Here is a 131,280-nt window from a genome sequence, read left to right on the forward strand (position 1 = left end):
TATGCATGAGCATTTTGAGAGGGGGAATGTTACGGAGGAATTCGTGATGAACATGGTGGACCAAGAAAATCAAGTGGAGCTGCTGCTACAGCAAGAACAAGAATTTTGGAGACAGAAGTCAAGAACAAAATGGGAAAAAGACAATGATCGAAACACAAAATTCTTTCACGCAATGGCCAACAGAAATAAGAGTAAGTCCCTAATCACATAAATGAGGAATGAGGAGGGTGTCACCCTTCACACTCAGGAGGAGATCGGCAGACACATTGTCAACCATTACTCTGCAAAATTCAGAAGAGTGGAGCATAATATGGACTGGGAACTTATCCATGCTATGCCTCAGGACGTGCATGTTGAGGATAATGATTTCCTCACCTCCATTCCATCACCAGAGGAAGTGAAAGAGGCCGTCTTTCATTTGAACCTAGACAGCTCCCCAGGTCCAGATGGGTTCTCCGGATGTTTTTTCCATCATTGTTGGGATATAGTAGGGTATGATCTTATAAGGGCCATCAGCTACTTCTTCCTAAAATCTAGACTGCCATTTGGTATTAATACCAACTTCATTGTTCTTATCCCAAAGGAGAAAAATGCCAATCAGTTAGGCATATTTCGGCCTATATGTCTCTCAAACTTCATTTTCAAGGTCATCACAAAGATTCTTGCCACAAGGCTGCATCCAGTAGCAAAACGAATCATCAGCAAGGAACAATATGGCTTCATCCCTAACAGAAATTCACAACAAGCCATTGGCCTAGCATCGGAACTAGTGAATGATTTGCAGACTCTTAGACATGGTGGAAGCATTGGGATAAACCTGGACATCTCTCAAGCCTTTGACACGATGGACTGGGATTTTCTGTGGGCAGTTAGCAGACAAGTGGGGTTCAATGAAAGATGGATCAGGTGGATTCAAGCACTATTCCAAAGCAACACAATGTCTATCATGATAAATATAGGTCCACAAGGGAATTTTTATGCGGGTAGAGGTCTAAAACAAGGAGACCCTCTATCTCCTTTGCTCTTTGCTTTTGCGGAAGATTGCCTAGCGAAGAAGCATCGATGACCGATTCGGAGAGAAAAGATACAAAGATATGGTGATAAACTCCAAGTACTGTAGTCCCTCACACTTGATGTTTGCGGATGATATCTTTCTTTTTTGCAATGCAAACATGAGATGTATTAAGCAAGTTGTGAAGGTTCTTAACATGTATCCCCCTCAGGATAGCTCATAAATAAGGAGAAATGCAAGATTTTTCTAAGTCCAATGCAAAGCAGAAAGAAGATTTTGATTCAGGAAACAATGGGAATCAAAGAAGGGAGATTACCGGAGAAATATCTTGGAGTACCATTGATCATGGGTAGAGTAACAAAGGCGGCACTGGCACCGCTAGTGGACAAGATTAGGAAAAGAGCGACAGGATGGGCGGGGAAAATGCTATCTTTTCAAGGAAGGGTTGTTTTAGCGAGACATGTTCTAAATAGTATTCCAGTCCATAATATGGCGATCTACAAATGGCCACAATCAGTGATCAAAGAAGGTGAGAGAATCATCAGGAATTTCATATGGAGTGGTAACCCGGTAGAGAGGAAATTTTTTACAGTGTCTTGGGAAAAAACATGCAAACCGTTAGAGGAAGGTGGACTAGGCATTCGGAGACTAAAAGATATCAACCTCTCCATGCTCATGAAACAAGCGTGGGGACTTCTTACAGAGGAGAATGACTGGTCGAAGTTTATGAGAGGAAAATACACAAATCGATCTGGCACCTGGACCAATTACAAGACATCGACAGTTTGGGGGGTCATCAGATGGGCTCTTAAGGAAATGACCGAACTCCATGGATGGATAGTGGGTAATGGGGCATCAATTAATATCTGGCGAGAAAACTGGTTACAGTAGAAACCCATTTGCGACTTCTTCCCAGCAGAAAGTGAAGCTATCAAGAAATTCCAAGGAAGATTGCAGGAGTTCATTCAGGGTCGGTATTGGGATTTCTCAGGTAACTTCTCACAAGTGTTTCAGGCAATCGGTATTACTCCCCTCTCTCTCCAACAACCTGATGATTCTAAGGAAGATGAGAGAGTATGGCTTTCTGATGGCAAGGGTTTATTTTCAGTAACAGCAGCACACGAGGACATCAGGAAAAAAGCGGTGAAGCATAAGGGTTGCAGGTTCATCTGGAGTGCCAAGATACTCCCTAAAACGCAAGGCATTGCATGGAAGTTAGTAAGAGGGGCATCGAGAACAGATGATCAGTTACAAAAGAGGAAGACGCAGCTTGCTTCGCGATGCTGTATATGTAAGCAGGATGAAGAAACTCTTGATCACATTTTGTACCACTGTCCTCTGGCAAAAAGAGTTTGGAATCATGCGCGACAAATTTTCAGTATTCGACCATGTATCGAAACCTTCAACGATATTATGCAACAAAGCAAGCATCATAGCGCATTGATCTTGGATATGTGGAAAGCTTGCTCGCTGACTTGCATGGTCAGTTTGTGGAAAAATCGAAACAAGGTGATATATGAACAGAAGAAATCCAGTTTTTCGCATATCTACTTCCTCGCTAGGAGAGCCATCATCAGAGCCTACCACTGTTCATCAGGTACTATGAATAATTGCATGACGGACATGAAAGCTTTGCACACCTTCAATCTTCCACATAGAGCCAGAAGAGCTCCTCAAATTATCGAATGCTACTGGCTTCCCCCAACCCCTAGGATGACGGAAGCTCAAGGAGAAATCCAAGTATGGCAGGCTGGGGAATAGTACTAAGAGACTACAAAGGAGAATTCTTGGGGGCAGCAGTAGGGGGTTTAGGTATTGCTACTAACTAACTATATGGCGTATTCTTTGTTATTGAAGGAATTGAGAGCTTTGGACTTAGGACTCGAAATATATATGGGTTGAATCAGATTCTTCCTCAGTGGTTAAAGCCTTTCAAGAGGACACAGTACATTGGAAAGTTAGAACTAAATGGAGGCAGCTGAAAGAGAAAGCCACATGGATAAATGTAACTGCAATATGGCGAGAAACTAACTTAGGAGCGGACAGTTGTTCGAGACATGGAGCGGCACTACAAAAGGGGGAAAGTAAATGGTGGGACACAAGGCCTCCTTTCATGAGAAACCTGGAGAACCATTTCACTACCTATTTTCGCTTCTCTTATTGATTTTGGGTTGTAATAGGTGGGTACACATATGATGTTACTCACACTAGACAACTTTTCTCTTCTTTTTCTTTTCTTTGTATCTTTTCAATTTATTCTTTTAATCAATTACCTTTTAAAAAAAAAAAAAAAAAAAAAAAAAAAAAAGGTTTCTAAATAAAAGGCATTCCTTTCTAGTTTAAAAGTTTATCTCTTGTGTCTTCTTCTTTCTTGAAATTCAACATACATACATCATATCTTCCAATAATCCAAGGATCATGACCTAAAACCCTCCAAAGGTGGAGGGTTAATGATGCTCATGTGAGGATTCATATATGTTTCTTAGAAATAGGATTAATTGCTTAGAACTAAGGACCCATGTAGCACCCTACCCCAAAATGGTAGTGTCCAGCCAAACTTGAGGCCTGGAGGTTGAGAATGACTCGCGTGCGCCACCCTTTTCATGCCTGGGCTAGCCGCGCGAACGAGTCCTATTTGACCTCATGTTCCTCTAATTGACAGGAGTATGTTGTATGAGTTCAGGAGTTGAGATGGTATTTCAGAGATGAAATATCAATTCAACTCCTCTTGCTAGTAAGATGGACTTAGAGATTAGTTCATCTCACTAGGGATCGATTTTTAATCCGTTTGGGGTTTGCTAATGAACCCAAAACGGATGGGAAATTGTAGTAATCTGATTTTAGAAGAAATATAGTGAGACCTTGCATGAGTAGCATAAGCCTCCACCTTTTCTCTCTCTTGATTTATCTTGTTCAATATAAACTTCGATCTATTTTTGTGTCTTGCATGATAAGTATCCATTAGGAATTAAACAAATCAAGACTTAGCATAAAAAAAACTTATTCACTAGTTTCCTAAATAGTACAATAAAGTTGTAATGTTGTCCTAGACTTTAGGTTGGAACAAATCTCTACTTGAACTAAACAAGCGAAGAACCGTGAATAAGGACATTGAGTTAACACCGAACGGAGAAGAAACATCCAATTCTTTAAACCGCAAAGTGTTAGCATCAATTACAAACATGCAAATCACACTTCCACAAATTTACTAATATTCCAACAAACATGCAAATTGAATTGAAAACAAATTGAGTAAAATGAATTAAAACGAATGGAAAACAAACATGTAGTATTTAGTATTTGATGAGAGCACAAGAGACTAACAATGACGGTTACACAAGAGAGCAAACCAGTGTTGTGATTTAATGGTGAGAAACTCGAATGTGGTGATTTAATTGTTCAAACTCGAATTAAAACGGTGAGAAAAGGTTTGGTTTTGAGTTTTTTTCATTAGAAACACTCAAAGGGTTTTTTGGTAAGTGCGCGAGAGAGATGATACCGGTTAGAAAGATTTTCCCGGTAACGCGGGCGATTTAGGTAGGGAGTGTATTGGGCTTGGTTTGGGCTTCGGCTGGAGGCTGCCCAATACAGAGGACTCTTTTAATTTCCAAATGGCTGCTTCGTATAGGCCGATGTTACACACTATGACACGAAAAGTCTCGCACTATATATAATTCTCCACACGAAAATATATTAAACAAGAAAGAAAAACCATTCTCTTAAAAAAAAAAAAAAAAAAAACAGAAAAACAAAAGGATGTGTGGGATATTTGCGTATTTGAATTACAACGTAAACAAAGAAAGACGTTACATAATTGAAGTTCTATTCAATGGGTTAAGGCGTTTGGAATATAGAGGCTATGACTCAGCTGGAATCTCAATTGATGATTCTTCTTCCTCTCAACAAGATCACATCAATCTTTCTCCTCTTGTTTTTCGTCAAGAGGGGAATATTGATTCTCTTGTTAAATCTGTTTACGAAGGTAATGATCCAATACAACTGGTTCTATTTTAATTATTAAAAATTATATTTTAATTTGTTATGTTAATTGTTTTTCAGAGGTGGCGGAAACGGAGTTGAATCTGGAGGCGTCATTTGTTGTTCATGCAGGAATTGCACATACTCGATGGGCAACTCATGGGGAGCCTTCTCCTAGAAACAGTCATCCACAATCATCTGGTGTGGACAATGAGTTTTTGGTTGTTCACAATGGTGTTGTCACAAATTTTGAGGTTTTGAAGGAAACATTGGTTCGACATGGCTTCACTTTTGAATCTGAAACGGATACAGAAGTTATTCCTAAGCTTGCAAAATATGTTTTTGATAAGACAAAAGAGGGAGAAGGCTATCAGGATGTCCCGTTTAGTCAAATTGTAATTGAGGTCATGAGGCATTTAGAAGGAGCGTATGCGCTTGTTTTCAAAAGCCGTCATTATCCAAATGAGTTGATTGCTTGCAAACGTGGCAGCCCATTGCTACTAGGTGTCAAAGTAAGTTTGTACTATATATATTACTTAAGCCATTAATCATTGTGATCTAGTTTTGAACATGCATGGAATTACTGCAGGATCTGACAACAAACGTTAATAATAAAGCATCCTCCCACAATACTGAATTCCCTACGAAGAACATACAATCAAAGGAATTTTTCTTTTCTAGCGATGCACATGCTATTGTGGAGCACACCAAAAAATATTTGGTCATTGAAGATGGTGAAGTGGTACATCTTAAGGTACTTCTTCTTCTATATTGCTAGCCACTTGTCCTGATGACCTGCATTGTAACTGTGCATGTCAACTTAGTGTGAGGGAAGTTATCTTTTGTTGTTTTCAAAAGTGGTTTTTGGCTCATTCCTTCCACATAGTTTATTTTGTGATTTAAAATGCACTAACTCTTACTGGTGATGCTACCAGGAAGGAGCTGTATCCATCCTGAAGTTCGATTATGATAAGGCAAAAAACAACGTTGGACTCACAAGACCTGCGTCTGTGCAACGCGCATTATCTGTTCTTGAGATGGAGGTCGAGCAAATAAACAAAGGAAGTTACGAACATTACATGCAGAAAGAAATTCATGAGCAACCAGAGTCTCTTAGAACTACTATGAGGGGAAGACTCATACGAGGAGGTTTTTGTAAGGCCAAGAGTGTTCTTTTGGGTGGTCTGAAGGATCACCTAAAAACAATAAGGCGAAGTAGGCGAATTGTTTGCATTGGATGTGGGACAAGCTACAATGCTGCTTTAGCAGCTAGACCCCTCTTGGAAGAGCTTTCTGGTAGGTACTTTAACAGTTCAACCACCATGAGTGGAAGTGGTTGCGCTTTACACAATTTTGTTTTATAATTCCATTTTAATATTCAAACAAAAGATTTTGATTAAATCCTGCATTTACTTCTTTTTTGGTTGGCAAAAAACAAAGGCATCCCTGTTACATTGGAAATTGCTAGCGACCTATTGGACAGGCAGGGTCCAATATACCGTGAAGATACAGCTGTTTTTGTCAGTCAATCTGGTGAAACTGCAGATACTCTCCATGCACTACAGTACGCCTTAGATAATGGAGCGCTGTGTGTTGGCATAACTAATACAGTGGGTAGTGCAATAGCCAGGAATACACACTGTGGTATCCATATAAATGCTGGGTGTGAGATTGGTGTAGCTAGTACCAAGGTAAGAAGAATTCTGTTCATATGGTAATCTTACTGTTCAAGTGTAGCATTTGCTGATCATCACTATGGTGAACAGGCATATACAAGCCAGATTGTAGTCATGGCCATGCTGGCTTTAGCAGTAGGAGACGACACAATATCTAGTCAATTAAGAAGGGAGGCAATCATAGATGGTCTATTTGACTTGCCGAGTATGTTGATCTTCCTTGTAAAATACATGCCATTTTGCCTCCTTGATTTGCTATTTGTATGGAATTTTAGTTTGGCGGCGTGTTTAAGCCAGCTTTATCTGCAAATATGTTTAAAACTAGCTTTGTTTCTTTCTGCAGACAAAGTGAAAGAGGTGCTTAAACTTGACCAAGAGATGAAGGATCTGGCAGAGCAATTGATGGCTGAGCAGTCACTTCTTGTGTTTGGAAGAGGTTACAACTTTGCAACAGCACTAGAGGGTGCTTTGAAGGTGAAAGAAGTCGCACTCACACACAGTGAAGGAATTCTTGCGGGTGAAATGAAACATGGTCCTCTGGCACTAGTTGATGAAAATCTCTCTATTTTTGTTATTGCTACCCACGATGCTTGCTTTAGGTTGGTTCTCTTTAGGTTGGTTCTCTTTTGTTAGAAGTTTAACATAGGTCACTTGAGTGTAGTTTTACTTCCTAAATCCTAATATTGGCATTTTATACTTCTTATCAGTAAGCAACAATCGGTTATACAACAGCTTCATGCTCGCAAAGGTCGTTTGATAGTGATGTGTTCGAAAGGAGAATCATCATTGGTTTGTCCTGGTGTGTCCGTTCGGGTTATTGAAGTTCCTCAAGTTGAAGATTGTCTTCAACCTGTAATCAACATAATCCCATTGCAGGTGTGTTCTACACTTCTACGTATACATTCATAATTACCAATTTTACCTACGTCGTCCGTTGTAGAAAAGCCCCCAGCAGAGAAGAAACTCTTAGAGGAAGCTGGCGCCGCTTCACCTAGGCATCGTTGTGGCTAAGGGCATCATGTCCCGCGGCATGCCGTGGACATCGGCCTTAGCATCAAATTCTTAAAAATTCTTTGTACCAAAGTGGAGGGTTAAGTCAGTCTAGGAGTATAATAGAAGTATATAACACCGAATTTAATCTTGGATGATAAATGAGTACTGTGCAGGATTTCCATACATCAAAAACTGTTTGCTTATTCAGCTAGTTTTCCATCAGAGATTTTGACTGACCTCTGTTACCTTGTGTTCTTTTGCAGTTACTAGCATATCATCTCACCGTCTTACGTGGACTTAATGTTGATCAGCCCCGGAATCTTGCAAAAAGCGTAACAACCCAGTGATTATGGCCTGACCATGCCTTTTTTGTGTTCTGCTCGTGACAAATGTGGCTTTCGGCTCTTGTAAGTGGTGAGATGAGCTTGCCTTTGTAATATTTGCCTCATTGCGTGTTTTATTTTCCACAATATAAGTTTACCTCCTTTTTTGAGGAATTCTGTTCTCTACAATTATATTGCCCCTAAATGATAAATATGTGTAACTTGCTCTGCATGCTCTCCTTGAATGCTACTCGCAATAGTCCAACTTCTGGAATGCATAGTCCCGTTGGGTATGCCTCAAATGTTTGAAACAAACCAAATTACAGAGAAACCTTATGTCTCTGTAGACTACAATGAATTGATAAATTATGTTTATTTGGTAATAGATCCACTGAAAGTTAATTAAACCGTTCATGAACATCTGTAGCTGCAACTATTGTATCTCTTATCCCACTACTTATTCTAGACTAAATTACTGCAAAGCCTAGAGTTACAACCTCTGTATCCCCCCCTTTCGACTTTAAACTAAGCAAGGCCACTTAATCGAATTGCGTAGTTACAATTTTAGCACTAGTTAGTAAGTCTGTAAAGCTTCCTGTAATTGATTTGGTCAACCAGTAGGCTATTACAGCAGCTATCCTACTTTCCCATCAGCCCCAGAACATTGGCATTTGCATGCATATAAATGGTGTTCGTGTTGTTGCAAAAAGCTTTTGAATGCACATGACAAAATGGCCTAACCTCACTTTCAATGTCTTGACTACTGGGTGATGAAGGTTTTCATCTACTATTACATAGCTTCCTTCAAATGCATCTGGTGACAAATGTTTTCGTCTAAGACTAAAAACATTGTCTCAAATGCATTTTAAGACATGCTTATGGTTGATTAGAAAGGCATGCTGGGCATAATTAGAATATTTTCAATCAATTTATTCGCCTACTAGACTACCTGCATGAAGTTGTTTTTACTTTTTACTACATTTCCCCATGTAAAATGAGATACGTTCACATTGAATGAACAGTTACTTAAAATTGAGATTTTCCTAATGCATTGAATTCAGCTTAACATGTTTCTTTGATTGTCTGAGTTTCTCCATCTTAGGACAGTAAATTTGTCAACCTTCATTAAGCATCACTCAACAAGAAAGTATTCTCTCTAATTTTAACCCTAGCTGTCCACTCCCCTGAAAACATAACATCCCACACTTAAAGTGGAAGAGTTTTCCACAACTACAAAGAAGACGTTACTTCAGTGTTATATCTTGCAAATACAATCAAGCCTGAACCTCCTGAGCATCCATTGCAGCCTGTTCTCCTTCTTCTTCGATTTTCGCCTCCTCTTTTGCTTGGACCTCTTCTGAAAATCGAAAACACCAACTGTTAACGTTACAAGGAAAAAGGCTAAAGGGTTTTGCTAGTCAGTGACACAATAAAATTCATCTAGTCCAAGCTGCGAATCCGAATTCAGTACCAACATAGAGAACAGTCATAGACAATTACACAAACTGAGGTTTCTAATTAGAAATTTAAGATTTGTAAGTAAACTCTAACCTTTCTCGTCTTTTGATTCATCCATATCATAATCATCCTCACCCATGTCTAACTTCTGCAATATTCGTCAGTGTCAGGAAGTACAGCCTTTAATTACTTAATTGAAGTAATACCAAGCCCTCTCTCATGACACATTTTGTTGGTCTCATGGACATGTTTACAACATGAGCACATTAGAAACTTTTAATTTCACTCAGACAGTTTATAAGAATCTCAGTTAGCAGTCTGACATGTATCAGGAACTAGGACAGTGGCACCAAGTTGTATAATTTAAAATGCAGGCATAGCAGTGTTTAAAAATCACCTTATTCCTGTCAAGTCTCACACTCTCTACTGAAAGTGAAGCTTTCTACAAGACTTTGTCAAAGAAACAACCAGATACATGGGTCGTAAGCAGAACGAATACTAAGAAAACATGGTTGTATTTACTAAACATGCTTATCCAAGAGGCATTCCTTTGAGACGAAATTGAAGATATCTCAGTCCTCAGTCAACTGTTGACATTAAAGAGTTGCTATTCCTTTGGTGTAAGCGATGGAGGGAATTCAAGGAGTTGCCTTTTAGGGTTTTGTCTTCTCTTAGGATTCTATAATCTGAGATAGTTTACGTTTAAGTTGTAACTGTTTTTCTCGTTTTATGTTCACATATTTGACTTTGTTTTGGCATCTTGTTTGATATCTCCTACATTACTGAAGACTTGTCATTAGTCACAGTTTCACAATTTATCAATTGTGATACTAACATGGGTCAGAAACATGAACTACTCAAATTTTAAAAACTAATACAAAATGCTTAGAAACTTTCTGAAGTTTTTCTACTACACCTCAAGTTTAGAACTACATTCTAAAGTTTAGGGCGTTGGTTAAACTGAGACAAAGATACAATAAATCTGTTAGGAGCAAATGCTTGAAGAGCAATTATATGCAAAGGGAAAGAAAATAATGCAATTACTAGAAACACTCTAATTAGACACTTACTGAGAAGTCCATGCCATCAAAGTCCACTCCAGCATGCTCTGTTGAAATTTAATACAGGGAAAAATTAATTAATTGGAAACAATTGTATGCTATATTGCTATTGAACTTTAGTTTTTAGTTTCTCTGTCCATTTTTAAATTACTGCCGACGACACGCTTGGAAACAGAAAAACCATGCAGCTAATCAACAAGCACACTTAGAAATTTACCATTTTCCTCATCCTCATCAACCCATTTATCCCAGTCCACTTTAAGAAACACAGGTGGTTTCCCATCCTGTTTAAGTAGTCTACTCCACCATTTCTCGTTAGCCTTCTTTGTCACATAGACTGTTTCGTACACATATACTGACCTTGCTCTCCTGAAAATTACAACAGCAAGTGTCATTCCTTTCCCATTAGCCATTAACCATTTCGTCTGGGAGCTTGAGAATGAAAATACCATACCTCAACATTAATCTCATCATACAGTTCGAAGTTGACTTCATAGAGTACAATCTTTGGTGGCAGAAAATGTGAATTTTCCATCCGGTTCAAGTTTAACTTTCACATCCTTGGTGGCTGTTCAACTATCCTCTGATTAAAAAATTGGGCCACTATGGACGATTTTAAGGCGATTCTTAATATCCTTGAAGTAACTTAGTTACGTAGCCACCTTGATCAAGTAGTCCTAAAGATTACCTTTCGTAGAAACTTTTACTGGGTGAAAATTCTTATCTTCTTTTTTGCGCCCTTTATTTCTATTTTAGGGTTGTTCTTGACCTCCTCGTTGAAGAAGCATCAGAATTCTATGAGTTATTAGTCCATATTGAAGATTCATCTACTCAGCCTACTCCAAGGCAGCCTATGTCTTGGAGTGATTTGTTTAAAAACCCGAGCTCCCCAAGAAAAACTACAGCTTTGAAGAACTTTGTTCCAGTTCTTGTCGATGGAGTTGCACAAATAAGGGGGTAGCAGAATGGAAAGACACTTTGGTAGGGTATTTTCTAGAAAAAAATTGGTTTTTCCTTATGTTAAGTCAGTACTAGAGAAAGCTTGGAAATTGAAAGGAACTATGGAGATCACTGCTGATAAAGATCTCTTCTATTTTAAATTCTCTGTGGATGAAGACAAGAAAATGGCTCTAGAAGATGGTCCTATCTTCATAGCAGGAAGGATTTTCATCATTAGACCATGGACTATGGAGGCAGAGCAGATGCGTAATCGAATAGCCACAGTTCCAATCTGGGTAAAATTGTTGAATGTTCCAAAAGCGATGTGGACTTTAAACGGTATATCTTACCTTGCTAGCTTAGTGGCAGAGCCTATGTGTACCGATGATGCCACTTTCAACAAGCAAAGGTTGTCATTTGCAAAGGTGTGTGTAGTAATCCTGTTACTGTTTGATTTTCACAGTTTTGTACCAATTAAAATTGGTGATAGAGTGATTAATATTGGAGTTGAATACCCTTGGAAGCCGTCATCATGTTCTAAGTGTATGAAGTTTGGGCATGATACTAGTAAATGTCCTTTGTCTAGACCTAGACATTGGGCAGGAGGAGTGGTGTGGTGATTAATGGCAATGCAAATGGGGCTGGTACATCAGCACAAGGAGCAAATACGTACAAGGATGGAAAGGCACACTATTACTAGTGGTGCTATTGTAAATATTTCTACTGGTCAGTCTAGTGGCGCTGCACAAGGAGTTGCTACCCCGACCATTCAAGTAGAAAATCAGAATTATGTGAGGGGAGTTGAACAAGCCCAGGTAACGGCTCAACAACTCAATGAAGGGACTACTCATAAGAAAACAGAGATGTAACAATGCAGCAAGGAGGTGACCGCGTATCTAAAGGAGCAGTTGATCGAACCTCTTGCCATAGTGGTTGCTACGAGCTCACTTACAGAACAAGTATTGGCCATCAGAGAAGCAGATATTGAGGGAAACTTAAATCAGAGGGGAGAATGTGTGAACACGTGTAGAACCCTCGTCATTGCTATAGAAAGAGGTGGTGCCGTAAATCCTCAAACTGCAAGCCCTAGACAAGGAAGTAACAGAGGAGTGGCAAGTGTAGATGAGAGTCGTCAACATAGAGTTTTACCGGTTAACCAACTGCCGAGTAGTAGAGAACAAAATATGTATGAAGGGTTAGTTGCTGGATATGAGGACGAAGATGATATCTCCGAGAATGAAACTGAGTTCTTTAGCGATAAAGTAGCACTTGTTTTGCCTAAGAGTTCATCAAGGTATGAAGTGCCTTATGAGGATCAAAATCAATAGACTAGTGTGAAGCCAAAAAGAAGCAAAAGGATTCAAGAGCGTTCTTTGGGTGAAATAGAGCCTACGCTTGCAATGATGAGAAGGTAAAATTGCTAACAAAAAACAAAAAGATGAGACGACTTGAAGACTACACTAAAGAGTATTGGGATGATATTTTGGGACTCACTTATGTGTGTTGTGCTTGCCAAGGATTCTTTTGTAACTATGAGAAAGCGCGGACTCATCTTAGGAAAGATCATCCAAAGATTGTTAAGGACATCATGACTAGGAAGTAGGATTACTATATCTACTTTCTTAGGTTCGAATGTAGCATGGTCAATATGTTATCTTAAGTATGTTAGGCTTAAAGCCTATTGTTATTGTTGTGTTTTTGTGTTTCTCCTTTTAATGATCTACTCTTAGGGAGGCTTTGTAAGGTTTAACAATTTGCAATATAACAGGTGGTGGTCTTCCTTAACCCCAGCTTAATTTTTTTTTTTTTTAAAACTTTCACATCCTTCGCATCAGGCAGGTCAACTGTGAGGTAGGTCCTATCAGATCTCTTCACGCTAGGGTGTCGGCTATAAAAAGAGTGAAAAACTTAGCTGACTCCTTTATTCTTGGTCTGTATCTTGAACATTTTACGCAGTGTCATCACAAGTTTGCGAGTGATTCAAGTAGATGTCATTGTTTAAGGTGTTAAGTTATGAATAGTTAATATTTTTTAGGTGTTAAGTTATGAATAGTTAATATTTTTATCGGATCTCATAAATCGTTCTGCATACCTAATCTCGACGCCTATTCACTATCGAATTCTTAGTCAAATTTAACTAATCTCTGAGTACAATTCTTAGGCAAATTTAATTTTTCAACACTCCAAGGCGTTTTCATCATAGAGGTTATATGTCAAAACTAGTAGTCCATTTCCATCAACTACACACAGAGCATCAGTTTGCTTTCAAGCCATAGTCATTTTCCTATCGATCATTTTCATAAAAAATCCATGTTTAGAAATATTCTCTTTATGATAAGAAAGCCATAACCACATAACAAACCAAAACAGAAATTTAAATAAGTAATTTTTAAATCTCTATGAAACAACATATTAAGCAGAACTTTTGTAAGTGGCTTTCGGCTCTTGTAAGTGGCGAGATGAGCTTGCTTTTGTAATATTACCTCATTGCGTGTTTTATTTTCCACACTATAAGTTTACCTCCTTTTTTGGTGAATTCTGTTCTCTACAATTATATTGCCCCTAAATGATATATATATGTGTAACTTACTCTGCATGCTCTCCTTGAATGCTACTCGCAATAGTCCAACTTCTGGAATGCATAGTCCTGTTGGATTATGTTTATTTGGGAATAGACCCACTAAAAGTTAATAAAACCTTTCATGAACATCTGTAGCTGCAACTATTGTATCTCTTACCCCACTACTTGTTCTAGACTAAATTATAAATTACTGCAAAACCTAGAGTTAAAACCCCCTCAACACACACACACACTCTTTAAACTAAGCAAGGTCGCTTAATCGAATTGCGTAGTTACAATTTTAGCACTAGTTAGTAAGTCTGTAAAGCTTCCTGTAATTGATTTGGTCGACCAGTAGGCTATTACAGCAGCTTACCACTTTCCCATCCGCCCCAGGACATTGGCATTGCATATAAATGGTGTTCGTGTTGTTGCAAAAAGCTTTTGAATGCACATGACAAAAGGGCCTAACCTCACTTTCAAATTTTCAATGTCTTGGCTACTGGGTGACGAAGGTTTTCATCTACTATTAAATAGCTTCCTTCAAATGCATCTGGTGACAAATGTTTTCGTCTAAGACTAAAAACATTGCTTCAAATGCATTTTAAGACATGCTGGGCATGATTAGAATATATTTTCAATTAATTTATTCGCCTACTAGACTACCGGCATGAAGTTGTTTTTACTTTTTACTACATTTCCCCATGTAAAATGAGATACGTTCACATTGAATGAACAGTTACTTAAAATTGAGATTTTCATAATGCATTGAATTCAGCTTAACATGTTTCTTTGATTGTCTGAGTATCTCCATCTTTGGACAGTAAATTTGTCAACCTTCATTAAGTATCACCCAACAAGAAAGTTTTCTCTCTAATTTTAACCCTAGCTGTTCACACCCCTGAAAACATAACATCCCACACTTAAAGTGGAAGAGTTTTCCACAACTACAAAGAAGACATCACTTCAGTGTTATATTTTGCAAATACAATCAAGCCTGAACCTCCTGAGCATTCGTTGCAGCCTGTTCTCCATCCTCTTTGATTTTCGCCTCCACTTTTGCTTGGACCCATTCTGAAAAGCAAACACACCAACTGTTACCGTTACAAGGAAAAAGGCTATAGGGTTTTGCTAGTCAGTGACACAATAAAATTCATCTAGTACAAGCTGCGAATCCGAATCCAGGAGTACCAACATAGAGAACAGTCATAGACAATTACACGAACTGAGGTTTCTAATTAGAAATTTAAGATTTGTAAGTAAACTCTAACCTTTTTCATCTTTTGATTCATCCATATCATAATCATCCTCACCCATGTCTAACTTCTGCAATATTCGTCATGTCAGGAAGTACTGCCTTTACTTAATTGAAGTAATACCAAGCCCTCTCTCATGACACATTTTGTTGGTCTCATGGACATGTTTACAACACGAGCACATTAGAAACTTTTAATTTCACACAGACAGTTTATAAGAATCTCAGTTAGCAGTCTGACATGTATCAGGAACTAGGACAGTGGCACCAAGTTGTATAATTGAAAATGCAGGCATATCAGTGTTTAAAAATCACCTAATTCCTGTCAAGTCTCACACTCTCCACTGAAAGTGAAGCTTTCTACAAGACTTTGTCAAAGAAACAACCAGATACATGGGTCGTAAGCAGAACGAATACTAGGAAAACATGGTTGTATTTACTAAACATGCTTATCCAAGAGGCATTCCGTTGAGACGAAATTGAAGAGATTTCAGTCCTCAGTCAACTGTTGACATTAAAGAGTTGCTATTCCTTTGGTGTAAGGGATGGAGGTAATTGAAGGAGTTACCTTTTAGGGTTTTGTCTTCTCTTAGGGTTCTATAATCTGAGATAGTTTACTTTTAAGTTGTAACTGTTTTTCTTGTGTTCACATATTTGACTTTATTTTGGCATCTTATTTGATATCTCCTACATTACTGAAGATATGTAATTAGTCCCAGTTTCGCAATTTATCAATTGTGATACTAACATGGGTCAGAAACATGAGCTGCTCAAAATTTTAAAACTAATACAAAATGTTTAGAAACTTTCTGAAGTTTTTCTACTGGACACCTCAAGTTTAGAACTACATTCTAAAGTTTAGGGCGTTGGTTAAACTGAGACAAAGATACAATAAATCTGTTAGGAGCAAATGCTTGAAGAGCAATTATACAATAAATCTGTTAGGAGCAAATGCTTGAAGAGCAATTATATGCAAAGGGAAAGAAAATAATGCAATTACTAGAAACACTCTAATTAGACACTTACTGAGAAGTCCATGCTATCAAAGTCCACTCCAGCATGCTTGAAAATTTTAGTATGTGGGGATTTTAGTATGTGGGTATGTGGGTATGTGGGTCCAATAATGTATTGCTATGTGTCCAAACATATTAACCATAGTTAGCTAGAGATTTAGCTAGAATGATAAAGTAAATAAGGTGAGTTTTAATTCCAAGATTTTAGGGATATCCAAAAAAAGAAACAAAAAAATAGTACGTTGCAATTTAGTATTGGCGCTCTTATTTTCCCTCCTTCTCCTTCCTTTTTTTTTTTCATAAATAAACTTTTCAATGCAAGTTCACTTTTAATGGAAGTTTTTTTTTTGTTATGAATGTGATTTTTTTTTTCTCTATTTGAAGTGTTCAGTATATACAATTTTTTTTTTTTTATAAGTGACTAGATTTTGTTGAGGCGGAAAACAAAGAATAAAAAGAGAAGGGAAAATAAGGGCTGGAAAGATGGAGAGTAAAAAAGAGGGAAACAAATCTCACGTAATGAATAATGATATGTTTTGGTTATTTGTCTTTATTTCATTTTTCATTTTAATATCCAAAAAATCTTGGAATTAAAACTCACCTTATTTACTTTTCCATTATAGCTAAATCTCTCATGGATAATTGTGGTTAATGTGTGGACATATGCAATACACTATTGGACCCACATGCCTACATACTAAAATCTCTACATACTAAATTTTTCGAAAGTGTTGCGATGAGAGGAATTAACTGAAGTAGGTGGAATGACAGTTATACCCTTGCAAGAGATACAAAGAAGGATATTTGTGAAAATTTCGTACTTCTAATACAGGCATTTCTGGATATATAAATGCTATCATAGAAAAATCGCAGTAGGTGGACTAATTTTCTTAAAGAAGTAAGATGAACACTTACTGAATAAAACACTTATAGGGGTCACCGGGTAAGGTTGTACCTAGTGTACGACTACAAAACAGAGTGTATACTGAAAATTCTGTGCATTTCAAAGAAAAGTATCACTAGCACCAAAGACTTAAATAGAAATTACAAAAATAAAAAATAAAAAAATAAAAAATAAGTTTACCCTCGTCGCCCACGTAAGGCTCCATATTAAGAGATATAGGGAAAACATAATGCGAATTAATTTTCCTAAGATCATCAGTCCACCTCCCAAGTTGGATAGCGAAAAAACTCGGTATTTACTTTAAATGTTGCTTCTCCGTCTATACCACATGCTTTACGCTTAAAACTAACTGTTCAAGTGGAGAAGTACATCTATCTAAGAGAATCATGCAATTCTTTGTTCTCACCCAACTGAAGCTAAATTGTGGTGTGCGCCTCATTTATAGGATTTGTGTCATGGCAATTATTTGCATGTCCTCTGCAAAAAAAAATTATAATGCCCTTTTAACTGTTAGAAGGGTAAATAATTGTGGGAATATTTAAAATGAGAAATACTTTACGTGTACAAGTAATCTGGAAAGGAAATGGGTTTAGTGCATTAATAGCAAGCATTCCAAAAACGAAAAATATAGTATGTGGGCATGTGGGTCCAGTAGTGTATTGCCAAGTATCCACACATATTAACCACATTTATCTTAATTAGTGAGAGATTTAGCTATAATGGGAAAGTAAATAAAGTGAGTTTTAATTCCAAGATTTTAGGAATATTGAAATGAAAAATGAAATAAAAACAAATGGAAACCAAACCAAAACATATCATTACATGAGATTTTTTTCCCTCTTTTTTACTCTCCATCTTGGGCCCTTATTTTCCCTCCTTTTATTCTTTGTTTTCCGCCTCAACAAAATCTAGTCACTTATAATTAAAAAATTGTATATAGTGAACACTTCATACAGAAAAAAAAAAATCACATTCATAACAAAAAGAAGATAACTTCCATTCAAAGCGAACTCGCATTGAAAGGTTTATTTATGAAAAAGAGAAGGAAGGAGTAGGAGGGAAAATAAAGGAGCCAATACTAAATCGGCATGTACTCTTTTTTTTTTGTTTCTCATTTATTTTTGTTTCTTTTTTCGGTTTGGATATATATCTCTAAAATCTTGGAATTAAAACTCACCTTATTTATTTTCCCATTATAGCTAAATCTCTCACTATCTATGACTAATTAACTATGGTTAATATGTTTGGACACATGACAATACACTATTGGACCCATATGCCCACATACTAAATTACCCTTCTTTTTTATTAGACGTACCGAAAATATCTACTATCTATCTACTAAAGCAGAGACCTTTAAAAGAAGATTTTCTCTCTCCTATGTGGCATTTTAATATGAGAGTTAGCTTTTTCTCTATCCTATGTAGCACTTTAGTATGAAAGATAATATTTTCTAATAGCCTATAATTACATGTACATTGAACCTCTTTAGACAGTTTAAGTATATTTCTAATTCTTGTATTTAGAAAATTTGAGTGTATTTCCAATTCTTATATATTTGATCAAAAAAAAAAAAATTGCTAAAAAAATAGGTGATGTGTAGAAAGTAATTTCCTATTACAAATCAAACCCTTTTAGTGTTCCAATTTTTATATATTTGATCAAATAAAAAAAATTGCAAAAAAATAGGTGATTTATAGAAACTAATTCCCTATTACAAATCATACAATTTTAGTGTATATGATAAAACACCGACTTATTTCAAATATATCCTTAACATGGCTTCAAAACATAGTTAAAAACAATTATACAAAAAATAACATCACAAAATATATAATAGAAAATTAAAAAAAAAATAACGGCAAAACAATAATGACAAATATTTTATAATATATATAATATTGATTGAAACTAATGTAAAAAAAACAATTAATGGGGAACTGAAAACTGCAAATACATCGAACTAACCTCAAATAATATTTAACGGGAAATCGGAAACTGGATGCAAATGCAAGCATTAAACTAATCTTAAAAAGTAATTAATAGAAAATCGGAATATGCATGGATAGAACTGCATTAAACTAACCTCAAAGAATAATTAACGAAAAATTAAAACTTGGATGCAAATATATCAAACTAACATCAAAAAATAATTGTCGGAAAATCGGAAACTAGATGCAAATGCATTGAGCTAACCCTCAAAGATTAAATTAACGGAAAATCAGAAACTGGATGCAGCTGCATTGAACTAACTTCAAAGAAAAATTAATTATAAATTGGAAACATAATGCAAATGCGTGGAACTAATCTTAAAAAATAATTAACGGGAAATTGGAAACCGGATGCAACTGCACTGAACTAATCTAAAAAAATAAACTGAGTGCAAAACCTCCAGAAATAATTAACGAAAAATCGGAAACTGAATGCAAACTCATTGAACTAACATCAAACAATAATTAACGGAAAATCAGAAACTAGATGAAAATGCAACTTTATTAAATAATAAACGAGAAATCGAAAACTGGATGCAAATGCATTAAACTAATCTCACGGAATAATTAACGGGAAATCAAAAACTGGATGCAAATGCATTGAACTGACCTAAAATAATATAACAATTAACAACATAAAATTGGAAATTGGATGCAAATGTATTGAACTAACCGAAAAGAATAATTAACGAGAAATCAGAAACTAGATGCAACTGCATTGAAGTGATCTCAAAAAATAAATAACGAGAATTGGAAATTGGATTCAACTGTATTGAACTAACCTCAAAATATAAAAAAGAAAATCAGAAACTGAATGCAAATGCATTGAACTAACCTCAAAACATAGTTGGGTTATATGTTGTGGGAATGTCTCAATAAGTATAGTTTTGCATTTAAAATGGTATTTATCTTATTTCTTTCTGTATGATTGGGAACTCCTTGCTATTCACGTAACTTCAATATATATGAATTTCGTCTTATTAGGCAATCTCACAAAACTTCAATCAAATTCTATTATTAAACAACAAAATGAAGTTGAAGGATTTTATCAAAGGTGAGTTTTTTTTTTAATGGAGAGTGAGGTTTTCACGTTATAAGAAATTTGGTTGAGTGATCAATATAATATTAATATATAATAGTTCTGCATATTTACAAATATTTTTCAGAATAATTAATATAACAACACCCGTTCGTAGATAATCTTTGAAGATTCCACATAGTGAGTCATGCATAATTTAAATAATAATTAACGAGAAATCAGGAACTGGATAATCTTCGATGATCCCATGCACATAGTAAATTAAGCATAATTTGCTTTTTATGTCATATTTGCAAGGACACTACAGATGGATCAGTAGAAGTTGGTATTATACACCACATTGGATAATTATAAGGAAATCGGAAACTGGATTTAAATACATAACTGAGCTCAAAGAGTAATTAACGGGAAATTAGAAACTTAATGCAAATTGCATTAAACTAATGACAGAGATTAACTAATGGGAAATTAGAAATTGGATGCAAATCCTTGAAAAATATCTAATGGAAAATCGGAAACGATGTGCAAATAATACATCAAAGAAACCTCAAATAATAATTAATGGGAAACCGGATGCAAATGCATTGAACTTAACTCAAAAAATAATTAACAGAAAATAAAAAACCGAATGCAACTGCATTGAACTAACCTCATAGAATAATTGGTGGGAAATCGGAAACTAAATGCAAATGCATTGAAATAACCTCAAAGAATAGTTAACGGGAAATCAGAAACCGGATATAATTGTATCGAACTAACCTAAAAGCATAAATAATCAAAAATTAGATGCAGATGTATTGAACTAACATTAAAGAGTTATTAATGGAAAATCGGAAACTGGATCCAAATGCAATAAACTAATCTCATAGACTAAATAACGAAACATTAAAAAATGGATGAAACTGTACTGAACTAATCTAAATGAATAATTAACGGGAAATTATAAATTTGATGTAACTGCATTGAACTAACCTCAAAAAATAATTAACGGGAAATCGAAAACTTGATGCAAATGCATTGAACTAACCTTAAAGAACAATTAACATAAAATCGAAAATTAGATGCAACTGCATTGAACTAACCTCAAAGAATAATTAACGGAAAACTAAAAATTGGATGCAACTGCATTAAACTAAATTCAGAGATTAACTAATGGGAAATCCAAAATTGGATGCAAATGTATTGAAATAATCTCAAAAAATAGTTAACTAGAAATCGAAAGTCAGATGTAACTGCATCGCACTGACCTCAAAGCATAAATGTTTACTTTTTTAGCCTCCTTACATGAGTAATTACGAGTAATTAGGAATCCAAAACAAGAGTGAGTTTATAAAAACAGACTCTTACATGTATGCAAACTGTATAGAAATTGTAAACTATTGAACTAGCCTAGAAAAACAATTAACGGTAAATCAGAAACTGGATGCAGATGTATTGAACTAACCTCAAAGAGTAATTAACGGGAGATTGGAACCTGGATGCAAATGCAATGAACTAATCTCAAACACTAATTAACGAAACATCGAAAACTAGATGCAACTATACTGAATTAACCTTTTAATGAATAACTAACGGGAAATCATAAAGTGGATGCAATTGCACTGAACTAATCTCAAATGATAATTAACAGAAAATCGGAAACTTGATGAAACTGTATTAAACTAATCTCGATGAATAATTAATGAGAAATTGAAAATTGGATGCAACGTAATACATTAAATTAACCTCAAAGAATAATTAATGAAAAATCAGAAACTTGATGCAAATGTATTGAACTAATAACCCTAAAACATATTTGTATTATATATATAGAGGGAATAAATGTGACAAATATAGTTTTGCATTTCAAATAGTGTTTATTATAATTCTTTTATTGTGATTGGAAATGTCTTGCTATTCAAATAGCTTCAATATTATCTTCTCCACATTGGGCATTCTCAGAAAACTTCAATCAAACTTCCATTATTAAATCTAACAATAAAAAAAAGTCGATGAGTTTTATCAAGGTTTGATGCTTCTTTTTTACAGAGAGTGGTGCAAAAAATTTAAATGAGTAATTAATATAATTTTCATATCTCATAGCTATGCATAGTTGCTAATATTTTTTAGAATAATTTAATATAACAACACCTATTCGTAGGACAAGTTCATATGATAAAAAATTTCAAGTGGGAGTAGTGTATTCTTTGAGGATATGTAAACAATCAATCTGTTTTAGTGATTTGTACACATTAGTACGTAAGCCGAACGGTGATGATTTAGCGCTAAATCACCATAAATCTAATAAAACTATTATACAAGCTAGATTGAGTTTAAGATAATTTCATTTGAAAATTATGGATTAATATTCTAAACCACAAAGTGAAGAGACTATCTCAATTTGATCTCTTAGTTTCCAAGTACTCATACACCATAATCGCTGCTCATTAACGTATTTCGGTTTATTTTTAATAAAAATATATTCTGATTCGAAAATTTGCCGCTAAATCACCATAAATCTAATAAAACTATTGTACAAGCTAGATCGAGTTTAAGATAATTTTATTTGAAAATTATGGCAGCAAATTTTTGAATCATAATATATTTTTATTAAAAATAAACCGAAATACGTTAGTGAAGCGATTATGGTGCATAAATACTTAGAAAGTGAATAGATTATCTCAATTTGATCCCTTAGTTTCCAAGTACTTATGCACCATAATCGCTGGTCATTAACGTATTTCGGTTTATTTTTAATAAAAATATATTCTTATTCGAAAATTTGTGTGAGACATTTTGTAAAGCCTTTTCAGCACACAAAATATTTAATAGATCCCGGGTATACATGGGTCCAAAATCTAATTTATTGACTAAAACAAGTCATTTACTCACTTGATTTAGTCGTAGAAGAAAAAGACGGCGTTTTTTTTTTTTTTTTCTTCTTCTCCAAATTCTTTTAGCTCAGGTTGGGCTTGCTGAGTAGAAAAAAAAGATTTCTGTGAATGCCCAGTTTGAAAATTATTGAAAAAGATTAGATCTTTTAGCTCAATTTGGGTTTAAACTAGGATTTAATCAATACCCATTGTGAGAAGTAGGAGGAAAAATCTTATTACCTACATTTATAATTGGATTGTGATTAATGGGTGGGCATATGAGTAAGAAGACAGGCGAAGAGTCGTCGGTACTAGACCTTCATGGAAGGTTAGAATATACGGCGGGTTTAAGTTCATATGAAGATGAATGTAGGCTTGATCCAGAGTTACAATCATTTGATACTACATTACAAGACAGAACACACCATGTTATTAATTCGCTCGCTGTTGGCGTTGAAGTTAGAGCACTTTCTACTGATTCCTTGAAAGAGGTGACTGGGTGTTTACTTGATATGAATCAGGAAGTGGTTAAGATAATCTTAGATTGCAAACAAGATATTTGGAAAAACCAAGAGTTGTTTGAGCTAGTTGAGGACTATTTTAAGAATAGTTTGCAAACTTTAGATTTCTATACTGCTCTTGAGAAATGTACTGCTCTTGAGAAATGTTTGAAGAAAGCGAGGGATGGTCAGTTAACTATGTTGTACGGACATTGACGCGGACGTAGATGCGGCAGACTCGGTTATATTTCAAAAAGGTAGGATGCGGACGGAGCAAAAGATGCAGAAATTAATTAATATTTATAATTTTATTTTATATAAAATAAATATTAAAAACTATATTAAATGTATCAATATTTATAAATTCAAAACTATTAAAGATAAATAGCCACAAAATTAAGTTTAATATTTTTTAATCAAACTCTAAAAATATGTCATAAGTCTTAACACAACAAAAAATAAAAAAATTGAGTTTTTTAATATTATTTTGATTAATTTTTTATTTTTTTGTTCAAAATCCGCATCCTAACCATGTTGACCCGCGTCCAGTTTAGTTGACTGCATTTTGACTGTGTTGACCGCATCCGAGGCGCGTCCATGCTGCGTTCATGTCCGCGTCCGACACAGCCCATAGGTTGGTGCGTTCGTGCTTTAGAGTCAGTTAATTATCAATGTCGCGCTTCAGCAGTTTGAGGAAGAAGATGGGGGCAAATGAGAAGAAGTATTTGAGAACACTGGAGGAGTTGAAGAATTTTAAGTCCGCTAAGGACCCAGGACCCATTTACGGAGGAATTTTTTTAGATTTTCAAATCGGTTTATAGGCATCAGTTGTTGATGCTTGAGAAATTGGAGTATCAAAAGAGCAAACTTGACAAGAAGTTGAAATTTGTTGTTTTTATTTTTTTTTTAATTTTTTTTCTGAGAAATATCTCAAAAATATATTGGAGATATTATTGGATTTAGGCTGTTATTGGGATATGGCAAAAATTTATGTTAGTTATGGACAAAAATTTATGTTTATGTTAGTTATGGGGTATGAGAGTATTTTTATGTGTGTCCAAGATCACCCATGTTATGTTGCTATTGAACTTTAGTTTTTAGTTTCTGTCCATTTTTAAATTTGACGACACGCTTGGAAACAGAAAAACCATGCAGCTAATCAACAAGCACACTTAGAAATTTACCATTTTCCTCATCCTCATCAACCCATTTTTCCCTTCCTGTTTAAGTAGTCTACTCCACCATTTCTCGTTAGCCTTCTTTATCACATGCATAGACAGTGTTTCGCACACCAATACTGACCTTTCCCATTAGCCATTAACCATTTCGTCTGGGAGCTTGAGAATGAAAATACTATACCTCAACATTAATCTCATCATGCAGTTCGAAGTTGACTTCATAGAGTACAGTCTTTGGTGGCAGAAAATGTGAATTTCCCATCCGGTTCGAGTTTAACTTTCACATCCTTCGCAGCAGGCAGGTCAACTGTGAGGTAGGTCCTATCAGATCTCTGCGCCCACTTCACGCTAGGGTGTCGGCTATAAAAACAGTGAAAAACTTAGCTGACTCCTTTATTCTTGGTCTGTATCTTACGTTTTACGCAGTGTCGTCACAAGTTTGCGAGTGATTAAGTTTTTTTCACACTCTAGGTTATGTCATTGTTTTAGGTGTTAAGTTACAAAGTGAATAGTTAATATTTTTATCGGATCTCATAAATCGTTCTGCACACCTAATCTCAACGCCTATTCACTATCGAATTCTTAGTCAAATTTAACTAATCTCTGAGTACAATTCTTAGGCAAATTTAACTTTTCAACACTCTAAGGCGTTTTCATCATAGAGGTTTATGTCAAAACTAGTAGTCCATTTCCATCAACCACACACAGAGCATCAGTTTGCTTTCAAACCATAGTCATTTTCCTATCGATCATTTTCATAAAAAATCCATGTTTAGAGATATTCTCACGTTTATGATAAGAAAGGCATAACCGCATAACAAACCAGAACAGAAATTTAAATAAGTAAGTTTTTAAATCTCTATGAAACAACATATTAAACAGAACTTTGCATGCTAATTCTCACAAAGTTAGTAAACACTAGCTTAAATCTGTATAAAATTGCAGTGTAAGCAATACCCATGTTCTAAAATCAAAGGAATAAACATAAACAATAAACATAGTGACACTTTAAACAAAATCCAAGATCAAGATATTAAAACTTACTGCATGTTTGAACTAAAAAGAAATGAAAACGTAGAGAGAAACAGAGAAGATGAAGTTGTGATATATGCTTAACACACTGGTTTGCAGATAAAACAATGATCAGAAAGCGTTTATATTGAGTTTAACGAGAGAAAAACAAAGTTGATGGGAAATGGAGAACACACTGGAATGTTCTCCAGCATTATTTACTCTGTCAACAGGTCTACTGCTACTTTCTTTTTGGGCCTGGGCTTTATCAATTTGCAGGAGTCACTTCTAGACTTGCAGTACTAATCCGACTTTCAGTTGAGATATATATTGTGCAACTGAATCACAAATCTGTTCTTTTCAACAATTACACATCAATACAATTTGGCATCAACTAGATGTCTAGATACAAACTGCGACTATATTTAAAAAAAAAAAAAAAAAAAAAAGGAAAAAGAGAAAAGATAGTAGTAAGTATATATAAATACAAAGCAGCACACTCGCTAGCTGATATTATCACAACAGTTCATAAAAGAGGCCTTGAAATTTCTCCATCTCCAGCTGTGGAAGAGATACAAGAACATGCAGTCCTTTGAACTCTTTACCTTCAACTTCTGGGATCAATGTGATAGCATTATTTCCATGGTTTGGCACCACTGGACAACTCCACTTAGGCCTACCCCAAGGGTAGTCAATCTCATTTAACCCCATATTCCACCATGAAGATATAATGGCATCTCCGTAAGGAAAGCCCTTGTGTAATTCTGACCAGTCAAGAATAGACTTTACGTACTCATCTGTTATTCTAGTATCACCTTCAGAAACCATTTGCACTAAGTGTGAGAAAGGACGCTTTTTCATTTCACTGCAAGTAGTTGTCGCATAAGCGCTAACGATAGCATTTCCCGCATAGGATGATGGAAGTCTTGGTCGTACTCTGGACCTAATATTGACAGCATATAGGATTGTCGATGATTTCTCTAGATCATTTTCTGGATTTTTTGCTTGAGCCACACATTGCCAGATATGTGCTGTTACAGCACTAAAGCCTGATGTATGAGCAATATTGTCTCCACCAACCTCACTTGCTTTACGTTTTAGATTGTTAATGTCATCAAGACTTAGTCGAAAATACTGAGAATTAAGCTTTTGGAATGTGGCTTTCAGTAGCATTTTGCTGGACTTATTTCCTTGTAGGCTTTCAAAATTAAACATTTCCGTATGGGGGAATGCTATTCTTGGTGGAGATCTAGCAGCTAAGAGGCGACGGTCATTGTAAGGAGGTAAGACTAGATCATTGCCTGAAAGGAGAGAGGCTAGATTTTCCAGGAAAATTTTGCTACAGATGCCATCCATTGTTACATGATTGAGAGCAAAGCCTAATGCAAATCCACCACACCGGAACGATGTCACCTGAAATGAAAAAATTGAAAAAGAGTTAATAATTAATGTGACTAGGAAGAACATTAATTGCCTTAGGGTAACATCAATTTAGCACAATTAACTGATGAAATATAGGAGTATTGATATCCGAAAAGTTAATTAATTCTATTGTAGCAACACTAAAACATAACATTTTTTTCCCAAGGATAGAATGACCACCACTGAAAGTACTACCATTTGTGTGTCATGCTGGAGAAACTCAAACAAGAGATGTTCATCATTATAAGAAGAGAATAAGTTCTACCTCAGATAATGTGCCCAAGTCTTGAGCAGTTTCTAGAGCAGGGCTAAGGTAAGTTTCATATTTTGAGATATTAACTTCACCAGACAAAATGAAAGCTAATTAAAGAGTCGCATCATATCAAGCGTTGTATGATGTCAAATTATATCAGTTGCAAGGTGCGACTGTATTTAAGGGGATACTTAGCACTTTGTAGTTTGTAGGTACATGCATGCTTGGTTCCTCTGCTTCATACCTGCATGACAAAGAGTGGCTGGTCCTCAGGCGAGGCATTCCATTTTCTTAGTGCAAATTGTTGAGTTTCTATATTTAAAGAGCCAATTCCTCCCAGCTCTTCAAATGACAAGCCACAAGACGCGACTACAAAGCCTGCCCCAGCTGCATTACAATCAATTTCTATTCGACCTTGCTCGCTGTTCCACCTCAACCTTCCTGCCAAGAAATCATATTGCACCAGAACCTTTCTATATGCGTTTTCAAGTTTTGCAACTATATTTTCTATGGAAAAGTTTGGGTTGCTGGAGAAGAAATAAATTGTACTAGCCTTAAAATTAAGGCTTTTATCTATATTAGAAAGGAACACGGATTTTCTTTCAGTTTCCTCTATTGGGAGTACTAAGGAAGTACTATGGATTGTTACAGTTTGGTCCATAGTTTCAAGAATTGCCGATGGGCGCATTGAACGTTGAATGGATTGACAACGAGGGCGTGAAGGAGGAACCATTTTTGAAGATTTTAACTGACGGAAAATGCGGGGGTTTGAAAATGTTGTAAAATATGCGCAAGGGCGCAACTTAGGATGCGACACATTGTGGTGGTGGTAAGGAAAGAGTAGTCCTTGGGAGAGAGTTGTCATTGAAGTTGGTTAAGAGTCTCAAACTGAACTATGAGTTGAAGAGGTATATAATTTGCGTATTTATAGAAGGCCAGTGGTATGCAATCCCAAGTAGAAGTCCCAATAATTTGATCATTCTTCATTTAGATTGACCCTCTACTGGCAGCAACATTAATGTTTAGCCCAACGCGGAGAGATATTTGGGATACACACTCGGAATTATGGGTGTCAGATGTTACGAGTTGATGACATGGCGGATGAAGAAGAACTCAACAAGATCACCCATGTGGTATGGCCGTATGGCCTCTACAGACATTTATTATTGAGGAACGAATAAAGCGACATATATATATATAGACAATCTACTGCCAGATATGAGCAAAAAAACTATGCCTATAAATAAAAATGGGTTAAGTAGTATTACCCCCACTAGATGAGCCAATTAGGATTTCCCCCCACTAAATGAAAAATTAGGCTTTCCCCTAAACACATGGTCAACTTGGTTTGACTATTAACTTTAAGTCAAATGACTGAAAATGACACAATTGCCCCCACCTAATTAAAATTGAACATTTGTTTTTTGAAAATAATGAGGATATTTGTGTATTTTTCAATTGCTTAACTTAAAATTTAACGGTCAATCCAAGTTGACCGTGTGTTTAGGAGGGAGACCCTAATTGACCATCTAGTAGGGGAAAAATCCTAATTGACTCATCTAGTAGAGAATAATACTAGTTAACCCATAAAAAAAAAATCAGAAAACACTATATAAAATGTAAAGTCTTCTGCAAATTTGCAGATGGCAGTTATAAGCCTCAAGCTTGAATTTCGTAAGGAAGAAATAATAGATGTTATTCTTCTTTATCCTAAGTCTCACACTCTCACGTGTATGTTTGACCAAACACATCACAAAATAAATGGACTTGTACGCATTCAATATTGATGGAGTTGCATCAACGAACCACCACTGCCCAATTCCCAATGGCCATGCCACTAATAATTTCACTCAAGTTCATCTTTAGCTCTCATCAAGAACTTCGACCCAATCTATGTTAGGCTGCTGGAGCTGATAAGGAAAGATACATGCACCATTCCATTTCAGAACTTGGCATACCTGCAGCCCCACTCTAATTATTATTTGCCCCACGACATGGATCATAGCCCGCACGGCAAGAAGGTAGTTTGAGTGTTTTGCAACGTAAGTTTGGATTTCAATGGGATAAACTTAGTCGTAGCGTAGAATGAGACCATAGTGCATCAGTTCATTCATAAACTTAAACGCCTCCAGCTAGTATAGATGTTCGTAAACTCATTGTGATATATATTATTCCATTTAAGCTTTGTACCATAGAGATCGTCACCACTGTGCATTTATGGACCAATTTACCAACCATATGTACTTGGATATAAGGTAAAAAATACTGTAAACAGTTATACGATCTGGTTGGGTAGTGATGAACTAACCACAAACCAAGCGTTGGGAGTACTTTCGGCACTCAGTTGTCATTGAGTCTAGCTAGCTACTGAAATCAGAGCTTGCGCGCTTGCTCCACTATTTCCTAGAGGACAATCACTTACAATGGCCTGTTTTGCATCTCCAGCTACCTATACGTCAGCTCATCCCCAATGCAACGGTCAATAGTCCTAAAACAGTTGTGTAATCTCCCTCGAGCCATTATTTTTGAACGATGACATTTTTTCTTGGTAATTTCTGAATGCTCTTGGCCATAGTATCCTGATATATTGGAGAAATGTTGATATAATATCGGAATTGAGAGAGAAATATTACCTTGTTTCTTTCCATTTTTTGCCCTCGACCTTAATATATCTTTCCGAGTTTTTGTGATATACCAGCACGGCAGCACCATATATCTGAAAATCACTGGTTATTATTTCGTTGTATAAAATTTTCTGGCTAGGTGAATACTGCCTAAAGGTTCATATGTAATTAAGTAACGAAATTCATAGTAATGTGTGTGTCGTAGTCCAGATAACAGCCCTTGGGTCTAGTTCATGGCTCCACGATTAGTTAGTCGGGCGCAAGGGTGACTATTCTGACGAGCTAGAGGATGCAGGAGTAGGCTGCATTTGCTCCAGAAGCTCTGAAGGTTCCAAATAAAGAGGAACGAGGAACGAGTATCTGTAGGAAGCAAGGTGAAATTGACACGGGTGGGTGCAATCCTAAGATCGTTTAGTTCCACATGACAACAAATGGCCATCAACTGTCAAGACGCAAGACAACGATGTTTTTCCTATTCTGGAAAACATTTATAAATTTGTCCAGTATTCTATCAAATACCACTAGCAAATAAAATTTACAGCTATGATTTGCCGATGGTAGTTTTCACATCAGCAGATGGGCAAACTTTTGCGTGTCCATTATGCTATCAAGCACAATGCAAAATCGCCTGCTTCTTTAGCAAAACAGATCGCTTGCTTAATTTTTACAGAGCATCGATCTGTTTTCTCTGAAGATGCTCGTTTTTCAATGGCAGAGTTTGTTTTCCAATGTCTGCTTTTGATCATATTTTTCATTCGTGTATAGTTGTCAAATGGAAGCTTCCAAATATTCACAGCACAGTTCATTTAGCAATTAGCACTGAGATCACTAACAATGTTCAGCTAGCATCCAAAACTTCCAACATTCCCCTAAATGTTCTTAGAACATTCTCAGCAATTTAGATACAAACTGGCACATAAACGAAAAAGTAAAAAAACAATTGTACACACATACATCTGGAGAAAACATCACAACCCACTAAATCATTATAGTAATTCTTGAAAAAGGAATTGGAATTTCTCCATCTCCATCTCTGGAAGAGATACAAGAACATGCAGTCCCTTAAATTTATTGCCTTCAACTTCTGGGATTAACGTGATAGCATTGTTCCCATGGTTAGGCACCACTGGACAACTCCACGTTGGCCTTCCCCAAGGGTACTCAATCTCATTTAATCCTAAATTCCACCATGAAGATATAACAGCGTCACCATAGGGAAATCCCTTGTTCACTTCTAACCAATCAATAATAGACTTAGCATACTCATCTGTCATTCTAGCGTCAGCTTGAGCAACCATTTGCACCAAGTGTGAGAAAGGTCGCTTTTCAATTTTACCACAAGTAGTTGTCGCGTAAGCACTAAGGATAGCATTTCCTGCATAGGATGATGGAAGGCGTGGTCGCATTCTTGATCAAATACTGGCAGCATATAGGATTGTTGATGATTTCTCTGGATCATTTTCTAGATTTTTAGCTTTAGCCACACATTGCCATATATGTGCTGTTACAACATTAAAGCCTGTCGCATGAGCAATATTGTCACCACCGCCTCTCCTTGCTTTCTGTTTTAGGTTGATAATATCATCCAGCCTTAGTTGGAAATACTGAGAGTTGAGCTTTTGGAATGTGGCTTTCAGTAGCGTGGACTTATTTCCTTGTAGGCTTTCGAAATTGAGCATCTCTGGGTGGGAAAACGTGACTCTTGGTGGGGATCTAGCTGCTAAAAGGCGACGGTTATTGTAAGGAGGTGAGACTAGATCATTGCCTGCAAGGAGAGAGGCCGATTTTCTAACCAAATTTTTCTACTAATGCCATCAAGTGTTACATGACTGAGAGCAAAGCCTAATGCAAATCCACCACACCGGAGTGATGTGACCTGAATTAAAGAATGGAAAAGAATATAATTATGTCAAGGCGGCGAGTTGAATTTTTTTAGAGCGCAGCTAACTAAAACATATCATAATTGATGAAATATACAAGCACTAAATTCCGAAAAGTTGACTCTACTTCTTTGGTTCTTCCACGGAAAGTACTAATAGGCGTTTACATATTGTAGAAACTCGATTTTTTTTTTTTTTTTTTTTTTTTTTTTTTTTTTTAAAATAATTTATATTAAGAAGAAGCTAAGAGTAGTAACTATGGTGCTCTACCTGTTAGAATGTAAAATATTAGATTTTGTTTAGTTCTGTTAAGTTGTTTTAAGGATCTAGTGTACGGCAATGATTGTGTTACAAATCACATTTTAACATAGGCGAATTTCAGTGATAAATTGTAGATAACAAATGGATCATGTGCAGATATAGAAAACTCTTTGTAGAAAACATTTTGAAGAGCCTTGAGCAGTTTCAAAAGCAGGTTTAAACTTTAGATTATATTTATATGTAGACCATACTCCATGGAACAGAGGTTTTCTGTTTTGAGAGATCAAAAGTGAACTTGAGAGTCAAGTCACCAGACCGAGAAGAAATCTAAGAAGCCAGCCCGCTTGATGAGTTGCATCATTGGTGTTTGATGCCACGTTTTAGTCATCTTTTACAAGCGCTGGTTAAAACATACTCTTAAGGTTTTTTTTTTCATTTTTTTTTTGTCTTAGCAGTTCTCTTCTCAGATACATGCATGCTTAGTTTCTCTGCTTCATACCTGCATGACAAGGAGAGGCTGGTCCCCGGGCAAGGCATTCCATTTTCTAAGTGCAAATTGTTGATTTGCTAAATTTGGAGAGCCAATACCTCCCAGCTCTTCAAATGACAAGTCACAAGAAGCAACCACAAATCCCGCCCCAACTGCGTTGCAATCAATTTCTAGTCGACCTTTTTTATTGCTCCACCTCAACCTCCCGGCCAAGAAATCATACTGCACCAGAATCTTTCTATATGTGTTTTCAAGTTTTGCAATTATGTTTTCCATAGAAAAATTCGGGTTCCTAGAGAAGAACAGAATTGTACTAGCCTTGAAGTTAAGAGTTTTGTCTATATTGGAAAGGAATATCGATCTTCTTTCAGTTTCCTCTATTGGGAGTACTAAGGAAGTACTATGGATTTTTACAGTTTGGTCTACAGTTTCAAGAATTGCGGATGGGCGCATTGAACGTTGAATGGATTGACAACGAGGACGTGAAAGAGGAACCATTTTTGAAGATTTTAGCTGATGGAAAATGCACATTGTGGTGGTGGTAAGGAAAGAGTAATCCTTGGGAGAGAGTTGTCGTCATTGAAGTTGGTTAGGAGTCTCAAACTGAACTATGAGTTGAAGAGGTATATAATTTGCGTATTTATAGAAGGCCAGTGGTATGCAATCCCAAGTAGAAATCCCAATAATTTGATCATTCTTCATTTAGATTGACCCTCTACTGGCAGCAACATTAATGTTTAGCCCAACGCGGAGAGATATTTGGGATGCACACTCGGAATTATGGGTGTCAGATGTTACGAGTTGATGACATGGCGGATGAAGAAGAACTCAACAAGATCACCCATGTGGTATGGCCGTATGGCCTCTACAGACATTTATTATTGAGGAACTAATAAAGCAACATATATATCATGTCCTTGTTACAAAATTTTGACACAAATTGGCTGTTGGCGAAAATAAACAGGGAAATCATGTCCTTGTTACAAAATTTTGAGGAATTCAGAAATCTTTGGTGCTACAGGGAGGGAAATTCAAGTGCTGACTATTTTACTTCTCATGCTGCTAGTTTGGCATCGTCAGATACGTGGAGGGCACACCCAGTTGCAGAAAACACTTCTTGGTCTTTAGATGACTTAAGTTTTTTACCTCCTTTCTCTTCAGTTTGGTTACATCGCTCACCTGTTCTTGCTGCTTCAGTCCTAGCTTTTGATGCTTGGGGATTTTGTAAATATAGAATTATAAATAAATAAGATTTTAGCTTTCGAACAAAAAAAATATATATATACAATCTACTGCCAGATATCAGCAAAAAACTAGAGGTGTCACAAGTCGGTTCGGGTCGGGTTTGACCAGAAATCGACCACCGAACCAACCTACTACGGTTCCATGACAAAAAAAGCAAACCGAATCCGTACTGAGAAGAATTGAAACCGATCCGAAACCAATCAAAATTTCGGTTCGGATCGGTCGGTTTCTCAAATCCATGTCAATTTCAAATAGAAACATCAAAACAAAAAAAGAAATTAAACCAAAAAAAAAAATGATGTTTACTGCCCATCTTCTTTCTTCTTAGATTTTAACATTTCAAAGTTTATGGTTCCAATTTAGAAAGAGAGAGAGATTTGGATGGAGAAATTAGGTGATAACAAATGAGTAGAAACCAATTGGGGGAAGTAGTTTTGTTTTTTTTTTTTTCTTTTGATTTTGGAAGAGTAGTTGGGAGGGAGGGAGGGAGGGAGTCAGGACAGCTGAGAATGAGATTTGAAAAAGTAACGATTCCAATTATATTTTATTCCAAGATCTAACGGTTAAGGAGTACTCTTAACATCTAATTTCGTAGTAGAACAAAGGTGAGTGCTTTAATACAGCAATCAAAAGACAAGTTTTTTTACTTTGAATTATTGTTTGTGTTATTGGGTTATGACTTTAGAAATTTTCTAATAATTTCATTTTTGTTAGGGAAACCATTTAAAGATTGAATATTTATTGATCTTTTGTGGTTTATCAAACCCTATATGGTTGTAGACCTTTCTCCTACGTTTCTGGGAGTCAAATATGAGATTTATATTAAGAAAAACGTCAAAGTTCGTCTTTTTGACAACTGCATCACTCGTTACGGAAACTGCTATAACTTTCAGCTCAAAGCTCGGTTTTGCAATCCGCTTCTTGTGTTGGATAGCTAATTCAAAGAGATTTCCAGTGGTATAAGGCTTGATACCCAATTCGTCCTGAGCTGGTTCAGAATTATAGTTCTTTTGAACTATTTTTATAGAATGAGGAAAATATGGTAATCCGGTTTTTCAATCGGTTAGGTATCGTATTCTTTCACTCTTTGCAATTCTTTTGGTTTTATTATATGGTGATATTCTTGCCTTGAGTTGCAAGCTAGTTTTTCTTTGGAGGGAAATCCCTAAGCTTAAATTTCTTTAATAAACTAGTCAACAAATTATACGTGTTTATCACTGAGGAATTAATTGGTTTGACTAGAAGTAGTTTGATATTAATTTTCTTTGTACATATGTAGATGTATGTAGATGGTCTAAGAGAGACCTTAAGATAGTTAATATCAATCACACTCAAATCTTGGATAGTAATTATAATGTATTTAATGCATAATTGCTTACCTCTATTGAGTGTATGTGTTGTTAGACGATGATTATTATTGTAATGTTATGAAAATACATGTTAGATGAAGTAACTTATAGCTTATATCCAATATATCATATGTTAAATTTGTGCAGCATGCTTAGTTTTGGATATTAATCATCGTGGATTTACTTTGAACTTGATGATAGTTTTGGTAAAAAAAATTTCTAGTTGAACACAATAATGGGTTGAGCCATTAGATGTTATGGTAGTATTTGAGGTCTTGTTGATATGGTATTCTATCTTACTTGAGCTCATGTAAAAAGAGGAGGTGGAGTCCTAAGTTATTTTGCATATTCAGTGGCTAGATTTATTTAATTAATATCGTATACATTTTGTTGTGAGGGATACAGTTAAAGTTTATTTTTTCTAAACCTATGATATGATATTAACCATGTTTGGCATGAATGCATTATTTAACATTGACATGAAGCTTAACTATGTCATATATTATTAAGTAATGAGCATCGTTGTCTACGAGAGGAAACAATATAGGAAACAATCAATATCCTTCTAAACCTAATTTAATCAAGGAGATGTAAGGTTATGGATTGTCTTCTTAAGACAATATCCTCCAGTGACTATTTTAGACAAGGAGATGTAACGCTGGTAGATTGTCTTATTAGGCATTATCTTCTTGTGACTATGAATAAATAGCCAAGGTGATGTACAAGTACGTGGATTATCTCATTATGTAAGTTGGAATGTTGAATGATGAAAAGAAGAATGATAATGATATTATTTTGGGTAAAACCCTTTTCATCTAATTCTTCTATTCTTTAAAATTCATTTGAATCACTTGTAGATTTCCTTTCATATAGATAGCATGAACAGAATATAACTATGTTTAATATGATCCATAATCAAAGACTTGAGTATAGTATATTCTTGTCATAAGAATACATATTATTGTTGTTGTTTCTTTTAGTGTTTGTAGTGGTATATATAATGTGTTTTGCATGTAAGTTTGATTAGATTGAGTAACCATTGAATTGTGGGGGTTGTGACCCATATGCATGACACTGTTTTACCATTGTTTACCTCACAAGATAACTGGAAAGACACTGAACTACAAAGTATGGAAAGGTCTTGGGCCTATCTAAAAATGCTTCAAAATGTGGGGGGTGTCTTACTAAGGCTATTGTGAATGAATCTAAAAGAAATATTTTTTTTAAGACCTAGAACTATCTAGTAGATGTTCATTGGTGAAACTCATAATAGTGATGTTTGTTTTTAGTTGTCATGTGTGATAACAATCTTGTAGATACCACACTATTATTGAATGTCTTATATGCTAATTTTATTTGAGGTTGTGCTTTATGTGAAATTGGCATAGAGTGGTTGAATGTTCATAATGAACTACATACGAGAATCCCATAATTTCTTAACAAGAAATTTGGAAAACTATCAGTGAGTATATCTACCATTCATGGTGATGATGTTTATATATTTCTTGAGAAAGATTTATTAATCTATAAGGAAGTTGTCTGTCTATGAGAAGTGTCCTTTTTTTAAGGATACAACTCCTCTAAAATGGACTCTTGATTTATTGGGGGATCTATAGGTTGAATTGGATCTTCAAGAGAAAACTAAAACGTGATAGTTGTATTGCAAAATACAAGGCGCGCTAATAATAAAAACCAAAGGGTTTCACTCAGAGACAAAGATTTATACTACTTTGGAACCTTGCTCATGTAACTAGAATTTCTTCTTCAGAAATCTAATGGTCGAAAACCTTAAGTATTTATAAATCCTAACAAAAGCGGTTTGGATCGGATATTGCGGGTTTAAATTATTGAAAACCGAAATATGAACCAACCCAATCAGTTACTAAACTTTTCAAACCGAATCAAACTAGTTTTAAGAAAAACTGAACCAAAACCGCTCGATTAGGGTCGGGTCAATCGGTTCAGTTGGTTTTGGCGGTTTTATGCACAATCCTACAAAAAACTATGCCTATCAATAAAAAAAAATCAGAAAAACCTATACAATTGTAAAGTCTTCTACAAATTTGCAGATGGCAGATATATGGCTCAAGCTTGGATTTCTTAAGGAAGAAATAGATGTTATTCTTCTTTATCCTAAGTCTCACGTGTATGTTTGACCAAACACATCACAAAATAAATGGACTTGTACGTATTCAATATTGATGGAGTTGCATCAACGAACCACCACTGCCGAATTCCCAATGACCATGCCACTAATAATTGTTGGGATATTTGCACCTTTAATGAACATTTATTATTTGCACATGATGATTATATACAAAAATATTATTATTATGCATATAGGTGAACTAATATCATATGATAAAACCATAAGTTCCATAGGTAATAGAATTAGAACAATCAAGCATATGAAGATGTCATGTGTGGGAGATTTGATTGTATCTATTTACCTAGAATGCTCACAGTTAGGGGTAAAGTCGGGCGCTTCACTTATAAGACTGTAATATACATAACTGCTATATGATAGGATGATGATATCTCAATCATTTGAGTATGACTCTGAGTTTGTATATTGGTGTAGTCACATGACTGACACTGAGGGGATCAAAGTGAGAACACACTAAAAATTCACTATTAAAGTTAGTGTGCAAATCTCACTCTACCAATTAATCCCTAGACTTGAGGAACTGTGAAAATTCATTGTGTCTAAAATTTATTACTTTGAGACGTTAAAAAGTTATGTCTATTCATATACTAGACTTGACGCGTTTTGGGTAATGAATGTAGGGCGTCTTGAATCCGAATTCTAATAAAAGATCCACCACTCTCATGGAGTTATGTATTAAGAAATTGTGACATAACTAATTGAGCTCAAACCCCATTGGTATAAGAAATAGTTTCTTAATGCTCAATTGATGTTAAATGTCACATTGGGTCAATTATACATGGGTGAGACAGTGATGAACAAATTCTCAATGGTCTAATTGTGAATACAAGTAAGGTGGAGGGACTTAGATATAATTAATGGTAGTAAAGGACTTTCTTGAAAGTTCTAGGGGCTTTATTATAAATATAGATTTGTTAATGGGCACTTTCCATATTAAAGAGATATATATTAAAAGTGTTTTAGTATATCAAGTACAAGTACTTGTATGACAAGGACTTGTCCTATTAAGATAAGACTTGGAATCCTAAATGGATCCTACTACACACACTTAGGTATTCTCAAAGTTTCTCTATACAAGAGAATGACTTTTTGGTTAAAGGGACCAATAGTCTTTCCAGAAAAAAGTACAACTAAAAGTAGGAGAAAAGCAAAAGTGTTTTGTGGTGTGTTGTGTGGTAAATACTAATAGAAGGCTGAAGACTAAGTGATTTGGATTCACCTTTAAGAAAGTTTCTCTTTACTGTCAATCTCCAATTCCGGGTTTGAAGGTATTTTTCTTTTAATTCCTTTTTTGATCAATAATAGATTAACATGTTAAAGATGAGGATTAAAGTAATCCCAACAATTGGTATCGGAGCGGGTCATACTATTATCTATTTTTTATTTGCTTTTACATAGAATAATCAGATCTAAAAATCTTATATGATATATATATATATGGTAATTTCAGATCTGCATGTTCTAAGTAATAAATGTGCAATTTTTTTAGTATTGGTACGTACTATTTAAAATTGTATAAAGGAAAAAATATATTAACGTTGTTAACATAAGATGTTAGTTTAATTAATATGTTTTTTTTTATGGTGAGTGTTAAAAAGAAAATAGAAAATATACATGTTAATTTTGTATGGTACAAATTTTTTTATTGAAGAGCATAAGGCGTTGGTCGAGATGTACTGTGGGTTATTACTAACAATATAAAGAAGGACGTATCTTTAAGGCTTTGTACTTCACTTAAGTTTTCTTTGCATGACATGTGCTCCTCTTTGATTGTTTATGGACCACATGCTAAGTAAAAGACGAGGTTTTTTTTTAGAAGTATATAGCTGTTGGAACTCTGTCTACCGGCACATGAGATGCTTACAAAGTTTTTGAAGCTTGTACACAATGGTGGAGCCAGAAATTTATTCCAGAGTGAGCCGATTAGCACTATAAATTTACTCAATTAGACGCATCTAATTGAGTAATTTTTTCTCTTAGTTTAATATTTTCAGTCCATCTTTTTATTTGATTTATTTGCTTTTTATTACCATTGTTATACAAACAAACAATTTTTAGTTTATAATTTCAATTTTTAAAAATCAAAATCTATTATAGTTTAGGAAATTGAATTTTTAAATTTGAATTACAAAGCTTAGTTAATTATATTGTTTGTTTTGTTAATTGATTTAATTTTCAATGATAAGGTGCATCTAATTGTCTAATCTCTCTTTTCTCTACCAATTTTTTTTCTCCCTACATAAAAGGTAAATGAAATCCCACGTGGCTTCTGATGGTTGGAGGAGCATGCTTACATATAATATGAGAAGCTTACAATAGCAATACCAAATGACAATCTTTCTCTTCAGTTGAAGTATGTGTAGAACCCATGTGGGCTGGTTCAGAGAGAATAACTAATATAAAGTGGGAAACTACTCTTAGACCCTTAGCAGAATAGCAGATTTAACATATGCCTTTACTCTATTTTCCTCTAAATAAGGATATGCTCAAGGTTTAATGAAATGGAGAATTTTAGGTGTGAAAAGTACTTACTTTTTCTTCCAAAATTCAGGGTGAGCCAGGGCGTACCTTGGACCCCCCTGTCTCCGCCACTACTTGTACAGTAGACATGGTCGTTATAAGTGGTACTTGAAAGTAACATGTGCACTTGTAAATTTGGAAGTTTGCTACTAAAGCTTACTGGATAAGTAGAGTACTTATTCAATGCATGGGATGCGCAAAAAGATAGAACATGGAGTCATGCACTATATAAATGCATAGAGTGTTTCTACAGCAACTCACACTTTTGAACCGAATTTGTGAACACACTGACGTGGCAAGCAGAGAGACCTTGATTTTCAGTACTTCTTTGACCAATACACACGCACCCCCTGCCTGATGAGTGCCACGTCAGTGTGTTCACAAATTCGGTTCAAAAGATTCGATTGCTATAGAATTTTGGAAATACATATATATTGATGCACACACACAGGACGTACGTGCATGAGTACATGATTTTTTTTTTTTAAATTTATGTAAGCTTCACGTGTTACACTTTAATATTTGCATGATATGTATGACCTAATGCTAAATTATTAAATGATATATTAGATACACATTGCATGCTAAATTAGATCTTTTTCTTATTTGTGTGCATGTTTTTTATGAGATAACAATTTGCATATGATATGCAAGCTATTCTTTTTTTCCCGTAGTACACTAATATATCAATGATAGATCTTTAATTTTGGCATGAGATGCATAATCTGTTAAAAAGAAAAGGAGAAAGATGTCATTGTCTTAGCGTTGATTTTTTTTATTAAATACCCTCGGTCTATATAAAGCAAGTGGTAAAGGCATTTAATTTACGAATTGAATCCCTTGCTACACCATTATCAATTCGATAGGAATTATATTGTTAGATGTGATTAATATTATTCCTACGGATAAATTAATTGCATACTAAAATATTTTGGCCTATTGTCTGTTCTTGAGAAGAAAAATTCATGTATGGCTAGTGGGAGTGTTTTTTCTTATGGATTCATTATCTCATGGTTACATTAATGAATTATGATAATGATACACTTGACTGAAATATAGTTGACAGCCCCACGGTTTGTGCAATTATGTTTTAATAGCAAAAGAAATGATAATGGAAATCATATTACATGTATGTAAAATTGATGGGTCTAGTAGAACTCGCCTGATTAAGTTGAATAATTTTGATGCCCTACGGATAAAAGATTATTCATAAGTATTAGGTTTCTATTGCTTATATTTGTCTTATTGATACAATATGGAGGCTAGGGTGTTGTATTTTTATTATATATAAGCGGGTTATTGGTTTATTAAATTCCTAAAACCAATATTAAATGCATTATAATAATTTTTGTGTATATGTAAGTATTCCAGATATGTCTCAATCAAATTTCAGTCCCTTAGCATCTATCTTGAAAGAGAATAAGTTAACTGGTCCTAATTATGTGGACTGAAAGCGTAACATTAACATTATCTTGACTACTGAAAGTTACAAATTCAATTCATTCTCACTACCCCTTGCCCCCCTGAACTAGCAAACAATGCTAGTGCAAGGTTGAAAGATGAGTACAAAAAATGGCAAAAGGCCAATGAGATGTCCAAGTGTTATCTCTTGGCATCCATGTCAAACGTACTCCAGCACCAACACCAAAATTTTGGTACAACTACTGAGATCATGACCAATTTGCAAGAGATGTTTGGCGAACAAAATCGTACTAAATGTCAGATTGTGATGGCAAACCTGATGAATACAAAAATGGATGATGGGACTCAAGTTAGGGAGCATATCCTTAAGATGATTGGCTATGTCAATGAGTTGGAGATCCTATGCGCTGAAATAGATGCCAATTCTCAGGTTGATGCTATTCTTCAGTTTTTGCCAGTTTCATTTAATCAATTCAAGTTGAACTACAACATGAACAATATGGATCTGACACTACCAGATCGAGTTAATGAACTCTTTGCAGCAGGCTGAAGACTTAGTTAAGGTTAAACCAAGTGTAATGGCCTCAGAAAATGTTGGCGTTTCCAAGCCTAAGCCAAAAGGCAAAGACAAATGGAAAAAGGTAAAAAGTTTGCCCTTGGTGCAAAAGGGGGAGTGGAGAAGAATTCAGGGGCTAAAGCAAAAGGTAATTGTTACCATCGTGAAAAGCCTGGTCATTAGAAGTGGAACTGTAGAGAGTATCTGGCTATGAAACAAAAACAAAAAGAATGTATGCAATCCTTTATTCTTGAAACCAAAGAGTTGGTTTTTCCTTTTGACACCTATTAAGTGGAATAAGAGGCCACTAACTACTTTTGTAAAATGTTACAGGAGTTTCAGAGGAAAAGAAGGATGAATGAAGAAAAGTTGTACCATGCACTAGGAACAGAGGCAAATGTTGCTACAGTATCAATGAGAGTTTATTGTTTAACATTAGAAAAGAAAATGTTGGTTTTAGAAGACTATTTTTATGTTCCAAGGATAATGAGAAATTTGGTTTCTGTTTCTGCACTTTATAAGTAAGAATATAATATTCTATTTCATTTGATTCAAAAGTTGTAATCAGATTAAATAAAAATATTATTGCCTCTAGTTTTTTGGAAAATGTCCTCTATTTACTTTCTTCTATGCTAGAAATAAATGTTTTTGATATTAGTAATTCATTATATGTTATTACCTCAAAAGAGGGTATTTTCTTCAGTTAATCTAACAAACTTGTGGCACTTAAAACTTGGTCATATCAATCTGAATAAGATTGATAGCTTGGGTGAAAAATGGGATTTTAAGTTCACTCCCTTTATAATCTTCCTCAACCTGTAATCTTACTTAGAAGGAGAGATGACTAAAAGATCTTTTAAAGTAAAAGGTCAAGAGCCACATAGTTAATGGAGTTAGTACATACAGATGTACATGGGCCTATAAATGTGAAAACAAAAGGTAACTTAATGCAAAATATGATTTTGTTTCAATTAAGTGCACCAAGAACTCCACAACAAAAAGAGATTGCAGATAGAAGGAACATAACCTTATGGGGTATGGTTTGGACTATGGTAAGTTATTCAAACTCTCCCTATATCTTTTTTGAGATAAGCTTTAGGAATGACCGTAGATATTCCTATTTATGTTCAATCTAGATTAATTTATAATTTAGATAAAACTTCCATGTAAAGTTCAGAGTTTATCTAAACCTACTCCGGTACTTCGTCGTAGTGGGAGGACAATTAGTCTTCAAGAAAAGTTAACCATATTATTAAGGGAAACTTTATATGTTATATCATATGGCAAGGATGTAGATCCTAGAACCTATGAAGAAGCAATTTCTGACATTGATTTTAGTAAATGGCTTGAATCAATGAGATGAGAAATGGAATCCTTATATTCCAACAATGTCTGGGAACTTGTTGATCCATTGCCAAATATTAAGCCTATTAAGAATAAGTAGTTATTCAAAAGTTAAAGAGGAGTTGTTCAAAAGGTAGAGACTTTTAATGTGAGACTAGTGGAGAAAATATTTACTCAAAAAGCGAGTATCGATTATGAGAAAACTTTTTTGCCAGTAACCATGAAAAGTTCATTAGAGTCCTTCTAGTGATTAATGCTCATTATGACTATATGATTTGGCAAATGGATGTAAAGACCGCATTTTAGAACCTGGAGGCTTTACAGTTCCTATAAGCTTTAAGGAGTTGGAATGTAATCTTTGATCAAACAATCAAATCGTTTGATTTTGATCAATGTGAGAAAGAACCTTGTGTTTTACAAGAAGGTTGAAGGTAAAATGGCAAAGTTTTTGGTCTCATGCATATGTATATGATCCACTATTCATCATAAATGATATAGTCTACAAGGACCAAACACTAAATATTGTTATATGATTATGAAGACCTTTTTATAGATAATATGGGTCTTATAATAGTTGCTAAATGGATTTGAAGGCCAGTGGGAGATTGTTGGGATATTTGGCCTTTACAAAGCCAATGAACATTTATTATTTGTACATGATGATTATATACACAAATCTTATTATTATGCATATGGGTGAACTAATATCATATGATGAAACCATAAGTTACATAGGTAATAGAATTAGAACAATCAAGCATATGAAGAGTCATGTGTGGGAGATTTGATTGTATTTATTTACCTAGAATGCTCACAGTTAGGGGTGAAGTCGGACGCTTCACTTATAAGATTGTAATATACATAACTGCTATATGATAGGATGATGATATCTCAATCATTTGAGTATGACTCTAAGTTTGTATATTGGTGTAGTCACATGACTGACACTAAAGGGATCAAAGTGAGAACACACTATAAATTCGCTGTTAAAGTTAGTTTGCAAATCTCACATGCTCTACCAATTAAGCCCTAGACTTGAGGAATTGTGAAAATTCATTGTGTCTAAAATTTATTACTTTGAGACGTTAAAAAGTAATGTCTATTCATTGACTAGACTTGACGTTTTGGGTAGTGAATGTAGGACGTTTTGAATCACGAATTCTAATAAAGGATCCACCACTCTACGGAGTTATGTATTAAGAAATTGTGACACAACTAATTGAGCTCAAACCCGGCCGGTATAAGAAATAGTTTCTTAATGCTCAATTGATGTTAAATGTCACATTGGGTCAATAAGACAGTGAAGAACAAATTCTCAATGGTCTAATTCTGAATACAAGTAAGGTGGAAGGACTTAGATCGATATAATTAATGGTATGAAAGGACTTTCTTAAAAGTTCTAGGGGCTTTATTGTAAATATGGATTTGTTAATGGGCACTTTCCATGTTAAAGAGATATATATTAAAAGTGTTTTAGTATATCAAGTACAAGTACTTGTATGACATGGACTTGTCCTATTAAGATAAGACTTGGAATCTTAAGTGGATCCCACTACACACACTTACATATTCTCAAAGTTTCTCTATATAAAAGAACGACTTTTTGGTGAAAGGGACCAATAGTCTTTTCAGAAAAAGTACAACTAAAAGTAGGAGAAAAGCAAAAATATTTTGTGGTGTGTTGTGTAGTAAATACTACTAAAAGGCTGAAGACTAAGTGATTTGGATTCAGCTTTAAGAAAGTTTCTCTTTACTATCAATCTCCAATTCCGGCTTTGAAGGTATTTTTCTTTTAATTCCTTTTTTTATCAATAATAGATTAACATGTTAAAGATAAAGATTAAAGTAATCCCAACAATTGGTATCGGAGCGGGTCATGCTATTATCTATTTTTTATTTATTTTTACATAGAATAATCAGATCTAAAAATTTTATATGAGATATATGGTAATTTCAGATCTGCATGTTTGTTTCGATCAAATATGATCAAAACATTAAGTAGTGACGAAAGAGATGAAGAACATAGAAAAGTAGTAAAAAGGCGATGATGATTGAGTGAATGATGAGACTGTACCTTCGGTTGCCTACGTACCCAAATTATCGATGGGATCAAGTCTCCAGAACGTAGTTCTGTATGAAAAATAGTTTGGTATTTATATAGGTAGAGAAGAGACTCCTTGTAGCTCAAGTATTCTTGTAGCTTAAGTCATTGTGATTGAATATAACTCTCAACTGATAATTATCTCTTTGATAGGAAACGAATCTGGACATAAATTAATGTACATTAGTGGCAAGCCATGTGGCTAAGGTTCAGCCTTAGACACATGTGTTAATGGGCATGTACATTGATCCATGGTATTGCAAATTGGGCTTTAGCCCTATCGATTAAACGAATAAAATAGAGACCCTTACTAATGGTCATTTGCCACGTAGGTGGGGGTCGAAACACCGCCCCCTCTTTGGCATGCGAACAAAGTTCATATGGCAAAGAAGAGAAGAAAAACCAAGGAAAAAATGGAATAAGAAAAGAGTGAACGGAATGTATAACAAAATGTTGTGTGAACGTAAACGATATGAAAATGGGCAGTCGGGAAAAATTCGTGAATTATCGGGAACGAAAAAATATCAAACTAACGTATACGGGACGCAATGTAATTAAATAAAGATGGCTGAAAATGCATAGAAAAACTAAAAGATGCACAGAAAAAAATTGCAAAAGAAATTGATTGCCGAAAACTGTACCGAACGCATCATGTAACAATACGAAAGTTGATTTTGACGATGCGTGCCAGTGGAATAGACTAGGATTAGACCGTTGAAATTAAACGTAGGGGGGATTCTAGTAATAATAGTAATAAAAGAAAGTTAAATACTAATTGGACTCAAAGTGTTCGGATGAGATAAGAATGTAGAGTAGATAAGAATTGAGATTAGAGATGAAGTTGGATTAGAAAAAAATCCCACTAGCAATGGAAAACCCGCTCGCAAAACCCTATATAAGTGCTGGTGCAGCTCCCACATATCCCAATCCAGGAAAAACAGTGACTCTCATCAAACAAACGTGGCCAAGGCTCCCTTGAGGCAAGCATTCGTAAACAAGTATCGTCACTCCGTTGTCAAAACACAAACCCAACAACCTGACAAGAGTTATGCGTGGAAGTTCAGCAACCAACACGAACTTACTTCAGCAGATACGACAACCAGGGGTTATCAGTGTTAAGCATTGCACATCCTTACCCTGCAGTCGTAGAAAGCTATAGCACAACAACGTGTTCGTGGTGCAAAACAAAAGCAAGAGAGTCGGCGCTGTCAGCTTTGTCGTCAGTAGTATCGCCAACACTGCTGCTTTATAACTCTGTGATCCTTCTTCGCATTCGACCCACAGGTACATCTCTCTCCATTAATCTTTGTTTAGAAACAAACTTGCGTTGGTGTGGATAAAGCTAGAAAATTGCATGTGGAGGACACGAAACTCTATGGACAAAACGTTGTAGAAGATGGCGCCCATATTCGAAACTGAAATCAACAAACACGATGTCTATTTGCTGTAGTGCTGTCGCCATGAAGCTTTGTGGAGATAAAGTCTTGGGGCGGTGTGTATAGAAAGAGAAAAGTTCATGTGGAGGAAGCTGCGGATGTGAAAAGAAAAAAACGAAAACTTTAGGGTAGCGAGAGATGATGGTGGCGCCAGTATTCAAAAACGGAAATTAACAAACATGATACGGTGCAGCACCAGCAAAAGGAAGGGCACCATACTTGCTTTTCTTTAATTTGGCCCGGTGCATTCGAACTGAAAGTAACAAACATGATACGGTGCAGCACTAGCAAAAGAAGGGCACCGTACCTGCGTTGCATTAATTTGGCCCGGTGCACCCCATTTGGATAAAGTGAACCCGGTTTTTGAGCTATATGACCTAATTTTTATTTATTTTTTATTTTTTTTTTGCAGGTAGAAACGACCATATTATACGGGTGAAAGATAATCGAGACAAAAAAGACTTGATTCGATGACGATCGTAGACATGGTGAGGTGGAAAGAAGGTGACAGATACAGCGAATACACGAAGTCGCGGTGATGGTCACTTAAAGAACTACATAAAATATTAGTAATGCAAATTTTCGCCACACGGAGAAACGCACGGTATTACGAGCAAAATATATTCACAAAGAGTCGACGGAGAAAGGTTTCGTGCATATGTCAATTAATGTCGTAGAAGAATTAAAAAAGCTGACAGAAGTTTCGTTGAGAAAGATCGGCTCAATGCCTTAGAATAAATAATGAAGTTGTTGGAAAGTTTCAACTCGCTCGGAAAAATCAGCTCAATGCCTTAGAAAAAATAACGAAACTGTCAAAAATATTCTTGTAGAAAGATCGGCACAATGCCTTCGAAAAAAATAATGAAACTATCAAAAAAATTCTCAAAAATTTTTGTTGAAAAAATAATGGAAAATTTCTCGTAGAAAGATCGGTAGAATGCCTTAGAAAAAATAATCAAGCTATCAAAAATTTCGCTCGAAAAATTTTTCGTAGAAAGATCGGGACAATGCCTTAGAAAAAAAAGGCTTGCGTGCGAGCAAGAAAAATAAAAGAACCGGATTGTAAAGGAAAGAATGATAAAGAATGTCGGGATGACTATTCGAAAAGCAATGGCTAAAGAAAAAGTGTCGTTCACCGTGGATGGCTCGAAAAATACTTTAAGCGGAATCAATGATTCTCGACAGCATTAAACAGGTGTGTTAGTATTTTTTATCAGTTATCTTAAAACTTTGGTTAAGTCTGAAAGACTGATGAAAATATTTGTATTTTTGTCGCAGGTTGAAACGGAAGAATTACTAGCAAAAAGATATTGACGAAAAATTTCGAGTGGAAATATCTCAATGCCTTAGAAAAAATAAAGAAGCTGAAGAAAGGTTTTGCTCAGGGTGATCGCGCCGCAATGCCGTAGAAGAAATAAAGAAGTCGGAGAAAATTTTCGCTCAAAAAAATCGACGAAAAGTGTCTCTCAGAAATATCTGCCCAATGCCTTGGAAAAAATAATGAAGCTGACGGAAAGTTTCGTTGAGAAAAAGCGGCACAATGCCTTAGAAAAAATAATAAATGCAGAAGATAGTTAACCGAAAGTGCTAAGCGAAGCGAATGTAGATTTCGAAGAAGAAAATGAAGATTTAATCGAGCGACCGTAAGACAATTAACAGAGACAATTGATTAGGTAATTGTGTGAATGTAATAGCATAGAGTTAAAACTTCTTTTGATGAAAAATAAAAATAAAGTATAGGTTTGCTATTGAATATTGTTGTTGTGACAGATAACATACCTGTGAAAAAACTGACAATGTTATTGATTTATGTAGTTGAAATGAAATAGAACGAAACACCCCTATGTAGAGAAAAACACCCCCAATGCTAACTTAACTCGACAAAATTAGACTAAGCGAGTGTAAAAACGTTCAAACTTCGACTGACAAAACGAAACGCGGTGACTTAGTCGAATATTGTCGTGAAGTGATAGTAACGGACTAAGCGAAAGCATAAAAGCCGTTCAAACTTAGACGACAAAGCAAAACGAGGTAACCGCCGATTTTGTCGAGCGATAGTAACGGACGAAGCGTAAAAAAGCATTCAAACTTAGACTAATGAAGCTACGTGGTAACTTTAGATTTTGTTAAATAGCGATAAGTAACTAACTAAGCGGTAAAAGCGTTCAAACTTAGCCGATGAAGCTAAACGTAGTAATTTCGGCCAGATTTTGTAAATAGCGATAATAACGAACTAAAGCGGCGTAAAAGCGTTCAAACTTAGGGATCGACGGCTAAACGACGGTAACCGTCGATTTTGCCGTAGAGATAATAACTAATTAAGCGGCGTAAAAAGCGTTCAAACTTAGACTAACGGTTAAACGTGGTAACCTTCAAGTTTTTTCGTAGGCGATAGTAACGAACTAAAGCGAAAAGCGTTCAAAAGGCGTTCAAAATTGTAACCGTCCGGTTTTTGCTAAACGCGGTAACTTCCGTCGATTTTTATCGTGAAGCTAAAGTAACGGTAACCGTCGGATTTTTGTGAAGCGATAGTATCAAAAAACCATTCAAACTTCAAACTTAGCCCGGCAAAGCTAAAGCGGTAACCGTCCGTAATTTTGGCCGATTTTGTCATAGCGATAGTAATAGCAAACTAAGCGTATTTAAAAGCGTTCAAACTTAGATTGGCAAAACTAAACAAAACTAAACTGTAATTTCGCCGATTTTGTCATAGCGATAGTAACGAACGAACTAAGTGTAAAAGCGTTCAAACTTAGATCGGGCGGCTTAAACGCAGCGTAACTTCGCCGATTTTGTCGAGCGATAGTAAATAACTAAGCGAAGCATAAAAACGCGTTCAAACTTAGATCGGTGGGTTTAAATGCGAACTTCGTGCGATTTTTAGCGATATAGTAACTAACTAAGCGGCGTAAAAGGTTCAAACTTAGGACCGACGGCTAAACGTGGTAACTTCATCAAATTTTGTCGAAGCGATAATAATGTTACGATAGAAACAAAATGATACCATTAAAACTGAAGTGAAAGAAAGATTTTATTGAGCACCAAATCTTGAAAAGTGGAAAGATAATAACGGAAAAGAAACTATTGAACCGGAAACAGACGAACAAATTTTTGTCCATTTTTTCGTTCAACTTGTCTATTTTGTCCGCCCTTCCTTAGTAAAATAATTTGTTACAACGAAAGCAAGAAACTAAAACGCCGGGCTATCAAAAATAAACTAACAATGTTAAGGCCCTATTTTCCAAATGACCAAGGTTTATAGATTGGATAACGCTTCATCGCGAAAAAATTTGACCCATATCACATATCTTTTTTGACAAGGCATACACTTCTCGGACAAGCTTTAACATCTTTTAGCATGTACGCCATCAATACCATTGGGTCATTGCTATGTGGCTAGACTTAGCCAGGGAGAGTGTTGTTCACATAGTCATAAATAAATTTCTTCGAGCCCTAGTAAATCGTTCGTTCTGCCCAAACAACAAAGGGTTGGATTGAGACTTGTGTCGCTGCGATAGAGTGTTAATTCATCAAGAATTCCGGAGCATCATTAGCTACATGATCGTCGTCGGTAGATACCGAGACATTATCAGTGCCAAGCTCGCTGGAATCATCTGACAGCATAAGTGGTTAATCTAGTGTTGTCGTGACAGCGACGACTTGATTTTCCACGGATAAGTATGCGATAGAATCAGGATGCCTTACATCATAACATGGATACTATACAATACTGATAGATGTAAAATTTCATGCAATTCGTTGAACTAAGTCTAAATAAACGTTCATTCTATCATCGCAAGCCGCATATTATCATTCAAAGTGACTAGTAACTAGCTTAGAATAATTAATCGTAACTTAGTAAGCCTTTTTAGTCAAGAGTTGTGCGTATACCACAAATGACAGTTTCGTACTCGGCCATATTATGTGAAGCGTCAAAACCCAAATGTAGAAACCTCCCAATTATGTCTTCATTCAGCTTCAAGATGTCAAAACCAAGACCGGAGCCAGACTTATTATGCAAACTATTGGTGTAAATCTAACAATCAGCTGATATATCCGATAAGTATTTCAAGTCAACGCCCCCGGGAGATAATGACAATTTGGGATCGATGTGTTCCTCATCTAGTAATACGTTCGACATAGGAATATCATCGATAAGAAAATCAGGAATTAGCGAAACCAAAGTTTGTCTCGTTTTAACTGTATGAGTGTCAGAGACAATGTTGTAAGCGTTAAGATAACTTTTCCATTCTACGACTCGATCCGTAGACATTGCGAAAAAACTTGCGCAGTGGATATTCGATAAACTTATCGCATAAGCTTAAGACGTCTGACAGCATGAAACAAGGCCAATGCAATTTTCTCAAAGCAAGAATGCTTCTATTCAGCTGAAATAAGAGCCGTACTAACAAATAATCTTAGACGACCATCGTCACTATCAAACGACAATGGACAAGTATGAATTAGATACACTTTGCTGAGAATCGTGAAAAGTAACCATTGCGAAGTCCCTATTTATTGTCTTCAACTCGTGGATAACCATTGCGAATAACGAGAATCTAATCATCACCACTTAAATGAACCCACACGCAACTATGTTGTTGGCGTGTGTGACGTTGTGGTGTGACAGATACAACATCATCTTCGAGAGGAATGGTTCGTTTTAGGCGACGGTTGTAGTAGTTGTTATGTTTGTCGTACACTTGTGCACTTTTGAAGAAGTGCTTCTCGAGACATATGACTGACATTATCCGCAACAGATGACGAAGAATCATTAGAGGCAATAACTTCGTGCCGAATAATTTGGTGCATCGGTGGAACGGTAGCCGAGTCGCATGCAATCGGGTGTTGAAAAGGAATATGAGGGAGTAGTCCGATACCGCCAAGGTAACCTTGAACCTCACATTCGCGATGATCACCAGTAAGTGCATTAAAAACTTAGGCTCGTCGAGTATTCGTCATAACTTTTGTAGAACGTGATCGTTGGTTTTGAATAAAAACCACAGACGACGTCAATTATGTTTCGACCAAATATGATCAAAATATTAAGTAGTGATGAAAGAGATGAATAACATAGAAAAGTAGTGAAAAGGCGATGGTGATTGAGTGAATGATGAGATTGTACCTTTCAGTTGTCTACGTACCCAAATTATTGATGGGATCAAGTCTCAAGAATGTAGTTCTGTATGAAAAATAGTTTGATATTTATATAGGTAGAGTAGAGACTCCTTATAGCTCAAGTATTCTTGTATCTTAAGTAATTGTGATTGAATATAACTACCAACTGATAATTATCTCTTTGATAAGAAACAAATATGGACATAAATTAACGTACATTAGTGGCAAGCCATGTGGCTAAGGTTCAGCCTTAGACACATGAGTTAATGGGCATGTACATTAATCCATGGTATTGCAAATTGGGCTTTAGCCCTATCGATTAAACGAATAAAATAGAGATTCCCCTACTAATGGACGTTTGCCACGTAGGGAAACAATGTTCTAAATAATAAAGGTGCAATTTTTTTAGTATTGGTACGCACTATTTAAAATTGTATAAAGGAAAAAATATATTAACGTTATTAACATAAGATGTTAGTTTAATTAATATGTTTTTTTTTTATGGTGAGTGTTAAAAAGAAAATAGAAAGTATATGTGTTAATTTTGTATGGTACAAATTTTTTTATTGAAGAGCATAAGGCGTTGGTCGAGATGTACTGTTGGTTATTACTGACAATATAAAGAAGGACGTATCGTAAAGGCTTTGTACTTTAGTTAAGTTTTCTTTGCATGACATGTGCTCCTCTTTGATTGTTTATGGACCACATGCTAAGTAAAGGATGAGTTTTTGTTTGAGAAGTATATAGCTGGTGGAACTTTGTCTACCGACACATGAGATGCTTACAAAGCTTTTAAAGCTTGTACACAATGGCGGAGCTAGAAATTTATTCCAGGGTGAGCCGATTAGCACTATAAATTTACTCAATTAGATGCATCTAATTGAGTAATTTTTTCTCTTAGTTTAATATTTTCAGTCCATCTTTTTATTTTATTTATTTGCTTTTTATTACCATTGTTATACAAACAAACAATTTTTAGTTTATAATTTCAATTTTTAAAAATCAAAATCTATTATAGTTTAGTAAATTGAATTTTTAAATTTGAATTACAAAGCTTAGTTAATTATATTGTTTGTTTTTCTAATTGATTTAATTTTCATTGATAAGGTGCATCTAATTGTCTAATCTCTCTTTTCTCGATCTGCCAATTTGTTTTCTCCCTATATAAAAGGTAAATGAAATGCCACGTGGCTTCTGATGGTTGGAGGAGCATGCTTAGTTATAATATGAGAAGCTTACAATAGCAATACCAAATGACTATCTTTCTCTTTAGTTGAAGTATGTGTACAACCCATGTGGGCTGGTTCAGAGAGAATAACTAATATAAAGTGAGAAACTACTCTTAGACCCTTAGCATAATAGCAGATTTAACATATGCCTTTACTCTATTTTCCTTTAAATAAGGATATGCTCAAGGTTTAATGAAATGGAGAATTTCAGGCGTGAAAAGTAGGTACTTTTTCTTCCAAAATTCAGGGTGAGCCAGGGCGTACCATGGACCCCCCCTGGATCCGCCACTGCTTGTACAATAGACATGGTTATAAGTGGTACCTGAAAGAAACATGTGCACTTGTAAATTTGGAAGTTTGCTACTAAAGCTTACTGGATAAGTACAGTACTTATTCAATGCATGGGATGCGCAAAAAGATAGAACATGGAATCATGAACTATATAAATGCATATATATTGATGCACACACAAGACGTACGTGCACGAGTACATGATTTTTTTTTAAATTTATGTACGCTTTACGTGTTACACTTTAATATTTGCATGATATGTATGTCTTGATGCTAAATTATTAAATAATATATTAGATACACATTGCATGCTAAATTAGATCATTTTCTTATTTGCATGCATGTTTTTTATGAGATAACAATTTGCATATGATATGCAAGCTATTCTTTTTTTTTTTCCGTAGTACACTAATATATCAATGATAGATCTTTAATTTTGGCATGAGATACATAGTCTGTTAAAAAGAAAAGGAGAAAGATGTCATTGTCTTAGTGTTGATTTTTTTTAGTAAATACCCTCGATCTATATAAAGCAAGTGGTAAAGGCATTTAATTTACGAATTGAATCCCTTGCTACACCATTATCAATTTGATAGGAATTATATTGTTAGATGTGATTAATATAATCCCTACGGATAAATTAATTGCATACTAAAATATTTTGGCCTATTATCCATTCTTGAGAAGAAAAATTCATGTATGGCTAGTGGGAGTGTTTTTCCACGGATTCATTATCTCACGGTTACATTAATGAATTATGATGATGATACACTTGATCGAAATATAGTTGACAGCCCCTAACGGTTTGTGCAATTATGTTTTTAGTAGCAAAAGGAATGATAATGGAAATCATATTACATGTATGTAAAATTGATGGATCTAGTAGAACTCGCCTGATTAAGTTGAATAATTTTGATGCCCTACAGATAAGAGATTATTCATAAGTATTAGGTTTCTATTGCTTATATTTGTCTTATTGATACAATATGGAGGGTGTTGTATTTTTATTATATATAAGCGGGTTATTGGTTTATTAAATTTCTAAAACCAATATTAAATGCATTATAATAATTTTTGTGTATATGTAAATGTTCCAGATATGTCTCAATCAAATTTCAGTCCCTTAGCATCTACCTTGAAAGAGAATAAGTTAACTGGTCCTAATTATGTGGACTGGAAGCATAACATTAACATTATCTTGATTGCTGAAAGTTACAAATTCGTTCTCACTACCCCTTGTCCCCCTGAACCAGCAGACAATGCTGGTGCAAGGTGGAAAGATGAGTACAAAAAATGGCAAAAGGCTAATGAGATGTCCAAGTGTTATCTCCTGGCATCCATGTTAAACGTACTCCAACACCAACACCAAAATTTTGGTACAACCATCTGAGATCATGACCAATTTCAAGAGATGTTTGGCAATTTAACAAAATCGTACTAAACGCCGATTGTGATGGAAAACCTAATGAATACAAAAATGGATGATGGGACTCAAGTTAGGGAGCATATCCTTAAGATGATTGGCTATGTCAATGAGTTGGAGATCCTATCTTATTTGAAATAGATGCCAATTCTCGAGGTTGATGCTATTCTTGGTCTTTGCGGTTTCATTTAATCGGTTCTCAAGTTGAACTACAACATGAACAATATATATGGATCTGACACTACCAGAGTTAATGAACTCTTTGCAGCAGGCTGAAGAGTTAGTTAAGATTAAAACAAGTGTAATGGTCTCAAAAAATGTTTGTGTCGAAAGGCAAAGACAAGTGGAAAAAGGGTACAAAGTTTGCCCTTGGGGCAAAAGGGGGAGTGGAGAAGAATTTAGGGGTTAAAGCAAAAGGTAATTGTTACCATTGTGAAAAGCCTGGTCATTGGAAGCGGAACTATAGAGAGTATCTGGCTATGAAACAAAAACAAAAAGAATGTATGCAATCCTTTATTCTTGAAACCAAAGAGTTGGTTTTTCCTTCTGACACCTGTTAAGTGGAATAAGAGGCCACTAACTACTTTTGTAAAATGTTACAGGGAGTTTGAGGAGGAAAAGAAGGATGAATGAAGAAAAGGTGTACCGTGCACTAGGAACAGAGGCAAATGTTGCTACAGTATCAATGAGAGTTTATTGTTTAGCATTAGAAAAGAAAATGTTGGTTTTAGAAGACTATTTTTATGTTCCAAGGATAATGAGAAATTTGGTTTCTATTTCTACACTTTATAAGTAAGAATATAATATTCTATTTCATTTGATTCAAAAGTTGTAATCATATTAAATAAAAAAATATTATTGCCTCTAGTTTTTGGAAAATGGCCTCTATTTACTTTTTTCTATGCTAGAAATAAATGTTTTTGATATTAGTAATTCATCATATGTTATTACCTCAAAAGAGGGTATTTCCTTCAGTTAATCTAACAAACTTGTGGCACTTAAAACTTGCTCATATCAATCTGAATAAGATTGATAGCTTGGGTGAAATATGGGATTTTAAGCTCACTCCCTTTATAATCTTTCTCGACCTATAATCTTACTTAGAAGGAGAGATGACTAAAAGATTTTTTAAAGTAAAAGGTCAAGAGCCACATAGTTAATGGAGTTAGTACATACAGATGTACATGGGCCTATAAATGTGAAAACAAAAGGTAACTTAATGCAAAATATGATTTTGTTTCAATTAAGTGCACCAAGAACTCCACAACAAAAAGAGATTGCAGATATAAGGAACATAACCTTATGGGGTATGGTTTGGACTATGGTAAGTTATTCAAACTCTCCCTATATCTTTTTTGAGATAAGCTTTAGGAATGACCGTAGATATTCCTATTTATGTTCAATCTAGATTAATTTATAATTTAGATAAAACTTCCATGTAAAGTTCAGAGTTTATCTAAACCTAAGTGGGAGGACAATTAGTCTTCAAGAAAAGTTAACCCTATTATTAAGGTTAGAGCATTTGTAGGAAGCAAGGTGAAATTGACACGGGTGGGTGCAATCCTAAGATCGTTTAGTTCCACATGACAACAAATGCCCATTGTAGATGTTAGTTATTTTGGGACTACAACCTGATGATTTGTTGGATAGGAAATGGCTGCAATCTTCTTAGGATAAGAGTTGCCTACGTATCAAGTTTCTCTCTCTATTTATAGATGTGTGTTTGAACCGTTATGGATTGTAGATCCACTTTGTGTGCTATCTTGGTGATCCGCCATTAATGTACTGTTACAAAGTTAATGTTTTCTTGATTGTGGCGTTGATTGAGCTCAAAGATTGTGTAGTTGATATATTTCCATGAATTGCTGCAACTGGTGATGGTGACGACCTGGATGCTGGGTCATTGGTACGATCTTATGTTGTGGGACGAGTTAGAGTAAGACGTCCTGCCATGTGGACACGTGCTCTGTAGTGTAGAACAGATGGTACTTATTAATAACCCCTTTATTTTTACTTTTTCGCTCATCGACTGACTATTGCGTGGAAGGAGAACGGTTAAAAAGTAAAGTTTGAAAGCATGTGTCTGACAGCTGTTTTCTTTTGAATTTAGGTTTTGGGGAATGTGCGGGAACTGTTGGACTGGATTCGTGGGCCCAGAGTTATGGTGATTTGTGGGCGAGTAATGATTTAGGTTTTGGGAACACGAAACACTTTGATTGTCTCGAGCTGTCTGTGCAGTTGAGGGGTTTTTTAACTTGTAAAAGCTTTTTGTTTGTTCACTTTTCAACCAAAGGAAAAAAAAAAGAAAAAAATCCAGAGCGAAAGAAAAGGAAAGAAAGCAAAGAAAAAAACTTCTCATCCCTTGCCATCAAGTTCGTGTTTTCAACTTTAGAAATTTGAGCTTTCCTTCTTTCTTTGATTGTGCAATGTCTGTGACTAGTGATAGTTTTAGTGGTGAGGTTGAAGTTGGTAAATGGAGAGAGAGAACGGTAAGTGACAAAGAAGTTGAGGATAGGGTTCAGTAGTGGTGATGAGGCTTCGCCTTCTTCATTGGAGACGGTGGATGAGAGGAAGCCTAAGTCGGTGGATTGTTATGCTGCTTTGAGGAAGGAGTTTGGTTGGGTGAAATCCGATCTGGCTGGGGAGAAGAATTTGTATACTAATGACTACGTTCCTTGAGGTGGAGGAGTAGTTATTTGTTATAGGCAGTTGAAGGCTGGGATGAGGCTGCCCTTTTCCCGTCTTACTGTGGAGGTCTTGAACTTTTTGGGGAAAGCCCCCTGTCAACTCGTGGGGAATAGTTGGAGGATTCTCCATGTGTTGGATTTGTTGAATGACAGGGGCTACAACATCTATTTAAACGATGTGACGGAGCACTTTGTTGTGAGGAGGTCGGGTGTTGTGAACTTTAGTTTTCATATTTATAAGGGGAAGTCTCTTGTTATTATGGGGGTGAGTAAGGAGGAATGGGGGCGTAAGCCGTTGTTAGTTGTAGGTAAATATTGCCCGCCTGGTTTGGAGATTGATAAATGTGTTGTACAATCTCATGGTAGGTCATTGGTTGTAGGTCGTATTGTGTGTGTTTTAAATTATAATTTGGACGTTCTGATTTATTTGGTTTGTTTTTGTAGAGGTTACAATCCGTTTTCGTACGAAGAACGGTGTTATTGAAAGGTTTGCTTGTTTGAGTTTGGAGGATAAGCAGGCTTTGTTGGGGGAGGTCGCGCATTACTTTAAGAGGCGTGGAGGAAAGAAAATCAACTGTAAGAGGCTCGAGCAAAAGGCTAGGGCTCGCAAGGTAATGGTTGAACTTTATGATTCTAGCTCGAAATCTACCATGGAGAGTGAGAGTCAAAAGAAAACACCTGTTTCTGGAGTGAAAAGGAGTGGAGCTTATGGTGATGACCGCTCGGTAGAATTTAGGGACGCCTTGTGGGGTCGCCGAACACGATGCAGTGCGGTGAGGGCGGGCCGGAGGGTGACGCCTTCCAGGCGCCCCGAGTTGGGTGACACAAATTGTTTGTTATCCCAACGTTCTGAGTTGGGCGATGCAAATCGTTTGGCACCCCAACGTTCCAAGTTGGGGGGTGGAGGGCGCTCTGCGTCCAACCGCTTCTCCTCTAGTGATGCAGATCGTTCTGCATCCAACTGCTTCTCCTCTGGAGATGCGGGTGCTGGTGGTCCTGCAGGTGGCAGTGCTAGTGGGGAGGGTGATGCTCCCACATCGTTCCGGAAGCCTAATCTGAAAAGGCATTCCGAAGTGGTTGAGTCGGAGGGGGCTAAGAAGGCCCGAACTGAGTCTGAAGACCGACTTGGTTTTGTTGAAGGTCGTTCGTCTTCAAGTCGGGTTCCTCTGAAGAGGATGAACCTGATTGATTTGGCTGATGATGCTGGGTTAGCTGAGGCCCGTGGAAAGAAGAAAGTTGGTGAGGTGAGGCCGAGCCGCCGAAGCGTAAAGGGGTCGATAGTACGGACCCAAGTAAGGCAGTGACAATGTTGTCCTTGATAGAATGGTTCATTATGAGGACCCCTACAGTTTATTCTTTGAAGTTTGTTGTGAATGGTGATCAGTAGCTTCAAGTCCCCTTTGGTTGGTGGCGGGCGTTGTTGGAGAGTATCAGGCTTGCCGGGATAGGCATAAATTTGGATAATAAGGGCCTGGAAGTGAACTTGGTGGAGATGGAACGGTCGTTATGCTATGTGAGTATTCTTCCATTATGAGCTTGCTCCTTTTGGGTCTTGTTGATTTTGATCCACTCTAATGTCTATATTTGTTATCTTGTTTGCTAGGTTCTGGCAATGTATAGGAAGCTGAAGTATATGGCGTCTATCTCCGACCGTTACAAGAAGGAGCTGGATGTCAGCAAGCAAACTTGTAGCAGACTGGTGGCTGAACATCAAGTGGAGAGAATGGAGGTTGCAGGGCTGAGGGATCAAGTGCAACAGCTGGGTGGTAAAGTGGTTCTGTTGCAACCCGCTCTGGATTATGCAAAGCTGGAGGTTCAGCAATGGGTTGATGAGTGCAAGAGGCTGCGCTCCATTGCTGAACGAGCTGAAACTGCATATAACAACTTGGTGGACACGGTGGAGAGTGGTGATGTTTACGTGCTGTTGGATGATTATATTGAGGCATTGGATAAGTATGATCACCTTAAGATGTCTGTTGAAAGTGGGGCTGCAACAGTGTCTGCTGCAGATGCTGGTGTATATGCTAGTAGACCATCTGATTTGCCATCTGACCAAATCGTTGTGCCACCGGTTGCTCCAGCTGTTCTTTTGTTGTTTCTGGTTTGGATGTTTCTGAAGTTGTTGTTGATCAGATTATCGATTCTGGTGTTGTAAAGGGTGGTGATCTGGACCCTTTGAATGTGGATAATTTTTCTTGTGTGAATTGATTATGAACGTCTTGTATTTGTTCTTAGGTTGGGAGGTCTTTGAACAATATTTACACAACTCTTTGTTCTTGATACTAATACAATATTATTTTTTATGGGGATACTGAGGTCGTTTTCGGGATAACCTGGGGCCTCGGTATCTAACCGATTTTGTAATTAGAAATATTTAAATTACTTACTTGCTGAAGTCGGCTTGAAGTATGCATGTGATTGCTTTTGTTTTTACTGGTTTGTTGTTTGACGACCTATGCTGCATAGTACTAGTCCTGATGGACTGCTTGCCTTTGCTAGGTTGTCTTTTGTCACAGGTCGTAGAGCGTTTGAGTACGACCTGATGCATTTGCATAGTTGGCACCTAGGCTTTGTCTTATCCCTAGGTGTACGCCCTGATTCGTTCTTTTTGGGGGAACTTCTGATTGATATAATTAACCTTTGAGTGGCCATTATATTTGAATCTGTCTTAAACCCTTTGTGAGGTTGTAAGTTGACTTAGGGTCCTTTTGAGGGTCCCCTAGATTGAATTTGTCTGATAATTGGCATTTGAGTGGCAATTACAGTTGAACTATACCTAACCCTGGCGTTGGTGTTAAGTTGGTTTAGGGTCCTTTTGGGGGACCTTGATTTGAATTGATTGAAATTTACCATTGCGTGGCTATTGTTGTTGAGTCGTTCTGAACTCCGGCTTTGATATCCGACCTGACATTGTGATGTCTTAGGTAGGGCTGCATAGTGTGAAATGCAAGGTGCTCATGTAATGCAAAAATGATAGCTGCATTCAAAATGTTGATGAGATTTCATTCACATTGACTTATGTACTTAGAGAAAAAACTTATTGATAAAAGCGCTTGAGGATAGCTGTATTTCAAGGTCGGGGAAGCCTATCACCGAGCTGGGTTTTGATCCAGTATGTGTCATTTCCAACGACTTTGTCAACAATGTAGGGGCCCTCCCATGTTGGGTCGAGCTTGGCTGGTGCTAAAGTTTTTTTGAGGACTAGGTCGCCAACTTGGAAAGATCTTGGGACGACCCTTTTGTTGTAAGAACGTTGGATTGTTTGGTGGTACCGTGCTAGGGATATTGTGGCAGTTTCTCTACGTTCTTCTAGGAGATCAACTTCTTTTGCCAAGATGTTGTCATTGACTCCTGATTCAACAATGTCAGATGGTGTAGTTGTGACATTGTTGAATCACTGCTTTCGTTCCGAAGCAAAGTGTGAAAGGAGACTCATTTGTACTTGATCTAGCTGTTGTTCTGTATGCCCATAAAATATTTTCAAGTTGCTCTGGCCATTGGTTTTTCTTGCTCTCCAGCTTCTTTTGGAGGTTTTATTTGATGGCCTGCTCTCCCATTGTCTGGTTTTCTTGTTGCAAAGTGATGAAGGCTTCTTGGAGTGTCTTCATCTGGTCTACCAATGCTTGTAGGTTGGGCTCCATTGTGGTTTTTCTGACCAGCTTCGTGGGCTTGAGAAAAGAGTGGTTGTTCTTTTTCTTAAAGAAACAAACCAGCAGACGGCGCCAATGTAGATGTTGGTTATTTTGGGACTACGACCTGATGATTTGTTGGATAGGAAATGGTTGCACTCTTCTTAGGATAAGAGTTGCCTACGTATCAAGTTTCTCGGGGTAAACTTGTATCAAGCCTTATGTAGTTCATCTCTTTCTATTTATAGATGTGTGCTTGAACCGTTATGGATTGCAGATCCACCTTGTGTGCTATCTTGGTGATTCGCCATTAATGTGTTGTTACAAAGTTAATGTTTTCTTGATTGTGGCGTTAATTGAGCTCCACGATTGTGCTAGTTGATATCTTTCCATGAATGGTCAGAATCGCATTGGTGACGACCTAGATCCGGGTCGTTAGATACGATCCGATGTTGGGGACGAGCTGAAATAAGGCGCCCTACCATGTGGACACGATGCTTTGTGAGTGTAGAACAGAGGGTACTTACAGCCATCAATTGTCAAGACGCTTAAAGACAACGATGTTTTTCCTATTCTGGAAAACATTTATAAATTTGTCCAAGTATTCTATCAAATACCACTAGCAAATAAAATTTACCAGCTATGATTTGCCGATGGTAGTTTTCACATCGGCAGATGAGCAAACTTTGCGTGTCCATTATGCTATCAAGCACAATGCAAAATCGCTTGCTTCTTTAGCAAAACAAATCGCTTGCTTAATTTTCACAGAGCATCGATCTGTTTTCTCTGAAGGTGCTCGTTTTTCAATGGCAGAGTTTGTTTTTCAATGTCTGCTTTTGATCATATTTTTCATTCGTGTATAGTTGTCAAATGGAAGCTTCCAATATTCACTGCACTGTTCATTTAGCAATTAGCACTGAGATCACTAACAATGTTCAGCTAGCATCCAAAACTTCCAACATTCCACTAAATGTTCTTTGAACATTCTCAGCAATTTAGATACAAACTGGCACATAAACGAAAAAGTAAAAAAACAATTGTACACACATACATCTGGAGAAAGCAGCACAACCCACTAAATCATTATAGTAATTCTTGAAAAAGGAATTGGAATTTCTCCATCTCCATCTCTGGAAGAGATACAAGAACATGCAGTCCCTTAAATTTCTTACCTTCAACTTCTGGGATTAATGTGATAGCATTGTTCCCATGGTTAGGCACCACTGGACAACTCCACGTTGGCCTTCCCCAAGGGTACTCAATCTCATTTAATCCTAAATTCCACCATGAAGATATAACAGCGTCACCATAGGGAAATCCCTTGTTCACTTCTAGCCAATCAATAATAGACTTAGCATACTCATCTGTTATTCTAGCGTCAGCTTGAGCAACCATTTGCACCAAGTGTGAGAAAGGTCGCTTTTCAATTTTACCACAAGTAGTTGTCGCGTAAGCACTAAGGATAGCATTTCCTGCATAGGATGATGGAAGGTGTGGTCGCATTCTTGATCGAATACTGGCAGCATATAGGATTGTTGATGATTTCTCTGGACCATTTTCTAGATTTTTAGCTTTAGCCACACATTGCCATATATGTGCTGTTACAACATTAAAGCCTGTCGCATGAGCAATATTGTCACCACCGCCTCTCCTTGCTTTCTGTTTTAGGTTGATAATATCATCCAGCCTTAGTTGGAAATACTGAGAGTTGAGCTTTTGGAATGTGGCTTTCAGTAGCGTGGACTTATTTCCTTGTAGGCTTTCGAAATTGAGCATCTCTGGGTGGGAAAACGTGACTCTTGGTGGGGATCTAGCTGCTAAAAGGCGACGGTTATTGTAAGGAGGTGAGACTAGATCATTGCCTGCAAGGAGAGAGGCCAGATTTTCCAACCAAATTTTGCTACTAATGCCATCAAGTGTTACATGACTGAGAGCAAAGCCTAATGCAAATCCACCACACCGGAGTGATGTGACCTGAATTAAAGAATGGAAAAGAATATAATTATGTCAAGGCGGCGAGTTGAAAATTTTTAGAGCGCAGCTAACTAAAACATATCATAATTGATGAAATATACAAGCACTAAATTCCGAAAAGTTGACTCTACTTCTTTGGTTCTTCCAACATTATAAACATAATATTCTTTTCATAATAATATAAAATATGACTAACACGGGAAGTACTAATAGGCGTTTACATATTGTAGAAACTCGATGGGATTTTTTTTTTTTTTTTTTTTTAAATAATTTATATTAAGAAGAAGCTAAGAGTAGTAAAATATTAGATTTTGTTTAGTTCTGTTAAGTTGTTTTAAGGATCTACTGTACGGCAATGATTGTGCTATGTTAGAATATATCAGTATTAGAATATGTCAGTATTATAATATATCCAATATGGAAAGTCCCATGTTTTCCATAAGTGTGGACATCCATATCTAGTAGTTTCTATTATTATGTTTTAGGTTAGTATAAGTATGTAACTCTGGGTAGAGAACAATCTCTCTCAGACTCTCTCAACCTCTTTAACCCTAATAAATCTCTAGTCTTCTTTGGTCTTCTTCTTGGTGTCTTTAATATATCAATATCATTAACTCTCCTAAAGATCACCACTAACACGTAATTTAACATGGTATCGTAATCGAGGTTCATTGGTATGCTAGGAGAAGAAACCCTCGCCAAGAAAAAAAAAAAAAAATTAAAATCGGTTTGTTTTAATTTTCAAGATTATAGTATTTAAGTCAAGTTTCAAGAAGAAGAAAGATTTCTCAGAAGAAGAATTTCTCACAAGAAGAAGTTCTTATATCTTAATTCAAGTTTCAATTTTTTTTCTCGGGCGGTTTTCTTCGGTTATCGTTCTTGTTCAACGCTGTTCATAGTTACTATTCACAGTCTTTGTTCATCGTCATGTTAAAGTAAGTTTTTGAGATTTAAGCTAGTGTTTAAAGTTTGTTTGAAGAATGCTAGGAGAGAGATCCCAAGTTTTCGATATTGGTTTCTTAGTATTGTTTCGCCTCCCATGATCTACGTCTTACGCAATCACTCTATCTTAGTATTGATAAGAGGGCACAACCTCTTTGTATCCGAGTCTTTGAAGTTAGTATTGGATTGTGCGCACGCTCAATATGCCTCTTGGCCGCCCAGCTACCAAGCTTCCACTCATCGTTTTTGAGATTTTTGAAGTATCAAGCCTTTGGAAGGTAGTTTGCACTCTCATCTAAGATTGGAGGGTAGTATTGTTTGTATCTTTGTTATGGATGTTTGGGTTTCTAGCCTCGCAAGAATTGGTATTGATGTCGTCTTTCTCTCGGTTTCTAGAACATGATCAAGTTGCTTGTTTGAAGTATTATAGGGGCACATGACCTCTATCTCACGAGGAATTATTCTTTCCATCTTTCAACGAAGTTCGCCAATCATAAAAGCGCGACCCACCCTCCACCCTCTATAGTGAGTATTGTTTGATGCATGTTCTACTATAATTGTTTTTGTGTATTGAGTATGAAGTATTGTGTTTTGAAGTGAGCATTGGTTGGTTGTATAAGTTGGTATTTAGTTTTCTTAGTTTCAAGTTCAAGTCGGAATAGACAAGCCTTTGTATGTTCAAATGACCTTGTATATTCCAACTCGAGAGGGGAATAAGGATATATGAAGACATTCATAGTATATGAGGGAAGAGAATATGGAGGCATATGAGGAAGAGTACTCATGTCTCCATATTCCAACAAGCCTTTGACGAAACTCTTCATGACAAGGCAATCCACTATTCAATCTTGATGACATCCCCACTCTGCGGTCTTGATGATTCGGTGTAGCAAGCCAAGCCTACTGGCGCAAACAAGTTTCGTAGCTTGATCAAGCCGGCGCAGAAGTATGTTTTGGAGGCGGTCAAGCCTCATTTCGCTGCGTATGTTTTGGTGTAGCATCAAAGCCTCAACTCAGACGTATGTTTTGAGTACCCATAATAGTATTTTGTTGACATTGCCGGTGATATTGATAGTAGCGGCCAAGAAGCGCACATCAAGTCACCGTTATTGTTTTCAATTTATATTATGACGGCCATAACAACGAATGAAGTGAGTAGTAGCTGCAAAGCAAAGACGCCACTACACCGGTGTTATGATTTCGTTTTGTGATCGAGGTACACCTTCGATTTCAGGTTAGGTCATTGCCTACACCGACAAGCGGTTTTAACGAGCGTCTCAACGGTTGTTCAAGTTCTTCAACCGAAGACAGTTCTATGCGTGGGGGGATAGATTCTTATCTTTTGTTTTGTAATCCAAGTTGTAATTTGCATAGTTTGCGTAATTACAGCTTGAGGGGGAGTGTTAGAATATATCAGTATTATAATATGTCCAATATGGAAAGTCTCATGTTTCTATAAGTGTGGACATCCATATCTAATAGTTTCTATTATTATGTTTTAGGTTAGTATAAGTATGTAACTCTGGGTAGAGAACAATCTCTCTCAGACTCTCTCAACCTCTTTAACCCTAATAAATCTCTAGTCTTCTTTGGTCTTCTTCTTGGTGTCTTTAATATATCAATATCACAACTCTCTTAGCATCACCACTAACACAGAATTTAACATGCTACAAATCACAATTTAACATAGGCGAATTTCAGTGATAAATTGTAGATAACAAATCGATCATGTGCAGATATAGAAAACTCTTCGTAGAAAACATTTTGAAGAGGAGCAATTTCAAAAGAAGGTTTGAACTTTAGATTATATTTATATGTAGAACATATTCCATAAAACAGGGGTTTTCTGTTTTGAGAGATCAAAAGTGAACTTGAGAATCAAGTCACCAGACCGAGAAGAAATCTAAAAAGCCAGCCTAATGAGTTGCCATCATTTTTGACAAGCGCTGGTTAAAACGTACTCTTAAGAGTTTTTTTTTTTTTTTTTTGTCTTAGCAGTTCTCACTTCTCAGATACATGCATGCTTTGTTTCTCTACTTCATACCTGCATGACAACGAGAGGCTGGTCCTCGGGCAAGGCATTCCATTTTCTAAGTGCAAATTGTTGATTTGCTAAATTTGGAGAGCCAATACCTCCCAGCTCTTCAAATGACAAGTCACAAGAAGCAACCACAAATCCCGCCCCAACTGCGTTGCAATCAATTTCTAGTCGACCTTTTTTATTGCTCCACCTCAACCTCCCGGCCAAGAAATCATACTGCACCAGAATCTTTCTATATGCGTTTTCAAGTTTTGCAATTATGTTTTCCATAGAAAAATTCCGGTTCCTAGAGAAGAACAGAATTGTACTAGCCTTGAAGTTAAGACTTTTGTCTATATTGGAAAGGAATATCGATCTTCTTTCAGTTTCCTCTATTGGGAGTACTAAGGCAGTACTATGGATTTTTACAGTTTGGTCTACAGTTTCTAGAACCCAGATGGGCGTGAACAGTGAAAAGGAGCGAATTTTAAAGATTTTAACTGTGGGGATAGGTGTGTGTTTGATAATGTTGGAAAATATGCGCTAGGGTGGAAATTAGGATGAAACACATTGTGGTGGTGGAACGGAAAGAGTCGTCCTTGGGAGAGAGTTGCCATTGAATTTGGTTAAGAATGAGGGTCTATGTTTTGAGTAATTATAAGTGACTCCACCAGATATTTCAGTCATACAGGAGTAAGTCAAAACTCATCAACTGGCAGCAACATTAATGTTCAGCCCAACACACATGAATGTCTCGAAATGCACACTCCGGATTATGTGGCATAAGACTGGTGACATGGCAGATGGAGAGAGATTTGATCTGCACATCGAAGCAGTATGGCGGTATGGCCTCTTCAAAGTTCAAACATTTATATTTGAAGTTGGTGGAGATGCCTCCATCCTCCATGAGAAAACAGCATGCGCTATTAGCCCTGCCCATGCCGATAATAATTTCACCGAAGTTCATCTAGTTGATCGACTAACTTTAACAAGAACGCCAGCCACATCTAAAGTTTGACTTAATAACCCATCCAATGAGCTAGAGTTATGTTGATTAGACAGTAGAATGCTGGAGCTGATAGCGATAGATACATGCACAGCGCATTCATAGGAATCGGTTCACCCACACTGATTTCAATAAAACAAAAACCAAGTTTTTGGATGCAATGTAAATCTGTATCTCAAATTCTCAATGAAATTATCTTAGTGGTTGTCCATGAGCACATTCCACCATTCTCTAATTCCCTCAGAATGACTCTACTATCACTGTTGATAAACTTTATTGTAATCATGCAAAATATTTATAGGTAACATTTACATGTACACATTTTGTACAAGACCTTTGAAGGCGGGCTGAAATGTCATCCCAAAAAAATATTCATACCCGATTTCCCAACCCTGTCGAGCATTGGATCAAGTACACGGGTAACCTCAACATGACCAAGTGATATGATCTGTTTGGGCAGTGAGGGTAACTCAAATGAGGCGTTTTATTTATTTATTTTTTATATATTTATTTATTTGCTGTCTATTCTACAGTGCATATCTGTTCTCATTTAGTCTGCTAATATCAGAGCTTACTGGCTCTACTGTTTCCTAGAGGGGTAATCGCTTATTCAATGGCCTGTCCTACATTTACTCCAGATACAAACTGTATTCTACTCTTATGTCCAGTCAAATCTGTATTCACCCCTTTTTTTTCTCGTTCCGACAATGGCAATCTGTATTCACCGGGACAATCACTAGTAAGATAAAATTTTATTAGTTTCCAATGAAGAATGCTTAAAGATTCAGTATGATAAGTAAAGAACTCCATACGAACGCACTACGTATGTCTGCGGTGACCAAAATGATTACCCTTACTTTACTTCTAGTTCTGCGCAAGCGTGACTATGGATATAGCGGATATATAGAATGAAGGGAGTGTATTTTCCCCAGGAGAAGCATATATCTCTTGTTTATCCTTAATTGATGATTAGTATGATTTTGTTTTACCAAATAAAAAATCTATCCCTTCCAACGCATACATAAAACAAATCGATCGGTCTGCTTCTTATCGAACTAATGATTGCATAGCAAATTATTTTGCAAACATATAACATATTCTGGGACTTCAGATATCAAGCGTTTGTCTAAATAATTGAACTCCAAAATCATGGCATGGGAACAATTTGATGAGAATTACAAGTTATACTCTTTTTAATTGAACTAGACGGCAAAATCAAAATGAGTGCACAAATCCGTAAAACCACAATATATCAAATTGTTGTGATGGTTGTTGTATATGAAAGTTTGCTTAACAATAGACTGTAAAAATTAAGATAATACAGTAAAAGGATGTTAAAAGAAACTTACAGTCCACTAGATAGGCAATCAAATCAACTTACGCATTCCATATAGGCAATATAGCTTGAACTGCATTTTAGTCATCACAATCAGTACCCACTCTCCTCAAGCACTTCTGCCTCGCTGTTATCTCAAGCAGTTCAGAAGCCCTTGAGGGAGAGTGAGTAATGACTGCAATCGTCCGCCTAAACCTAAACTTTAGATCACAATGTAGCTTGACAAAAATTGTCCACTCCAATCAAAGGCTTCAAGCTTAACAGAAAAGGAAGAGCAATGCTAGAAGCCTTTGAAGGAGAGTGAACAATGAACGCCTAGATAAATCTCCATAACCCTTATGCAAGACATCTTTTCTTCATTCTCCCCCAAGTTCTTCTAGCTCGTTATGTGCACTAGATATGACGGATGATTACAAAGCCAGAAGCTCTTGAGGGAGAGTGAACAACCAATGCCTAGAGGAAACTTCAAATATATGTATCACTCGTTGGTGTTATATTGTTGTAGAGGATTGAAGGCTATTATATAGGTTATTGAACTCAAAAAGATGTTCAGAATTGAGTGGATTTTATCAGTGTCAATTTTCATCTTTGGCACTCGTGATATTAGTGGCAAATAAACAAGATTCCTTAGTACGCAGTTTCCTCACAAATGGTTTGGCTTTCAAAAACATTGATGAGGCACTTGGGTGGTACATTGCGGGAATAAAGTAGTAGTCCAAAGCATCTTAACCATATCTAATTTACTTGAAGTCGATCAAAAAAATAAAGGAATCACATTTGACATTCGGACTTCCTAGTTGATTTCGTTACCAATTGGCTAATCTCAAAACTGAATATGGCATGTTTTTTTTTTCTCTTTTTAAGATTAGTCTGGATGTGGCGTGTTGTAATTCAACAAATTATTTTTACAAGAAATATAATTGGTCACAAAGTCGAGTCAAAATCACTCTCTAGGACAGCTTTTTGTCGAAATCACTCACCACACAAGGACAATTTTGGGATGAAAATAATCCAAAAAACCAATTTTTGAGTCAAAATAACTAGTAAGGTCAAATAACGGGGATTGAAAATAAATATTTTCCAATTTTGTCCTTTATGTCGTTTTGATACGAACAATTTATGTTCATATTTCAGGTTAAGATATGAATATTGATTGTTCATACCCAAAATAAGTATGAACCCAAATAGGTATTCTCACTTATCATATATTATGTTAAGGTATGAATAGTGATTGTTCATACTCCAAATAGGCATGGACAATAATAATTGTTCATAGCTTATGTTGATGTATAAATAGTGATTCTTCATAACTCATGTTGACGTATGAACAATAATTCTTCATACCCTAAATAAGTATGAACAATGACCCAATAGGTGTTCTCACTGATCATACATTATGTTGATGTATGAACAATACAGTGATTGTTTATAACTCATGTTAAAGTATGAACAATTAATGATTGTTCATACGCCAATATGTGTTCTCACTGATTATACATTATGTTAATAAGGTATGAATAAAGAATGAAATAGGTATACCCCAATAGGTGTTCTCACTGATTATATGTTATGTTGAAGTATGAACAGTGATTAGTAGTGGGATACATATATATGAACAGTGATTGTTCATACCAAATAGGTGTTCTCACTGATCATACATTATGTTGAAGTATGAACAGTAATTGTTCATACCTATGAACCCCAAATAGATATAAACAATAATTGTTCATAGCTCATGTTGAGGTATAAACCCCAATAGGTGTTCTCACTAATCAATATTCTAATAGGTATTCTTACGAATCATACATTATGTTGAGTAGATATTAACACCAAACAGGTATGAACAAATACTCCAATAGGTGTTCTCACTAATCGTATATTATGTTAAGGTATGAATAATGATTGTTCATAACTCATGTTAAGGTATAAATAATAATTGTTCATCATACTACAAATGCATAGTCATTTTGGTAGGACTGGGCCATTTTTAAATTTCGTGTCAGGGGTAAATTTAACTTTTTACCACCTCGGGAATTATTTTATTTCTCGTCAGGGATATATTTGTCTTAAAATCTACCCGGTCCTGCTAAAGTACTAAGTGATTAAAAAAAAATGTGATTTTGAGAGTGATTTTTTCATCCATTTTGTCCCTTGAGTTACTCTATGTTATTTTTATATGTTTTCTTGTTTTTTACTTCTTAGATTTAAGTAATCAACGGCATATTCAGAAATTGGATATGGATCATCAAGTCCTAGAAATTTTGTTATAGCACTCGTTGGAGAGAGAAAAACAAGTCAACAAAACCCCTTTAAAGATCTGCACCATATGTTATCTTATCACTTATTTTCACCACTTGACTAAAGCTCTCGAACAAGCTTGTATACTATTTGGGGTTAAGGAATATTACCCCCTACTAGATGAGCCAATTAGGGTCTACCCTCTAAATACACAAAAAAAAAGTCAAATTAAGTTGACCGTGTTTTTGTGTGTATTGAGAGAGAGACCCTAATTAGCCATCTAGTGGGGAAATCCTAATACTCGTTAACCCTACTATCTGTGTACCAGTTCCTGGTTTTGGTTTTAGGCAAGCTATATTACAGCTGTAGGTTCAATACACCCTGAATCAAATGGTTCTACTAGAATTCGGCAAATGCTGATATGCCAACACTGAACAGTTGGCAAAGTATCATGTTGATTTCTCAAAAGTCAAATCGCGATAGATATCGTGATTCGTGATATACGTCTAAACTCTGAAGTCACTGCTTGAAAGTTGAAACATTGACATTCGTAGATGATCCCGATACATCGTGAAATCTGTTGAAATCGAAATGTCGAATAGAACAGCACGGTATGTTGATATTTTCACAACTATAATATCGGCACATTGGTTTGCGAAATGTCAAAGATCGTTGTTAAGTCGGCATCGATACTTTGAACTGTGGCGCGAAACCCTATAACCGTTTCCCGCAAGTGTTTCTTGGTACTTCAACTGTTTTTTTTTAGCTACTTTTCAAAATGATGTCATCTTCTTCTTGTTCATCACCTTCACCACCACCTTCAAAGCGTCTCCGCAAAAACGAAAAAGAGGATTTGTCTTCTTCTTCTTCTTCTCTTGAGAAGAAATTCTTGCGCATTATGGATCATCAGGTTTCCTTTCTCTCTCGCTCTTTCTTTTTTATTCTAGCGCATTATAATACCCCCCCTGAGCTGGTATTATAATGATTGACTTGGTCAGCAGAAGTTTGTCCTTTATCTTTTATTGATTTGGAAATATTAATCTTGAAATATCGATAAATGGATATGCTTTCAGACTAATAAGATAAATGATTTTTTTTTTTTTTCAGATGGAAAGAAATGATCGGCAAGGCATTACATGCTGTGGAAGTAGTTACCTTTGACTATCCCTGTAAGTCTATTTAATGAACAGTGTCATTTTTTTTGTTCTGCTTGCGCAATTAACTTATTCCAGAAACAAATTATAATATGGTATTGCAGATTGTTTGAAATTAATTTTATTGGATAATGAATATAAGTTGGAGTATGAACTTACCAAACCTATTTAAGAACAGACATCTCTGGAGGAAAAAGGAGAGCTCCTCCGAAGGCAGAGAAACTAGTTGATTACCACTGTGATATTGTCAAAACGGCTGTTGATAAGCATCCTGGCCATCCTTTGGTGTTAGTTGGGAAATCAATGGGCTCAAGGTGAGTTCTCTTTATGAGGAAATGTAGCAACTTGCATTCTTCAAACTTTTTTCGGCTTTATCATATAACATCAATCTGGTTTCGTTTATGCAGAGTAAGTTGCATGGTCGCAGGCAAAGATGAAATAAATGTTTCAGCCATAATTTGCTTAGGCTACCCACTAAAGGTATCATTATCAAGTATATTACCTCAAATCATGCTACTTTATATCATTTTTCTTTTTCTGTTCAAATGTTTTACTATTATTATTGTTCCTTTTTTTTTTCCCCTTAAATGATTTTTATCTGATGTGTTGTTAAATTATTTTGAGCATGTAACACATATAGCCTTCATTCTCTAAGTAAGTGAATTGCCAGTTTAGGTTGGACAGTTTGTCTTTTAAGATATTTCTGGTATACGCATTGTTAATATTTAATTTGGTTTCCTTTGCCATTTCTATTAATATCCATGGTAATATATACTATTGTATAGTCTTTTAGTATAACACTATTCCACTAATGAAAGTTTTGGAAGTTTAGTTTTATAGGAAACTACTACTAAAGACAGGAAAATGTAACCCTGGATTTTGAGTCGATATATATATATATAGGCTACCTTGACATCTTATTTTGACATTCAAAACCTATGCAATGAACGGGTGATTTTCTGGGAATATGTTCTCCATACAATGGAGATCATCTCCACAAAAAATCAGCACATTTGTATATGCCTAACCTTGTGAAAAGTTGTGTTCAAGTTTGATATTTATTCAGCATCCACAAGTTTAGCACTCTTTTTGATAAGGCTAGACATATCCAATTGAGACGAGTTTTGGTGGAGAAGCTATCCGTGGTAGGAAGATCTTCTCTACCAAAAATCAGCCTTTAGTTCAATGTGCAAGTCCACTTTTAGCTTTTGGATGTCAAAATGAGATGTCAAGGTAGGAATATAATACACACACACATATATATATATACACACTTGTTTCTCGATGTCAAATCTTATCCAAAGAGAAGGTATATTTAACAAAAACAAGAAGTTTGAACAACTTCGTTGCTGATCTTTCCTACTTCACCTATTCACTGTTCAGGAGATAGATAGATTGTATTAAGTAGAGCATCTGTTGGTGCTGATCACATTACAGTTTCTTTTAGGTCATATCAGTCACTAGAAATATTCTTATTTTCTATTTATTTTATTTTTCAGGGTATGAATGGAACAATACGAGACGAGATTCTTTTGCAGGTTACGGTTCCCATAATGTTTGTACAGGTGAAAATCTCCAATCAATTATTTGTTTATTTATATTTTCATTCATTTAATTTGTACTCTCCAAATTGCTGTCTAACATAGCTTTATTTGTTTTAAAGGGTAGCAAAGATAACCTCTGTCCTCTTGATAAGCTTGCTGCTGTGTGCAAGAAAATGAGTTCCATTAATGAATTGCATGTGGTTGATGGGGGTGACCACTCCTTCAAAATTGCCAAGAAGCATCTGGTAGTGAATGGGTCCACCCAAGAAGAAGCTGAAGATCAGGTTGTTAAAGCTATAGCAGGATTTCTAACCAAAATTGTTGGAAGTTAACATCGTTTCTGCTCTTGTATCACTGTTAGAACAGGCACGAGTTAGGATTCTGATCGCGTATGTGTGATAGGTGAGGCAGGTAGTTAGTTTGTGAAGGATTTGGTAATATATTAATACTGCTTAATTGCTTATCATCACTGTTTTAATTACTTAATTGCATTTTGTTTTTAATGTTTGTTCCTTTACTCTAAGAATTATGTTCTCCACAGTCCACACCAAAGACTTACTGTCCTGGTCGATAAATTTTGCCGTTGGGCTCAGCATTCTGACTGTTTGCTTGATCAACAGGACTGTTCTTAAAGATGATGATCAATCTAAGTAAATTGGTCTATAGATAAATCTTGGTATGCCAACTTAGATAGCTAAAACGGTCAAGCCACTTGCTGTAAACTCACAGTGCAGGTTTGGTGCATTATCTATTATATTGTGAGAATTTGTAGTCTTTTTATCAGTAATTCGGAACTGAACATGCACTTTTATAATTGGTGTGTGTGTGTGTGTGTGTTGGGGGGGTGGGTAGGGGATACAAGTAATTAGGATCAGTTAGTTCATTCTCAGAAGAGTTACTAAAAAACATTCATCTCAGATTACAATCGCACATATTTATTGATTTATAATTATATATTTCTGTAAAGCACGCAGTGCTAAGAGCTGTCACTCGAGTTCATCTCATCATATCAGAAAGCCATGTATGATGAACATTTATTTACTTTATAAGTTTCTATGTTTCTACTATGCCATCTTTATTCTTTAGTCACTTGTGTTTCTTCTTCTCCTTCTCATGCTTGTTCTCTTTCTCTTGCTTCTGCAACCAAAAAATATAGAAGATCAAATTCATATTAGATACCTAGAAGAACGGGTCTGGTGTTTTTTTTATACTATTGTAAGAGTAATGTGTATTTTTAGTTTACTCTTATATTGCTTAAAATTCTAACAAATAGTAGAGCACCTCTATGACATGCCTCAATAAACTTAGAATATAATTCAACTGGATTTCATCATCGACAAGTACGAGGCTATGTTGAACCAAATTAATGGAAATCATTTGTTGCATTTACCACTAGATTAAATTAAGGAAAAAACAAAATAATAATAATTAAGATGAATACCTTCTTGTCATGAACACTGTCGACATCCTTGTTCTTCTTCTTTTCTTTTTTGTCTTTGGTCAGATCCTTATCCTTAGGCTTCTTCTCATCTTTCTTCTCCTTCTTCTCCTTTTTATCCTTCTTTTTCTTATCAGAAGCTATATTTAGATTTCCATCATTGGTATTTACTACATTATGCAGAATATGAGTATCTTCTTGGGCAGGCTTATCTACTTGATTGGTCTGAAGGTTAAGTTGTTCATCAGGTTTCTGCATTTGGAGTGAAGCCATGAAAACACTAGGGAATAACTTGACACAGGTAATGAACTTCACCTCGGACTGCCAGAATGATTAACTGGACGCCCTTTATAAAGAAAAACAGGGGAATATCAGTCCCATTCATCTTTGCATCTCCTTTATTCCTTTTTTTCAGAGTAAAGCACTGAAGAATGTTGATCTTCATATACTAGTGTCCCTCGTTTTACTGCAATCACAGCCTTTAATTCAACCTTAATTCGTTCACGTGTCTGACAATAGCTTGTAGTTAGACTTCAGTGTCCTCTGGATGCCGGATAATTTAGTTATATTCACTTTTTCTCTCTTTTGTGTTTGGTGTGTATGTGTGTGGCAACATATGCATGAAAGCTACCAAAAGAGAATAGCATAAATTGTTCCACAACTTGGTTGCAGAATATTTTATTTAGAAGAATTATTTTTCAAGTAGAGCAATATCCTTTTAGCATTGCTGGTATACACAAACATGGTACTTTAAAATATTTTTGAGTTTTATTACAACTTATTATACTGACCTCTTCAGTCAATCACAAGTTTGTTTGCAAAAAAATAGAGTTATGGACACCTGATATGAACAATTGTTACTAAGAATACTCCTTGTCTGAACAGGGTTCAATAGGAACGTTTTCATGGCCTTCATTTATTTCCCATGCTCTTATAGTACTCTATTGGAACTTGGGTTTCTATTTTGTGAGATTGTTTCTCTTGTCCCTTGCCATCCACCTGTTCTACCTTGGATGCTTTAACTATCTTCATTGCTGGTATACACAAACATGGTACTTTAAAATATTTTTGAGTTTTATTACAACTTATTATACTGACCTCTTCAGTCAAACACATGTTTGTTTGCAAAAAAATAGAGGTATGGACACCTGATATGAACAATTGTTACTAAGAATATTCCTTGTCTGAACAGGGTTCAATAGGAACGTTTTCATGGCCTTTCATTTATTTCCCATGCTCTTATAGTACTCTATTGGAACTTGGGTTTCTATTTTGTGAGATTGTTTCTCTTGTCCCTTGCCATCCACCTGTTCTATCTTGGATGCTTTAACTATCTTCAGAGCTCCCCCTATTACCAACAACAAACCTCCCAAAATTCCCCACCAAATCCAAGTCTCTGCTGTCTTTGCCTGTATGTAGAAAAGAAATATATCACATGAAGGTCATTTTGGAAATTTTCAAGAAGGTAATTTTGAATTCTTTTTCACACAAAAATATTGGAAGCTTTATTTCTATAATAAAAGGTGCTTGGTGTACTGCTTTTTTTGGTACTTTTTTATTTCTCCCCCTTTGTTTTTGACACGTTCATAGGAAAAAGTTATCCTTAGGAGGGCAAAATTTGGGGTCTTCAAGACTCCACGGTAGAGAAAATTAATCTAAACTAGTGCCTACTTGATTAAGGTGTAGTTGTTATGACCTAATTTTTCTTCCTCTCTGTTATCAGTTCCCTCTCTCTAATCCCACCTCCTTTTCTATTAGGTTTTCTCTTCTCTCTTATACTCGGTCCTCCGCTCTCTACGTCTAACCCTTGATCTTGCTTTCATCCATCTCTCTTGCTCCTCTCAAATGTCCTCTACTACATGGCCTATCTATCCACCACCTATCTAATTATATGATATCCTCCGCTCTATGGTTTCTGTGTACTCCTCCTCTTTGGATTTCGTCCTAACAGCCTATTCATTTCATTCCTCCGGACCTATGAAGCCCATTCAAACTAGACCGTCCTAACAGCCCATTCATTCCTCCGAACCTATGAAGCCCATTAGACTTAAACTAGACCGTAACAGTAGTGGTGTACTGGTGCTTTACCTTTTTGTTGTCTTGTATATGTTCGTCACTTTCACTGCTGTTACTTTCACTGCTGCTGCTACTGGAACTCTCGCCCTTTTCCTTCTTCTTCTTCATCTCATTCTTTTTGTTTTTGCTCTTTTTTAACTTGTCATCATGCAAGTCTTCTTTCTTTTTGGTCTCTTTCTTTTGTACGTCTTCCTTCTTCCCTTCTTTCTTCTTTGTTTCTTTCCTTTTCTTCTCTACTGATGGAACGACAGCTGATGTTGTTGCCACAGAAGCAGATACTTGGGGTGGAGTCTCTAGTAGTTTGGAAACTACAGTTGGATCCGTCACCTGCTGTTCTGCCATAGAAATTCAAATATTATAAGTAATAGCTTATTCTCCAGAATAGTACGTTGGACAGGTGGTACACTACTTGCAATGAAATGATAGTCCTTATTGCGAAGACAGTGATGCTTACCCTTCTATTCAGTTAAGGTATTTAATACCTTTTTTCCAATACTTTTTTCATTTTGCACCTCATTCATGGATCAGCATATGAAGTTATTCTTTTCTTCCAATATTGAGCTCAACCAGATGCATTAGGTGTGTGAATAGGGGTGGAATTCGAGCCAAGTTTCACTTATCTCGGCTCAGCTCGTTTATTTAAACAAATTTTAATATAGGCTCAAGCTTAGCTCATATATTATATGAACGATCCTGAGCCAAGCTTAAACGAGCCGAGCCTGAGTCAAGCCCGAGTAGCTCGGCTATTTTACACTGTGAGATGGTATTTGAGTTTATTGAGCCGAGTTTCACCCTATTTGTTTATTAAGCGAGCTATAATATGGGCTCAAACTTGGCTCATTTAGTTAAATGAACGAACTTGAGTCGAGCTTAAACGAGCCAAGTTTAAACCGAGCCCGAGCTACTTGACTCAAATTCCACCCCTCTGTGTGAAAGAGGGCTCAGTATGATGCTAAGATGGCCAAGAGGCCGTCTCAAAAGAACAGTCGTCTTCTCGGTAGTCTTTATCTTTAAGCTTTTATGCTTTAGCCTTTAGGGCTTGTTTGATAAAAATTCCTCCTGGGCCAAATATATAGTGGGCAAATAATTTCCCACTTAAAAATTTGCCAAGAACATTCCTACTAGGAAAATAATCTTTAGCTTTCATTGAAGAAAGGAATAAAATATACATTTTCTTCTCAAACACAACAATCTCGAATCAAATCTATTCGAGCCCCAAATTAACAAAATGATCATTACCACTCAAACAATCATCTAACTAACCAAACAATCAAACAACAATCAAATGCCCATTTCAATTAACTACACAAAACAATCAAATTAAAGAAACTCAAGTCTCAAAACATAATAATTATCAACTAAATTAACTCAATTCATTAAAATAAATAAAGAAAATGAAAGATGGAAAAAATCGAAAAAAAGTTTACCTCTTTGACTGTGAGGAAAAGAAGGTGAGAGTGATGAAGAACGAAGAAAGAGATGAAAAAATTCTCAAATCTGGACCATAAATCGCAGTCAACCAAATTGAAATTGAGAGGGGAGAGAAGCAAATGGGTTTGTCACATACTAGGATTGATCGACGCAAGCATTTTCCTCTGGCAAAATTTATCCAGCTCCTACATGGATAAATTTTTCCTGCTAAAAAGAAGGTCAAGTGAGTGTTTTGCCGGCAAATTTGTTTTCTTTTCCCAGACTCATATTTGGAAACAACCAGCAACAAATCTGTGTTTAAGTTGGGAAAATCCCATTTGCCAGTGGGAAAATATCGTTATCAAGCAGGCCCCTTAGATTATTGATTTTTTTATGTTTTTCTTTATCTCTTTTCTATTTTCTTATACTTTGTAAGTTCATTTTCATTTATTTAATAAAATGGTAGGGGTTTTCATCCCCTCAGCCAGCCGTACAAAAAAAGAAATCCACACAGGGGGGAGATTGATGCAAAGCAAGAACTGTCACCAGAATCGCTTACATGAAAAAAACATAAGCTTGATGAAGGAACAGCGAAACCTAGGATGTAGAAGACTATAACATAGAGGAGGGACCCAGAGCCAACACCAAGGTGGAAAAACAAAACCTATCCTCCCTGCCAGATGAGGTCTTTGCTGCTTCCTCTCGAGAGCAACGCGACAACCGCCCAGGAACGTGTCTTCTTCAAAGTCACTCCTGGAATGTGGCCCCTGTTTTCATTCGCCCTAAGACGTGCACATCTTATGGATCACTTCAGAAATGATTCACTAGCAACCAAGGTTCTTTCACAAGCTGTGTCTCAGCCTGAGGATTCTAAGAATGTATTTCAGCTGTTTGAATTGTGGGCTTGCTGCCAATGCAGCCTCACATTTTCTACTTCTGCAGCGTACTCTCAACATGTTGCCTCCACATGAGGCCTTCCACATTGTTTAGAGTTTGTCGTGGTGATTGGCGCTCCAATCCTAGATCTACAGAACTGATATGTGGGTACCCGTAGACAGTTCTGTTGCCATTGGTTCTCTTGGTTTAGAGTCATCCACCAGTGAGTCGTCATCTGTTGATGGTTCTGAACGCTCGTGCTTGCTCCAAGATGTCCACAAACTGTTGCGTCTGCTGTTGTCAAACAATTCTCTCACACAGCTCCATCTCGATAAGGTGATAGCTTACAGCACCAAGGAGTTGTAGGATCTTCTCCCTCTTGAAGAATCAGATGTTTCTCCTCCCCTCCGAGTCTTAGGACCCTCCCAACTTCAGAAAATCCTGAGTTTCTTGAAGCAGATAAAGGATGCCTCTGACCAGAAGCGCGACCACCACACAACAACCACCTCCAACGAGACCCTAGCCTCCTCGCTGATCATACCACTATGTCCGCCACCCTGGGATTTCTAAACAAGGATACACTTGTTGCTCATTCACTTGTGAAGTCAATTCCTTCAGGCACTCTTAGCGGATGCTGAAACTCAAATAATGCTAGAAATTAAGGAGTCCGCACCTGACGCCAAAAAGTATAGTACGATGGCCAAAAATTATGTAAAACAGATAAAGGCAAATTCAATGTGTAGGACTTGGCTGTCGCACTCTCTTGCAACACACCGGTCTCCTTTTTTAACCAACTGCAATACTACTTAACGGTATAACGCATTAGTCTGCTACGGTTTCTGGAAAGTCATCCTACTGACATTTGTACAAATAGATATTTGATGGCAGTCTCTGAAAAAACGGCAGATATTGTGAAATTTGTCGGAATTTGTAATTTCACAATATCCAGAATTCCAGATATTATCCTTTCTAGTTGCTTCCAAAAGTTTCTTCCAAATTCTGATGTTTCTCCACCACAAAATCATGCAAAAGATTGATGAACAACTACCATCAAAACCAAAGTCTTAGTCCACATGTCCCTCTCTCATTGGTTTCATATCCATCTTAAGATCCACCTCAGCTCCAACCATCACCCAAAGTATCCCCTCTCTGAAGCTAAGCCTTTCATCTCCTTCTCTATCCTTGAAAACCAAAACAACATATTTTCAACTCTCATGGAAATTAGAGCTTTCTTGTCTATATTCTAAAGTACCCAAGTTACCATATTGTGATCTTTGAACTGCTGCATGGAGGCTCTCAATGCAGCAAGCTTTACACCAGTTTCAGTTCTTTCTGAAAGAAGAACAGAACCCAGAAAGCTACCATCTCTTGCTTCAACTTCCCAACTTAAGTTCACAAAATCTACCACTTTTAATGCCACCCCAAAAAAGTTTTCAGAAGTGGTACAAAGGAGAATTAATGGAGGTCTAGTTTTTCTGTCTTCTGTTATTAGTGCTGGTCTTGCAAAAGCTCTTACATATGAAGAAGTTTTACAACAATCCGTAAGCAGTTCATCAACTGAAAGCAGTTCTAATATTGATGTTGGTGGAGTTGTAGATAGTGTTATTAGTTTTGGAAAAGAGAATCCTGCTGTTATCATTGGAGGTGTAACTATTTTAGCTGTACCATTAGTTCTGTCTCAAATTTTTAAGAAACCGTGGGGTGTTGAGTCTGCGAAAAAAGCTTATGAGAAAATAGGTGAAGATGCTGATGCACAGTTACTGGATATAAGATCATCAGTGGACTTTAAGGAAGTTGGTAGTCCTGATATTCGAGGGTTGAAGAAGAAGGCGGTGTCAGTCGTTTACAAAGGCGAAGACACGCCTGGATTCTTGAAGAAGCTTTCTTTGAAGTTCAAGGAACCTGAAAACACCACATTGTTCATTTTAGACAAGTAAGCTTCTGAACGGCTGAACCAATATAATGGTGAACACTTTTAGAATTTTCTTTTACCGTATGATGTAAGTGTATGTATAAATAGATAGAATGAGATATCATCCTATATAGTAGATGACTCCATAGCCAAACATAGTCCTTCTTGGCACATTATCCATCCAAAGTTCGCCACTACAATTTTATTGTTGACAATTGCAAAGCTCGCAGGTCTTTCATTATCACATTTTACATATCCTTCTTGGGACATTATCCATCCAAAGTGCTGACTAGGATGGGATTCTACACTATGTGCAAATTGATTTGGTTTTGAATGTATACATCAATTATGCAGAGCGCGATTGAAATGATCTTCAATTAAATAAGGAGAAAATTAGAAGCGTGTTTGTATGAGACAGGGGAGCCCAGAACTTCAATTAATCTACTTATAAGGTTTTCTGGATCCTGATTTGTTTTGGACGATTACATATTACTTGGTTCACATTGGTGCACAAAATTATAGATTTGCAATTGGTTGTAGGCATGTAGCAGCTAAGAGTTCACTATATTAATGCCATAATGGAAACCAGGTTTGATGGGAACTCTGAACTGGTTGCTGAGTTGGTGACTGCAAATGGTTTCAAAGCCGCTTATGCAATCAAAGATGGTGCGGAAGGAAAGCGAGGATGGATGGTCTAATTCTTTCGCATTCATTTTCTTTATGTTTTCTCTTTATGTATTGATAAACTTATTACTTGATATATCTAGTTTTGGAACTTGAAAAGTGTGTTTAGTGTTGCAGAATAGTGGGCTTCCTTGGATACCTCCAAAAGAACGCTAGGTCTTGATTTTGATAATTTGGCTGACACGTTCGGTGATGCACTTGGAGTATGTATCCTAGTTTTTCATTCACGTAGTAACTTTTAGATCTTTGCAGGGTACATTAGATAATACCTACATTATGCTTAAAAATGTTAAGCAAATATGTACACGTGTCGTAGACAGTGACAAGGATACACCTACATTACTATTGTGCAAACTAGAATATGGCAATGGAAATCATGAATATCTAGTTAATGTTTAACAAGTCAACTTTTACAACAAGAGTGGAATTAAAGATTATTAGTTTGTCTTTATTAGCTTTCCCCAAGGGAATAAGGTTCTTCACAACAAATTTATATATCATGGTTTTTCAATAATTTCTAGTCCACCTGGAGATTCTTCATCAAGTTAGCTTCCAATCGAAAAGTGAATGAGAGGTTACAGAATCAAATATCTGTCTAATGGATTGCATCCTATTCTCTTCTTTTCCTGCAAGTCTGCAACACCATTACTGCAGTATACCCATATTATAACCAGTATCATTGGTTGTAGAGCTTTTAAATAATATAAGTTGCTGGCATCTTTACAGTAGATGAAGAATTTCCTGAAGAAAAAAAATACACCAATACAAGGTGAACACCGCTGTTATATAATCTACAATCGACAATTTCCATTGTATAGGACAAAGCAGCTGATTGTGTTAATATTGTATGGCGGCCTGGCGGGGGGGCTCCAACGATTATTCCCTAACTACTTTATATGCATTGGTATTTTGAAATGCAAGCTTATGTACTTAAAAAAAATGATTTCAATACAGTGAGCCTTAATGTTCCTCGAAAACTTGAGTTACTAGACTGTCTTTCTATGTCTCACGAAGATAGACTTTTTGTAGGAGGGTTCAGCTGCATTGCCGGTTGCACTGGGTCTAGTAGCAGCTAGTGGCTTAAGTCTATTAGCATTTACAGAGGTTGGGATATGAGCATCTTCTTTTAATGATTCAAGGATAACGATATTTGTTTCTTTAAGAACGAACCTGTATATGATGACTTGGAAAAAAAAATCCCCAGGTTGAGACAATACTTCAGCTTGTGGGATCAGCCGTACTCATCCAGCTTGTTGGGAAGAAGTTTCTATATGCAGAAGTTAGTCCCTGATATCCTCACTTTCTGTCTCTCATTTATAATAACTTGATATGAAATGCAAGTTATTCAATACAAACTGTTCAATCAGTTGGATGGATATGCAAAGATATAAGATTTTTCCAGACAAGACAAGAACATTGGAATTAAAATACAAGTTTATTCTATTCAAATTGGTTTCAAATGTCAAAAAAAAATATTTAACGGGACCAAGAATAACTGAATAATGAACTGTACCATATTCATTTCTGTTGATTATAAGTGAATTACTCATTTCCGTGTTTCTATGGCATGAACACTAGGTCCTTCCAAGCACTGTTGCAAACATTATCTACTGATTCTAGTTCTTCATTCTTACTTACCAATGCTTACTTCTATTGGTTTCCACTGACAGGATCGGAAGGCTACCCTGCAGCAATTAGACGAGTTCTTGACCACTAAGGTTGCTCCCAAAGAGCTTGTTGGTGAGATAAAGGTATCTCATTCTATCATATTAAAAGCTCCATATATCATATATGCATATCTTATCTTATATGACAATTCAGAAGTATGATATCTGCTGAACTGTTGCATATGTACTCGGCAATAATCCACTTAAAGTAAGGCGAAAACTTGAACCTTTTTGCTTGTTTGCTTTTGAGGGGGGTTTCTCACATCTTTGAAAAGCACAGGCTAAAGGGAAGGTGTTGCAGTAACCTCATTCACTGCCGCAAACAGAACAAAAACAAAAAAAAACAAAACAAAACATAAACAATAAGAAGTTTGCACCTTGTTGGACGAAAACCAATAAACCTCTTAAATCGTTAAGGTGAGAGAACATTTTTAGGCAAACATGTGGACTTACTGAATGGAAAACTCTACAATGTTGATATTATTGTGCTGCACCAATTTTGGATTTGCCACTATAATAGGCAGTGTAACTACAAAATCAAAATTTTTGTTTGGCACAAATATGGAAATTGCTGATCGTCCAATAGCTATGAATAAAAAACATTCGTACATTATGTTCAATTACTCTGATGGGACGATTGTGTTATTGCTAACGGTTTCCATATTTCTGTGCTCGTATGTCATTTGGAACTTAGCAAATTGGCAAGGCTCTTCTATCACCAACAGTTGAGAAGACAGCAGAGGGATTAATAGGTGATCCACCCAGCACTACTGTATTGAAATCTGAAGAGTTGAAAACAGAGCCAGAAGTCAAGGCAGCTGCTGAGCCACCTCAGATTAATTCAGTGCCTAAAACTGAAGTTAAAGCAGCACATTCTGGCACACTTTCTCCATACCCTTACGTAACTCCTGCTCTTCAGTAGTCTGCATGGTTTACCAAACTTCATAGTTCTTATTGCATCCTACTTTGCATTGGTTTCGATTACATTAATTATTTTTTGCTTACGTGTTGCAGTATCCAGATTTCAAACCCCCAACATCTCCTTCACCGTCAAAGCCTTGAGAGTTGTGTATTTGCGTTAAGAAACTGTGTGACTTGTTAATAGGGGAGGTCAACAAGACATATGCAGTAAGATTTCTTCTGTTCCAACAAGTTCAAGACAGAAAGGATACAATCATACTGAAGAAATTTATACCGAGTGTTTATTCTACCCTTCCACGAGTCCAATTCACAACTTGTTATCTTCTGTAGATGTTAATGTTCAGTATACTTGAGCTTTTTGTTTCAGTGTTATTTTTACTTCAAAGTTCAAACAAATAAATCTGTAGTTTAATAAACTCCTTTTTATTAGTCTTACCATGGTCCTCAAAGAAACTGCAAATTTGTTTTCCGACAAACACATCATTTTCAGTGAAGGTAACGGTCGTACTTTTGGTGTTGGATTTCAATTTAGTGAAGAGCCCAGCCCAAGCCCAAGCCCAGAATATTTGGGCTTACCCAATTGGGTTTCAGGATTTGGGCCGTTACACTTAAAACGGTCTCTTATAAGTTCAAAAACTAGCTCGAACTTGAAAACCTTCACTTGCCCCCCCTGTTTCCCTCTCTTTTCTCTCAATGCTTAGAAACTCTTCTTCTCTTCTTAAAAAATGGAAACATCAAAGAAAGAAGAAACACATGTCCTTTTCAACGTTTCAAGCGAATCCCAACATCCCTTTTTCATATCTAAAGTCTTTAAATAGCTCAATCACTGAGCATGCACGACAAGGCGAATTGAGTATTGCTCGAAAGATATTCGATGTAATGGGTGAAAGAACTTTGGTGTCTTATAACACTATGATTTCTGGTTATAAGAAGTTTGGTGAGTTCGAAGAAGCTCTTAGTATAGTTTCAATTATGCATCGTAGTGATATGAAGCTTAATGAGACCACTTTTTCTTCTAGTTTTAGCGTTTGCGCGAGGTTAAAGTCTTTGAGTTGTGGAAAACAGATGCATTCTCTTGTTTTGAAATCTGGGTTGGAGTATTTTGAGTTTGTAGGTAGTTCTTTATTGAGTTTTTATTCGAATTGTGGGGAAATTGCCGAAGCGAGGAGAGTGTTTGATGGGTTGTGTGAGAGGAATGAGTTGTTATGGAGTATAATGCTTGTAGGATATGTTAATAGAAATTTAATGAAAGAGGCAATGGATGTTTTTATGAAAATGCCATCGCGTGATGTTATTTCGTGGACTACATTGATTTCTGGATATTCGAGAAGCGGAGATGAATGTGAGAAGGCTTTGGAGATATTTAAGTTGATGAGAGTGAGTGGAGAAACAAATCCGAACGAGTTTACATTTGATAGTGTTTTAAGGTCTATTGGAGAGTTGGGGATTTTGAAAGAAGGGAAGATTGTTCATGGGCTTTGTATTATCTTTGGATTTGAATTTGATCAATCTATTGGTGGTGCACTTATTGCCTTGTACTCAAGTTGTGATGCCGTTGAAGATGCAAAGAAAGTTTATGAGGGATTGAGGTATCCGTGTTTAAATGCTTCAAATTCGATAATTGGGGGGCTTATATCGATGGGTAGGATTGAAGAGGCGGAGATGATTTTTAATGTATTGGTTGAAAAAAATTCAGTGTCTTATAATCTTATGATTAAAGGATATGCAATGAGTGGTCGAGTCGAAGATTCAAAAAGGTTGTTTAGGAAAATGCCTGAAAGAACGATTGTTACTTTGAACTCCATGATCACTGTTTATTGTAGGAATGGGGCGCTTGACGAAGCTTTAGAACTTTTTGAACAAACAAAAGGGGATAGAAATACTGTAACATGGAATTCAATGATATCTGGTTACACTCTAAGTGATCAACCCGAAGAGGCAATCAAGTTGTATGTGGCAATGCAAAGGTTACCGGTAGCGAGGAGTAGGTCAACATTTTCTACTCTATTTCATGCTTGTTCATGCATTGGATCACTTCCACAAGGAAAGTTACTTCATGGACATGTGATTAAATCTTCATTTGAATCTAATGTGTATGTTGGAACATCCCTTGTAGATATGTATGCAAAATGTGGCAGTATAAGCGATGCTAAAACCTCATTTGTAAACATCTCTTCACCAAATGTGGCTGCATGGACATCTCTGATTAATGGTTATGCTCATCACAGCCTGGGCACTGAAGCAATATTACTATTTAAGAAGATGTCAGAGCAAGGTGTATATCCAAATGCTGTTACTTTTGTTGGGATCCTATTAGCTTGCAGTCGTGCAGGTCTTATCATGGAAGGAATGAAGTTTTTCTACTCAATGGGCTATTACAGGGTAGTGCCAACCTTAGAGCACTATGCGTGTGTGGTTGATCTTCTTGGTCGGTCAGGATATCTACAAGAAGCTTTAAATTTCATTAATAAGATGCCCATTGAGGCAGATTGGGTTGTTTGGGGAGCTCTGCTTAGCGCATGCTGGTCTAGGATGAACATAGAAGTTGGCAAAACAGTTGCTGAGAGGATGTTTGCTTTGGATCCCAAGCAAATATCTTCACAGGTCATTCTGTCTAATATTTATGCAGGAGTTGGTAAGTGGGAGGAGGTATTGAAAGTGAGGAAGAGATTGAGAGGCATGAAAGTAAAGAAAGACCCTGCGCATAGTTGGATTGAAGTAGATAACACGGTTAATGTGTTCTGCGTAGAAGATGGAACTCATCCACACTGTAGTGAAATTTATGCAACTTTAGAAGATTTAACGACTATTGTTATTTCTAGTTTTGATTTCAATTGCCTTCCCTTCGAATATGAAAGCTGTGAAATGGCAATGTAGTGTGGATAAAAACTGTCTTTGAGGAATCGTGACCAACAATCACAATTTTCTACCTTCACTCGTTGCGATTATATTTAGTTTCTAGATTTAGACTTCGGCAACACGCCAGCACCTACGCCGAAGATAAAAGGTAAAATAACTTCTTACAAGTTTGGAGCATAGTCACAAAAGTCTCCTATTTCAAAACGTAAAAAGTCTTCAAATTGACAAATTACCGAATTTCAAAAGAATAAACAATAAAGTCTGTAAAAGTCTTCTAATTCTAGATGTTTACCGAGTTTCTTTTATAATAGATAGTTTTCTATTAATTTTTTTAATATTTTATTTTCTAAATTACAATTATTTGGAGGATATTGTAAGACATAACAAGACTTTATATTTATATTTGTAAATTTTGAATTTGATATATGCTCGAAGTAACCTCGACATGATGCACAATCACAGCATACTATTTTATACAGATTTTGGGTTTAATCTCCCTGGTTGATACATACCCGGCATAAAAACCCCCTCATTACATACTAACCCATAAAAACCCCCTATTTTTATAAAATATCCAAACTGACTAAAATATCCCCCACACATAAAACCCTAAATCTCAAATTTATCTTTTCTCCTTCTCGCCGCATCCTCTCTTCTTGTAAACCCTAGATATCCTGAAAAACCAAATTAACATAGAAGATAAGATAACAAAACAACCGAAATTCTTCTTTTCTCACTTTCTCTCATTCTTTCATTTTTTTTTCAAATACGAAATTCTTCTTTTCTTTCTCTCAATCAATTTCTCTTGAAATTTGTTGTTCTCCAACCAAACAAATTAGATTTAAGAAACAATATCAAGATTTGGAAATTTGTTTCTTCCACTCAAAACCGGATCTGAGAATTGTCTACTTTTTCAATTCAAAGATGAAATCTCTTTGAATATTTTGAATATGGAAGTCAAGTTTTTTTCAATTCAAAAATGAAATCTTTTTGGGCTGTTGTTCATTTCAAATAATTTTGCATAAGTTATGATCGACCTGTTTTCTCTATGAAAATTTAATTTTTCATAAATCAAGTTACTGTGTAAATTTAAATTTGTATAGATCAAGTTACTATGTAAATATAAGTTTTCATAGCTCCAGTGACTATGTAAATATAGTTTTACATATATATGACTATGTAAAAATACATTTACATATATTTTGTCAAGTGTCGAAAAAATTCTAATTCCAAAAGTTACTATGTAAATTTAAGTTTTCATAGTTCCAATAACTATATAAATATAGTTTTACATATATATATGACTATGTAAAAATACATTTACATATATTATGTCAGGTGTCAGGAGAAAATTTCAATCCCAAAAGTTACTATGTAAATTTAAGTTTTTATCGCTCCAATGACTATGCAAATATAGTTTTATATATATGTGTGTGTGTGTGTGTGTGTGTGTGTGTGTAAAAATACATTTACATATAGTCGGAAAATTTTCAATCCCAAAAGGGTAAAAAAGAAAATAAAACAAATGGGAACTAAAAACAGACTAGCTTTTATCTCTTTTTTGGAAAACAGAGAGATTATTTAACAAGACCTAAATAATAAGGAGGTTATGTGATATGGGTAAATAGGAGGGAGTTTATACTCAACCGAGTTAGAACCAAGGGGCTGAGCCTCATTTCTTGCTATTTTATGTTTTAATTATTTATGGCTTTCCCAATTTTTTCTGATTTTTTTAACGAATTTGAACAAATTAACGATTTCTCGATTTCTTCTTTGCCGAATTGATACCGAATTCCGAATATGTGACTATGGTTTGGAGATATAATTCAGTGTCGGTCACTCCGATCCACCTGAACATGTGAGTCCATGATCAACCAATGAACCACATTGTTCCCAAGCCTGTACTAAGACTTGAGCCATTAAATTAATTGGCTCATAAAACAAGTCAATCGAAGTTGGGCAATATATCGTGTACCCAAAAACCAAGATATATTGGATATATCGAAAATATCAATTTTTTTTTGTGACAAATCTAAACTATCGAAAATGTTGGAAATATCGAGAATATATCAGAAGACATAATAGCAACATTTATTTATCAAGAAAACCATCAAAAGATTGACAAATAATTAATCATAATGTCATAATCTAATGTACTCAAAACCTCAAATTACAAAATAGGATAAATAGATTACATCAATATATAAACAAGTGACACGTGGTTGTGCTCAACTTGCTTACCCATTTCTTGAATCCTAACTGCTTCACAATACCCTGCCCAAGTATATATGGAGTTATACCCACTGTCAAGAAATTGCCGAACGTGCCACATCACACTTTAGCGAATATAAATTCACATCACACTTTGCACCTAAATTCCATTTGAATTATTCAAATATCGGATCGTTCACTGATATATATCAGAGCTATTAGAGATATTAATATTAAAAATTGGTCAAAAAGTCAAACGACATATATCGAATATATCGGTTATATCACCGATATAAATATATATATAAAAAATTGTGATATATATCGGTAGAAAAAAAAATCAATATCTAGTGGAGATATATCGAATGTTTCCATCTCGTATACCCTAAAAACCGTGATATATTAGCGATATCTTGGAAATATCGGCAATATTTTGGTCCTTGCTGAGCAAAGCAAACACATTAATTATGTTGCGGTCTTCCAAACTAAGAGCAAGTCCAATGGGGAGCAGCTATAATGGGCTGCTAAAAGGTGTCACATAGGCCCTTTAGCAGCCCAAATTCAAAAAACAAGTCCAATGGGGACTTTTAGCAGCTGGTAAGTTAGGGATATGGTAATGTACAGACGGCAAAAACTCTGCCATCTGTATACTACAGACGTTTTAACGCACGAATCTCTTCTTCTCAATTCACTTCTTCAATTCCTCACTCCTCTTCACTCCCAAAAACCAAAAACAAAAACAATTCGATTTTAGACATTCAATTTTAGAAACAATTCTTCACTCTTCTTCCTCTTCAATCGTAAGTTTCACTCTTTCCTATTGAAATTCAATTTTAGAAATGTTAATTGAATTGATTTTAGAATTGAATTGAATGAATGTTGATATTGAATTGAATGAAAGTTAGTTAGAATGTTGGAATTGATGAATTTTAGTTTGAAATTGCGAGAATCACGGCGAGGGAGTAAATTAAGGAAAATGCAACCTGGCGAGAGTTCGAGTCGAAATTAGTTTAGAATTTGTTTTTATGTGTGTTTTGATGTACTTTTATGAATTTTGTTTAGTTGAATGAATTGAATCATATTTGTTTAATGAATGAATTTTGGTTAGTTGAATAGATGTGTGGATTGTTGAGTTGTGGAATGAATGGTAATGGATTGTAGAGTGAGTGGAATGAAATGAATGGAGTGGAATGGAATGGATATGAATTTGTATATGAAAAGAAGAACAAGATTTCTCAGTTTTTGCGTCTGCCAGGTACAGATAGCAGAGTTTCTGCCATCCGTCCATTTAATTAAAACGGGATACAGACGATATAGTTTATACCGTCTGTACATAAATAACCAACATACTGCAGAAACTATGTCGTCCGTATCTCAAAACTTATTATGGCAGCTGCTAGCGAAGGTCTTAACTTTGGTTGGGTTTTTGGCTCCTTCCAAATTTAAGACCCTTTTAGCAGCCCCATTGGAATGATATTTTTGTGGTTGGAGTGCTATATATATTTACTTTTAGCAGCCCATATAGCCCCCCATTGGACTTGCTCTAAGTGACTTCGCCTCACAAGTCTTCCATTGCTTCCAATTCAAAGCTAGAGTTGCACTGGCTCCATTATTTACCTCCCAAAACAAAACTTGAAACTCCAAAACTTGACTATCAATAAGAATTAATTAAATAATTATTCCAATCTCCTTTTTCTTCCATGTAGCTAGCTTGGACAAGAGTATAAGAAAAAACGCTACAAAAAATAAATAAATAGAGGAAATGGTCCATATTCATCATTTTGATCCAGTCAATGTAGACCATAATTAGAAGAGTGGTAGCTAAAAAACATCTACTACCAGTTGCACCAGTAGGGCTGAAAATGGAGCGGGTTCGGGTCGGATTCTCACTCAAAACTCTTTACCATATTTGGATCCATCCAGATTCGGGTCAGATTTCGGATATCCATATCCATTAAAAAACACAAAAAAATACACTATTTTAATGATTTTCATATATAAATGTCACAGCCCGAATTTCTAAACAATAACAAAGTGAATATTTGAAATATAAATATCTCAAACATCACTAGGTTCACTTGTTTAAAAACCCAGGCTATGACGGAGGATATTACATATACAAAACCCTAATAGCCATGTCATAGAAGAAACAACTTTAAATTTAAATAATCCCAAATAATTATCTGCCATTGCTTTATTAAGATATCATCCGTCCAAATAAAATAATCAACCAAACTCTCATAAATAAAAATTCATCACTACCACGTTCTCATGCCATGAAAAAGGTAAACTACGTTATTACATTCTTCCAACAAAGAATCGGACCTAAAAGAAAACTAACGGACCGCTCGTGCGCTAATCCCAATCACACGCTTGGCGGTTTCCATCGCCTTCTACCTATGTTCCTTAAGAACACACCCACGTTGCAAAACAAAGCAAACATGGGTCGTGAAATTGAATTTCTTTGGTATGAGTAGACTAAATACATATAAACATTTCAAACTTTACTTATCCAACTAACACTTTAAATCTATCATAACCTAATCATTCTCAAACTTGGAAGATGTAGTAGTTCCGTCATCTCAAACGGCATAGTTTCTTCCCAAGCAAAACTTCCATTTTATTAACTTTCATCTTATTAACTCATTCTAATAACTCCTTTTTATATCTAAATAATTAAATTACACTTACCGATATCCGCCGCTGTATAAGGGTAGGACTGCGTCCCTGCACAAAATATTATTAAGTCCTACCCTCCTGCAAAAGAAAGTTAGAACTTGTATATATAACATATGTAGATATTCTATATGTATTCAAAGGTAAACCCAAGCACGCTCGTATAAACAAATCAATTTCTCTTATCAATTAATCAATTACTTTATCTTATACACCCACCCTTTAGTACCTACTCCACGATTTGCACTCCACACATTTGCCAAATCACACATTCCTGTGTGCCTCTCTTCCACCGAATACCACAATATCATAGCCATCTCTGGGCTTTCATACACATATTTCACAGCCTCTTTGGGCACAAAAACTCAGGTCATTCATGGCACATTCAATGAATACCTTAGGTCATTCCCGCCACATTCAAGGAATACCTATCATATCATTAACGGGCCATTCATGGCACATTCAATGAATGCCCGGGGTCATTCCTGCCACATTCAAGGAAGACCCAATCCTACATTCCCGTACATTCAAGGAATACAACTAACCCGCAAGGCGAAATACCTTAGTTCCTCTTTTGGCAAATCAACTACAATTTGGTCATTCATGACACATTCAATGAATAATGGGTCATTCATGGCACATTCAATGAATACCCTTATATAACACTAACGGGCCATTTATGGCACATTCAATAAATGCCCACCTACATATGACTTCATCAGCCATAAACTCAATTCTAAAACTTGAGGCGTGGAGAGTTCTAAAAGGGTGCGGTAAGTTTTGTTTACGCATTATTGTATTTTATTGTATATATTATTTCAGAGAACGTAGGAATATCTTGATTCAATTAATTTTGGTTTACGCGTTATTAATTTCATGAATGTATAAGTGTCATAACGTTGTGTATCGCAAAAGACTGAAAAATCACAAAGCAGTAAATACACGTACACAAGTATATTTATAAAGGTCCTAGCCTAAGGTCAAACACGTTAATAGTCCTAGACTTATCCTATTAGACCGAATCATAATTTTAGGAAAAAGTCAAATTTTTGGGTCAACTGGTCAAAGTCAACCCTGGTCAAAGTCAACAGTCAACTCTGGTCAACCCGGCCTAAACTCCAAAAACCCAAAAGCCCAAATCCTAAGGCCCATAGTCTACTCTAAAAGTCAAAATTTAAAAATCCAAAACAAAAAGATAATAGCCCACGATTTTGGCCCAAGCCCAAAATCATTTTTGGCTACTGTTCATCTCCTTCCTCTCCAATTTCAACCAACCACCACCGACCACCACACAGCCACCACCGGCCATCCATGGCAAAAAGAAACCCCGCGGTTTGGTTAAGGGAGAAAAACCCTATCTACCCATATCAACAATACTTGATTCTGTTATACTGCAAAAATCGACCGATGCCATTAAAGGTTTTTTCCAAGCTTCAATTGTCCAATTTCCAACACCCAATCCACCACCAACAAAACCTCACAACAAAACAATCAAACCCGACAACGGTTAAGCAACAACAAATTTTTAAACAAGTTAGGTTCTTGCTTGAACGCCATTAATGGTCGCTCAAGCTTCACAAAGACTTCCCTCATCCGAAACAACCACCTCTACTTCACCCCGGTCCAAACATCATCAATAACATTCAAGTTAACAAATTAACAATTCCACAAAACAAATAAAACCATACAAAAAACAAGGAACGGTTTGTGTCTTTGGCGATGGCGGCGCCATTAGCCATCGGGTGTCGAGTTTCGGCAGTTTAAATGCCAAAAGTCGTCTATTTGATCTACTGCGGGGGTTCAAAATGGTGGTTAACCATTCCTGAGAGTTGACAAAAATTGAAATTTGAGAAAAATGGCATTCTTGGTATGTTTAAATCGAAACCAATAAAAATATAATATAGTATGAGTACTCATTTGTTAAAATCGAGCGGTTATAAACGGCTCCCCAAATCTAAAACCCCGCCGCCTCATCGCACGAAACGATAATCTTCCTCGTTCAAACCCTTTTTTTTTTCTCAAGTAAAACTCTTTTTTTTTTTTCTAAAACTCGTTTTGTTTTTCTCCAAAAACTCTACGTGAAACCCCTATTTTCTAGTTTTTCAAACCTCTCCAGAAAAACAAGGGTTTTAAACCTATCTACTTCTTACGGGCTTTTATCCTAACAACTGGATATCCTATTTCTGTTTTCTATTTACATTATTATTATTATTATTACTATTAATATTATTATAGGAAATGCAATAAAAAGACGGGGTGTTATAATATACACACCTTAAAAGGATCTCGTCCCGAGATTCAAGGTAGAGTGTCGAGAAGAGCTTTCGGGTGCATCCGCTTTATCTTATCTTCAAGTTCCTGTGTCACGCCATTTTTCCTTTCACTCCAATCGTACTTTTACCAAGTTTACAATCCTCCTCCTAAGGTGTTTCACATCCCTATCTACTATCATGATAGGCCTCCTTTGTAAAAGTTACATCATCGTTCAACTCTAGCTCTCTGGGTGAACAACCTCGGTAGGATCTTTCACACATTTCCGAAGCATAGACCCGTGGAAGACATCGTGAATCATTGCTAAGTTAGGCGGCAAAGCAAGATGATATGCCAAACTACCAATGGAGGCTACTATCTCATATGGTCCAATATATCGTGGACTCAACTTCCCTTTCATGCCAAACCTCATAACTCCTCTCATAGGGGAAACCTTCAAAAACACAAAATCGCCTACAGAAACCTCTACCCGTTTCCTCTTGGATCTGCATAACTTTTCGCCTACTCAGGCTTTGCCTTTAATCCTTTCTCTAATGACTTTAATCTGTTCAGATGTCTCTCTCACTATCTCAGGCCCAAGCAATACTCGGTCTCCCACATCTGCCCAACAAGCAGGTGATCGACATGGACGCCCATACAAAGCCTCAAAGGGTGCCATACCGATGCTTTCGACCGAAACTGTTATTATATGCAAACTCCACCAAAGGTAAATGCTCCTCCCATCCTCCACCAAAATCCATTACACAAGAGAGCGTAACATATCTTCTAATATCTGATTCACCCTCTCCCGTCCGTCGTCCATCCGTCGGGGAGGATGATAAGCGTGACTCATCGCCAAACTAGTGCCCATAGCGCTGAAAACTCTTCCAAAAACTCGAAGTGAACAAAGGATCTCGATCCGAAACAATACTCACTGGAATCCCATGTAACCTGACCACTTCCCGAATGTACAAGGAAACTAACTTATCTGTATTTCTACGCACATCAATAGGGATGAAATGAGCAGATTTCGTTAGACGATCAACAATAACCCAAATAGATTCATTACCTCTCCGAGACTTAGGCAAACCATCAATGAAATCCATAGAAATGTGCTCCCATTTCCACATTGGTATCTCTAATGGCTGCAATAATCCAGAAGGCCTCTGATGCTCTGCCTTAACCTGCTGACAAGTTAAACACTGAGAAATATATTCTCCGACATCTCTTTTCATTCCTTCCCACCAAAAGGTCCTCTTCAAGTCTTGGTACATCTTCGTCCTCCTCGGGATGAATTGTAAACCGAGAACGATGAGCTTCATATAAGATTTCCTTCTTTTTAACTCGCGATCATCGGTACACATAATCTCTCATGAAATCTCAATCCTCCATCGAATCTCCTCGCCTAATCGACGGACAATCATCTAAAATATCAATGACCGGATCATCCAACCGACTCAAAAGAAATCGGTCTCGCGTGTTGCATGGCAATCACTCTATTGAAAATCACCGCCTAACCTCCAAACCTGCATATATACCCTCATCCGTATCTGGTGTAGTCCGGACATCATAAGCTGCTATAGTCTCTAAACTCTTCCACTCTTGCACCATAAGAGTGGTCAAAACACTGTGTAATCGACTAAGTGCATCCGCCACTACATTGCCTCTTGCACGGGTGATCTTGAATCTCGAAGTCATAACTACTTATGAACTCCATCCATCTCTGTTGCTGTCTCATATTCAACTCCTTACGGAATACAGATACTTCAAACTCTTGTGATATGTGTAAAGCTCGAACTTCTCACCATATAAATAATGTCTCCACACCTTCAAAGCAAAACCACTGCCGCTTAACTCCGTGTCATGAGTAGGATAACGTCTCTCGTGTATCTTCAACTGTCGTGGAAGCATACGACACCACCTTCCTCGGTCTTGCATTAACACACAACCCAAACCGGTTCCACTAGCATCCTGTAAAACCACTAGCTTTCCGCCTCTAGTCGGGATTATTAGAATTGAGTCATTTGTCAACCTCTGTTTCAATTCTAGGAAAGCTTTCACAATCATTAGTCCACATAAACTTCACATCTTTCCTAGTTAGCCATGAAATGGAGCTGCAATAAGTGAGAACTTCTCAATAAATCTCGATAATATCCGCTAACCCCAAGAAACTTCTAATCTCGTGGCGGTGGTTGGTTGTTTCCATTCTTTCACTCGCAAGCAACCTTTTAGTGGTCTACGGCAATCCCTTCACTAGATACCACATGTCCCAAGAAACTAATTTCTTCTTCCCAAAATGGCACTTGCTAAACTTAGCATACAACTTATGTTCTGGAACGTCAGATCACCGTCTTCAAATGCATCTTATGTTCTTACGTGTTTTGTGAATACACTAAAATGTCATCAATGAAAACAATCACAAATTTATCCAAATAGGGCTGAATATACGATTCATCGGTCCATAAAGAATGCAGTGCATCGTCAACCCAAAAAGGCATCACGAGAGTAAAACTCATACAACCCATAACGAGTTCTAAATGCGGTTAAAGGAATACTCTTCTCTTCAACTCCCATCGATAATAACCGGTCCTTAAATCAAACTTGAAAATATCTTAGCCCCTTTCAACTGATCCAACAAGTCATCAATCCTAGGAAGCGGATACTTATTTTTTATAGTCACCTGATTTAAATCCCTAAAGTCAATACACATCCTCAAAGTACCATCCTTCTTGGAAACAAAAATAGCAAAGCACCCCATGGTGAGTTGCTTTCGGTCGTATGAACACGGTCATACACACCTTAAAAGATTCAAACCCACATACTCAAAAGATATGGTTAAGCCAAAAACAAAATCACTAAACATTAAACTCTTACCCTTTCTTGAGTAATTCCTCGACTTGCACTTTCATTTCGTCCAATAGCTTAGGTGCCAACCTGTAAGCCGACTTTGAAACTGGTGCAGTCCCCGGTAACAAGTCTATACGAAACTCCACCTCCCTCTTGGGTGGCAACCCTGGAATCTCCTGAAAAACATCCTCGAAGTCTCTCACTACTTCCACATCACTGATATCCCTCGTGGATATCTCTATAGAGCACAGGAAGCTAGACATCACTGAGTCCTCCTTACTAACACAGGTGTGAATCAACCTTGGCATGCCAGGTGTATTCACTATAACCTCCCTCCTCGCACAATCCAAGGTAACATGATAACGCGTCAACCAGTCCATACCAAGTATGAAATGGAAACCCTCAAACCCCAACACGATCAAGTCTACCATAAAGATACGGTCTAAGAAACACAACTTAAAACCTTTGCACTCGTCATATAAGGTAACAGAACCTCCTAACGATGTCTCAACACACAAGGGCTTAGGTAAAAGGGTAGTTTTAAAACTTCCTTTCTCAACATACTGACGAGATATAAATGAATGTGAAGCACCCGAATCAAACAAAACTCTGAATGTAAACTGAGATGAACTAAAGGTACCTTCAACATTCCTGTGTCCCGGCATAGTCAAGATGCATAGGCTCTAGACGAGTTTAATCGGTCTTTGGTGCTTTCTTACGCTGATTTCCCTGCTTGGTAGGGCAATAACGAGATAAATGCCCCACCTGCTTACACTCCCAGCAAGCCCTTTCAACAGGAACTATGGCTCTGAGCATTGGTGCTGGTGCAGGTAAAAGTAATGATGCTGGTCGATACGGAAGAGCGGGAGCTCGACCCTGAAGCTGGGGACCCTGCCTCTGCCACTGATTCCCCTGAGGTCTAAAGCCTCCAGTCTGCCCCGGTGGCCTATAACCACCCTGCTGATGAAATCCTCCCTGGGGTCGGAATACACCCTGCTGATGAAATCCTCCCTGAAACCCCTGGGATGGTGGTCTCTGAAACGGAACCCTCTGAGGTACATCATAAGGCCTAAACCTATTCGGCTGCCTGTTCTCAAAAGGCCTAGGACCAACAACTGGTATCTCACCAAACTTCCTCTTCCCCCTCGACTCTCTTATGGCTGCATTCTGCTCCTCATATCTCAAGGCCAAGTCCAACACACGATCAAAAGTGTCCCCATCAAAAGGAATCAACTTGCCGGACAAGTGACTCTCTAACCCACGTATGAACTTTTGGTTTTTCTTCTTGTCAGTATCCACAAGATAGGGAGCAAACCTCGATAACTCATTAAACTTGGTCACATACCCGGTCCACCGACTTCCCGTCTTGAGTCAACTCGAGAGAACTATTGAGCCCATTTGCTCTTTTTTGCCTCGGGAATGAACTTACTCTCAAATCTAACCTTGAAGTCTTCCCAAGTCAAAGTTCTAGTGTCGGACTAGGGGTGAGAGCTCGCCACCAAAACCTAGCGGCGTCATCAAGTTGGTGCCAACTGACTCTACCGAACCTCGGAAGTCGCTGATACGCTCAAAAACATTTTCACAACTTTGAATCCAAGACTCTGCTGCAATCGCATTCCCAACACCAGTAAATCGCTGCCCACCAAGAGTACCAAACTCCTTATCAAGGCTTTTAGCAAAAGGATCTCCCCGAATCGGATGGTTATTCGCATAGCCCGCAACAACCGATTCAATCAGTACTCGACATCAGATCTTTGGAGTGTTCACTGCAGGTCCAGTGGTATTACCATTTCGTGTCTCAACCATGATCTACAGTTCAAACAAAACTCCAATTAATATTCACATATATCCAAAACTCTCCACACTATAACCCATATTCCACATCCGAGGATCACTTAGACTTTCCAACACTAAGCTAACCTAGGCTCTGATACCAAAATGTCACAGCCCGAATTTCTAAACAATAACAAAGTGAATATTTGAAATATAAATATCTCAAACATCACTAGGTTCACTTGTTTAAAAACCCAGGCTATGACGGAGGATATTACATATACAAAACCCTAATAGCCATGTCATAGAAGAAACAACTTTAAATTTAAATAATCCCAAATAATTATCTGCCATTGCTTTATTAAGATATCATCCGTCCAAATAAAATAATCAACCAAACTCTCATAAATAAAAATTCATCACTACCACGTTCTCATGCCATGAAAAAGGTAAACTACGTTATTACATTCTTCCAACAAAGAATTAGACCTAAAAGAAAACTAACGGACCGCTCCAGGCACGAATCCCAATCACACGCCGCGGTTCCACTGCCTTCTACCTATGTTCCCAAGAACACACCCACGTTGCAAAACAAAGCAAACATGGGTCAGGAAATTGAATTTGCTGGTATGAGTAGACTAAATACATATAAACATTTCAAACTTTACTTATCCAACTAACACTTTAAATCTATCATAACCTAATCATTCTCAGCTTGGAAGACAGGTAGTTCCGTCATCTCAAACGGCATAGTTTCTTCCCAAGCAAAACTTCCATTTTATTAACTTCCATCTTATTAACTCATTCTAATAACTCCTTTTTATATCTAAATAATTAAATTACACTTACCGATATCCGCCGCTGTATAAGGGTAGGACGGCGCCCCTCAAGACAAAATATTATTAAGTCCTACCCTCCCCGCAAAAGAAAGTTAGAACTTGTATATATAACATATGTAGATATTCTATATGTATTCAAAGGTAAACCCGAAAGCACGCTCATTATAAACAAATCAATTTCTCTTATCAATTAATCAATTACTTTATCTTATACACCCACCCTTTAGTACCTACTCCACGATTTGCACTCCACACATTTGCCAAATCACACATTCTGTGTGCCTCTCTTCCACCGAATACCACAATATCATAGCCATCTCGGGCTTTCATACACATATTTTCACCTCTTTGGGCACAAAACTCAGTCATTCATGGCACATTCAATGAATACCTTAGGTCATTCCCGCCACATTCAAGGAATACCTATCATATCACTAACGGGCCATTCATGGCACATTCAATGAATGCCCGGGGTCATTCCTGCCACATTCAAGGAAGACCCAATCCTACATTCCCGTACATTCAAGGAATACAACTAACCCGCAAGGCGAAATACCTTAGTTCCTCTTTAGGGCAGTCAACTATAATTTGGTCATTCATGACACATTCAATGAATACCCGGGTCATTCATGGCACATTCAATGAATACCCTTATATAACACTAACGGGCCATTTATGGCACATTCAATAAATGCCCACCTACATATGACTTCATCAGCCATAACCTCAATTCTAAAACTTGAGGCGTGGAGAGTTCTAAAAGGGTGCGGTAAGTTTTGTTTACGCATTATTGTATTTTATTGTATATATTATTTCAGAGAACGTAGGAATATCTTGATTCAATTAATTTTGGTTTACGCGTTATTAATTTTATGAATGTATAAGTGTCATAACGTTGTGTATCGCAAAAGACTGAAAAATCACAAAGCAGTAAATACACGTACACAAGTATATTTATAAAGGTCCTAGCCTAAGGTCAAACACGTTAATAGTCCTAGACTTATCCTATTAGACCGAATCATAATTTTAGGAAAAAGTCAAATTTTCGGGTCAACTGGTCAAAGTCAACCCTGGTCAAAGTCAACAGTCAACTCTGGTCAAAGTCAACAGTCAACTCTGGTCAACCCGGCCTAAACTCCAAAAACCCAAAAGCCCAAATCCTAAGGCCCATAGTCTACTCTAAAAGTCAAATTTTAAAAATCCAAAACAAAAAGATAATAGCCCACGATTTTGGCCCAAGCCCAAAATCATTTTTGGCTACTGTTCATCTCCTTCCTCTCCAATTTCAACCAACCACCACTGACCACCACACAGCCACCACCGGCCATCCATGGCAAAAAGAAACCCCGCGGTTTGGTTCAGGGAGAAAAACCCTATCTACCCATATCAACAATACTTGATTCTGTTATACTGCAAAAATCGACCGACGCCATTAAAGGTTTTTTCCAAGCTTCAATTGTCCAATTTCCAACACCCAATCCACCACCAACAAAACCTCACAACAAAACAATCAAACCCGACAACAGTTAAGCAACAACAAACACAAAACAGTTAGGTTCTTGCTTGAACGCCATTAATGGTCGCATTCAAGCTTCACAAAGACTTCCCTCAAAAAACAACCACCTCTACTTCACCACCCGGTCCAAACATCATCAATAACATTCAAGTTAACAAATTAACAATTCCACAAAACAAATAAAACCATACAAAAAACAAGGAACGGTTTGGTCTTTGATGATGCTGACGCCATTAGCTATGTTCCGGTGTCCGACCGGCAGTTTAAATGCCAAAAGTCGTCCTATTTGATCTACTGTAGGGGTTCAAAATGGTGGCTAACCATTTACAGAGTTGACAAAAATTGAAATTTGAGAAAAACGGCATTACTGGTATGTTTAAATCGAAACCAATAAAAATATAATATAGTATGACTACTCACTGTTAAAATCGAACAGCCCGAACAGCTCCCCGAAATCGAAACCCCGTCGTCTACTGTCACGCGAAACGATAATCTTCCTCGTTCAAAACCCCTTTTTTTTTCTCTCAGTAAAACTCTCACTTTTTTTTCTAAAACTCTCGTTTTGTTTTTCTCCAAAAAAACTCTACGTGAGAAACCCCTATTTTCTAGTTTTTCAAACCTCTCCGAAAAACAAGGGTTTTAAACATATCTACTTACTGACGTGCTTTTATCCTAACAACTGGATATCCTATTTCTGTTTTCTATTTACATTATTATTATTATTATTACTATTAATATTATTATAGGAAATGCAATAAAAAGACGGGGTGTTATAATAAATGTAAGATATAAATTAATTTTTAGGCATCAAAATATAAATCTTGTTAAAATGATTCGGGTTTTTGGATATTCGGGTCGGATTCTAGTCACAAACATATAAACCATATCGTTAAAATGGATTCGGATTCAGGTCGCATCCCATACCATTTCCATCCCTTGCACCATACATCAGCTACATGCCCAACTAGGAGGCTGTGGAATCAAGTCCAACTATGGTCATATCTTTCGGTGGTTACAATGTGAGATGCAAGAAAAGCATTAAAGTTTAATAGAGTTTTCTTATTGATCAACAATGGAGTTTTACAATCTCTTAATACTCTCTTTCTCTCTCCTCAAATGTGAAAAACATAAATGAAATATGGAAATTAATCTCTCTCTTTTTCTTATGCATTTTCAGTTCTTTTATAGTTGTTCCAAATAATAGTTTTGTACCATGTGTCTATTCTTTTCTTTTATCTTCTACATGCAATTTAAATGAATATATCAGCTCTCTAGCCAATACTGTATTAGTGAAATAATGATGAATATTGGCATATACGATATTTTGCTAACACATCGTCCTCTCTCAAAATTTTCAAAATTTTCACTTTATTTCGAGAAGAGGTATGAAACACATTTAAAACTTTGAATAGAAATTAAATAGAATTGAAACAAACATTTTTTTTTTAAAGAGAAATCTTAATAGTAATTTGAAAATGATTTTCCATTCGTGAAATTTTGAATCCGAACACTGTTCACCGATACTGTTCACTGTTAATGTACACCAATATATTGTTCATAACTATTGTTCTTCGATACACGGTATGTTCATTGATATTGTACCTCCGATATTATTCATTGATTGTACATTTGATACTATTCACCCGATGTGGGATTTTTGTAAATGAAAATTTTGAAATCCGAAGTATGACTTTTACAAGTGAATTTTTCAAAATCTGAAGTAGAATTTTTGTAAGTAAATTTTTCGAAATCCGAAATTGGACTTTTGTAAGTGAATTTTTCAAAATCCAAAATACCAAGATTTCTTATGCTTGATACCTTACATTGTTGTAGATACCAGGACTTCTTTTGTATGATACCATACATCAATACATATATTGCTGCAGGTATTAAGACTTCTGACTATTGTGCCTCTTTCGAGGGCTTCCTTGAATGGTGAGTCGCCCGTGTAGGGTTGTTTTCGGTCTGGTTTTTACCGGTTCCTATAGAAACCGTAGACCGAACTAATATATTCGGTTTTCTAAAAATCTAAACCGAAACCGAACTGAATTTGAACAAAAACCGACATGAAATTCAGTTTGGTTGTCGATTTGGGCCTTGCCATTTAGACTTTCTATCAAACTTCAAATGAAAGCCTATATGAGCCTATTGATCACTAGCCAAGTGAATTTTAATAAATATATTGAAAAATATTGATGCCAATTTAGGCATGTTGACAAGTTATAACGCCAATCACAATAAACAAATATTTAAGTGCTCAATAACATAAACCATTTAGCCAAAAAATAGAAAGTAGTAATAAAAAAACTCTAAAACTTCTATACGTATCTAACACCCGGTTCGGTTCAGTTTATATCGGTTAATCGAATTCTAAACCAAAAATCAGACCTAACCAGTTAGTTTTGCCTTTTGAGAACCAGAAACCGAACTGAAAAAGTTAAAAACCGTTAATTTCATCCGGTTTATCTCAGTTCGGTTTTTCAATTTCCCGGTTTTTTTCAACGGCCATACCCCATGTGTTTGATTCTTATATTGACATGTCGCCCATGTGTTTACTTGATATTTGTAACGAAGATGCTTCTCACGGTTGTTTGACTTGATGTCGGTATTGATTATGTTTTTCTTGGATTATATGTCCCAATCGATTTCTCTATTTCGGCCCCATCGGCCTCAAGTGATTGTACCTATATCGGCTGTTAAAAAACGCTTGTCGCCCCCAAGTGAGTGATTTATATCAGTCCCAAATGATTTGTTGGTATCGATTTTCACCAAATATAGCAAGCTGAATCTATTTTTTCTCTTTTCCAGATATCAAGAAACCATTAACCGAAGTTCTCACCCGAAGTATTGATGTCGTCCCTAGGTGACTTAACTTTATATCGGCACTGAAATATTTTGGTATCGGCTATTAAAGACGCATATCGCCACCAATATCTATCAAATTTCATCCTCAAGTCAGTGGTATCGGGCTATCGGCTGTCCTTTTCTCTTTTTTCTATATCGGATTGGGATTATAAACACAAACAGAAACCCATTTTTCTCTTTCTATTTAGCTATACATCGGCAAATTTCATTTGCAAACTACAAGTTTACTTCAACCAAAACCAAATTTAAACAGTTTTAATTACATTTCTCATCTTGATTTATTATCTCTCCCCAACAACAAGGACTTTTGGTTTCTAATAAACTTGATAACTCTCAGCCGAAGTTAGAAATCTGTTCCTTATCTTAAAATTTTCAGTCGATGTCGAAGCTCTTTTTTTTTTTAATCTTCTCTCATTTTTCTGAACCGAAGTCTAAAACGTGTTTGTCGAAGCTGATGAAGTCTTAATCGGATCTCTTAATTTCTAACCACCACTATTCTACATATCATCCCCAACTTCGTATGAAACTGTATTTGTTTTTCTGAATTCGATGTCACCCCCAAGTGATTGACTGTATATCGGCACCAAGGAATTGAATTTATATTGGCAATTCGATATATCTTAACCAAGGCTCGTAGATATTCAATACCAAACTTCCGACATACCCTTCATCATAATCTCAGGAAACCATCGTCTCAAGCTTATTTATTAAATACCTTATCATTATTATCAAACCCAAACATTCATTATCACCGTAGCAGAAACTGAACTTGATTCACATCATTCTAAAAAAAAACGTGTTAACCCTATAACCATTTAAAGAACCAGCATCATATGGATTACAGATTCGTTAATCGACGCTACTAATCAAAATCTCGGATTATCTTGAATTGGATTGAAAGACTAGTTGTAAATCAATAAATTAATTGAATTTGATGAATTGATTGAATTGAATTGATGAATTGAAAGAATAGTCGATGAGTTGAAGTGAAAAATAACTGTTATTGATGATTTGAAGGTGTGAAAAGAGATATTTAAAGATGTTTGATGGTTTATGAAGAGATTTTAATGGTGGAAAGTGAAGATTGATAGGAGAATTTATTAGAGAATCTTTTTTGAAGACTCGAGAAGACGTGGAAAACGTAGGCTCGAAAGGGAAGAAGAATAAAAAGAAAAAAATTCTTGTTTTCGATGCACAGACAACGCCAACGTGGGTGTTTGGATTTCATTTTTTTCTAAAAATCAGTTTTTCTCAAATACAAAGTAAAAAGTATTTTTCTGAAAAAGTATTTATTCTAAAAACAATTTTTAAATAAATATGTTTGGTTGAGATTTTTTTTTAAAGCTATTTTATCGGGGTATATGGAGCTGGATGAGAAAGTGAGAAGAACAAACTATTTTTTAACTTGGAAAACAAGTTTTTGTTATTTATCATAAAACATATTTTTTGGACCAATAAATGTTTTTTGGGTCAAAAACTACTTTCTACCAAAATAGAGACCAAACATGTTTATTTTTTCAAAAGACGTTTTTTCACTAATAAATATTTATTGACAATAAATAAATAGGATCCGATTTATTTATATTCTGATGTATATGAAAATTCCTTATACGAATTATAAAGAAATATATGAAATAAAGAAGTAGGCATGACCTGTGCATGTTAGAGTTAATATTTTTTTTATTTATCTCTATCACCTTTGTCGTAGTAATCATGGATTATCATTATATATTTTGGTTGTGAATATATCTTTGTACTTTTTTCTTCCATTAACCTTTCCATGCCTCATATAATATCTCAAATTCTCTTTTCCAAATATTTTTATTGTACTTATTCCCCGCCTAATCGCTTCTCTTGTTTTCTTATATCTACATCAAATTGTCCAAATTACTGTTGTTTGTTAGTCCTTCCTAAATTATATTATACTAGTATTTAGCCTGTGCCTACGACACTGTTTAAAGTAGTCCCAAAAAAATCGCAACCCACCAGACTTTAAAGCCTAGTCCACCCCGACAATAAAAGCCCAACCACCAGGCAGTCTTTGTTGACCAAATCAGCAAGGATCTAGTACTCTCGTGCCCAAATAAACCCCCCTTTAGATCCACCACGTCATAAGCTGCAAGAGAAAATTTGAGCTGCCAGATGGGGGGCCTACAGGCCCCACATTGCTCTTCCTTATAGAATAGATTGTTCTAACATTTTTTTGCTTGGTAAAATTTTGCCTAGTTCTAACAGAAAAACATTACATTTTCCATAAAGAAAATCTTTGGATAGATATAGGAAATTCAGAATGACATATAGAAATTAAGTTGTTTTGGTTTAGTAGTTTTGTAGTACGCAATGCTTTAATTTCTGCTTGAGTTGTCGTCCACTTAAATATGAGTTTAATTACTATTAGGTGGCCTAAATTATAATTAGGCCTGTGATAGTTCTAAAATTTTGGTTGGAAAAATAACTTAAGCCTAATTAAGTATATGTTAAGAAAAAGTGGTTGTAACGAACTATAAATTAAATCTTTGGAAATATCAAACTGTTGAGGTGAAATCATTGTAAAAATTAGCTTTAATTTTACAGGAGTAAAATTAAAGTATAGAAAATGCAATAAGTGTAGTGTTTTATATTATTACTAGGGTATGCCCGTGCTTACGGCCCACGAGACCTCGACGCGCCTGCGACATTACCCCGACAACTCATCGCGCCTTCGTCGCAAGACGTACACGCATCTTAGACGTAAAATATTCGGCACAAAACCAGCAAAATAACTCAATTTATAAATACAGCCGCAAGGCCATCCCAATTACCCATTATCTATAAGCCCAAATCAATTGGAGGCGCTAACAGTTTATGGACTAGCCCAATAATTTATAAGTCCAGCTGCAATTGTTGACTTTTGGTTGATTTTTGGATAGATCCCATAGTATTGATTACACTTAACAAAAATTACACAAACTCTCCAAACACTTGGATCCGCCATGTCACAACTTAGAAAAAGACAATGACAACCATTAGATGGAGTCTCGTGGGCTCCACACTATTGCTTTTTATTAGATAGATATTACAAAAAGTAAAAAAAAAAAAAAATCAACTTGGGTTAAGCGTGTTTTATTTTTTGTGTGAATTTGGGGAGGGGGTTTGTAAGTGAATGTGGTAAAAAAGATGGGCTCAAAGCCCCTAGACTTGATGGTTTTCATGATACTTTCTACCAACAATGCTGGGATGTTGTTGGCCCTTCCATTATTGACTGTGTTAGAAATTTCTTTGATAAAGGTTGCATGAACTCTAGTTTCAATGAAATTTTTATTGCTTTAATTCCTAAAGTTTCTAATCCTGATCACATGTCTAAGTTTAGACCTATTAGTTTATGTAACTTCTGCTTTAAGATTATTGCTAAGATCCTTGCTAATAGACCTAAGACACATATAAATAAGATAGTCTTCCCTTATCAAGGAGCCTTCATAAAATGTAGGAGTATATGAGATAATATTGGGCTTGTAAGTGAAATCTTTCACAATATGAAAAATATGAAAACAAAAAAAGGGTTTGTAGCTTTAAAAATGGATATGGCCAAAGCCTATGATAGGGTTGAATGGTCCTTTATAGATAATCTTTTCCATAAGCTGGGGTTCAGTGCTAAGTGGAGACTCCTCATCTCCCAATACCTCTCTACTGTTTCTTACAGAGTGTTGTTGAATGGCTCTCCTCTTAAGAGTTTTAATCCTGATAGAGGTCTTAGACAGGAAGACCCTCTCTCCCCCTACCTGTTTATTCTTATATCTGAAGCTTTATCCAGGATGATTGCTAAGGCTGAAAGCAATGGGGATATTCATGGCATTAAGATCAGAAGAAATGCCCCTCCTATCACTTATCTTTTATATGCTGATGATCTTATCTTGTTCACTAAAGCCAATTTGGCTGAAAGTTGGAAGCTTAAGAGCATCCTAGAGGAGTACTGTGAAGCTTCGGGACAAAAGATAAACTATGGTAAGTCCAATATATATTGTAGCAAAAATATTCATAGAATGCATAAAATGATTTTGAAAAGATTCTGGAAGATGAGATTTTTTGACAAAAAGGACAAGTATTTGGGGGTCCCTATTGTCCTATCTCATAATAAGAAAGAGGACTTTGATTACTTAGTAGATAAAGTACATAGTAAGATAAAAGGGTGGAGAGCTAAAGTCCTTAGCCAAGCTGGTAGAAACACTCTCATTCAAACTGTAGCCCAAGCTACTCCTTTATATGCTATGGCAACTTACAAGCTACCTAAATCCACATGTAAAAAACTGGATAAAGCCTGCAGACATTTCTGGTGGCATGGTACTGCTGACAGCAAAAGCATCCACACCATTGGGTGGAATGGTATTTGTAAACCCAAAGCCTGGCCTAGGGCTGAGAAAAGCTGGGGACATGAACAAGACAATGCTTGCTAAACTGGCTTGGAAAGCTATTAAGGATACCACCTCTATATGGGCTAAGACTTTTGATAAGCACCCAAAAGTGTATTATGATTAAGACATATAAATTTGGTTAATTATGTGTTTAATAATCATGAAATAAATATGTTTTCATACTTTTGCAGGTATTTGCAGTAAACATGGAAATATTGGTTAAACCCAATAAAAGCACGAGGAGGCAGTATATATGAATTCTCCCAACCGCACGAAGCATCAAACTTCCAAAGCTCCTACCCTCTCGAACCGGGACTCGAATCGACAAGAGAGCTGCTTTCGGACAATCGAGGCGATGAACTCTACGTATAGGCGGGGAAGTTGTAAAGCGCCCAAAATAATGGGACCGCCATCTGATCGCACATGGGCCCACTATCACGGGGCCACAAGATTGGATGAGTCATCAATCATGGAGCATGTCAAGACAAAAATAACAAATTATTGGTGCAAAGTTGACACCTTGCATGTAATAAATTAGATTAGGTGTTAATAGTGAAAAAAAAAGGCAAGGTGTCACTTTGTTTTAATGTGGTGAATAAAATGAATTAATGTGGTTTGATGATTCACATTAGGAGGAAATGAGATTTCTCTCAAATGGAGAAGAAATTAGACAAAGGTGGGGGACACTCCATTTACTCCCTTGACTTATTTTTCCTCACATGGCATTATTTTAGTTCTTTAGTGAAAAAAAAATCATAAGTTAGTTTTTAGTTTTTATTAGAAAGCTTGTAATAGTTTTAATGGAGGAAACACTTGTTTTCTTCTAGAAAATAAATAGAAGTGAGTTTGATTGTTTAGCTTCCCCTCCCTCCCCTCTCTCTCTGTTTTTGTTTTTTTAGTTTATAAATCCTTGTCCCAAGGATCATGAGCTAACTTCCCTTTTGGGGAGTTAATCCAACTCATGTGAGGGTAAATCAATTTTTGTTGGTTTGGTAGGTTGTTAGGAAGAACAACTAGCTCTACACCCTATCCCAAAATGATAGTTGGTGTAGTGTGATAAGAGCCCAAAACTGTAGTTTTAACCCCTTAATAATCATACTTTTAGACCAATTATGTGAATAATAAGTAAGAGTTAATACTGATTACGTGTTTTTATGTATTTCAGGCTTCAAAGTCCATTATGTGCAGAAATGTGCCACTTTAGCTAGATAAAGGAGCAATGGTTGGTTGCTAAGGAGTTCCATGATTAAAGGCCAAGATTCAAGAAGATAAAGCCTTTCTAAAGCCCGGTCAAAAGCTGAAAAGTCGGCGCCAGCGTAAACAAAGACACAAGTCGTGAGAACTTAGAAGGCCGTATCTTTGGACTCAGACCTCAGAATGGGGCCTACCTTATGTCAAAACGACCGGCTCAAAAAGAGCTTTCCAATAGTCCAAGCCTGGACCCAATCAGAGGAGCAGAAGTAGACGAAAAATCTGTTGAAGCCAACTGCAGTTGAAGAGGCCTTTTTGGACTGAAAGAATTAGGTTTTGGGCCTGATTCTCGGCCCAAAACATGGCTCCAAGCCCATCTTGCGCGATTTTGGATCTGAATGTATAAAAACCAAAGCTTCACTCTTTGTTAATGGTAGATAGTTAGACCTAGATTAGAAATTAGATTAGTAGCCTCCATTAATTAGTTTTAGATCTCAGTTTTAGAATTTCATTCCCTGTTTTAGATTAAAACTTTAAATCATTGTTCTTTATTGATTAGATAAATAAAATAGTTATTCTTGTCAATTTCAATTTTTGTCATTTACAATTTATTAGATCTAATTTCAATTCTTGTTATCATTCAATTCTTAGTTATTAATTAGATTTTGATTATTGTTTAGTTAAATTTCATAAAGTTAGAATCTTTGTAATATGTTGTATTCAATTTCAATGGGAAATGATAGTTTGATGACTCAAGGCTAAAACCTCCATTAGAGGGTTGATGAAGCCTTGATGAAACTTAGTGGTTAGTATAGAATTGTTTATAGATTCTATTCCACTCTAGAAGGTCGTGTTTCGCCATGAAAATGGGTGGACGACCTCACATGCTAGTTAGTATTCGGTAGAAATGCCACGAACACTAGGGATTAGAACTTCGAAATTCTCGTAGAAGAGCGTGAGAATTGAGATACAACATCCTACTTAGGTTGTTAAGTTGGATTCGAGGTGGATTCAATTCCCTCTAATTTCTTTATCTAGATTCAAACACTTTCGTATTTCCATAGCATTAAGTAGTTAAATTCAAGGGTTAAAATTCAGGTAAGTATCGTTAGTATATCACCCGTAGAAGCTCTCGTTGACTTAAGACCGACTAATTAGATTAGAGAACATCCATGCTAAGGCACTAGGAGTGGAGCTAACTTCATACTTCACTCTATTTCGATAGAATTGAGAGTAGGAAACTTTGATAAACGAATAGACACATAAGATAGTTTTAGTTTACTTACGTTTTGAGTTCATCGTTCATTTAAGTAGGTAAACTATTTCATTTTATGTTTATCAAAAATGGCACGCCATCTTAGTTGCACTTTAGCATTGTTTTCATAGTAGAATTAGTCATTTTAAGTCCCATTAAACCCACCCACCCTTGTTTGATTCATCGTGGTTGTCCATTTCAGTTGTTGAAAAAGTTCGCAAAAATATACACTTGGAAGCGACCCGGCGCCTATAAGGAAGTGGCGCTGCTATACTGAAAGCTCTGGCACCCAGCGCTTCGCTTCCTTGAGCGACCAGCCCTATAGTTATTGGACCACCAGCGACCGCCCTCGGACCGAGCCGCGACCAGCTAAGGATTCTTGGACAAGAGGCCGCGACCCGCTATCTACGGCGCACCAGCCTAAGCAAAATTTTTCGGATTTCTGCGAGGTTTGTTTTGAATTTCGATTTTCAAGTTTTTCGGTGTTTTAACTTGTTATTTACACTTAACACGCGTAAACAAGACGCTATTCATAAAGCGAAGCAAGGGCCAATCAGGTATTCCTTTCTTCCACACCTCGCATCTCGGTTAGAGGTTTCTACTAGTATATCGAGAATTGTTTGGAGTGTTGCATGTTTAGTTAAGTTCGACTTAGTCTTGCATGAGATTAAGGTGCGGTCGAAGAAAAACAACTAACATAATTACCGCGGCAATGTCAACAAACAAGTCTATCTAGTTTTCCACCCACTACACCTCTAGCTACTATTTCACACACACCACGATATTATGGCTAAAGAAAAGAGACTCCTCTCTCGACTTTTATAAAGCCTTGGCGATAGCCCTAAATCTTGCATCGTTCTAGCGAGACCGATTGGGGATTTCGCATCCCCAAATATATTTAATTTGTTACCCGTTTTTCATGGTTTAGACCATGAAAAACCTTATCGGCTACATCGTAGGATTGAACAAGTCCTTATAACATTCCACCATCCTACGGTTGGTGCGGAACAAATTAAATTGAGGGTATTCCCTTTCACTTAGCGATAAAGGCGGCGTCTTGGTTAACTGCCCAAGCGCTAATTCTGTGGACTCATGGGCCAAACTTGTTCAATTTGTTTATGGAACATTTTACCCTTTAAAGGCGGATGAAATGCTTTCCAAGATTCACTTCTTTTCGACGAGAATCCTCATGAATCATTTTCGGAGGCTTGGAATCGTTCACCGATCTGCTTATAGAGTGTCCACACCATAATCTAGCAAAAGACACGTTAGTGCGTGCCTTTTCAAAGGACTTCAACATCACCATAAAGAAGTCCTTGACATAATGAATGGGGTAGTTTCCTAAGTAAAGGAGCCCGGAGGCTTACAAATTTTTAGAAGAACAAACTAAACGCTAATAATAACAATTGGGGAGTGATGATATCCCCGCTCTGTTAGTTCTTCTTCAACAGTTAAAGGCCGCCCGGTATGTTTGAGATGAAACCCGATCCGAACTTAAAAATTTAATCGAATCTCTAACTAAAAAGGTAGAGGCTATTTCTATTCAACAAAAGCCTATCCACCCGTCATGAATGTAAATTCAAATCCATAGTTTTACATTTGGAGTCCCGAGCATCCCGGCTCCCAATCGTGTCTATAGCCTATGAACATTCTTGTTCCATTAATAGTGAACCTAACGCTCCGGAGACAAAATCCCAACCGGTTGGAGAAATAACCAACAAGTCACACCTACAGTGGTACAATAATCAATATGTTAGGCAACGCGGTTATAACCAAGCTCCACCACAACAAGGGCGGTCGGGGTAATTATAATAATTATAACAACCAAGCCCAACCTCGACAAGGTCAAGCACAAGGTCAATGTAGTTATAATAATTATAATGCAAATAGAGGTATCGTTCCGGTAAATAATAACTATCACAATCCGCCCATAAATAACCAACGCGAGATAGCTCCAGTCACACCACCCGTGACTACTATACCCACACAACCCGATCGTCTTGACACCTTCATACAAGTGAGCCAACAACTTTTTCAAACCATGGCTCAATCTAACCAACACATTCTACAATCCGTTAATAATTTAAACCAACGGTTAGCCAAAGAGAAATCCAACCAAAGGTGTGTTTCGTGCCAAGCGATACCCAACCCTAGAACAGCAAACACAGCCTTTGAGGTAAACGGTAATACTAGTACGGAAACTACATCCGTAAGTGAGCTAAATGCCATCACCACTCTCCGTTCTGGAAGAGTGGTTGATAACAAGGTAACTATGCCTATAGTTACCCCATCGATACTCCACACCGGATATCGAACTAGATGCGAAATAGAAACCGAAGAACCTACCAGCGTAGAGGTACCCGGTTAAACCATAACCTAAGAAACAGAAAGCCAAGGTTACACATCAAGTAGAGCCATACGCTAAATATAGAAGCGAAACCACCGTTCCCTCGAGAAATTAGCCATGCTAACGGGGATACTAACTTTGAGGAGATTAGGAGCGTTTTCAAAATCTAACGATAAACCTTTCCTTTTCTCGAAGCTATAAAAAGCTACCTAACCACGCTAAGTTTCTTAAGGAGTTGTGCACTACTAGGCGTAAGACCAACATACCTAAAGCGCCTTTCTAACGAGCAGTTCCCAACTTTATCCGAAAATAATGGAATTGTTAAGTACAAGGACCATGGTCGATCTCGCATACAATGCACCTTAGGAGATTCTCACCACGGCGGCCGCTTACTAGACACGGGGGCTAGTGTTAACTTACTCCCATTTTATTTGTATAAACAAATAGGTCTAGAGGATATGCAACCTACTAAAATGACATTACAATTAGCCGATCGGTCTATTAAGTATTCTAAGGGTGTGGTTGAAAGCGTCTTTGGTTAAAGTCCAAAATTTTTACTACCCAACCCGGCCGTTATCCTCGACCGCGAAAGTCACTAACGACTCTGTACCTATCATTTTAGGGCGTCCCTTCTTGGCACGCCAACGACTTATAAAGCGCCACGATGGTTCGATGTCCTTGTCCTTTGGCCATCTTCGTTGAGGTAAATGTTTTCAAACGAGGGACCGCGATATCGATTCATCTACAAATGGCGAGGTTAGAATGATCGAGAGCTTAGCTCAAGATTACTTCAAAAACATGTTTCGGAGAAACAGATTAACAAATTCCTTTTCTCCGGAAATTCGACTTTAACAATGACTCCCACGGTAGTAGGCGAAATCGAAGAAGAATTCCTGCAACTCTTTTGCACCGCTTCTTTACCACTTTGCGAGTCCCCTTGCCAACAACCATTCATCCCTTGATGCTTTATGGCGGAAGATGAATTTTTCAATCTCTATCCGGTGATCCTTTTGACCCACCTATTGAGGAATGTCTTGCATATATCAAGATTTACGATGATATGGACTTGAGAGCTCTAGCCGAGAATCATTCACCTTCCTCACCAATATTCCCCCCCTCCACCTTTTCAAAGGAACCTCGAGTTTGCTTTTCGATCCTTTAGTTTCTCCCGTGCTTCATGATTTTTTAAATCCACCTAGTAAACAAATACTTTCCAAGGATAAACCACTTGACACCTTCATTTTCGGACTTGAGATAGTCCCTAACTACACCATGAATGAGTTTTGTGCTAAACCCACATCCTCATTTTTTCCATGCTTTCCCTCTAAAACTTATCCTAATCCACCATATTTTTCCACAACCATTCACTTTTCCACACTTATTCACTAGGACACCCCTCTCGTTCAAAGATGAAACATAAGGTGCATGCTTCGGTTATGTTATAGGTCTATCCGACTTCGCTTTCATTCCACTAGGCTGCGTCGTAGGAAATCTTGGTGCTTGATTGTGTTTGGATATATTTTCTGTGATATTTATTTATGGAACGATCCACAACTATTTCGGTTGTTGATATATGATAAACTGCATATTCATACATATATTTAGATAAAGTCTCAAGTATCGACTATAAAGCGATTTCAATTTTTGTGTTTGGTGTATTTCCTTTCATTTCCATATATTGGTGAATGCACCATTCAGGTAACCGGGCCCTCCCTATGGAGTGTGTGGTTGTAAGTACGGATCCTAAGTCCACGGTTCACATAATTCATGTTTTCCACTCTTGCATGTTTTCTTGGTTTTGAGTCATGTTTTCATGGTGTGAATTATGTCTTTCTTTGCTTATTGTTTTTCCTTTATATTAAACCTAATTCATAAAAAAAAGTAAAAAGTTTAAAGCTATAAAAATAGTAATCTAGCAAGTCTCGGGAATCGACCTTAAAAGACCCAAGTTTTAGATAATACAATACCAACTTTCGGAGTATAGGCCAAACAAAAATTTCAAACTTAAAAATAGTTTTCCAATTTTGTTTGGGGGTGAAAATATTTTGGTATTCATTTCAAATCATGTTGCCACCCTAAGCTGTAATGTTTACTCCAATGAGAGTTTATGTTAGTTAAAATGCGCACGGTTTAATTGTGCTTCATATTATCGTATCATCTTTACAATATTTACATTCACAGATGCGCCAATTTTTGCCACGCGTTTCTATGGTAAATTCTTTCCTTATCTCTTTACACTTTGAGGACAAAGCGTTCGATTGTTTGGGGTGGGATAGAAACATTTGCAAAAAATTAGACACTTTTAGGATGTAAATTATGCACTTTTATTTATAAAATGTTAAAAATTATAAAAATTAGTTAGTTACATAATTTAATTGTGCTATTGAATTGTTTCATGAACCCCCTTCTCCCAAATTGTTTGGGGGTGGTATAGAAACACGATGTAAATGTTAAGCACATATTAGGTTGTATATTACGTATTATTTGTCTTAAAAATAAAATAAAAATAAAAAGTTTATGCTATACACTTAGGAATATTGGTATTGTTTCTTTTCTATGCTCTTAATAATCTAGAAGTCTCAACGTAACTTTTGCATTATAATAGTTTTTAGAAACTTAGGTTAATATGTAGGTAATAATCTTTGCATCTATCTATAAATATATTACATGAGTATCTATGATTGTTTGGCAAGAAGTTTCGGGAAATCTAGGCTAGAGTACTTATTCTACAAATCCTGTGAGAATATAGCCTAAAGCCTTATATGAGTGAAACATTTGAGAAATGACACAAGGGAGAAGTATATTCCGAATAGAGAAATCACACATCCACTTGCTTGCCCACTATACCATGTCCTAAGAGAGAATTTAGGCCCTTTTTGGATCGATATAGCTAGAAATTCGACCTAAGTATATTTTCCGCTAGTAAGCCTAATCGAGCCTTTCATTAGCCCCTTTCATAAAACCACAAATCCTTTACCCCTGTTACAAAACAGAACAAAATTAAAAAAAAAAAATAAAAAAAAAAAAAAAAATAAATCAACCTACCCAATTTAGATAAGTCTGAGAATAGAATAAAGAATAAAGAAGAAGAGAAAAACCTGTGTAAACAAAAGTTAGTTAATTGCTTCAAAACAAATAAAGAAAAGAAGTTTCCATCCAAAGAAAAGATAAATAAAAATAGAAATAAAATAAAACTCCAAAAAAAAAAATAGAATAAAAAAGGAGTAAAAAGCCAAAGAAAAAAAAAAAAAAATGGCTAAGGATGGAAACAAAGTGTAGAAGCAAAAGTAAATAACAAGGTTTTCTCTAGTTACATAATATGAAGACTCTATTATCTCAGGACTTGTCCCTTTTGAATATCCATTTCCTTCCTTCTTAAACCATCTCCTAATCCCATGACACCTAATAAAGACCTCTAGCTTAATTAGGAATAGGTTAGTGGGATAGTAAGTGGCAAATGTGTTTGATCAACTTGGGGCTTCCTTGTGTGTCATTGAGAGATTGTAAGGTAAAGTATGCCCACTCGCACCTTTGGAGTAGCAAAACTTGAGTGGAAAAATCGTGAGTGATTTTTGTCTTGACTTTATGTGAGAACCTACTTAAGGGCGTTATTCCAAAGTTTTGAACGCGGACACATATCTTGCATTCCATAGCATTACTCATTGTATATATGTTTATTTGTAGATGATTGATTATTATGCATATATTAGCTTAAGTTTAGACATGATTATTATCAGATTCATTGCTAGTGAGATGTATAGATAATTGAGACATAAATAAGGAAACAATAGTTTTATTTCTTAGTCGTTGTAGTATATAGATGAAGTTTGTTAGTACCTTCACTGGAAAACTCTCCGCGAGGCTATAACTCGGCCCACTAGGGAATTCCTAGTGGTTTAAGCCTTGTTGTTGATATGGTTAATGCAATCGCAGACTCAAATAAACGAGTAGATAGAACTCCATTTTTTTGGTCACTTATTCTAATTTCTCATCTTTGCTTGAGGACAAGCAAAATGCTGTTTTGGGTGGTTTGATAAGAGCCCAAAACTGTAGTTTTAACCCCTTAATAATCATACTTTTAGACCAATTATGTGAATAATAAGTAAAGAGTTAATACCGATTACGTGTTTTATGCATTTCAGCTTCAAAGTCCATTATGTGCGTAAATGTGCCACTTTAGCTAGATAAAGGAGCAATGGTTGGTTGCTAAGGAGTTCCGTGATTAAAGGCCAAGATTCAAGAAGATAAAGCCTTTCTAAAGCCCTGGCCAAAAGCTGAAAAGTCGACGGCGGGCGTAAAACAAAGACACAAGTCGTGAGAACTTCGAAGGCGTAGATCTTTGGACTCAGACCTCGGAATGGGGCCTACCTTATGTCAAAACGACCGGCTCAAAAAGAGCTTTCCAATGGTCCAAGCCTGGACCCAATCAGAGGAGCAGAAGTAGACGAAAAATCTGTTGAAGCCAACTGCAGTGAAGAGGCCTTTTGATTTGAAAGAATTAGGTTTTGGGCCCGATTCTTCCGCCCAAAACATGGCTCCAAGCCCATGCGCAATTTTTGGATCTGAATGTATAAAAACCAAAGCTTCACTCTTTGTTAATGGTAGATAGTTAGACCTAGATTAGAAATTAGATTAGTAGCCTCCATTAATTAGTTTTAGATCTCGAGTTTTAGAATTTCATTCCCTGTTTTTAGATTAAAACTTTAAATCATTGTTCTTTATTGATTAGATAAATAAAATAGTTATTCTTGTCAATTTCAATTTTTGTCATTTACAATTTATTAGATCTAATTTCAATTCTTGTTATCATTCAATTCTTAGTTATTAATTAGATTTTGATTATTGTTTAGTTAAATTTCATAAAGTTAGAATCTTTTTGTAATATGTTGTATTCAATTTCAATGGGAAATGATAGTTTGATGACTCAAGGCTAAAACCTCCATTAGAGGGTTGATGAAGCCTTGATGAAACTTAGTGGTTAGTATAGAATTGTTTATAGATTCTATTCCACTCTAGAAGGTCGTGTTTAAGCCATGAAAATGGGTGGACGACCTCACATGCATGCTAGTTAGTATAGGTAGAAATGCCACGAACTAACACTAGGGATTAGAACTCGAAATTCTCGCCGAAGAACGTGAGAATTGAGATACAACATTCTACGCTTAGGTTGTTAAGTTGGATTCGAGGTGGATTCAATTCCCTAATTTCTTTATCTAGATTCAAACACTCGTATTTCCATAGCATTCAGTGAGTTAAATTCAAGGGTTAAAATTCAGTAAGTATCGTTAGTATATCACCTTCGTAAAGCTCTCGTTGACTTAAGATCGACTAATTAGATTAGAGAACATCCATGCTAAGGCACTAGGAGTGGAACGAACTTCATACTTCACTCTATTTCGATAGAATTGAGAGTAGGAAACTTTGATAAACGAATAGCATCCTAAATAGTTTAGTTTTACTTACGTAGATGAGTTCATCATTCATTTCGTAGGAAAGACTAATCATTTTATGTATCATCTCAAACAACTGTTATCATAGTGTCTAGTTAGGAATCAAAGCAATGAGCTTAGAGATAAGTCATTGCTTAGTTCCACTTGCTAGCATGTGTGAGCTCTTAAGTGAGCTATATATGCTAGGGATCAAATCTTTTCTTCCATTAGGGGCTTGTCTATGAGTCTAGGAAGGATCAAATAACCTTTTTCAAATCAACATCTAATGATAGTTTCAAATGAGGAGGATTAACTCTCCACCTTTTCTTTCAAATCTCTATTTTGGTATTAAGTGCATGTTTTCAAACTTTAATGTCTTTCTTAATGTTTGTGTAGGAAGGAAATCCTAGCTTTAATATTATAACCTTACTCCTTAGTTCCCTTAATTGTAACTTCCAATTTGTAGTTGTTCTAAACTTTAGGTTAGTTTGAATCCTTATTCAAACTCTACCTAAACGTAAGATCGTGAGTAAGGAACCTTGAGTGCTTTTGCATCAATTTAGAGAGTTCAAACCTCTAAGTAGTGTTAAACAAGCATACATCAAATGGCGCTCGCCATCGTTCTAAAGCCATAGAACTTGTACTACTGATCGGAAGTTGCATCAAGGGGAACCCCCATTCTCTTTCCTTCATTTCCTTTTTCGTTCGCTTTTACATTTTTTTGGTTAAAATTCGTGATTTTCCCCTCGAAATAGACTGTAATCTCACAAATTTTTCGCTCCACTTCCGGTACCAAAAGTTAGGGACTGGGAAACAACAATTCAGGCGATTATAAGAGTCTTTGTAAAAGTTGAAATCATTCTCAATTAACCGACACGCGCATACCAGATCGAGTCGTCGTACAAGAAAAGTGTGACCCGGTCCTGAAGTCATTTTTCTTGTTTGTTGCTCCTCTGTTCAACCACCAAAGATCTCCCGATGAACCTTGATCCATTTCGAGGCCTAAATATCTGGCCCTGAAAAAATTCGATAATCCTTTGGGATTAATCGCGTTAATTTTAATTAAAACGTTTGTTTTGATTCAATGGCTTAAAACGCTGGACGCTTACAGTTCCAAATTTTCAGATTATTGTAAATTTTTTTATTATGTTTTTCTGCATGTATGCCATGTATATATTATTAGGAAAAATTTATGGATTATTATTTAAGTTTTAGCCTCGAATTATGCATGAATCAAGTTCGTATACCGGTAAATATTTATATATGATTACTCGGACATGAATTGCATATTAATGTATATTAACATATTAATGGTACTGTTTTGCATGGGTATATGTCTTTCTACGTATAAATATTTCTTGTTACATGTTTAACATTTCTCTACGTCTACGTACACGGTATTGTCTAATAAGTCGATTTTGTCAAGAAAGATGAGAACATTCCAACGAGGGTTAAAATCTTAGTTGGGTAAGTTGTTTCTAAACCCTCTGGGATAAAGTCGCTTCTCTATAGACATTCGCAATCTCAATGAGTATTGTCGAAATCGATTTATTATGCAATACAAGAGTCGATTTTAGTTTAGGTATAATACTTTGCATGTTTAGTTTTGTCGATTTATCTGCAGATGTATACTATATCCCAAGATGCTTATGTATTTAGATACGCATATGAGTGATTCAAATTTGCTGTTACTATTGATATACGTTTACGTAATATCGATTTACAAATTAGCGCATATATATGATATATCGATGTATATTTGCCCTGCACGTATGGAAATATTTATCGATGACACAAGCTTGCCTATAATGATAGCTATAATGCATGAGTAGAGTACCTTCACATGCTAATCGCACCTAGTATTGTATGAGTAGATTGTATTTGCATGTTTGTATTTTCACCCTTGCATAAATCTTAAAAATAATAATAAAAAAAATTAATTAATTAATTAAATTAAAATTAATACCGCCTTTGCATAAATTTTAATTCCATAAATCTTAATCATATTCGATGGTGTCAAGGAAACTTGAAAGATTGAGGTTACTTAATTAGAACCGCGCTTGTACCGGAAAGCCTCCCTCATATCTCTTGTGACTGGCCGTTGGTTTATGTATATCGTGATTCCTAGCTTCATCGCTACGTTAGTAGCAGCTTTAGGCATATGTTGTTAAACTCTAATGCTTAAGATAATAATAAAATTCGAGTCCTACTAAATTCTTACGAAGTTAGATCTAATTTTATGCTTGCATGAGATTAAGGTCCGGTTCCACTAAAGAAATTGAACATACCTATCGCCGAAAAAAATACGATAAGCAATTCGTAAGTTTTCACCTAAAAATTATTCTTCTATCGCTAATTACCTTCATCACAATCCTTCGCCGCCATCAACTTCGTCATTATGGCCGACGATCCTCCACCAGCCAGAGAAGCCCTCTCGGATTTCTATATCGCATTACGGGAAGGACCTTCTTCCCAAGATCAAACTTGAGGACATTGTCGGTGATTTTCAGATCCCACCAAACGTTTTCAGTTTGTTACCTATATATCATGGTTTGGAGCACGAAAAACCTTACAATCATCTTACGCGGCTTTAACAAGTGGCAACAACATTTCACCATCCAGCCAATCTCTAAGGAACAACTCTTCCTTCGATCGCTTCCATTCACTTTAGCGGAAAAAGCATAAATCGGCTAGCGGGACAACAGCCACATCCATAGATACATGGAATCGACTAGTTCAAGCTTTCATGCTTCAGTTTTTACACTCGAAAAAACAACTCAAATGCTTGGAAAATTCAATTCTTTCGTCCAAAATCCTCATGAATCCTTTTACGTAAGCATGGAGTCGCTTTTATCGATCTTCCGTTAGAATGTCCTCATCACCAATGGAAAAAGTTGTCCTTGTTCGTTCATTCTTTAATGGTCTTTCCGATCATCAAAAAGAAACTCTTGATATAATGAACGGCGGTTGCTTCATGGACAAGGGAGCTGAAGCTTATACTTTTCTTGAAAAAGTTTTAAAAAAAGGGTACAACACCGGGTAACACCGAGTCGCCTAGGTCATCAAAGGACAATGTTACAAAGGCCACATCTATTTTGAGGTAAAACCCGATCCCGAAATAAAAATTTGATAGAATCCCTAACTAAAAAGTAGATGCCCTTGCAATTCAAGTAAACGATCAACTACCAAAACCACCATGAACGTTGACACGCGCCTTGCAGGTCCTTTTGTCTTAGTCCCTCGACCATCCCGATGCATATTGTCCCTTGTTATATGCTTCCCTACTCAACAATCGGAGGAGGCATGTGCATTCAACATTCCCAATGCACCGTGGAGACAACATCCGGGAATTTCGGCGCCAAAATAACCAACAAATGGGGGCTCCTCCGGGTTTCGCTTAATCCAATTGCTCGCCTACCAACAATTTTATTCCATACCGCCAAGGAAATAATCAACAATACCAACAAGGTCAATTTCAAAATAATTCCAATGCAAACTATCAAACCAACCGCAGCCTTGTTCCAAATTTTAATCCAGATCCCAACTATAATCAACAACTTCTCAAGAATAATCGTGAACTACTACCGTTGACAACCCGCGAACCGCTTTGAGATAGGACAAATGAGACTTTCTTAGCTTACATGAACCAACCATTTCAAATTTTAACGCCTATCCAACAATCACTTCAAAGAATTGGCGCAAGAAAAGAGTCGAAGGCGTGGTTTCTCGCACAAGCAGGTTCCAAACCCTAAACCAAAGAAACACGACCTTTGAACTCACAATTAATGCCCTCGGTACAAGCACCCCAACCAAGGTGAGGTGCATGCAATCACTACTCTACGATCCGAAAAACTGTAGACAATCAAATACGATGCCGGATGATCAACCAAAGGAAAAAGAGGGTTCCAAGGAATCTATTTCTAATAATGAACCTACGGAAGATTCCGTGATTCAACAAAGTCAACACCTCCAATGTAGGAAACAAGCAAGTAGACCCCTTTGCCAAATTCCCTAAGGCACCGCTTTTCTGACGCTTTGGCAAAGAATAAACCCGATGAGAATTTTGCTTTGAAATTCGGAGACTTTTCAAAATTTAACAATCAACTTACCTTTTCTCGATGCCTTTAAAATTATTACCAAAACATGCAAATTTTCAAAGATATTTGCACCACAAAAAGGAGAACTAATGTTCCTCAACAAGCGTTCCTCATCAACGGTTTTCTCCATCACCTAACACAATGGTATAGTAAAATACAAGGACCCCGGTAGACCAACGGTTCTATGCACCTTAGGTGACAAATACACGGGCCATCAAGGCTTATTAGACACTAGGAGCTAGTGTGAACTTACTTCCATATTATTTATTTAAACAACTAGGTCTTCATGAGCTCAAACCTACCACCATGACTCTACAGTTAGCGGATCGTTCCATAAAGTATCCAAAAGGAATTGTGGAAAACGCCCCGTAAAAGTCCAAGATTTCTTCTATCCTATAGACTTTGTTATTTTGGATACGTATGGCATGTGATTCCATTCCTATCATTTTAGGACGTCCGTTCCTCGCCTTCGCTAATGCTCTTATTAACTGTAGAGATGGTTCCATGACCATGTCCTTCGGAAATCTTTCGGTCGAGGTGAATGTGTTCAAGTTGATGAAACAACTTCCGTGAGCTCGACATTGATGGTGAAGTCAGCGTGGTTGAAAGATTCGCTAAAGAGTATTTCACAAACTCTTTTCCGAAGATGAGGTGTACCAATTTCTTCCCTTTAGCTTAATCTGAGTTTGAGGACGATGATTATACACAAGAAGTAAATGAGTTATTAGAGTCGGCACTCATTATTTGACCCTACAGCGGCTGATGTCAAGTAACTTGATGATCATCAACTGTTTCGCGATGCATGGATGATGACCTTCCTCAAGAATCTTTAATACCCACTCCGCCCACCCCCGATTTAAAACCTCTTCCTTCGAATTAAAATACGCATGTTTTGATGCGATGGTCGCCACCCGATTATTATTTCTTCACAATTGATCGACGCATCAAGAAGCACGTTTAATTAATGTCATTCGACAACATCGCTCGCTATTGGATGGTCCCTCGATGACATTAAAGGCATTGAACCTAATGTGTGCACCCATCGTGATACACTTGGAAGAAAATGCTAAGACATCGCGGAACCACAGCGCCCGCTTAAACCCTACCATGAAAGATGTGGTCCGAGAGGAAGTGTTAAAATTACTAGATGCTGGGTATTATTTACCCTATATCTCGATAGTGTTTCAGCGAGTCGCATGACACGTGGTTCCAAAGAAATCGGCATTACGGTTGTGCGAAAATGATAAAGATGAATGCATTTCCGCCAGATCCCAAGAAATGGCTTAATATGCATTGACTATCACAAACTTAATGCCGCCACCGTAGTAAGGATCACTTTCCACTTCCATTCATCGATCGATGTTTGAACGTTTAGCCGGGTCATGCCTATTAACGCTTTCTTGATGGTTATTCAGGTTATTTTCAGATAGTCATAGACCCTGGCCGATCAAGAAAAGACAACGCTCACTTGTCCATTTGGTACATTTGCATATAGATCTAATGCCTTTCGCCTTTGCAATGCGCCGGTAATTTCTAACGCTGCATGCTTCATATTTTCGATTGATATGGTTGAACGATTTATGGAAGTATTCATGGACAACTTCTCAATTTATGGAGATTCTTTCGATAGCTGTCTATCAAATCTTGAAAAGGTCTTTACACGCCAGGAAGAGAAAACCTTGTTCTTAATTGGGAAAAATGTCATTTCATGGTTACTAAAGGAATAGTTTTAGGACACATCGCTTCAAAGGACGGAATCAAGTCGACAAAGCTAAGATAGAAAAAATTGCTTCACTTCCTATACCAAAAACAGTTCGAGACATTCACAAGATTCTTAGGACACACCAGGCTCTATAGGAGATTTATTCAAGATTTCTCAAAGGTTGCTAGACCTTTAACCAATCTCTCCGCTTAAAGATGCCGCTTTTTTATTTCAGTTTCAGTTGCAAACAAGCCTTTGAGATATTAAAACCGCGATTAACTACCGCCCCATAATTCAACCACCTTATTGGTCTAAACCTTTTGAATTAATGTGTGACGCGAATTTAATTATGCTATAGAGCCGTACTAGGGCAATGCTTAAGAAGATAAGCCGGTTGTCATTTACTATGCAGTAAAACCCTTAATGAAGCTCAACGTAACTATACCACCACCGAGAAAGAGTTTCTCGTTGTTGTATATCGTTGGATAAGTTTCGATCCTTACCTAGTGGGTTCTCCAACTATTGTCTTCATGACCATTACGCGCACTTTATATCTATTAGCTTAAAAAAGATGCAAAACAAAGGTTGATTCGATGGATTCTCCTTTTGCAAGAGTTTACTCTTGAAATTAGAGATAAAAAGGTAGCAAAAATGTGGTTGCAGACCATTTATCAAGACTTGTCGGTGATGTTGATATCGATACCGAACCTATCGTGATTCCTTTCCGGATGAACACTTGTATTCTATTTTTTCGCCCCTTGGTATGCGGACATAGTAAATTACTTAGTTACCGAGGAAGTCCCTTTATCTTGGTCTCAGAATGACCGAAAAAGTTTTTATCCATCGCGGAAATTCTATTTACGGGATGATCCCTACCTCTTCAAGTATTGTTCGGACTAACTAATCCGCCGTTGCATTCCTCGACCGGGAACACAACGATGTGTTATCCTTCTGCCATGAACAATCTTGTGGTGGTCATTTTAGTGGTAAGAAAACTGCGGCAAAGGTTCTACAATGTGGTTTTTATTGGCCAACACTATTTAGAGATGCACATGAGCATTGCAAAGCATGCCATCGCTGCCAGCAGTTAGGTCGCATTACTCAACACAATATGATGCCCTTAAATCCCATTCTAATTGTGGAAATCTTTGATGTATGGGGCATCGACTTCATGGGTCCATTTCCAAATTCTCATGGCTTCCTATACATACTTGTAGCAGTTGACTATGTGTCAAAATGGATTGAGGCATTGGCATGTCGCGGTTAACGATCATAAACGGTCGCTTTGTTAAGAAAAGAAAATATTTTCTCGATTTGGTGTTCCAAAAGCTATAATTAGTGACGGGGAAAACATTTCTGCAATAAATTTTTGAATCATTAGTAAAGAAATATGGAGTCACGCACAAAGTGGCAACTCTCGTACCATCCTCAAACCAGTTGGGTCAAGTAGAAGCGGTTCATTCGGATTACGACGATTAAGTGCCGTTAGTGGATTAAGTTGAAGTTATGGTGGAATCAATCCCCTCTAACTCCTTATCAAGAATCAACGTAGCATTCCGTAGTATATTCGATAACCGACTAGTTGCATCTTGTGGGTAGTTGCATCGTAGTATAATTCCCTTCGTAAAACTCTCATGTAGATTTAAAAGCGACTAGTTAGATTAGAAAACATCCATGCTAGAGCACTAGGAGTGGAACGAACTTATCTACTCCACTATATCTCATAGGATTGAGAGTAGAATTCTTTGATAACTCAAGATAGCATCAAAATAGTTATAGTTTTACTTGCGTTGAGAATTCATCGCTTATCTCGTAGGTAAAACTAGTCATTTTACTTTTATCAAATGTATACGCCGCCATCTTAGTTGCACTTTAGCATTGTTTTCATAATAGAATTAGTAATTTTAAGTCCCATTTCACCCACCCACCCTTGTTTGATTCATACTTGTGGTTGCCGTTTCAGTTTTGGAAAAATTCATGAGAAAAATTCGAAGGCCGCTTTCGGCTTCAAAAGAGCGCGACCCGCCGCTTATCTTATGGACTTCGTTTATACATTGGCCACGCTTCAAAGAGAGCGACCGCCGCTTATCTCATCGAGCTCGACTTTGCCTTGGCCTAGCGCACGCTAAGAAGAAGCGGCGCCTTTCTCTCTGAAATTCCGGGATTTCCACAGGTTTGATTTGAACTTCGAGTTGTCAAGTTTTTCAGTGTTCTATTCTTTTATATACACTGAACACGCGAAAACAAGACGCTATTCATAAGCGAAGCAAGGACGCAATCAGGTATTCCTTTCTTCCACACCTCGCATCTCCTGTTAGAGGTTTATACTAGTATATCAGAATTGTTTGGAGTGTTGCATGTGTAGTTAAGCTCGACTTAGTCTTGCATGAGATTAAGGTCCGGGTCGCATAAAACACCGAACGTAAATACACAACAACATCAACAATCAAGTCTATCTAGTATACCACACACTACACCTCTAGCTACTATTCCACACACACCACCTGATATAATGGGGGAAGAAAGAGAGACTCCTCTCTCGGACTTCTACAAAGCCTTGAGCGATAGCCCCAAATCTTGCATCGTTTCTAGCAAAACCCGGGGATTTGAGAATCCCTCCAAATATTTTTAATTTGTTACCCGCTTTTCATGGTTTAGACCATGAAAAACCTTACCAAAGACACGTAGGATTGAACAAGTCCTAACAACATTCCACCATCCCACGGTTGGTTCGAACAAATTAAATTAAGGGTATTCCCTTTCACCTTAGCCGATAAAGGCGGCGCCTTGGTTCTTTGCCTGCCTAATTTCGTGGACTCGTGGGCTAAACTTGTTCAAATTGTTTATGGAACATTTTACCCACCCCTAAAGACGGATGAGATGCTTTCCAAGATTCATTTCTTTCGACAAAATCCTCATGAATCATTTTCGAGGCTTGGAATCGCTTTTCACCGACCGCTTATAGAGTGTCCACACCATAATCTTAGCAAAAGACACGTTAGTTCGTGCCTTTTCAAAGGACTTCAACATCACCATAAAGAAGTCCTTGACATAATGAATGGGGTAGTTTCTTAAGTAAAGGAGCCTCGGAGGCTTATAAATTTTAGAGGACCAAACTAAGTTTAAATAACAACTGGGGGGTAGCGATGATATCCCCCTCCCGCTTAGTTCTTCTTCCACGTTAAGGCTACCAAGATGTTTGAGGTTAAATCAGATCCCGAGCTTAAAACTCTAATTGAATCCCTCACTAAAAAGGTAGATGCCATTTCAGTACAACAAAAGCCAATCCCCATTATGAATGTAAATTCAAATCCATGTAGTTTCATTGAGTCCCGAGCATCCCGAATCCCATCGGTCTCTATTGCCTATGAACAAACTTGTTCCATTAATAGTGAACCTAACGCCTGAGAGACAAAATCCCAATTTCGGTTGGAGAAATAACCAAAACGCCACACCTCAAGAGGGTACAATCATCAATATGTTAAAGAATAACGCAGAGCTTTAACCAAGCTCCACTACGACAAGGATGTGTCGTGGTAATTTTAATAATTATAACAACCAAGTGCAACCTCGACAAGGTCAAGCACAAGGTCAAGGTAATTATAATAATTATAATGCTAATAGAGGTATCGTTCGGTAAATAATAACTATCAAAATCCACCAATAAATAATTCACGGGAAATAGTTCCAAGAAACACCCGTGACTACTACACCCACACAACCGGATCGTCTTGACACCTTTATACAAGTGAGCCAAAACTTTTTCAAACCATGGCTCAATCCAACCAAAGCCTTCTACAATCCGTGAACTAATTTAACCCAACAGTTGGCTCAAGATAAAGCCCAAACCAAAGGTGTGTTTTCCGTAACGCAATACCTAATCCTAAAACAACAAACACAGCTTTGAGGGTAGCGGATAATACTAGTAATGAATTTGAAAATGTAGGTGAGATAAATGCCATCACCACTCCCGCTCCGGCAGAGTGGTTGATAACAAAGTAACTATGCCTATAGTTACCCACCAAAGAGTCTCCCTACACCCGCTATATTACTAGATCTAAATAGAAATAGAAGAGCCTACCACCGTAGAGGTACCCGCCATAACACAAACCAAAGAAATGTAAAGCTACGGTAAAACATCCAGTGATACCATTGCTAAATATAGACGAAACCACCGTTTCCACAAAAATTAGCCATGTTAACTAAGGATACAAATTATGAGGAGATTAGGGATGTTTTAAGAATCTAACTATAAACCTTCCCTTCCTCTCGAAGCTATTAAAAGCTACCACATCATGCTAAGTTTCTTAAGGAATTGTGTACTACTAGGCGAAGACAAATATACCAAAAGACGCCTTTTAACAGTAACAATTCCCAACCTTATCTGAACATAATGGAATTGTTAAGCACAAGGACCCCGGTCGTCCCATCAGACAATGCACCTTAGGAGATTCCTATAATGACGACCGCGTTATTAGACACGGGGCTAGTGTTAACTTACTCCCATTTTATTTGTATAGACAAATAGGTCTAGACAAAATGCAACCCACTAAAATGACGCAATAATTAGTCGATCGGTCTATTAAGTATCCTAAGGGTGTAGTCGAAAATGTGTTGGTAAAAGTTCAGATTTCTACTATCCGGGCTGATTTTGTAGTCCTCGATACGTAAGTCGCTAACGACTCGTCCCCATTATTTTAGTATGCCCTTTCCTTGGCAACCGCCAACGCGCCATTAATTGCCGCGGATGGTTCAATGTCCATGACTTTTGGCCATCTAGTCATTGAAGTCAATGTTTTTAAAACAAGGACACGCTAATCCGATTGCCTATGGATGGAGAGGTTAGCATGATCGAGCTTTGCTCGAGATTATTTCAACAACACGTTCCCCGATAGTCATATGCCCAAAATTCTTTCCTTTGGAAAGTCGACTCCAACATTTTCATTCCTACACTAGTCGATACACATATTATTGATGAGGGGCCGGGATAGATGACTTTCTCAAAGATGTAAAGGACTACCATAGTAATGTGGATATGACCAATCTAGATGAGGAATTTGATGAGTTTCTTCGAGTAGGTGACAATTCACCCTATCAAGAACTAACTTGCACAACAACCACCTCGATGCCCTCCTTCTTCCCCTTTCAAAGGAACCCCGAAGTTTGCACTCGATCCTCGTTGTTTTTTCTGTGCTCTATAATTTTTAATTCCTCCTAGCAAACGGATACTTGAAGGACAAACTTTGTGACACCTTCATTTTCAGACCGGAGGCAGCCCCTACACACACAATGAATGAGTTCGGTGCTAAAACCACAACCTCATTGGTAATGCGTGTCATCTTTCTACAACTTATCCATATCCACCATATCCTTCACAACCATTCACTTTTCCACATTTATTTACTAGTACACCCACTCATTCAAAAATGAAAAGAAGGTGCATGATAGGTTACACAATAGGGTTATCCGACTTAGTTTGGATTCCACTAGGTCGTGGTCGTAGGAAATCTTGGTGTTTCATTGTGTTTGGATATGTTTCCTCCTGATATTTATTTATGGAATGATCCACAACTATTTAGGTTGTCGATATATGATCAACCCGCATGTTCATACATATGTTTAGATAAAGTCTTGAGTATCCGACTATAAACGACTCAAATTTCGTGTTGGTGCATTTCCTTTCATTCCAATATATTGGTGGAGTGCACCATTAAGGTAACCGGCCCTCCCTATGGAGTGTGTGGCTGAAGTACCGGATCCTAAGTCCACGGTTCACATAGTTCACGTTTTCCACTCTTGCATGTTTTTTCGGATTTTTGAGTCATGTTTCTATGGTGTGAATTATGTCTTTATTGCTTATTGTTTTTCCTTCTAAAACTAAAAAAAAAATAAAAAATAAAATAAACATAGTAATCTATGAAGTCTCTCGAATCGACTTTAAAAGACCCATCGCTTAAAACAAATTTTCTAAGCTTCGTTGTAAAAAATTTGTTTGGGGGGTGGGGTGTTTGTGTTTTCTGTACTAAAATGTTTTATGTCCCATTAGAGTTGCTTAGGCCGTTTTATTTGTATTACGATTCGATTGACATGATCTATTCATTTAGATTTCATTCGCTCGATAACTTACGCCATGCACGCACTTCGAGGCGTTTTCCACTATATCGTATGTCATCCTAAGTCGGAATAGAGTGTTTTATGGATCATTGGATAGGAAATTCTCTCCTGATCATTTCCATATCTCATTCGCAAAAATCGGACAGAGTAGCTAAGCGGGAATTTTGATTTGAAATTCGCGAAAAAATCGAAAAATTGAAAATTTTCGATTTTGGGCTTGGCTAACTTCAACCACCGCGCCCATGGAAGCGGCCAAGGCTTACCTTCTCTCACGAACACAGTTCATCGTTCTTCATCTTCCACCGCCATTAACATCTTCCAAACCTAGAAAAATCAAAATTAAAAAATAATACCATAAACCCACGCCAAAAATCAAACCCAAACCCCAAATCGACTTCAAACACCAATCAAAAACAAAATCCACCAATTTAACCCAACAAAAACGACCAAAATTTCAAAATTTGTTGTTCACGCCACCATACCACCACCACAACTTTTCTTAGGTCGGTCAAAGTTAATCCACCACCACCACA

General features: G+C 36.6%; 9 protein-coding genes, 1 long non-coding RNA gene and 4 pseudogenes across 13 annotated transcripts; 6 read left to right on the top strand and 8 right to left on the bottom strand.

Moving 5' to 3' along the window:
- Positions 1-4,692: 4,692 nt before the first annotated feature.
- GFAT (putative glucosamine-fructose-6-phosphate aminotransferase) lies at positions 4,693-8,214 on the top strand. 2 transcript variants are annotated; one of them, XM_086586896.1, is made up of 9 exons: positions 4,693-4,994; positions 5,072-5,502; positions 5,580-5,744; positions 5,926-6,286; positions 6,431-6,681; positions 6,757-6,871; positions 7,010-7,265; positions 7,374-7,542; positions 7,923-8,214. In XM_086586896.1, the coding sequence occupies exons 1-9, from the start codon at positions 4,769-4,771 to the stop codon at positions 8,004-8,006; spliced, it is 2,058 nt and encodes a 685-aa protein (XP_086443022.1). In that variant the 5' UTR covers positions 4,693-4,768; the 3' UTR covers positions 8,007-8,214. The 2 variants fall into 2 exon arrangements, with proteins under 2 accessions (XP_086443022.1, XP_086443021.1); XM_086586895.1 differs by having other exon boundaries at positions 4,695-4,994; positions 7,010-7,280.
- Positions 8,215-10,551: 2,337 nt separating this feature from the next.
- LOC147473906 (co-chaperone protein p23-1-like) lies at positions 10,552-13,928 on the bottom strand (annotated as a pseudogene).
- A 9,243-nt stretch (positions 13,929-23,171) lies between these two features.
- On the top strand, positions 23,172-24,647 carry LOC147473907 (UPF0496 protein At4g34320 pseudogene; annotated as a pseudogene).
- Positions 24,648-26,061: 1,414 nt separating this feature from the next.
- LOC147473908 (acyltransferase GLAUCE-like) lies at positions 26,062-28,321 on the bottom strand. The gene is made up of 2 exons (XM_086586898.1): positions 27,663-28,321; positions 26,062-27,156 (listed from the first exon to the last, which is right to left on the bottom strand). Exons 1-2 carry the CDS (start codon positions 28,281-28,283, stop codon positions 26,260-26,262), a joined length of 1,518 nt encoding a protein of 505 aa, XP_086443024.1. The 5' UTR covers positions 28,284-28,321; the 3' UTR covers positions 26,062-26,259.
- A 2,707-nt stretch (positions 28,322-31,028) lies between these two features.
- LOC147473909 (acyltransferase GLAUCE pseudogene) lies at positions 31,029-31,448 on the bottom strand (annotated as a pseudogene).
- A 6-nt stretch (positions 31,449-31,454) lies between these two features.
- Positions 31,455-33,171, bottom strand: LOC147473910 (acyltransferase GLAUCE pseudogene; annotated as a pseudogene).
- Positions 33,172-62,141: 28,970 nt separating this feature from the next.
- On the bottom strand, positions 62,142-67,088 carry LOC147473911 (acyltransferase GLAUCE-like). Its single transcript, XM_086586906.1, has 2 exons — positions 66,151-67,088; positions 62,142-63,164 (listed from the first exon to the last, which is right to left on the bottom strand). The coding sequence occupies exons 1-2, from the start codon at positions 66,415-66,417 to the stop codon at positions 62,274-62,276; spliced, it is 1,158 nt and encodes a 385-aa protein (XP_086443032.1). The 5' UTR covers positions 66,418-67,088; the 3' UTR covers positions 62,142-62,273.
- Positions 67,089-71,409: 4,321 nt separating this feature from the next.
- On the top strand, positions 71,410-73,907 carry LOC147473912 (uncharacterized). 2 transcript variants are annotated; one of them, XM_086586900.1, is made up of 6 exons: positions 71,410-71,616; positions 71,814-71,875; positions 72,039-72,174; positions 72,268-72,340; positions 73,360-73,425; positions 73,524-73,907. In XM_086586900.1, the coding sequence occupies exons 2-6, from the start codon at positions 71,824-71,826 to the stop codon at positions 73,734-73,736; spliced, it is 540 nt and encodes a 179-aa protein (XP_086443026.1). In that variant the 5' UTR covers positions 71,410-71,616; positions 71,814-71,823; the 3' UTR covers positions 73,737-73,907. The 2 variants fall into 2 exon arrangements, with proteins under 2 accessions (XP_086443026.1, XP_086443025.1); XM_086586899.1 differs by lacking the exon at positions 71,410-71,616 and having other exon boundaries at positions 71,811-71,875.
- A 414-nt stretch (positions 73,908-74,321) lies between these two features.
- On the bottom strand, positions 74,322-75,252 carry LOC147473913 (uncharacterized). Its single transcript, XM_086586902.1, has 2 exons — positions 74,846-75,252; positions 74,322-74,541 (listed from the first exon to the last, which is right to left on the bottom strand). The coding sequence occupies exons 1-2, from the start codon at positions 75,113-75,115 to the stop codon at positions 74,491-74,493; spliced, it is 321 nt and encodes a 106-aa protein (XP_086443028.1). The 5' UTR covers positions 75,116-75,252; the 3' UTR covers positions 74,322-74,490.
- Positions 75,253-75,882: 630 nt separating this feature from the next.
- On the bottom strand, positions 75,883-78,616 carry LOC147473914 (uncharacterized). 2 transcript variants are annotated; one of them, XR_015210249.1, is made up of 3 exons: positions 78,346-78,616; positions 76,931-77,253; positions 75,883-76,251 (listed from the first exon to the last, which is right to left on the bottom strand). XR_015210249.1 is itself a non-coding variant. In XM_086586901.1 (3 exons), exons 1-3 carry the CDS (start codon positions 78,505-78,507, stop codon positions 76,063-76,065), a joined length of 534 nt encoding a protein of 177 aa, XP_086443027.1. In that variant the 5' UTR covers positions 78,508-78,522; the 3' UTR covers positions 75,883-76,062. The 2 variants fall into 2 exon arrangements, 1 of the variants encoding a protein (XP_086443027.1); XM_086586901.1 differs by having other exon boundaries at positions 78,486-78,522.
- Positions 78,617-80,348: 1,732 nt separating this feature from the next.
- On the top strand, positions 80,349-84,804 carry LOC147473915 (rhodanese-like domain-containing protein 4, chloroplastic). Its single transcript, XM_086586904.1, is given in 9 exon segments — positions 80,349-81,137; positions 81,706-81,808; positions 81,918-81,948; positions 81,951-82,003; positions 82,830-82,904; positions 83,005-83,079; positions 83,471-83,551; positions 84,162-84,368; positions 84,482-84,804. Coding segments are annotated over 9 exon segments (1,320 nt in total). The 5' UTR covers positions 80,349-80,490; the 3' UTR covers positions 84,530-84,804.
- Positions 84,805-85,007: 203 nt separating this feature from the next.
- Positions 85,008-87,317, top strand: LOC147473916 (pentatricopeptide repeat-containing protein At2g22070-like). The gene has a single exon (XM_086586903.1). The coding sequence runs from the start codon at positions 85,082-85,084 to the stop codon at positions 87,263-87,265; it is 2,184 nt and encodes a 727-aa protein (XP_086443029.1). The 5' UTR covers positions 85,008-85,081; the 3' UTR covers positions 87,266-87,317.
- A 9,937-nt stretch (positions 87,318-97,254) lies between these two features.
- LOC147473917 (uncharacterized) lies at positions 97,255-97,896 on the bottom strand. Its single transcript, XM_086586894.1, has one exon. It carries the CDS (start codon positions 97,894-97,896, stop codon positions 97,255-97,257), a length of 642 nt encoding a protein of 213 aa, XP_086443020.1.
- Positions 97,897-103,700: 5,804 nt separating this feature from the next.
- LOC147473918 (uncharacterized) lies at positions 103,701-105,431 on the top strand. The gene is made up of 2 exons (XR_015210250.1): positions 103,701-104,079; positions 104,168-105,431. It is a non-coding gene; the product is annotated as an uncharacterized LOC147473918 (long non-coding RNA).
- Positions 105,432-131,280: the final 25,849 nt, after the last annotated feature.

The sequence above is a fragment of the Coptis chinensis genome, unplaced genomic scaffold (genome assembly GCF_015680905.1).
Source record: "Coptis chinensis isolate HL-2020 unplaced genomic scaffold, ASM1568090v1 utg167_pilon_pilon, whole genome shotgun sequence".
NCBI lineage: Eukaryota > Viridiplantae > Streptophyta > Magnoliopsida > Ranunculales > Ranunculaceae > Coptis > Coptis chinensis.

Excerpts from the sequence above, each read along its gene's own strand:
- GFAT (XM_086586895.1), top strand. The coding sequence starts at position 4,769 with ATGTGTGGGATATTTGCGTATTTGAATTACAACGTAAACAAAGAAAGA. Across the intron at positions 4,995-5,071 it reads TGTTAAATCTGTTTACGAAG|AGGTGGCGGAAACGGAGTTG; the intron begins GTAATGATCCAA and ends ATTGTTTTTCAG. Across the intron at positions 7,543-7,922 it reads TCAACATAATCCCATTGCAG|TTACTAGCATATCATCTCAC; the intron begins GTGTGTTCTACA and ends GTTCTTTTGCAG.
- LOC147473908 (XM_086586898.1), bottom strand. The coding sequence starts at position 28,283 with ATGACAACTCTCTCCCAAGGACTACTCTTTCCTTACCACCACCACAAT. Across the intron at positions 27,157-27,662 it reads AGCCACTCTTTGTCATGCAG|GTGACATCGTTCCGGTGTGG; the intron begins GTATGAAGCAGA and ends TTTTCATTTCAG.
- LOC147473911 (XM_086586906.1), bottom strand. The coding sequence starts at position 66,417 with ATGGAAAACATAATTGCAAAACTTGAAAACGCATATAGAAAGATTCTG. Across the intron at positions 63,165-66,150 it reads AGCCTCTCGTTGTCATGCAG|GTCACATCACTCCGGTGTGG; the intron begins GTATGAAGTAGA and ends TCTTTAATTCAG.
- LOC147473912 (XM_086586900.1), top strand. The coding sequence starts at position 71,824 with ATGATCGGCAAGGCATTACATGCTGTGGAAGTAGTTACCTTTGACTAT. Across the intron at positions 71,876-72,038 it reads AGTTACCTTTGACTATCCCT|ACATCTCTGGAGGAAAAAGG; the intron begins GTAAGTCTATTT and ends ATTTAAGAACAG. Across the intron at positions 73,426-73,523 it reads TTCCCATAATGTTTGTACAG|GGTAGCAAAGATAACCTCTG; the intron begins GTGAAAATCTCC and ends TTTGTTTTAAAG.
- LOC147473913 (XM_086586902.1), bottom strand. The coding sequence starts at position 75,115 with ATGGCTTCACTCCAAATGCAGAAACCTGATGAACAACTTAACCTTCAG. Across the intron at positions 74,542-74,845 it reads ACAGTGTTCATGACAAGAAG|AAGCAAGAGAAAGAGAACAA; the intron begins GTATTCATCTTA and ends TTTTGGTTGCAG.
- LOC147473914 (XM_086586901.1), bottom strand. The coding sequence starts at position 78,507 with ATGCTTGCGTCGATCAATCCTA. Across the intron at positions 77,254-78,485 it reads GCTTGCGTCGATCAATCCTA|AACAGCAGGTGACGGATCCA; the intron begins GTATGTGACAAA and ends TTTCTATGGCAG. Across the intron at positions 76,252-76,930 it reads ATATACAAGACAACAAAAAG|GCAAAGACAGCAGAGACTTG; the intron begins GTAAAGCACCAG and ends TTCTACATACAG.
- LOC147473916 (XM_086586903.1), top strand. The coding sequence starts at position 85,082 with ATGCTTAGAAACTCTTCTTCTCTTCTTAAAAAATGGAAACATCAAAGA.
- LOC147473917 (XM_086586894.1), bottom strand. The coding sequence starts at position 97,896 with ATGCCGGGACACAGGAATGTTGAAGGTACCTTTAGTTCATCTCAGTTT.